The sequence below is a fragment of the Lytechinus variegatus genome, chromosome 2 (genome assembly GCF_018143015.1).
Source record: "Lytechinus variegatus isolate NC3 chromosome 2, Lvar_3.0, whole genome shotgun sequence".
Lineage (NCBI taxonomy): Eukaryota > Metazoa > Echinodermata > Echinoidea > Temnopleuroida > Toxopneustidae > Lytechinus > Lytechinus variegatus.
In genome coordinates this window covers 84,440,281-84,584,459 of record NC_054741.1, presented here as the reverse complement: position 1 = coordinate 84,584,459, position 144,179 = coordinate 84,440,281, and the positions used below count along the sequence as shown (strand labels likewise).

Genomic DNA, 144,179 nt, shown 5'->3' with positions numbered 1-144,179 from the left:
ACTATATCAATAACGTCAGGGAATTTAAGTAAATAGTAATAAGTCGATAACTTGATAACTTCATTGTATATAGTGATTCTGATGGGAAAAAGACTGACCTGATGGAAAATGAATACAAATTTAATAGTTGACTGCTTGACCAATGATGACGTCAAAATACAAGTTCGAGGTAAAATCGATATCAAATGGCACTTTTTAATATATATTGTAGTACTGCATTGCCAAAAGTGTAAAAAAAAATCATGTATGATATAATCTAAAATGGTGAAGTTGTCTAAAGTAGGAGCATTTACATACATGTATGCATTTTATAAATCTAAATCAAGGTACTAATTTTTCTGTAGCAATAGTTCACTAACCTCAATTGCTACAATCAATACTATAAACTATAACTTAATCTGTAAATGGAAAGGATAGGCCTAACCCTAATGGCATGCATTATCTAAGAACATTTTCATATAGCCAGGGGCAATGATGAAGAATTAAAATAAGGCAATCATTAGAGCTGCAGCTTTTGTCATAGTAAATGAAGTTAAGTGTCTCAACTTCAGCAAAGAGTAATTAAACTTTTGAAAACCTTCTGACATTTTCAGGTCTTTGATCTGGCCCATTCAATGAAAGCCTAATAACGTTCTGTCAAGGGATATCAGACCAGGGTCTATATTATTGCTGATATGTTGCATAGCTTGATTCTCAAGAACTAGACGTGGTGCTGTAGGAGTTTTGTTAGGTCAATGGATGTGTACTTTTAAGCTATTATCTCCTTTTGAATTTCATTATCATATCATATGCCTAATTTGTGCATAACACTCAGTTATTCTGGACCAAATAATGATCCTTGTACAAACTGACACCTAGTAGAAATAGCATCATAGGTGACGTACGGCAGAGAGCAGGTATGAAGTTTTGTCCTGCAACATTAGCATCTCAAGAGATTCTGGCAGCTCGCAATGAGAGGTAATTAATAATAATACGGGAATTCATCTTTGTTGAAGTTGATATACATGCAGCTCTAATGATGGCCTTCACTTCATCATCATCCCTCTGCTGTTTGGAAATGCTCTCAGATGATGCTAGCTGTGACGTGAGAGTTAGACCTATCCTACCCATTTTCCAGAAGATTCTTGTACAAATCTTTGCATTTTGGCACCAAGATCACTAACCTGCGGTGAGATACCATTATTATTATCTAATGTCAAAAAGGACATTGACCTTTGTCTTTAAATTTTAAGGGTGAATGTGCATTGTCGGTACTTAATTTCACTTTATTTGATCTTCCTGTAAGAATCTGTGTATTCTGACACCAAGAACACCAACCTGCGCCGTTTTATCTTCGAGATACCAGTATATAATATGGTATATAATGTATAAAAGGTCATTGACATTTGGCCTTAAATTCTATGGGTGAATATGCATTCTATGTCCTTAATTTTATTTTATTTGATCTTCTGATCAGAATCTGTGCATTTTGACACCATGATCACCAACCTGTGCCTTTTCATCTCAGAGATACCATTATACAGTATGGTACATAATGTAAAAAAGGTCATTGACCTTTGAAAGGCTTTGACCTTGAATTTCATCGGTGAATGTGCATGGTAGGTACTTAATTCTATTTTATTTGATATTTTGGTAAAAATTTGTGCATTTTGACACCATTATCACCAACCTGCACCTTTCCATCTCAGAGATATCATTATACGGTATATATGAAAAGGTCATTGACCTTTGACCTTGAAAAAACCACTTTCCCCAACCCGTATTCCTCCTAACTTTTTTTGGTAAATGTTGACACCCATACCTACTCAAATCATTGAAAATCAGTTGTTGGTATATTCCTGGACCTTTCCAAGGCCTTCGACACGATCAATCATGATATATTGTTATATAAATTATCACATTATGGTATTCGTGGGAAGGCCTTGGACTGGTTCAGGAGCTACCTCAGTTCTCGTAAACAATTTTGTTTCTTATACAGGTATAAATTCTAGTTTGAAATCAATATCTTGCGGAGTACCACAAGGATCACTCCTTGGTCCCTTACTTTTTATTCTTTACATTAATGATTTTAAGAATTCTTCCAATATTTTGTCATTTATTTTGTTTGCTGATGATTCTAATCTTTTTCTGTCTCATCGTGACCCACATATGCTACTTAATACTTTGAATACAGAACTTCTATCAGTTCAGTCTTGGATTAGAGCTAACAAGTTGTCACTTAATGTTAAGAAAACTAATTTTATGATTTTTAGTAATTCTCTCAAAAGTTTACCTGGTCAAGTAGTCATGGATAATGTAAATTTATTACAGGTTGATTCCACCAAATTTCTTGGGCTCTATATTGATCATGATTTGTCTTGGAAGTGTCACATTAATTACTTGAGTAAATTGACTTCTAGGAGTATTGGTATTTTAAGCAAGCTAAAATTCTTTTTCCCTGATTATATACTATTAAACTTATATATGACTCTCATTTCATCGCGATTAAATTATGGTATATTGGCTCGGGGTAATACAAACAAGACTGTATTAGAAATGTTATTCAAGCTACAAAAGCGGGCAATTAGGGTAATTAACCAATCTGACTTTTATGCACACACAAATCCATTATTTATAAAAAACAAAATCCTGAAAATTCATGATCTTTACGAATTTCATTTGGGTACATTCATGTTTCAACTCTCAAAAGATGATTTACCGGAAATTTTTTCTTCCTTGTTTCAAAGAAACAACCTTATCCATTCTTACCCTACCCGCCAAAGGGACTCATTTCACCTTCCACGTACTCGTACGTTATTTGCTCAAAGAACAATTGTATTCGAAGGACCAAGGCTTTGGAATAATCTTCCAATCGAAATAACTAGCTGTTTATCTTTAAGTATGTTTAAATGTAAACTGAAATCATTTCTTTTGTCCAGTTATGGACACCGTTAAGACGCACTGGCTGAATATATGTAATATATTTGATTTGTACCTTTTTAAAGGTATAATGTGGTATATATTTTTTTCATTCTTCGCTCATCCCCCTCCTATATTTCACATTGTTCACTTTTCCTCTTATTCTTTACCCCTTGATTTTGTGCTAATGTTTGGCTTTTCCTTTGTAGTATAATTATTTTTTAGTGTCCGATCTCCTTACGAACTTCATAATTACTTTAAGGAACCTGCAGACACTACAAGCTCTGCTTTTCATGCAGGTTCCTTCATATTTCACTTTATTTACTGCCATTATCTTTGTATTTTTCTATGTAACCAAATGTATTTCTTGTATTATGTTATTATTTTGTTATCTTGTGAAGTATGAAAATAAATTCAATTCAATTCAAAAACCATTTCCAATAATTTTATTCCAGATTGGCTATTTTGAGGTCTAATTTAGGGATACTAGGTAACAAAGTAATTAAAACAGTTTTTGGTTTTAAAATATTTAGATGACCATTCATAGCCCGTCCTCTTTTGTGATTTCAAAGCAGGGAGGGGCACTTTTGGTCACCCCTCCCGTAAGATCTCGTTCAGACATTGCGCGATTGAGCCGAAAATTCGAACGCACGTAATTCGTGTCGTAATCTCTCACAAAAGAATGATACAATGATTAATTTCTCATTAACTATGCTAATTGATGCATATGATCATAATTCCCCCCCCCCCGGATTTTGCAGCAAATCAATACATATTGCTCTTAAAACTTTAAATATTGGTCTAGACACTCTTTTAGGATTCTTCTTATATGTAACTAAAAACAGGAAATAGCTAGTCTTATATTAGACAGCTGGCAGCCGTCTGTTTCGAGGAGTTTTTTAACGTTTTTTTTTATTTCTCCTTGTACACAGACGGCTCGCTATCGTGCAGCCACCATAAGGGGACTTGCAATGCAAAATCCCCCCGTAGGGGCTCTTAAATTTTTGTCTTTAAAGGGGAATCCAACCCAAATAAAAACTTGTTTTTATAAGGAAAAAAATCAGACAAGATGATAGGTGAAAGTTTGAACAATATTGGACAAACAAAAAGAAAGATATGAATTTTTAAAAGTTATAAATATTGGTATTCACTATACCCATGGAGACTTCAAATTGGCTGCATATGGGATGTCATAGTGATGTAAGGCAAGGACTACTCTTCCATGTACTCCAATACATATTATGGCTAAAATGTCATTTTTCCCAAAAGTTTTATTTCAAATTATATTTTTCTTTCATGAGGACATAAAACAATATACTACATGGGTTATATTCAGATTACTGCCCCAGGGGAATGGGCACTTAGGAGAAAACCACAAATCCCTGATAATAAAGTACATGGCCTATGGGAAAGTTGTCCTTGCCCCTTGTCATAATTTACTTACCCAGTTGCCAATTTGAAATCTACATAGTATTAGTGATCTCAATTTTAAAGCAGCTATAACTTTCTTATTGTTTGTCCAATTTCTTTCAAACTTTCACCATTCTGTTTTATTTATTTTTCTCCTTCCCAACACAACATTTTATGGCCAAGGCTGGATTCCCCTTTAATGAATAAAAATTTTGAAAATTAATGCGACCAAAATGCAAAATAATATTCCCTCTTGGCATTAATTGCCCCAAAACGGAGAAAAATCAAGTTAAAAGGAACAAAAACAGTGACTTACCTCGGCTGTCGCCCAAATTCACCACCCCGTTTTATCCGATCTTAAGTACATAAACATATGGCCACTGAGTCCCCTGTGCAGATCGCGCTAGAACTTCGGTCTCTGTATTTGGTGAGTCAAGCCAACGGAGTTCAGCTGAACAACCAACATAACAGAGACCGAAGCTTTTGGTCTAGTCTTCTATATACTTAAATGTTACTTTCATAATTTTTTATATACTTTTTTGTTTATTGGGTTCGTATTTCATTTGAAGGAAATCTTCTGGAACACAATTGGGGCACAAATTATTTACAAGTGAAAGAAAAAGACTTGAAAAAATAAAACTGTTATGAAAATATTATATTACTGTACAAGGCCTGGTAGCGCCAGTGCCTCATAAAATATCAAATGTACCCTCCCTCCTCCACCTCCATTTTCCAGCCCCCCCCCCTCCCTCTCTCTCTCTCTCTCTCTTTCTCACGGTCTCACTTCCTGGATTGTAGCCTATTCAAAGTTAACTGCCAAGTGACCGGTGGCTGATGGTCAGTTATTTTTATTGAATGATTACCAAGAAACTTACTGATTATGATGACTAATGAAATAATTTATTGGCAAAAACTGAATGTTTGATTGATCACATTGCACATTGAATGAGTTGATTTACTGATAATTTGGTGATTAAATGATTGATAGGAAAAGGTTGATGCCCCAATAAATTTAAGAACAGTTTAGAGGAAATGAAAGAATCCTTTGTTCCATCAAAGATGTCTAAGGACACTATACCGTGGATCAATTACAAGGCCAAACGTCTTATTAGGGCCAGGAATCGAAAACATAAAAAGGCTAAGAAAACGGGTGATATTGCATCGTGGAAGGGACGCTAGGAAATCAGTAAAGGTAGAACTTAGGAAAGCACATCGTCGTTTCATACAGGACATAGTGGAGAATCTGCATGAAAATACTCGGGGCTTATGGAAATATATCAGAAGTAAGAATATGGAAAATCATGGTGTACCAACCCTTAGAAACCAAGGTGTCAATTTTGTTCTAGATAAAGACAAAGCGCTGGTCCTTGCTGATCATTTTAGGTCTGTGTTCACTAAGGAAAACATGGATCAGATTCCTTTTTCACCTTCTGATCTTCCACCTGTGGATGATGTTGTTATCATTGTTAATGGGGTATACAACTGTTAAAATCAGTAAATGTCAACAAAGCATGTGGTCCTGACGGGATAGGCCCAATTAAGGATGCTCAAGGAAACAGCTAAAGAAATGGCACCAGTACTGTGTGACCTTTTTCAACAATCTTTAGACAGTGGTGATCTACCAGAAGATTGGCTTTCACCCAACATCACTGCACTGTTCAAGAAAGGTGACAAAGCCTTACCATCCAATTATAGACCGGTCTCCTTGACAGCAACGTGTAGCAAGCTTTTGGAACATATAGTCCACTCTCATATAAGCCACCATCTAGAACGTCATAACATACTTACGCCCAAGCAACATGGTTTTAGGAAGCATCATTCCTGCACCTCTCAGCTGATACTTGCCTCTCACGACTGGGCTAAGGCTATAGATGCTGGTTATCAAGTGGACATTGCAATATTCTATTTTTTGAAAGCATTCGACACTGTTCCCCATGAGAGGTTGGCAGCAAAATTACACATGGTTGGAATCCGTGGGAAATTACTCAATTGGATCATTAATTTTCTCACAAAACGGAGACAAAGGGTTGTCATCAATGGTGCAAGTTCCGACTGGGACCAAGTGGAGTCCGGCTTGCCGCAAGGGACGGTCCTCGGCCCTTTACTGTTCCTACTCTATGTCAACGATATAACCGACAATCTGCAGTCTGAAATTCGACTATTCGCAAATGATTGTATTGTATATAGCATCAACAAAGGTCCGTCCGATTGTGAGAAATTACAGAAGGACATTCATCAAGTAGAACCATAGGCGGCGGAAGCGGGGGGGGACGTGTCCCCCCCCCCCCCTAAATTTGAGGAGGGGGACGGTCCCCCCCCCCTAAATTTGTTGTTGATGACCTTTTTTTTTTTTTTTTTTTTTTTTGCTTCTCCAAAAATTTTTGGTTGTCCCCTCCTAAAATTTTTGGCTTCCGCAGCCAATGAGTAGAACTGTGGGGTGAGAAGTGGCAGAGGAAATTTAATACTAAGAAATGTTTCATCATGAACATGACCAATAAAAGGAAGAGGCTGAACTTTCCATACATACTTCATAACCAAAATTTCACTCCAGTTGAACATCACCAATACCTCGGGGTTTTCTTGACGAACAAGTACAGGTGGGATTTCCAGTTGATCACATTACCAAGAAGGCAAATCGGGTGCTTGGAATGCTGAGCTGCAATCTTCGAGGTTGCTCAAGAGAGATCAAGAGCACAGCCTACCTCGCACTAGTTAGACCTCATCTGGAATACGCAGCCAGTGTTTATGACCCTTACGAGACCAAATACATCAACCAATTGGAAATGGTGCAACGTCGTGCAGCCAGGTTTGTCTGCAACGATTATGGCCAACGCTCAAGCGTTTCTGACATGGTGAGAGATCTTGACTGGGGCCTGCTTGAACACAGGCGTGATTCTGCGAGACTCGATCGTCCTCATGAAGCAGATACTGAGTGGTCAATCGGCCATCCCAAAATCCCTAGCACCCCCTGCTGTAACCAGGTCTCGGAGATCGACAATCAGCAATAGCCGACAGCTCAAACAGAACTATTGCAGAACTGACTTCGTCAAATTCTCCTATTTCCCTCGTACGTGCAAAGACTAGCTGGAATAAACTGCCTGATGATATCATCAAGTTGGGATCAATAGACACTTTCAGATCCCATACTTTGAAACACCTAAAAGAACGTACGCTTTAGACCATGACCACGTATTTTAGTTCCGTGTCTTTATATGGACTAGCAAGTCTGTCGGCACGTATCGAAGAAGAAGAAGAAGAATTCAGAATTGATCATTAAATCAACATTCTGCTCTGGACTTCATGCGTACATGACAATAGCCTCCAGTCTCTCAACAGGAGGGGAGGGTGGGAAATAGGAAGGGGGCGGGCAGAATGTTTTGTTGACCCTTATTCCATCAACCTACTTATCACACTTAAGCCCTATCTCACCCCCTATTCTCCCGACACCCATGAACACATCGCTGAGATCCACATAATGCTGAAATGCTGCCCAAAAAAAGATCCAAATGATAAAGTTGAAATGCTCAGTGCCAAAGTGTATTTTGTGTTCACTCATCAATTAAAAATTCAATTAAATAATTTATGAAATCTGCTTAAACAACCAAAACTGGTCACGGTTGATCATTAATTTATCACAACGCCCTTCCCATTGCAAGTTCCAAAGGATTCGCCTCTCAAAAACTGACATAAATTGGAAGGCCAATTCCAGCCCACCCTAATTTTCATACCCTTTGTTTCAGTGGGCAGTGCTCGCTCAAGCATAAATAGTTTTCAAACTTTTTTTGTCATTTAAAAGTTGACTTAATTGGCAGTAGTATATATGGTGGGGATAGACCAATGATTGACAGGTGTCAATCATTGGTGATTGACATGTGTCAATCACAATGGTCAATCAATACTTGATGAATAGATTAATCCCTAACTTGGCAATGAATGGGACAGTCCTCTAAGTAGTGAATAGGATAATCTCCTACTTGATTAATCCCCCACTTGGTAATGAATGAGAAAAATCCTCTATTGTAATGAATGGGGTAATCTTCTACTTGACCGAATGGGTTATCTGGAGCTAATCTCCTACTTGTAACTGAATAGGACAAGTAATGAATAGGGTAATTTCCTCATCCCAAATGAATAGGACAAGTAATGAATAGAGTAATATCCTCATCCTAGATGAATAGGACAAGTAATGAATAGGATAATTTCCTCATCCTAGATGAATAGGACAAGTAATGAATAGGGCCATCTCCTCCTCAATGAATGGGATAATCTCCTACTTGACCAAAAATCTCCTACTTGTTATTGAATAGGACAAGTAATGAATAGGGTACAGATTAGGTGGCGGATGAAGACAATAGAGGTGATGCACAAAAGAAGCATCTTTGGATAAACAGGTACCTCTCTGAGAATGACATGTGTCACTCTGAGGGTCTTCCTTCTATCTCATCCCCCTTTGCGATGAACGTGATTGGTCAATGATTAAAGGATCGTGTTTTTATTGGTCACTGCACATAGCTCATAGAGTTATGTAATGAAGATAATATAAATAGAGAGACACGAAGGTGAAGATGAATAATTGCATTTAGTTGCATCCAGATCTTGAACCACGCCGATACTCTTTTTGCGTATCAGCTACTACTCTGCATTTTACATCAAGAAAACATGGCTTTCAATACACCCAAGTCGTTTACTTCAGCTGTTACAAATGATAGCATCTTGAACACCCCTCCAACAGCCAGACTATTGCCAGAGAACATGGCTGAAGATGTTCTGTCACCTGCTAGTTTTTCACTGGATACTACATCTACCCCGATAGAGCAGAAGAAGCTAAGTGCACCTACACCTCCAGGACTCTGTGCTTTGAGAGTAAGTGTCAACTTCAATATTATTTGCGGATAGAATATTTATTTTGTTAGTATGTATTCTTGTTAAGCAAAAGAATGACTTTTACATCAATAAATATTTTGCATGAGTGTAACAAGCATGCAATTTTCACTCGTCTAATCAGACAAATCTAATATTGTTTCTTTATGGGCAACTGAGGAAAGAAAAGGCGAAAATAGGTTTACGGTACGAGAAGAGGCTGGGTGTCATTTTAGTCAGGAGATAGAAAATTGTGAATTTGAAATAGGGTCCAAACCATTCCATTTGGCTGGGAACCGTTTTGCTGTGGTAAAAAAATTCAGGGGTGTCCCCTACATAAACATTCGCGAATATTACAAATTGAAGGGGACAAACACAATGCTTCCGGGAAAACGGGGAATCAATTTGACGGCAGAAAATTGGTGGAAGTTGATTCAGCTAAGTTTGAAATCAGTAAGTTCAGTAATGTGAAGAAATAAGATGTGACAAGATTTTTTCTCTGTTACAGAGTTTGTAATGATATATTTTTTTAATATGAAAATTAAACAAGCAAAACCAATATAAACCTATTTTTCCTGACTAAATGACACTCCTCCACTTTCCTTGTACCAAGGCCTGTGTTGCTGATCTGGATCAACAACTCTCAATTCCATCATTGGGACACCCCTCGCCCTCTTCCCCCGAACCAGTGATTGTGATCGATGACGACGAAACAGAACCACTTGCCTCTGGTCTGTCACCTCAAACACCGATGGTCATCAATATACCTGACGATTCTCCACCACCAGCCCCGTTTACACGTCGCCTAAGGAGACAAAATGCCGTCATAGACTTAACATTGCCTAGTACCACTCCCGTCACAAGACCAAAGGTGTCAGCGCACACGGCCCTCTTGCACGAGTTACAGTCGTTACGCCGTCGTCTAAACTACGACGAGGAGGAGGAAACATACGTTATCATGGAGGAGGATGATCTAGAAACAGATGTTACCATGGAGGAAGAGGATACGGAGATGGAGCAGGGAGACAATCCGGTGAGAATTGACAATTTACCCGTTTCACCCGTACTAATGGCAGTCAAAGCATTGGCAGGCATAATAAATGAAGTCGTACACGAATCCTGCGATGGCTGTACTCGAAATTACCCCAGTCAAATGGATCATGAAGACTGTATGTGGTTGGAATGGCCACAAAAGGTTGATAAATATTTTGATAGAGCAATTTCAAAATTAGACGAGTCCCGGTTCTTTCAGTTTTTCAATCAAGTTTATAATGTTCAAGTTTTGTTTGAGGAAGAACAGGATTTATGTGTGGGGGAAGCTAGCGAATTCTATCACGTTGAACTCCCTAAAAGGGGAGTTCAAATGCATGTAAAATCCAAAATGAGAGAAATGTAAGAATGTTTGCAAAAAAAAGAAGATATTTAACCTAAAGGCAAAAACGCAAAAACAGCAAATAAAGTAGGAAATTTTAGGGAGTTTACGGTAGCTTTTCCCACACATAAATCATGCTCTTCCTCAGCAAATAAAGGAAATGTGATATATTTTGAGATTATTTGCAATGTTGAATTTTATTTTATTTTATTCCTTGCAGTTCTATTAAGTTGTAAAACTTACATTCTGGCTTGGTTTTTAAGTAATTTTGTTTGTATGGTATTTTAGAAAACTATTTCAGAAGAAAGTGATGTAATCAAACTACGGCGATCTATGTTACTTTTCCTCTATCAAATTTTAAAACATGAACTTTTTTTGTTAATTGTAAGTTTTGCCAAAATGTTTCTTTGAAAATAGAGTTTATATTCATTGCTTGTAATTACCATTTTTTTTTTTTTTTTATATTGGCAAAGATGGAGCAATTTTAACTTGGATTAATTTGAACAAATCTATTTTATGTGCATTTTATTTATTTACTTTTTTTGCAAAAGAAGATATTTAACCTGAAGGCAAAAAGCAGCAAATAAAGAAGGACATGTCATATATTTTAAGATTATTTGCAATGTTGAATTTTAATTTTGTATTCTTTGCAGTTCTATTAAGTTGTAAAATTTACATTCTCGCTTGGTTTTTAAGTAATGTAATTTTGTTTGTATGTTTTTTTTTTAGAAAACTATTTCAGAGGAAAGTGATGTAATCAAACTATGGCGATCTATGTTACTTTTCCTTTATCAAATTTTAAAACATGAAATTTTTTTTGTTAATTGTAAATTTTACCAAAATGGCCTTTGAAAATAGAGTTTGTATTTATTGCTTGTAATTACTGTTTTTTTGCTAATTATAAATTTTACCAAAATTCACTAAAAAACAGAGTTTGTATTTAATGCTTGTAATGTTTTTTTTTTCCATTTGAATATAATTTTTTCTTAGTTCTTTATTTTTTGATATGTTTTTTCATACTTTGCTTGATAAAACTTCATTTTAATTCTTGAAAGAAAACCTGTATTATTTTTTTTTAATTTGGACCACAGATTTGCTGTTAACATTTTGATGACATAAAATAACTGTTGTTAATTTTCTTTTTATTATTAGTATATTTATCATCATCGTTACTTATCCTAACGTTTTTTTTAAGCAAAACAAAAACAACAAAAAATCGGTATTCATTGTGCAGCTGTATTTGAAAATGTGCAACGTATGTTTGTTTCTTTGAGAAATTATTAAAATGAATGAATAGTTTTGCATATAGAAAATTTAAATTTTTCCTTTTGGTTTTGTTTTAGTAAAGTGTGTGTTGTTTAGTTAACGTTGTTTTTGGTCATATATAATTTGGGTGAAGTGTAATGTGAGTGCCATTTGTGACGAGTGCGTACTTCGACATTAAATGGGTTCCTGTACCGTTTGTCTTTATCCAGTAGATGCTGAATCAGCAATGTTCACAGCTGTGGAGAAAGCAGAACAGTAGACGTAGGTTTTAGAATCCTCTATCTCCCCCCAAGCCTTTGGCACGACGAGAAGCGATGAAAAAACGAGTCAGTGGCAAAGATGAAATCCCTGTCCAAAAAGCAATGTCCATTCCAAAAAGCTTCTCCAAATAGTTAACTCCAAAAAGTAGCAGAAAAATAAAGTGTAACGTCAAAATAACCGGAAACACGAACACCAGCAGGAACAGAAACGCGTAAAACAGAAACTCCAAGAACACAAAAAGGACGTCATAGCACGTTAGAGAGACATCTCGTAGTCCGAGTGCCATGCAGGTCTACTGGCCCGACGGAGAGAACGCCTGGGCGAAGGAGCTGGCGTGGCAGCAGGAGCGATGCCGTCATCCTCAGGCGATGGAGCAGGGGAAGGTGGTCGAGAAGCCACCGAAGGGGAAGCTTCACGAGGAACCGCAGCCGGGGCAGCACGGCGGGCCGGGGATGACAAGACATCAACAGGGTCTGGTCGGTGGGAGCCATCGGGTTGATCCGTCACTGGTGATGGACAGGCGTCGGTGATGGGCCCAGGTTGCTGTCCAGGGGACGGGGTGGGCGCAACCGGACACGGTGATGGTGATTGTAGTTTGCTTGGCACATCAGCAGGCGGCAAGGTCGACGGGGCAGATGAAGTGTCCGGGTAACTGCGGGTATGAAGGTCATCTTCCACCGTCCTCGGTGGCAAGGGCCGATGGACCGGAGTGTAATGCCGTAGAAACTTGCGATTCCGCAGGGTGATACGGCCGGATCCATCAACACGGACTAGATATTGGTCATGCTGCCGTACTTCAATCACCACGCCGGTCTTGTCCCATTTCAGAGGATGCGGCCCTGTTTGGTTTTGAACGCGGACGTGGTGGCCAACAACAAGTGGAAGAAGCCGCTTGGTGTGTTCCTTCCAGCGTTCTGCTCCCTTCATGTGACGGTTGCGAAGGGCCTCTTCCCTTGCCTGTAGGGTCTCAGACCAGGTGTTGTGTGGCTTGTACCTACCAGGGGCAATAGGAATAAAGTCCTGGATTGGGTGGCCAAAGACACACATGGCTGGGGAGAGCTTTGTGTCCCTGTCTGGAGTGTTGCGATACTGAAGTATCGCCCGTTGAAAGTGATCCGTATCAAGGGAACCAGTAGTGCCCGTGTTGCTCATGATGAGGCGCTTGATGGTCTTCACAGCAACCTCAGCTCGACAGTTGCTGTGGGGAAATGCAACAGAGGCAAGACGATGATGGATGCCCCAATCCGAAAGGAAACGACGTGAAGCTACTGCTGTGAACTCAGGGCCTCCATCAGAAGCCAGCTCATCGGGGATGCCAAAGGTGGCGAAGACACGACGGAGACATGTGATGAGTCCATTCGCCCCCTGTGCAGATCGCTCGACGATTGGCCAGTTCGAGTACCTGTCCACTATGACCAAATAGTTGCATCCTTTGTAATGAAAATAGTCCGCACAGATACATTGAAAGGGGAAGGCCGGCGAGATCAGGGGAACCGGCGGTGCACTGGGATTGGATGGGGCTATCCGGTTACACTGAGTGCATCCTGCACGTAGGGCTCTGATCGCGGGGGTAATGCCAGGCCAGAAGACAGAAGCTTCAGCACGAGCAGTCATCGAGGTAACCCCTTGGTGAGCAGCATGCAGGTGGGTCAAGATCTCATCCCGGAGGGAAGGAGGAATGAGCACACGATCATTGAAGAGTATAACTCCATCAACCGAAGAAAGTCCCTCACGAAACTGGAAATATTCACGCAGTGGATGAGGAAATGCATGGCGATGTTCAGGCAAGCCAGACTCGATGAGGTCAAGGAGGGTCTGCATGTTGTCATCACTCGCTGTCGCAGAACGCACTCTATCCCATGTAACTGATTTGAGGTGAATAGAGTCCAAGGCACACATAGCAGAGGATAGTGTGCAGACTTCAACAGAATCAGTGGAAGGGTCCGAGGTCCGAAGGCCCCCCATGAGCGATGGTGAGTGCAGGAATGACAGGGGCACGACATCAACCATGGCTATGTCATCCGGGAGGTGCAACTTCTCTGCCTTGCCTGTAGGGTGGCGAGAGAGGCAATCTGTAGCTCTGTGACGGACGCCAGGGACATGGAACATTCTGAACTTGTACCGCAGTGTCTTCTCCTTTAGATTACGCAGGCGGGGGTTAGGGATCCCCTCCAAGGCCCTGTCGCCGAAAATCTTGAGGAGCGGCTTGTGGTCCACGGCAATGATGAGATCCTCGCATCCCAAGACAAAGTATCGTGCCTTATCGAGGGCGTCCGCTACTGCGAGTGCTTCGCCTTCCACTGGGGCGTAGCGGGATTCAGCAGCATGTGTAAACCGACTCCCGACAAGTGTTACCTTCCAACCTGTGACACAGCAGAAGGGGATAGTGTCATCGCAGGTGCAGTGTTTCTGCAGAAGCCAAAAGCCTATGCCATCCTTAGACCAGTCCGTTGCCAGGCAGGTCGGCTTGCTGGGGTCGAATATCCTCACGCCATCTTCAATCTCGCCGGCAATAACAGCCTTGGATTCGTCGAAGGCACGCTGGAGGGCAGTAGTCCACACGAATGGCGTACTGGGCTTCAGGAGCTGACGAAATGGTAACATCTTTTCTGTCATGCTGAAGGCATATGATACTTGGTTGACAAGCCCAAACCATGATCGCACATCAGTGATATTAGACGGTGCTGGGAAATCAAGGATCGCCTGCAGGTATTTCTGGCATGGCCGCACACTGTCGGTAGTGATTTCGAATCCTGCGAATTCAACAACATCCGCGCCAAGTGTGAATTTGGTAGGATTGAGGATGATCCCTTTCCTACCACAGATGTCTAGCCACTCGACTGCCTGGAAAAAGCTGTCAGCTAATGTGTCTGCCCAGAGTAAGACGTCATCAACACACTTTGTCTTGCACGGGATGGCTGATACAATTTCGTCGTATCGCCTGGTGTAGCCATCACCAGAAGCGATGTAACCCTGAGGTGCAGTTTTGTAGCGGTATCTACCCCAGGGTGTGATGAATGTTGTGAGATGGCGATCTTCCTGGCAGATGGGTACACTGTGGTAGCCATTCCAAGCATCACAGACAGTCTTCTTCTTGCCATGTGGAACTGACCTCGCTTGGAGAAAAGGGGATTGAGTGTGGTGTGTCTCGCGGGTTGCATGAGCATTGAGGGCCTGGAAGTCAACAGTCCTTCTTGGTTTGCCATTCTTCTTGGCACACACAACCATCCTATGGCACCAAGTGACAGGCTCTCCAACAGGTACAGGTTCAAGCACACCCAGCTGAACATCGTGATCCAACCCAGCCTTGACTGCATCCCGCCAGTGGAGTGGTACAGGCACAGGTGTGTGATGTCCGATAGGCGCCGCATCGGGGTCCACCATCAGTTTAAGGGGAGGGCCATCCATCAGGGGCAGTGGTTGGTGTTCGCAAGTGTTGAACGTACTACTCTTGTAATAATCAAGGAGGAATTGCTGAAGCTTGGCACGGTTGTCCTCAGTTGCCGGGAAAGGTAGTGAGGTGGGAGGCGGTGGGGGCAATTGACGTTGAGGGCAGTGACAGGCACGTCCTGCATGAGGACCCTCAAGGACTGCAGCCACGTCCTGCAGGCTTGAACACAAAAGCTGTGAACATAAATGGGTTCCTGTACCGTTTGTCTTTATCCAGTAGATGCTGAATCAGCAATGTTCACAGCTGTGGAGAAAGCAGAACAGTAGAAGTAGGTTTTAGAATCCTCTATAAATGTTTATCTACTGAGTGAATTGGTATGTACAAGATGGAAGAGTACTTGCGAAAGATATAGTTTGATCCTAAGCATGAAGCTGGTTTTGGTGGTGCAGAAAAACTTTATCGTTTTGCCAAGAAAGATGGCGTGTTTGATCTGACGAGAAAACGAATCAAGGAGTGGTTAAAAGGGAATGATACATATACCCTTCATCGTCCTGTTAGAAAAAAGTTTAAGAGGAGTAAAGTCATGGCGTATGGGATGGATGATGTGTGGCAGATGGATTTGGTGGACCTATCTTCTCTCTCTAGATACAATACAGGATTTAAATACCTATTGACTTGCATTGATGTTTTATCTAAATTTGCATGGGTAATTCCTCTTAAGGATAAAACAGGGAAAACTTTAGTATCTGCATTCAAAAAAAATTATCAACAAATCAAAACGAGAACCATACCACATTCAAACAGATAAAGGAAGTGAATTTACAAATAGATCATTTCAATCTTTTCTCAAAGATAAAGACATCACGTTCTATACGACTCAAAACAAGACCAAAGCATGCATAGTTGAAAGATTCAATCGAACTCTAAAGGAAAAAAATGTTTAAATACTTTACGCATCGAAACACTCGAAACTATAAGACGGTCTTGGAAAAATTGGTGCACGCCTACAATAACTCTTTTCATCGTTCTATCAAGACAAAACCTAATTTAGTCAATAAAGAAAATGAGGGGGAGGTATGGAAAACACTTTACGAATCGAAAAGAAAAAACGTAAAATCTCCAAGATTTAGGGTGGGGGATAGAGTGCGCATAAGTAAAGCAAAAAACATATTTGAAAAGGGATACCTTCCAAACTGGACGGAAGAAGTTTTTAATGTCAATCAAAGCAAAGAACGGGGCGTTCCAGTGTATGACCTGGTCGATGACCACGGTGAGAAGGTGATTGGGACGTTTTACGAACAGGAGCTTCAAAAAGTGAACAAGAAAAAAGATGATGTGTATAAAGTTGAAAAAATATTGAAGAAGCGCAAACGAAAGGGTAAAACGGAATATTTTGTAAAATTCTTAGGGTATCCTCCTTCGTTTAATCAATGGGTAGATAACATTCAAAAAACAAATGACAGGTCGTAGGGAATTCATTTTGTATCGCTATCATGGAGAGTGAAGATCAAGTCTACGTCACGCTGCCCAGCAACAGTTCCTTCGATTATTTTCCTCATAATACTCTGACAAGTTTTACCACAAAACTAGCCACGCCCTTGAATTTACGGGGGGAATGGGAGATGCCCTTAGTAGATATTATCTACCCTCATTCTTGGCTAAATGTAAATAGCGAAAATAACGGATACACTCTCAGGGGCGGATCCAGGATTTTGAAATAGGGGGGCGCCAGCGGCGAGGGAGCGAAGCAACCGAGCGGGGGAGGGTGTGGGAGGGGGGATACCCCCCTCCCACGGCAAGGACTTTTTCAAAAAATCATGTCCAAAAGTCGTATTTTGAGAGCACCTTTAGAAGAAAAATGCACACTTAAATCACTGTAACTTCATGAATAAAAGACACATACTGACTCATTTAGGAGCTGGTTTTCAGTCACACACCGTATACAGTCAGGGAAACTCCCGGTTTTCCGAGATCGTTTGAAATGTTTCTTTTTTCGAGATAGTTGCGTTCACCGAAGCGTGAATCACCGCTGAAAACCTTCGCCCTGTGTAGTCTTTCTCGGCTGTTTTCAGACCCTTATGTATGTGTGCGAAACACTCGGTAAGAGCGGTGAAAATGTGTACGCGTGTATACAACTGTGCATTGTTGTTATCTGTAAAACATGTGCCTCTCTCTTCCCCCTCTCTCTTTCTCTCTCTCTCTCATTTATTGTCAAGCATTCAATTTGATTTTCGTTCATCACTTACCCTTAATCTGGACGTTAAATGTGCCGTAATTAGACCATATTTCTAGATCCACCGTCATGTATATCCGTAGTATCCAACTTTCATGTTAATTCCTGAGCATTCATCTCCAGCTTATGATCTGTCATGCTGCACAATCCATGATCAATACATTATAATATTATTTCCACTAGTGCCGGCGGAAGTCATGGAAATTATCAAGTCGATATGCAATTTCAAAACATGCCAAATACAGGTCTGTACGTCGTAAAACATGCAATCATTGGCTGGTTGACGAAGCCAACGAATTGGAAAAAAGTATACTGTATTCACCTTCAAAACAAACATACTGCAAAGTATTGGGGCTAGCGGTCACCAAATAAAGTGCATTATAAAAGTCTGCCTGTCAGCTCACATCCATGTCCAAACTTCCCCCCAAACGTCCAGCCCAGATGAGTTAAAAGCAATATCATGATGTCATGTCATGTCGTTATGATCATGACCATTCCCCATTCGACATGATCCATGCTAGCAGTGAACAGGTGTGAGATCAATGGTTTATGAACATCGAAAACTGCATGTCCATTTTCCATTTAGCCCATGATAGCACTAACCGCCGGAGAGCTGGTTAGAGGTTATACCATGGGAACGAATATATTTTCCAAGTCTTTCTTATCAGATATTATGTAATGCCGTACCAAAAATAACTTTCAGCATGATCATAGAAGGTCCATGGTAGTACCATAGCTCTATGCACACTTTGTACACGCAGTACACACACACACCACACATTCGGCTACAGCTAGTATCTCGGCACAAAGGCTGAACGCAGAGACTAACGTCCTCTTACGAGAACTTTTACTTGCATTTTTCCATCATAAATGTGTCTTCTTTCTTCAATAGCATCTAAGCACCACGGTGGTGAATTCTCCTTTTTCGAATATAGATGAGAAATTTAGTTTCTTTAACATATTTGAAATTTTTTTTTTTGGTTTTTTTTTATATGAATTTTTTAGTGAGGGTATGTCAGAAAACCCCATTCACTTTGTAGTCCAGTCAATCTAGCCAGAATAGGGGGGTGACCCGCCACTAATTGCAACACTTGATTTTCCACTGCAATGCTTTCCATCAAGGTCCCCTTAACAACATACTAAAAGTCCCAAAAAATCCAAGCAGTGGAAATTTATGAAATTTGCATATTATGCAAATTAGCCATAAAAATTTAGAAAAATAAGGAAAATAGTCCAAAAATTACAAATTAAGTGTCCAAAACAATTTAATTTGAGCGAAAAGTAATGATAAATAACTGTATTCAATGTTTTTATTAAAAAGCGCCAGCGAATCTACCTAATTTGCATATTATGCAAATAAGCATCCTTGTATGGAAAAAATGTCAAGATATTGTGCTTGTTCTCATATAGACTGCTCGAAAACATTTCATTTATGTAGACATTTTTTGTTTTTTTTTTGTTTTGGACACTTGCTACTATCACTACAATTCATCACAATGCCTGAAAATTAATTTGCATATTATGCAAATTAGCCATTAAAAATAGCAAATAGGGAAAATAACACAAATATTATAAATTAAATGTCAAAAGCAAGCAATTTGAACAAACTTTCACGATGAATAAATAAGTACAGTGTTTTTATTTTAAAAAGCTAGCCAATCTGCCTCATTTGCATATTATGCAAATAAGTATCCATATATGGAAAATGTCAAGAAAATTTGATTTTCTCACATTGACTGTTGTTCAAATCAATATGCTGCTATCACTAAGCATGCATATTTATCCTAATGTAATTTGTATTTAAGGTAAAATACTGCAAATGTGTTCTTCACGTCCTAAAGCCATGTTGTTAGTCTGACAAGATGATGGGATTGGCAAGAACAAAGCACAGTATTTAAAATTGGTGAGTAGTTTGTTAAAGTTGACGTCCGTTTCTTATATGGATGGGAACGACAGAAGGAAGGCCAAGAAAAGCAAACTTATGGCAGGTGAGATCTGATGAGTAGTCTCATTAAGAAGTGTAGCAGAGATTCCATCTGGTCTAGTAGCTTCATGCAGGTTGGTTTCTTTAACAATTTCTTCAGTAGTTTGGCTACACCCGCTTGACTAAAAAATATGTTTTCTGGCCATGTCTGGGTCAGAACAGGGTTCCAGGACTTGCAGAGCAGCGTCATCATCATCATGATCAGTGGTAAATACTAAGACTAATAATCAGTTGTCTTCCAATGTAGTCATAGCATGATAACATGATATTAAGGGCTTTCAACATGCTAGTTGTTACAGCCTGGATCATTGCAAATCCGGTCAACAAATGGTGTATTATAGGCTTGTCTAAAACCATTCTATGGTCCTAGTGTAGCAATTCTGAGCTTCACCAGATGCTTTAGGAGCTCAACATGCGCAAGCCTTCCTATAAAACTCTTCTTCCGACACAACTTATGTCCAGCGTCTATTAAATTGAGGCATCTTGTGTCGGAAGAAGACATGGGTAATGGTTTGGTTCTTGCCAAAGTCCTCTTGATTAACATTCAATCTCCTATGCTCGACTTGTCGGATTTCAGTACAGAAAGTTGTATGATTGTCCAAAGTACATGTGCATGACACTATGAATGTCAGCATTCCTCCAGACAAACATCCTCAGTCGTACCATAATTTCTGACAGGTTTATTCCTCTGTATACTCACAGTATACCAATGAGTAACACAAAGTGGCAAACAAATCCTGGAATGGGTACACACTGTTTAATCATTGTTGGATGGTATTTGATGGGGATGTTAAGGGTGTTTCGTTATGTTGTGCCCTCTTGTTGGAAAGGCAATCATCTGGCCAATCATAACGTCTACTTGGTTGTTCATTGTCTCCCTGAGGAATTTCCATTTGCCATAAATATCAGGAAATTGATATTATTTGCATACGATTTGCTTAGAAACTATAGCTACAATATGTGGCGATAGTTGCCATTCTTAAGACATTCATCAAAGAGGAAAGAACAGAAAATGGATGCTTCATCCTGAAGCAGCAACTGGATTCAGCAAGAACGTCTAATCATGATTCCTGTATCTGGGAAAGATGTCTATATACACTTTAATCCTTTATCATGACTTTATGAATGGCTTTCATGTTGCTCGTATGGGCAAATGCTCATTGGTACTCTTATAAACCATGCCCAGAGATCTCGTGATTCGAGCAAGTACTCATATTCACCACCACAAGTGGTGTGCTACAAGGACCAAATATTCGAAGCTAACAAGCTTTTATTTGTACTGGGTGTGACATCTTGTGCTGATCACTTGGCAATCAAGGAGAATGCTAGCGTGGACTATACTAGCAAGAAATGCAAAGACTCTACCAAGTCAAGGAGAGAGCAAGACTTGGATGAAGCATTCAAGCATTCAAACAGTGGGACCCATGTAGAACTGACTCATCATTGCACAACATGAGTGGGGTATCTGCTCCGGTGGTAACTGCTCATGAAAAAAGTCAATATCAACCAAGCAAGGTCATCAAGGTAACACATAATCTGCGTGGAATTTTAGAGGAAAATATCACAAGTTTCCTTTATTATTTATAACATGCCGGATGCTTATTTGCATAACATGTACATTCCACTTCAGATATAGATCCACAGAGGGGAGACCTTAGAAGGACCTTTCAAAGACCAAAAATTGACAAGGTCTTAATTTATACAGCAGTCTCAAATATCACTGAAATTTGTCATCTCTGTTGTGGAATGACTCAGAAAGACCCCTCAAAGAACTCTGAAAGACACCTGTCCTATAGAGATCTTTCAATGGTCTTTCAGAGATGTTTATGCTTTAAGTGATCTTTCAAAATTCTTTCCATAGACTTTGCCTGATCTTTCACTGATCTTTCATTTATTTCGATGATATTTCAATGATCTCTCATGAGTCTTACAGTAATCTCCGTAAAAAGCTTGAGAGACTGCCGAAAGATCATAGAAAGACTAATAAGAAATTTGAAAGTTCATTGAAAGACCATTGAAAAATCATCAAAAAATAATTTTACTGTAAGACCACTGAAAGACTGTTTTGGCGTTTCAAAAGTTTTGGGACTCACGAGGAACATAAAGACCATTGAAAGATCTATCATGAATCGTGAAAGACATCGGAGATCTTTGAAAGTTCATTGAAAGACCCTTGAAAGATCAAGCAAGTTTTATCGTCTTATAGCAGTCTTTCAGAGGTCTTGTTCTCTGTTGAATGGGGGTTTAACTGTTTGTGTGAGAAAAATCAAAATTTCTGGGGTGTTTTGAAGAATTATTGAATTTGTAAAGATTACCATGAGCTTCCGTTCAATTTATATTGTTTTCCGCACTTGATTTCCAAATTTTTGATTATTTTCCTCATTTGCAAATTATTATGGCTAATTTGCATAAAATGCAAATTTTGTGATTTTCATATGATTGTCTATTTAATGACTTTTAATATGGTATTAGTTTCCTGTAAGGCATTTCCATATTCCAATTTCAATAGATAATCTACTTGCAATGTTTGAGGAATATGTCACCAGTGTGTTTTCTTGAATATTTATTACATGTTAGATACTTATTTGCATAATATGCAAATGACACTACAGACACTGAGCTTAATATTAATGTTTTCAACGTCCTTAGTGATAGCAGCATAGTAATTTCAACATTATTCAAATTTTCAAGCAGTCAATGAGAGAAAAATCACAATATCTTGACATTTTTTCCATATATGGATGCTTATTTGCATATTATGCAAATGAGGTAGATTTGTTTGCATTTTTGATTAAAAACATTGATTAAAGTTATTTATCATAAATTTCCGCTCAAATAAATTTGTTTTGGACACTTAATTTGTAATTTTTGGACTATTTTCCTTATTTTTCTAACTTTTTATGGCTAATTTGCATAATATGCAAATTTCATAAATTTCCACACCTTGGATTTTTTGGGACTTTTAATATGTTGTTCAGGGGACATTCCTGGAAAGCATTGCAGTGGAATATCAAGTGTTGCAATTAGTGGTGGGTCAAACCCTATATTGACTGGACTATTGTACAGGAGAGCTATTCGGTGAGATCCTAAAAGATTACGTCATGCGACCACAAATCCCTGTTATTCGAGATTCTGTCGCTCTCGCAAAAGCGGGAGTTTCCTTGACTGGTATAAGCGGTCATTCAAAACATACACTTGGCAAAGGCTCTTCACTTGCTTGCATCGTGTGATTGAAACGTCAAATTTAAATGATACGAAACTGAGACTTGTAATCGATAAGTTCTGAATAATCCATTCTGTTTATTGTCATTTGTGTATTTACATTGTGTGTTTCAAACGAGAATTGTTTAGTCGTATGGCAACATGCATAAAATTTGGTTCTTTTTTCCCCAAAATGCACAGTAAATTGTTACAAACTACAGAAAAAACGACACCATCTTCTGGTAATCAACCTTTTCCCTCGTATTATTTTCAAATCATCTTCAATAATCCAGTCATTCTGCACAACCTCAAAGTAATATAATGCTTCTTAAGGGGATTCTCATCATTTTTATTGTTTACGTTCAAAGTCTCTCATCGCGTTGCCATCTTATGACCAGCCAGGATGAAATTGTATTTATATTTATTTTAACATAAGATAATCAATTTTTACGAAGCACTTGTTAAAACTATACCACAAATAATTAAATAAGGTCAATGATAAAATGCTAGAAAATACATGTAAGGAGCTTTGATATCCAGTCCATAATTGTATAAGTTATAACTATCAGTGGCAGAAAATGTAAAATAAACCGAGGCTCGTCTTCGGTATACAGAGTTCAGAAGGCATTTTGTAAGCTTTTCATTTATGAAATTACAACTTGTTTAGACCATGAATTCATATAGGCTTCCAATTTGATGTTTTTCTACATGTTGAATCAATGTATACTAGCTTTCCAACCAACAAAGTAAAAGGTCGCCCTCCCCCCTTGGTTTTTATAAACTATTTTTTTTTCGATTTTGCTGGCAATTTTTTTAAGAAGATTTATTGTAATCAGCAAACCTATAGATTATCAAACATTAAAAATGGGGTAAGGGGGGGGGGGGTTAATGTCACAATTTCTACTTTTTAACAATACACAATGTGTCCTCGGGACGTTTTTCCCCAGCACGAAAGTATTTTTAACCCCCCCCCCCCCCCGTCACATAAATCTTCGCTCCTTACGCTGACATATAGCTGCCTATACACAGCAAACGCGGAGTGGGGTCGACTGGTGATTGAGAATATACAATTTTGCTCCTTGATAATTCGTTGGAATGATTGCTTCGGCGAAACTTAGTTGGGGCGCCCTGGATAATGTGCCTCTGAATCTACCAGAAAGTGTAAAAGTTAGTTTACATTAAATACAAATATGTCTGACCTATACATTTCAGTGAAAACGTACATGACCAAGGCAGAATGATAATGCTGCGCACGTGGCGCCCGATATAGGGCTTCATCTTTGAGTGAAGAATAATCCCGGGGATAGACATTATCATTCGCATCGTTAACACTTTCTCTCGCGATCTGTTACTTACAATTTACATGTATTTGCCATAAAGACGGACAAACGCATGTTACAAAAAACACAAAATTTCGGGAAAAAATGATATCCAATCCAACATCTTCACACTGGTCACTGCACTGAAACTCCATATTGCAATACAGTATGACAGAGGTGCATTTGTGCATACACAAAGGCCATGAGCGTAAGTTAAAATATAGTTTTGACTAGATCTAGCCCTTGAAATTGACTACATTGTACCAATCCAGTAAATATAACCATCAAAAAAAAAAAATCCGGCGAAAATAGGGGGGGGCGCGCGCCCGGGGCGCCCCCCTCTGGATCCGCCACTGAGTCTCTCACCGCTGGTGGGCAAATTAGAGCACCAGGTCGGCTACCAGAGGGGCAGTATAGTGACCCAGAAAGTATTTGCTTGGCATTAAACAGTTCTCTTCCTGGAAGTATGCGGAACAATGTCCAATTCAACATCAATCCCATCTACTACAAAGCAGAAGCTCATGTAAAAAGCAACACTGAAGTTGACCTGTGTGAAGGATTAGCTCAACTCCTCGGTTTTTCAAACACACACCTCGTAGAAAATACACAAGCCTCTTTCTTGCCCGACATCAATGGAGGCTTATTTGCATTGTACGTGTATAGAGATGCCATAGAAAACCAAAGGGTTGGCGATGTCAGCGCACCCTTATTGCGAATTGTTCCCACCGCTCAGAAAAATACGGGACATGTGATAACCCATTCTTACCAGATGCCCCATTTAGACTAGAAACATTTTGGAAAAAGTGGCCTATATAAACTTTAAGAAGCATTTTGGGGTAAAAGTTGGAAACCGGACTGTTTAACACAATTCAAATATGCTGAATCTGATAAGATCGGTTCCCAAGCTGATTTCTCATGTTTTAACCACCTAATTTACATAAACAAAATGGCTACCAATCTGGCCATTCAAAATATTATTTTTACAATGTTCTCTAATTATATTCGCTTTCACAGACATGGATACTGCGAAATCTTGCATACATAGCATGTACCATTTGCGGCTAATTAATAATGCAAATTTAGGCATAGACTAGAGCCATTCTGGAAAAAGAGGCCTATATATAAACTTTAAGAAGAATTTTTGGGTAAAAGTTGGGAACCGGACTATTTCACACAATTCAAATATGCTGAATCTGATAAGATCGGTTCCCAAGCTGATTTCTCATGTTTTGACCACCTAATTTGCACAAACAAAATGGCTGCCAAATTGACAATTCAGAATACTATTTCGACAATGTTCTCTAATTATATTTGCTTTCACAGACATAAATACGGCAAAATCATGCATACATGCGTGTACCTTTCTGGAAAATTTGTTATTTTTGCTTGTGGCTAATTAATTATGCAAATTTATGCATATTTTGGATCATTATGCTAGAATTGATAATTTCAGCCCAAATGTTTATATTTTTGGTACAAATAGCATTTGCATCATTACAAATAATTGTACGACCCTTAGAATATAATATCACAGTGAATAATAATGTATTTTATTGGTTTTTTTTATTTCTCATGTAATTCTTTGTACTTTGTCCCTTGTTTGTACATGTTTTTTATGGGATCTTTCAAGGTATTGATTATCACTGGAAGAAAATAATCAGCTTCAATGATTTAATTATGTAATCACTTTTTTACATTTTTATTCGTATATATCAATGGGCATAAACAGATGCACCCCCATCTGCAAAGGTAAATTCGTGCAGGGAGTGCCTTCCCGTTTAAAAGCACACTGGTGGAAACCCAACGAATTTCAGGAACCGATCAGTATTCAAGCGAGTGTCACTATTAATTGCTTAAATTTTTCTTATAAAATGGTATCTTGAATTATGATATCAATCAATTTATTCATATTTACAATTTTAGATGATGAATTATTAAATTTGAATTATGACAGTACTGTAATTCTCAACTCCTAATAGTCAATTAGTTGCATTTAATATCCTTTGGAAAAGTTATATGTTCCCCTACCAATAGAATCTGATCACACATACATGTATATATATTTAGTGTGTTTTTCTTTAGCAAAATGAAGTGAAAAGAGTCTGCTGAAATGAGATGTCCTGTGTGTTTCTCCATTATGCTTGTCAAATAGTCCCGATTTTGAAAAAAAAATTCTCAGAACTGAACCCGCATATAATCCATCTAATATCTCATTTTATCATATCAATTAGACCGTTTTCCATGTTTCAAAAGCCAGACTGTTAAAGTTCCACTACGAATTAGTCACTGCATATCCTTTCAAAAAAATTGGTCATTGGACTTCATTAACAGATTACTTGTGCATCTCCATAATATATATTTTCCATTGCAGCACTGCACCTGTCCTATCACGGTTTGTCGCTTCATCCAACTTAGAGGCATCCAGCTTCCCCCAGCTTGATATACACCTTTACCTTCGTGGTGTTGAATGATCAATGTCAGCTCGATTTGGTGTTCCATATTTCATTGATAGGGCAGCCTCATATTATAAAAGTCATCTCTAATTGTTGAAATCAAACCAATTTAGTACAAGTATTCTGCGGAGGCAGTTCGTATCGAAGTCATCGACGTGTTTTTGTTCTTGAGATATGTCCGATTCTCATGTCACAGATCCATATAGAGAAACATAAACTTTTGTCTTGAGAGAGATCTGCTGTCTGACCAGATCTTGTTTCAGGTGTTAAAATGCTCGGAGTGCACCTTTTTAATAACGCAGTGAATCATGTAATGTCCTTTTGGCCATTTATCAAACTTCTGATATTCACACATCTTCATATCTTCATAAGATAGACTATTTCTAATTGATAACGAAGATATCTTTCAGAGGATGGTGGGTACCTGACATGTTTGGCGGTCATGTAGGTTATTATTAATCCTCTTCTTTTGATCGGTATTAAACTCAACAGCATCCAATAGCTTACAAAGCTCTGATAGGCATGCGAGTCTGATATTTCACCATCAAAGTCTAGGTCGAGAATTTTCTTCGATTGTAGAGCCAGGATATCTGTTTCTATGAGGAAAACAGTTGCCTAAGTTATTTTTAACTTGACAACCGGTTTTGATACCACTGAACATGTCATTCTTTTTGGAAGACTGACAGTCTGTTTTGGAATTGATGATTCTGCACTCCAATGGCTTTCCTCTTACCTTGCCAACAGAGCTGTATGAAGCTGTATTCATCAATGGCGTGCAGTATCCTGTGACTACCCTTTGCTATGGAGTTCCTTGGGAGTCTGTCCTAATTGGTCCCTTACTCTTCACACTGTACATCACTCCTCTTGGCTCTATAATGTGGCTTCATGGTCTTGGTATACACGTCTATGCTGATGTCATCCAGCTGCATACCTCACTTTTGATCCAAAAGTTAAAGATACAGAGGTTCGTGCAGCTGCTGTTGTTGGTGCTGCCATTGAGGATTCGATTTTGGATGAAGGTCAACTTCCTGGAGCTTAACGATAAAAAGCGAAGTATCTTGTTCTGTCATCTCCATTTATGTGTAATTATTATGACTACAACTCTAGTCTTAATAGTTGAGGAAGCTATATATCTCCAGTATGCAAGGGTAGATCTCTTGGCGTAGTCTCTGATAGAACAATGAGCATGAAGAAATGCACATCAGATGTCTGCCAATCTGCATATTACCAGCTCCACAATATTGATGAGATCAGACATTGTCTTACATGAGGTGGTGCAGAAAATATCATCCATGACCGGATAACCTCTAGACTTGACTTCTGCAACTGTCTACATGCTGGTTTACCTTCATCAGGCATCCCGAACACTTTTTAACCATAGGACGCAGTATGAAAATTTGTTCTGCATGGGGCAGTGACTGGGCTGGAAGCCTCCTCGTTTCGCCCATTTTTTTTTTACCATGGAGCTAATCTGTGTTTAGCCAAATGTTTTTATCATTTCCTCTTCTGTATTCAGTATCGTTTGTAAAAGAATTTTCCAAGGCAAGGATAGGATAGAAGCTGTGGTTTTCAGTTATCACTTTGATGGTTGACTTGGGGAAAACGTATCGTTGCCAAATAAATGAATAAATCGGTAATGACCAAAAAATCATAGCAAGTGATCCAGTAATACAGACCCTTTGCATTTGTCACAAATTGTTCTTGGGTTAACTGCTTTGATTGTAGTTCTGATGGAGCTGAATCAAATGATATGATTTTGCTACAACGATGTTAATAATGTACTGATACTTATATCAGATTGATAAACTACACTGCTTAAGTCACACATTTATTTGATTATTAGATCTGTTATAAAACATTATATTTCTCTTTCAAGAAATTTAATCTCAGCATGATTACAGGTTTTCCAACTCCTAAACTGTTCTTTTCGTACGGGTTCATTGAATTGGTAATTGGCATGATTATAGGATAATAGGCATCAAAGTGTTTTTATATTGGACATGTCTACTATACCTTGCAAGTATAGTACTTTCTATAGACAGGTGTGGGTGTGGGAGTGTGGGTGTGGGAGCATGTGTGTGTATTTGTTCCTGAGTACAATTAACATTTGTGGCAAAAGAAGTTTATGAAATGATTAAATCATTGAAGCTTAATATTTGTCTGCCATTGATATTAGTGTTTCAAAGATCTCATATCAAACAAATCCAAAGCAAATGGCAGAAAATACAGGAACATAAAAGAAAAATTTAAAAAATGCTAAAATACATAGAAAAAATGACCTAAATATTATATCTAAGGGCCAAACAAGTATCATAATGATACAAATGCTATTTGTACCCAAAATGATAAACTTTAAGGTGTAATTATCAAATTGTAGCATAATATTGCAAAATATGTATAAATTCCCGTATGGTACATGTTATATTAGCAGGACTTTGTAGTATCCATGTCGATAAGACCGGTTCCCAAGCCAATTTTTAATGTCTTGACCACCTAATTTGCATAAACAAAATGGCTGCCAAATTGACCATTTCAAATCTTATTTCTACAATATTCTTTTATAATAAAAAAATATTGTAGAAATAAGATTTGAAATGGTCAATTTGGCAGCCATTTTGTTTATGCAAATTAGGTGGTCAAGACATTAAAAATTGGTTTGGGAACCGGTCTTATCAGATTTAGCACATTCAAATTAGGTGAAATAGACCGGTTCCCAACTTTTACCCCAAAATGCTCCTTGAATTCAAATTCTCCCAATATTGGTCTTGTCTAATTACCTACCGGTGAAGATAAACTACATTGATACTATACAAATAGATATAAGGAGCGATTTGGTGAAAAGATACCATTTCAAAGTGGGAAAGTAGTCGTGAAACTACATTTTCGATCTACTCGCAAACAAGGATTTATTAATTAAATGGATTTCACCACAAGTTATGAAAATCTGCATCGAGGAGGAGGAACTCTTCCGGTTTTTCGGGGCACGCGTATACAGCGTGGGTATGGATTAGGAAGTATGCTAAGGGGAATGCTACGCTCTGCTGTCCCATTTCTAAAAGAGGGTGGAAAAATTCTCGGGAAAAAAGCCCTACAGACTGGCATAAATGTGGCAAAAGATGTCTTGAAAGGAGAAAGTGTAAAGCGAGCTACATCGGCTAACCTGAAAAGGTTGGCACAAAATTTTGAACCCTCGGTAAGGAAAATCAGGAATAAAAGGGAGCGTCGAAAGAAAGAAGGCCACAGTGTGCGAAAAACCAAGAGAAGGAAGACTTCGGACATTTTTTATTAATACATTCGTGCTAGAGTAATACTTTCAGTTTACATCATGGAAAAGATTCATAGCATGTCCTGCGAGTGTTCAAAATCAGAAGTCGATTTATTTACCCTCCCACCAACTCAAACTACAATCGAAAATGGGAGATGGGTGGAATACTTTCCCCTTACCAATATTGCCGATGCTACCCCGATTCAATTTCATTTGCAAGGCTCCACCGATGAATACACTGACCTGTCGCAGAGCTTACTGCACATCCAAGCCAAAGTTGTGAATGGTGACGGTACTCCCTTAGCTGATGATGCAGAAGTCGCCCCATCTTCTTCTTCTTCTTCCTCCGCTGATCCCGGAGATCTACAGCTGGTTGCTGTATTGTTGCATAAATGATTATAAGGGCACAAAGCACTTCCACAGAGTAGTATCGGTGATACAGTACAATTTAATACACATTCAAGAGAGAGAAGAGAGAAAGGAGGTACGAGAGATGTGGATTTTGTGCAGAAAGAGTAAGAGTTTAGTGGTCAGCTTGTCATGCATGGAAGAAGATAGTTTTGGATGGACAGGTAATAGAATGGATTTAGCATAGTCTTCACAGCAGTCTTGGGAAAATAAGGAGCAGATCGATGCAGGAAGGCCTAATTTTCTGACTTCTTCTTGAAGTTCATCACGCTGAGTGTCAAACACATGGCATCTAGCTATGAAGTGGATGGTGTCTTCATCACCTTGATGACATAGGCGACAAGTTGGAGAAGTAGCCTTCTTTATCAAGACGAGCCTGCACTGAGTTGGGTACGTCTGACTCACTAACTGTGACCTGATGACAACAGCCCGTCTTAGGAACTGGGAGCTACTGGAGCTGGGGTATAGTGTGTTTGCCGCTGGTAGATCTATGTTCCTCCACAACGAAAGAGTAGATTTTGACTCAATAGCAGCCAGTACCTCATCTTTAACCTTGTTTGTAACTGCCCTATTTGAGATCTTCTTCCAAGTGATGTTGGAGATGGGTTTGAGCAGAAGAGAGTGAAGGTCAGGGAGATTATACTTGTCTAAGATGAGCTGCCAGGACTTGATAGTGGGAGTAGTCTTGGCTACAGCATGTAGAAGAGTCCTATACTCAAATCTAGTGTGGGGGAGGTCCAGTGCTTGTCCAATCAGGAGGAGCTTCTCAAGGTCAACTTGAGAACGAAGAGGAAGGAGCCCAGTGAGAAGGAAGACAACCTCATCTGCTGCTGTTCTAGGCAGACCAAGGATTTGCTTGAACAGCTGATGTTGTGCCTGATCAAGTCTTTTCTCCATTCCTTTCGTGAGGTGTACTACAGCTGCTCCATAGAGCATACGAGGGATGCAATAAACCTTCCACAGGGATGCACAGTGTTGTGGTAGAAGGCCTCCTGTGTATGCTCCACTTCCTGTAAGTGCATAGAAAGTGTGTAAGCCTTTCGAGATGATCTTTTCTGTTGGGTCTCTCTTGTCACTTGATTTTATGATGCCAAGATGTGGATGACGGGAAGATGTTGGTACTGTGTCATTTCCAAGATTCCATGACGGGAGCTGAATTGCATGTTTACCCTTATTGTTGAAAGGTACTACACAGCTTTTATTAGGGTTGATCTTGTACCTCCATCTTTGGGAATAGCTGTTGGTAACATTCAACATCTCTTGTAATTCACTTGGTGATGAGCTGATCAGTGCGACGTCATCTGCTAGGACAAGGAGGCCGGAGTACCTATCCAGAAGTTTGCATCCCAAGTTCTTTTCCCGGAGGACTTTCATCAGGTCGTCGATGAATACCGAGTAGAGGAGTGGAGATAGGACTCCTCCTTGTCTCACTCCCTGCTCTGTCTGGAAGGCCTCACTAATGATGCAATCCCAAAGGACTTGGCTGTGAAGATCATTGTATAAAGACCTGATCATGTGAACATACTGTGGATGGATGTATGATGCATCTAGTTTCTGGAACAATCCCTCATGCCAAACTTTATCAAAAGCTTTCTCTGCGTCTAATAATGCCACAAAGGTAGGCTGGTTGTTCATGGTGTTAAGCTGAATAATCAGTTCCAGGCAGAGTGATGTGAGGATGCACGAGTGCTGTTTCCGAAAACCAAACTGGAGTTCATCCGGGATGTCACTTAGGTGAAGTGAAAGCTCAAGATGAGGCTTCAATACCAATTCCAGTAGTTTGCAGTGTGAGGATGTTATGGTTATTCCTCTGTAGTTCTTGGGGTCCTGAATGCTCTTGCCTTTGCCCTTATGGATTGGTATCACAATTCCACTCTTAAGACTAAGTGGGGTGTATGCATTAGTCAGGAACACATTGAAGATAAAGAGTAGCAGTCTCCTTGCAGTTTCTCCAAGGTTCTGTATGTGCTCTGGGGTTATTTCATCTAGACCACTCGCTTTCCCCTTTTTGAGACTACCTATAGCCTCATCCAGCTCATCTGATGTGATGACGAGGGCTGGCATAGAGGACAAATACTCTTTGTTTTCGTGATGGCCAGTTTCATGGGAATGCAGATCTATGCTGTTTTCCTGGGGTGCTTGAGCCAGATCCATGAAGTACTGTTTCCATCCATCAAGCATCGCTTCTCCTTGGTACGCCTTTCCATCATACTGGAGCTTGTCAGTTTGAAGTTGTTTGCTCTTCTCAGGGCGCTGTTTCTTTATCAGGTGATGGAAGAGCTTTGTATTGGCTTTAGATGCGTGCTCAATACTAGTAAGAAGCCTTCTATTCTGCTGTGCTCTTGACTGACGGAACTTACTCCTGAAAGCTTTCTTGCATCTCAAGTACATCTCATGGATCTCAGTGCACTTGGGTTTTCCTGCCTTCTTCCAATGCCTCCATCCTTGAAGAGCTGCTTGGTAGGCTTCTGACACTTCCCCAGTCCATTCTGTCCTCCCCCTTTTCTTACGAGATGGATAGCTATGAGGAAGTTCAAGCGAAGTTCTCAGCATTGCATGAATAAGTTCCTGAAGGAGTGACTCGGCCAAGCTAGTGTCGACATCTCCGTCAGAGATCTGGCAGAAAATATCAGTTGCCAGTAGTTCCAGCGGATTGGTGTACAAATCGAGTAAACTATCCCTGCTGACCTGGTCCCACTTGACTTTAGTGCGAGAGATCCTATTTGCTTGAGCTAAAGCACTCTTAGAGGCTTCCTCTGTAGCAAGGATTTGCCGTACACAATATTCCACAGTCACTAGAAAGTGGTCAGAAGTATTCAGGGGATCTTCTTCACCTTTTCTAAGGTTCTGGAATTGCGGGAGAGTTGTCTCAGGTATGAGAAATCCGTCAATACAAGACTTCTTCTTTCCATTGTCTGATTGGTAGGTGTATTGTTCTCCAGTGCAAAATGCTTCTGTGACACTCAGGAGATGATGAGAGGACATTAGAAGTCTGAGATACTCAAGGGACTTCTTTGTATTGCAATTAACTGTATCTACATTCAGGTCACCTGCAATAATTGCGACTGTTTCTTCAGCTGACGAGAGATGCGTATCGAGTAAGTGGACGATATTGGCCATACATATCTGGTATTCTGTAAGTTCTGATGAGCTGGTGCCACAAGGGAAGTAGCAGTTGATAAGGAGTATTGCTTTCCCAGAAAAAGCAAGTTTAAGCTTAGCTGCCAGAATTTTTGGAGATTGACACGGAATATCCTTAAAATCTGATATGAGACTCTTTCTGATGTATATGGCCACTCCACCTTTGCCTCTTCCCCAATGAACAATATTAAGGTTGGTGAGGCATTCTGAAATCTTGCTTAGTGTATGATGATAGCTACTTGCTTCTTGGAGGCTATGCACATCATGTTCCCTAAGCCAATGTTCCTGTATGCATAAAATGTCAACGTTCAATAAAATCCTTCTAAGCATTGGAGCAATGCTTCTGTACCCGCGTACATTAAATGTCCCGAGGCGTATAGTCTCAAGTGGTACTATTGCTGGAGGAGCTGAAGGCTGGCGTGGGTGAGGTTTAGGATCTGGTAGTGATAGTTGGCAAGCATCTGTGACAGATGTGGTTGATTCAACACATCTGGTACTGCTAGTAGTTGGATTGAGGATATCAGTGAGTGGTAAGCCGCATCTAGTATTGTCATGTGAGTCGACGTTGATGCTTGGCCTGGGTAAAAAACCTGTTTCGACGAGGGAGAATGTAGAACAGGCCTCGACTTTTGATGAAAAGAACTGGTGAACATCTCTTCTTCCCTATGATTCATATTTGGAGGTGGTGATGAAGGCTTTCTATGTACTTCACTTGGCTTGCGCTGGATGGGGTTGTTAGGCACCGATGGTGGTGGGTTGATATGAGGTGGTTCACGAGGGCAGGTTACAGGATCCTGTGGGGGATGCCTGTATTGATATCAGATTGAGCTCCAGAGAAGTCTCCTGTCTGCTTTTGCTGTAGCCTCAGGTCTAGATGATAGCTTTGGGGTTCATGCAAGTTAGAGGTAGACCCGGATTGGTGAGGGTGCGGTTTTGGGGGCAGCTCATAGGTAGATTTAACATGCTGATTGGGATTCGTTGGATGGTTTACCCATGAACTATCAGAATTCCCCTTTCGTATATCACCTGTAGACCGTAGAGGTGGGAATTGGGACATTGATTGCAGCTTGACAGGTGGGTAAGATGCCTGTAAATTCCTACGCGGAGGGCGGTTGAGGTTTTCAGTTCTCCTTTCCGGGCTACGCCATACATTTGACCCTTGGGGTCCTTTTCTTCCAACAAAGGTCAAACTGGGGATTGACACATGATCCACTACAGACGGACGGGAGCTAGCGGGCAAAAACTGCTGAGGGAACAATCCTTTTGTCGAGTTGCTGTTCTTGATTGGTGACCCTTTTCTTCTTGCTCCATGCTGCTTTTTTGGGCTTTGCTGTTGCTTGGAAGTTAAGGTTGTCATACTTCTGTTTACACTGTTCTGGGGTGGATATCTTTTAGGCGAGTGCTGATCACCTGTTCTAGAAGAACTATTGCCCGCATGCTGTAATGTAGAACTCCTCCCATCACCTGACCCATCAATATGTGTAGAGCCATGGCTATGTGGTGCAATATTCCCGAGAAGATCAAAGCTATTACTTGTTGGGATGTTGTATGTACTGCGATCCAAAGCATTGTCATTCAGGGTCTTGTCTACTTCCGAGGACTGATCTCTATTAGGGGACCTGAATGTATCTGCTTGAGTTTTGTGATGTTTCGGCAAGTTTGTGGCTATGCCATTCTTCAATAATTGTTCACGAAGGTAGTCATTATCAGCCACTAATTTTCTAAATTGAGAATCCTGTTTTAGAGACTTAGATTTTACACGTATAAGATCCAGCTCCTTGCTACTGAGGATATCAGCCTGACTTGTTTGCTTCTTCTGCAACATTTCGATTTCCAGCTGTGCTTGCTTCAGGTCCTGTCTTAGTTTTTCGCTTTCTGAGATCATCACATCATTGGAAGCAGTCTGACTCTTGATTTCAGCTTTCAGTTTACTAATTTCAGAGCTTTTCTTCTTGCAGAGTGTGCATTCTGAATTCTCCTGCTCAGTCTGTGTTTGACTATCCATCAAGCTTCTTTCATCGCTGGCAGACTTAACCTCAGGCAGCACAGATATATCTGCAGTGACAAGATCTTTTTCATTCATCTTTACTTCGGGCAGAATCCCAATTTCACTGTTAGTAGTGGACGGGATATTAGTCATAATTGGCATGACGTTCAGATCACTTTCACTTGTACCATCTCCATTCGAAGACATAGGCGTTCCATACTCTTGAGTACTTGGTTCCTTGCTCTCATTATCTTTCCATAAAGCAGTACATGAGAAACATGTAAATGACTCATCTGCATCCAAGCTTGGGTCTCTGTTGCAGCACTTACTGTGAAATGCTATTTCGCACACCCCACAGATAACTGGGTTTCCTGCTGTGTCTTCACTGCAGACTGGGCAAACATTGGAGTTACAGGTATCGTTAGTGTCCGTAGAGATATTGAGAAACATTGTTCCCAGTTTCGGCCTGCACTTTGGACAGGAATACGGTTTTGAGCTATTTCCAATTGCCTCTTCTAATTCTAGAGCCTCGAGTCCAGTACATGGAAAGTGGTACCATTCATTGCAGTCACAGCATTCTATCGTGTCTTGACATGCATGATCAGAGCATTTAGGGCAGATAGCTGCTTTGTCATCTGGTTCACAGTAGCATGTGCCTTTGTAGATTGGTGGTAAGACTTCATAACTCTTTTCTATGGCTTTTGGGACGTCTTGAGTAAGAAAGCGGGCCATTGCACAAGAAAGACCTCCCTGAGGCAGATCATCCAATGACTTGATCATTTGTGGAAGCATGTCTTCTGAGAACAGTTTGATGCAGATTCCTGAAACCCTGACTTCCTGAGCAGACTCATGAATACCAATGCTGAACATTTTATGAGAGGCTTTCCTGCCCTTGGATTTCCTATATGCTACAACCCATTCACCATCTTGCTTTCGGCCTCTTCTGCTTGGTTGGAAAAGTTTAAAATAGGTGAGCTTTTGATTTCCTGTGAATCCAAACATTTCAGCATGATTTCTCGTAGAAACAGCAAGGCATCATGGTTGAGTGACAACATGATTTCCCTTTCACCATTAGTGCGCACCTGATTAGAAACTGCTTTACAGTCATCCATGCTTATAGAAATATTTTTTGATAAGTGCGTAGCGTTAGAAAGACTATTTGGAAGCATGCAGAGTTGCTGACAGGATAAATATACACACTCAGCCTACTATAAAAGGGATAGGGTTTATGCTTTTGGCTATATAGTTAAGCTTTTGAGTCAAGATAAGGTGTGAGAAGAGAAGAAGGGAGGTAATGCAAGCACAAACAGGAGCATGAAGACAGCAGGACATGCAATCACAAACAGTACGTTGGGTGTTGAAAGGTAGATGTATATACATGCAATTGCGAATACAGACTGTAGAACTAGTGATGGGTGGGAGACATGCAATCACAGACAGGTGTCGGGTGATGGAAGGGAGACATGCAAGCAGGCACAGAATGAGGGAGTGATAGTTATATTGAAGAGAGGGAGACAGGAGTGCAGGCAATGATATTTTCAAGCAGTAGATTACAGGAATGGTGGTAAAGAGTATAGTCTGGCAGACTAACGCGTTAACGTTAGTTAGGTCTCACTCTCAGCTGCTTACATACAAGTTACAATTGACTGAGTTAGGCCTACTTTTTTTTCTTTTTCCTTTTTATTTCATTCAGATCACAGGTCTGGGTAAGAGAACAGCAAATATGGACATTTTTTACCTCGAGGTTCGCTTTTAGAAGCCTTCGCTGCAAATGTCTGATGTGCAAGAGGTTCAAAAGTCAATCCAATCTTGTCCTCAGTTCAATTTCCCGCCAAAAAAAACTTCAGAAGAGCTGGAGGTAGGCAGCCAACACCACTATCAGTGCATGGGACCAGAGGACACACTGGCAGATTCTTGGCATCTCTTCTGCTAAAATTTCAGCAAAATTACCTGCGAATTTATGGTTTTGACTATACTATGCCTTAAATATACAAAAGTTTGAATGGATTGATTGGAACAATCCAACAAGATACAAAATATAAGACCTAAAGAAGGTCAAGAAAGAGAGCTACATGAGAGTACAACCTAACACGACCGCGCATCAAATCTTTTCATGCACACCCTCTTTAGTGATGTGGACATGATGCTCAATGACCGACTTATCACACCATCAACCAATACCTATCCTTATCGTTCCATTCTGGAAACTTTGCTGACTTATGGACCCGCCGCAAAAACATCTCACCTAACATCCTCATTATTTTACAAGGACACACCCGGCTTTACGGATACCAATAATCCCTTAGCCGCTGCAAATGGAAATGATGGTATGAAAGAACGATATGAATTTATCAAGAAAAGTCGGACCGTGGACATGCTCGGTCTTTTACACCTAGATATGTTTTTTCAAGAACGACTGTTACTGGGTGGTGTTGATATTAAACTTAAACTAAATCGCAGTAAGAACAGTTTCAGTCTTATGTCTAGCACCGAAAATGCAAACTACAAGATTGTCATCACCAGTGCGTCTCTTCACGTGAGACGAGTCATACTGAGCCCCGATGCAAGCCTCATTCACGCAAAACAATTGGAAACCCAGACAGCAAAATACCCCATCAGAAGAGCAGAGGTCAAGACATTCAGCATACCGCGGGGGAACTTGTCATTTACCAGAGAAAGTCTCGTCCTGGGTCAGATTCCCAAACGACTGGTTATTGGATGTGTGAGCAACACAGCCTTCAATGGAAATTACACAAAGAACCCTTTTAACTTTCATCACTATAATTTGAACTTTCTCGCCTTGTATGCCGATTCCGAACAGGTTCCTTGGAAACCTCTACGCCCGAAGTTTTCCGAAGAAGACCCGAACTATATCTTGGCATATCAGACACTATTTTCAGGAGTCAATTCTATGTTTCAGGACAAAGGAAATCAAATCAACCGGAAAGATTACGGCCAGGGGTATACCCTCTATGCATCTGACTTAACTCCAGACTTGTCAGCAGGAGATTGTTTTAACCTTTGGAAAAATGGCAATGTGCGTCTAGAGATGCAGTTTGCTGAACCTTTACCAGAAACCATTAATGTGCTAGTATACGCAGAGTATGAAAGTGTGGTAGAGATTGATCGAAACCGTAATGTCATTGTTGACTTTGGAAGTTGATTATAAAAACGATATTAAAATCCAAAACAAGCATGAACGCATTACATATTCAAAGTGTGGTCAACACAAATGAAAAATTAAAAGATATTTTTTTGGGTGTGTTCCCAGCCAACCGTTTGCTAAAATCAATAAAAAAATACCCCTGTGCCTGCATTGCTAATGTGGATCGTCATAATCAACCCGGTACTCACTGGGTTGCTGTGTATTTTGATGAGTTTGGTCATGCCAATTTCTTTGATTCGTTTGGTAGACACCCATCCCATTGTTCTGTTTATTTCAAAACATTTTTAGACAATCATGCTTGTGAGTGGAGTTTTAATACTCGTTCATTACAGTCTCATTGGTCTGCTGTATGTGGCCAATACTGTTTGTACTTTCTGTTACAAAGGATAAAGGGTAATAGCATGTCAAGTATAATTTCACGTTTTACCCTCAACCGCACTCAAAATGACCGTAAAGTATACTCTTACATTCACTCTTTGTGCAAACTCAATGTACCTATGTTTGATGCGGACTTTTTAAAAAATGCATGATTATCACTATTATTACCATAATTGGTATGTTCACCCTCTTTTTTTCTTTATAGTCAGTCGAACAATTTATATTTGTATAAAGTTAATAGTTTAATGTAGACTGAGTTTGTTGTAAATGCATGTTTAACACCACCACCATCATCATCACCACCATTATCATGATTATCATCATCATCATCATCATTCACATAATTAGTATGTTTGTTAAAGACTATTTCCATTATTGTATTTAAAGTATATATCATTTCCCATTAACCTCACCCCCTCTCTGTTTCATAATCACAAGCACAATTTATATATGTTTTTTTTTATTCAAAAAAAAGTAGACTTGTGATTAATATAAAACAAAAGGACTGCTAGAATTCGTTATAATTTCTTTTATTTTGTACAATGGAATATAAATATATACTTTGTAATTCAATTTGTAACGTACATTGTCAGTGCTTATTTATACATTGAATAATAAACTTTGATATATTGCAAATCAACAAATACATATTTGATTTCGTCTCCTTGTTTGTAAGCGTCATGAGTATTTTAACTCACAATAAAATTAGGATTATAGTATACAGGGAAAATACAAATACAAAAATTAACAAAGTAAAGGATATATTTTTTTCGTCTTTTAACCAACAAATTATCCGTGAACGATGCACGGTCATGAAATTAATGTAGTATGTCACTATGTGTCAACCAAAAATATGTTTTATCAATATAATACTTAAGAAACAACAAATTTTCATCTAGAGTAAACATTGCTTATTTCATGAAAACAGTAATTTTATAAAAACTGTAAACAATATATAATGTAAAAAAAAAATACAATGTTGTCAACAAGATACATAAAAGAAAGAAAAAAATTAAAAGCTATCCCACGTCAAAGAAGTTTTTTACCCCTACCCTTTCCTTTACTTTGAGATTTTTTACGTTTATTAACCAATACTGGTCTAGTGGTGGTTGTGAGGACAGGTTGTATAGGTAACACTTTATGTGACACAGATGAAGTTTCATCTCCTGTAGGGGTTTTACTTTTAAGTTCTTGTAACAAAGTACGACGCTCTACATTTGATATTAAATATTCTGGTACATTAGAATCAATCAAGACACGAAGAAAATGTTGCCAACCAACAGGATTTGACATTTTACGCCCCTTCAGAACATCATATATCAAATCTACTATATTAGAACCATGAATAACTTGGTTATTAAATACCAATTCTCCAAGATTATTCCAGTGTTGAGTGTTGGTTGGTGAATGTGATAATAAATGATCTATCAACATATTTCCGCGTTTCTTTAAAGTAACTGGTAACAAATTTAACACTTTATCTTTTAACTCTGGTTCAGGTTCATTTTTTACGCTGGGTTTCTCATGATCAGCACTATCCTTCTGCTGAGTCACATCTTTATCTTGAGTAACATCTTTCACGTTTACATGAATGGGTAACGGTTGGGTTTCGTTTCGATGAAGTTGTAAAAATTCTTGCAATACCTCGTGATAGCGCCAAATTTTTACTTGGTCAGACACCTCTTCCGAATTCAATATGGTTTGCATCTCACTGTCTAATTTGGAAAGAGTACGTTGAGTTGGTTGTTGTTTGAGAGAAGACGCTTGAACTGCACGTGCAATCTCCTCTGGCACCAAAGTCATCTTTTTAGTGTATTCCATACTGACAGTGTTATAAAGCCTGATTAATTCAGAAATAATGATAATATAGGTCCTAACAACGAGCCTAGGAATCCTCCCTTTTGAATCAAAATTCCTTTTCTCTTGTGATGACTGTTTCGCTTATTGGCCACTTCTCGAATATGTTTCTTGTGTCGTGCCAATGCCTTCTTTTGAGAGAAAGAAAGAGGAACATTGAGTTTTAATGTGTTGGCACAACATTCCGACAAACACGCTATTAATTCTTTCTTTGCATGTTGCAAATAAGCTTTACGTTGTCGTGGTGAACATTTGGACAGAACACTGAGTTCTGATATATGCTTCTTTACTCTTTGAACCATCTTGGGTGAATGAAAAAATCTACACATTTACATTAATATTATAGTTTTCGAACGTACACAACTGTAAATTCATCAGGGAAAATTGTTGTTCTTAGCCTGTACTCGTCTGGAGTATTGGATTTCAAATCAATTAAGAGGTATCAATAAGGCACCTTAGTCGCATCGTTATAAGATTCTTGTACATATTTTACGTGACTCGGGTAGAGTTGACGCCCTAAATGCATTATCTGTGATTTATCTCTAGGATTCTTATACATAACCAAGTACTGTGCATTAAGACTTATAGTACGGGTTTCTCGATTCTGATGGAAGAGGTTTTGAACGATAAAACAAATAGACAGATTGCGATTATGAGAGCCACGTGTAAATAAACTTGTCATTTTGGCATCTTTTGTACATTCATGCAATAAATCATCAACAATAAATAAATTACGAACATTTGGATCAATAACACTTTCCAAATTGCTTGGAAATCCATCAACAAATTCAATACCAGCAATTTAATGTAACATTTCAGTATAAGCATGTTGATACACTCCATAACACCATATTATTTTCTGTGGGGGTTTTTCAATCATATCCTGATTAAATTTCAAAAGCTTACGTACAAGAACAGTCTTTCCACTCCCAGTAGGTCCTGCTACTATGCAGGTAAAAGGATGAATAAATTTCAGGGCCATGGTTTCACTGCCCTCTCAAAAAGTTCACACCCCACCTCCACAACTGTTTTACAACAAATGACCATAATAACAAATAAGAATACCCTATGAAGTAATTTCTTCTCTCTTCGTAAAACATGTAGGCTATTTGAGATACAAAAAAGCTATGTTTTTAAACAAGGTTAAAATGACTGTCAATTAATTCGACCCCGTGAAAAATCCTCGAATATTGCATAAACGTAACATTTTGATAGATCTGATCAGACTGATTCCAACGCAAAAAATATGCTTTTTGGCCACTGTTTTCAACACCACTGTGAATTATCCTCATGTGTTGTTTCTCTGTCAAATACTGTTATAACAGCTAATAAAAGTAACATTACCACAGTCAAAACTAATCCAGAAATGGATTTGATCTGTTGCTTCTGCAATACTGGAATTCTAAACGAGCGCACAGCAAAAATGTTTCCACGGTGAAATAAAATACAGATAATGAAAATAGAACATAAATTATATCGTATTTACATGCATTTCTTCAAACAGTATCTTATGTATGGATGACGTAACCATAGGGAAGCGTGAAAAAGTCTGGCATGATTATTCGTTTATCATATACCACCCTGTAGTCCTTTTTGTTTCAATCCGTTTTCTTTTGAGATCCTTTGTGATTTGAAAGTTATCAACAACTGTAATTCGATGTTCATCTTCCGTCCCCAATGTACGAAACATGTGCTTCATGGTATCAAAATTTATACGTTGCTGGTTCTCATAGTTCAGTGTAATACCCTTTATTTTACAACTAGTCTTACCATTATCTAATTGATAAGCATAATTCTTTGGCCCCCCTGATAGAAAAATAGTGATATGGTTACCGTCCAATTCATTCTCCAAGATAGTCTCCTAGTGGAGGATTCCAGTCATGAGAATTTCCCTCCCTCAGAAGATAAATTACACTGTCTGTATCAAAGTATAACACTCGTTCGCCAAGGCGATCGAGCACGTCATAAAGCTTCAAACGGGCCTGTGCCGTTGTGAACGCAGCTATGACGACGTTTGATTTGACACCCATTTCTTCAAATTCATCTTTCCTTGCATATCGGACCTCAGCTACATGTTCATTGATGAAATTCAAATCTGAAACTACAATTTCATCCGATAACAGTAAAGAATACATATCCTTGGGACTATCAATTACCTGTACAGCTGGGAGATTGCTTCTCATACCAAAGCGACCCCAAAATGAATTCAACATCAGTTTGCTCAAAAAACGTAACCCTTTGTTTTTAACAATTTTCTGAGGTTCCAACTGAATTCCCTCTTTTGCATATTCCCTAACATAGCAGTTCCTATCCTCTTCGGTGATACACCACTCTGGCCATCCCGAGGCCTGTTGTTTGATTTTCAGAAATGTATTGATGTATTTGGTAAAGAGTCCTTCCTTATTATTCTCTGCATCATGCTGAGTTTTATATGGAAAATGCCAAACAAAATCAATTTTTACTATTTTATATCCTTTCTCTATTGCTTTCATGATTTCTAAGGAAACCCACGTACTGTGGATCAGTCGCTCTTGCGGAGTGTGCGAGCATTTTGTAGTCTTTTTTTGTAGTCTTTTTTCATGAGAACAAGTGTTACACAGGGGAAACATGAGCTTACCGTTAATTTTAATCGGTAACACTGGATGAAGCAAATTATTGGGTGGAAGAATTTTGCATCTTACTAACCCATAATACGAAGATATATTGTCAAAATTAAAAGTGATGACCTCTGGATGGCCTACAGGATAGGAACCGTACTTATTTATACTAGGGTATAGAGAGGTAAAATCAACATATCTTGTCTTTTCACCCTCCTTACATTCATAATATAAACAATTGGCATTCGTTCTGCCTCCATAGAAGGCTTCTCTTGAATTAAAAGGCTCAGGATGGGGGTTGACAAAAGGAACATCAGCTTTTGACATTGTGGCTTCAAATTCTTTCCACTCACACTCCCATATGGTTACATATTTGTACTTGGGGTAGACTGAATTGATATATTTTTCTTTTTCTAAAGTATCAAAGTACAGGTCACCCATACATTTAAGATTCCCTTTCCGTCCACAAGGTGTATTTAAATCATAACATTTGGGGCACCCGTGCCAAAAACATCCGTGAAATTCATAAATTGTCTTATTTTTTCGACAAAATCCATCAACCTTGTAGGGGCCTATAGACACTTCACCTTCATTGCGCGCGTGTTGAATGTAAATTGGGACCTTTCGCAATCCTCACCGACGCTAATATTAGGATCCCCTGACACAAAAGTTAACGCTTAACCATACACTTGATTTTTAAGATTGATTGTACATTATAGTCAATAGAATCAAACGTAGAAAACTGTTCTACAATCAATGCTAAGTTTTGTGTTACCGGGGGATTACAGGCCCTACAGATCTGCCTTTCGTGTGCAAAATCCTTTCCCGCGACCCCGAACCATACATGCATGTATATTACGACTGATGGCTGGAGATATTCGAAATGCAGGACCTAAAATAAATTATGACATGGATAAGAAAGTGGTTTTTCAAAAAAATCGACTACATTGAGAGAGGAAAAACTTACTCAATGAAGGCTTAGATACAGATCATTACAGTCCATCGAATCGATATTGCATTTAATGTGGATTATTGGTGGATCACTGGCAATTGATTTCATGGGTTAGATCAACCTCTCCAGCCGAACATTTCATTTCGAATGCGTTGATACACGTATATGTACACAGCATGCAATACGTTCGACCAGGGACGTGTTGACCTCGCGGGTTTCTTTTGTTTCTTTTGTTGAACTCCTTCTACACAAACGATATGCCTCTAGCACACGATGTAATGGGCATTATATGTTTTACTTTCCGCAGAAATGTGGATTAGATTCAAATTCCGGGGGACCACTTCCATTGATGAGTGCATACCAGGCACGACCATGGGGTTTCGAAAAGTACCCCGCTAAACAAGGGAAGCAATTAATTATTTTCCAGATAATGAAAATGCATCTCTTAATAAGTATTTGGGTTGTGACACCCTACAAGTATTGGATATATATCCCTTTTTCAGCATTTTAAACATCGTTTTGACACCCTAATAACGTTACATAGGCCTATACGAAACGTACTTGCCCACTCTGTCCCCTTTTACGCAAGGTCGCTCCTGGTATCCACTAATCAATGGAAGTGGGCCCCCCGGGCGGCCTCTCGAGCTCTAGGAGGAGTCAAATGTGGCTTTACAAAGTCGTCCTCAATCGGATATATCGCTGTTACCATAGTGGCAGCCAGAATTTTGCACACGAAACGCATATTGAATGTTTCCGTCTCAGACGCGAAACGAAAACAAAAATCTCATGTCACACATTTGCATTGCAGGCCAGAGTTTTACGACGGGCCCAAAAAGTTTCTTCCAAAATAAACTACCGTTCTAAATAGCGTCCGCGTCCTCAAACGAAAGGTCGGAATGCCTTCTTGATGACTTACTTAAGTCAACCATCTGAGGGCAATGTTCGATTGTATATCCTGTGGAGAATAGCCTCTAGGAGGGAGAATTGCTATGGAATCGCGCTTCAGAAAATTGCGCCGAAATACAAGATTGCACGCTGCCGCAATTGTAATGCAATTTTCAAAGGGGTCGATCCCCTTATCTCGATTTTCCATTCCAGGAATAATAGTGATTTCTTGGAACAGTTCTCGAAATTTCAGACAACATTTTCTCAAAATATCAACATCGCTAACGCAATATTCATGCAATTCTTTCTCCATCACAAAATCTTTCCCAGAAGCTATTTCTTCAGCATGCCATTTCAGAAATTCTTCACGCACCTTTGGTGACATATACTCCCCAGGTTATAATATCTAACCGATGGAAAAGGTCCCCTGTAGTCCCTATTTGCTCTGGTGTTGAAAAAAATGAGGGAAAAATCCCTTCTTAAGTTCTTCAATACCAAATGTAGCTGGCAAGGAGGCCAATTAACGGCATTGGTAAAAAGTTGAGCGAGTCAAGAAAGCGAATTTTGTTGACAGACACAGTCATACTCATTATTTTTCCATCTGACATGATGAGAGAGGGAATGATACAATTTTCATACAAGTAATCTGGAATAAAAACACCATTATACCCTTTGAAATTATGAGCTATGACTGTACTCCCTTTGTTTTGCTCTTGTCCAAACAACCACTCGCAAAACTGTTTACCAGTGTCTTGTCCTTGAAAAACCTCTTGTTTGGTAACGCAAATATCGCATTTATCAAGCAAAGAGCCAGAACAGCACTTTGAACATGCCTTTTGAACGACACAATAGTTTGGCACGTGTACCCCAGATTCTTGCATGTATTCAAAATCGAAGAAAATGAATTTCATTGGATCTTGTGTTTTCTTTTTCTTTTGATTGGTCTTTTTCTTTTTAGTGCGAGAAGGCGCACTTTCATCCAGTAATTCGGTTTCACTCACATCAGAACAAGTCTATTCTGATCTGCTTCTGAATCATCCGACATATCACCATCACCAACATCATCATTCACAGAATCAATTTTAACAGGCGCTTTCTGCATGAAACATTGGTGTTCAGGTGGCCCAAACTCTTTACACACAGGACATAATGTTTCACCACATCTATGTTTTGTCCTATACTTTTTTAAAATCAGTACACTGCATATTACATGGCATGTTTTACACTGAAAATAACTTGAACAGACTTTTCTCTCTAGGTGATTTTGGAAACACTTATCACTTTTAAAGTTTCGATTACACTTATCACAATGCTTGTATTGATCATTCTCGCATGAGGGACAATCATCACTAAGGCATAATTTACACGCATTTTTGCACTTGTGCGCATACTTGTCGTTATACCCTATGAAACATTTTTCACAAAAGTACACTCTATTGTAAAATGCTGGAAGGATCACGAGATCGTAATGATCATCGTACCAGTATAAATATATGGAGTGTTCTCTATCCTCGGGACGTGCATAGACTATGCTGTTCATATATATTTTGTTTCGAGATGACAAGGACTCTATAATTCTTCATTTTGGATGTACATGTACGTTCAAATTGTTTAATTTCTTCGATACCACATTTCATGTACGGGACATTTGCTTCATGCATTGTGCAATTCTTTTGCATAGTCTTCTTGTATATTACGACTCTGTCTAATCGAATTCCAGTTAGGGTCCTTTTCTATTCTTGCAATACCAGTAACGATTGCCCTCGCACAACACAAGCTGTCATCCCCCCTGTTTTTTATTCTAATAACACACCTCAATTTAAGGAGTTTTTCATTTAGCTTCATGTTCATATGTCTCCGTAGATGCCTTCCCCCTTGTGGCATTTCTAAGTGTATTACATTAAATGAAACATCCTCGTCTAATGAAACCTCTTCGTGTGATTGCAAGACTGATGCAAGTTTTGTTGAAAACGCATCATTATTTAGCTGATCGCGCCTAACAAAAGGCATACTTACTGGCTTATCTAACTGTGGTGCGTTAAATACTACTCTCACAAAATCCCTATCATTAGCACCACTAACCATTTCATTTACCATCTCATCAAACATACCACTCACACGAGGCATCATGTCAATTATTGGACCGTGTTGTCGTACAGGATTAAAACTAATAGTATAGTCAGTAGGTTTAGCGTTATATTTTTTGTTTCGCTTCTGGCATACTTTTCTCACTCTGTAGACAATGGTAGAGGGGTAGGGCATCATCATGTCGTGGTAGGACATCGGTGGAAGACCGTTTGCGAGATGACGACGACCCCGTAGCCTTGCTTGCCCCATCTGTCTGCGTTGTTGTCGGAAGTCTACTGGTGGATGGTTCACCTGTGGTGTAGCCAACTGCTGATTCACTTTCACCAGGGGTTGGGGTCGCGTTACTGATGATCCACGTGATGTCGAAGGTTCACCCCGAGTGTAGTCCAGTAAAGTGTCCTGAGTCGACGATCCCGTCCCCGCTTGCCCAAAGACTGTGGAAGGCCCCTGCTGTACTATGTTGCCTGTCATAATTGTCCCCTATTTTCAAAATAAGAATAATAATAATAATAGAAATAACAATTCTAATAATATTAATAATAACAATAACCGTTATCATAATCATAACAATACGCAAATTGAAGAATAACCTTTTTTTTCTAATTGTAAATACATATTAATAAATGGAATTAAGAGTATCTATTTATTGATTTTTTTTTTCAGAGTTAAAAATGCATACAATAAAACGAATTGAAAAACTGAAAAGAAAAAAAGCGTACTCTAACGTACCTGTGATTTGAGTATTACTGCATTCCTCCTGTGCTAGGAAATATGCTGTCCTGGCAAATATTAAAGTATGGTGTTCTGGCTCCAAATCATCGTACAGTTCCTCACGCAAACTTGAAACATCCGCAACACTTTTGCATGCATGCAAACGCTGGAGGACTTCAGCCGTTGTAATCATAATGAACGGTAAAAATCCAAACAAAGAGGAGTAACGTGGAAGTGATCAGATACTCAGTGAAGTTGTAAGAATATAAATACCTCCTCTCCCAACCCCCTAGCTACTTCATACTTTACATCCACTCCTCACACACATCAAAACATTCCTCCAATCACAGATTAGCATTGCTTGAATCTTTAATCATTGACCAATCACGTTCATCGCAAAGGGGGATGAGATAGAAGGAAGACCCTCAGAGTGACACATGTCATTCTCAGAGAGGTACCTGTGTATCCAAAGATGCTTCTTTTGTGCATTACCTCTATTGTCTTCATCCGCCACCTAATCTGTAGGGGAAGGCGGGGTAAGTTGTGACAGTTTTTGCTTTTTGCATGTTAGAATTGATATGATTAATAATCTTGTCGAAATAAGTACCTTGCCTTGAAATTTAATTCTTCCGAAATATTTTCCACCTATATATAACTTTCTATCCCCACACTGAAAGTCATTGTGACCTTTGAAAAAAACGATGTCAAATGGCTCAACTTGCCCCATATATGGGGTAAGTTTGAGCCACCTTCTGGGGTAAATTGAGCCACAAAAACTATGTACAAAATGTATGAGGGGAGAACCAGCATGTCAATTTTTTGTTTAAAGTCTTTTCACTTGCCAATTCTCTTTAAATACTAACATCCTTTAAAAGGAAAAGAGCAGTCATGTAAATTTGCTCATTTCAGCCAGCATTTCAATCGATTTTTATGGTTTGTTTGTTTTTTAAGATACATTACCATAGGAATTACCATGGCTCAACTTGCCCCATGCTATTTGGCTCAACTTACCCCAGTCCGAACTTAGTGCGATAATTTTGTATCCACATGATTTATGCATCCATCATATAAAAGACTATGACAAGAATGAAGATCCATACCTGGACTAATAATGTTGTTATCATGTCTTTATTATATTTAAAGACGTGTATGTTTATAAAGCACTTATCTATTTCACACTCTTTTTTACTTTTTTGGCTAAAATTCATATCCCCAGTATAGACGAGATGAGACGAGACAAAGAGTCAACGAGGAAAGAAGACATGAAGACGAGATCCTCTACCTTGTCAGGTCAATTTATTTAGGATGAGAAGTCGAAAAGACAAGATCCTAAATCTCGTCAAGTCGACTTTGTCAGGACGAGAAGATATTAATATTATTTATTATTATTTCAGAATATTTATTCAGGATAAAAATATGTATCAGCAAAATGGTTGTTTTACATCATGGTATTGAAGGACAAAATATAAACAGTAAAATAAATTCAATATTCATGAGATTGATATATCAGCAACAAAGAGAATATAACATAAAAACAAAGTGTAGCAAAAATCAAGAGTACGACAAAAAAAGGTTTAAATCAAAATGTGACAAGTTGAGTTTGGAAGTACAAACAATTGTTTGAATGTCTGCATGAGAAATAGAAACATAATAGGCACCTTTCGCAAATCTCTACAACGCGAGATTAGAGTCGGGTAACTCAAAAGTTAACGATTAATCATAGACTCTAATTTCTAGATTGATTACACACTACAGTCAATACAATCAAACGTAGAAAACTGTTTTACAATCATTGCCAAGCTTTGTGTTACAGGCCCTATAGATCTTGCTTTTCGTGTGCAAAGCTCTTTCATACGATACCAGCATGCCATGCCATGCCATTTGCCTGCCTAAGCTCGCGGCGGGACTGTACCTGTATCATGGCTATGACTCCAGCTGGCTGGAGACATGCGAAATGTAGATTATGACATGGATAAGAAAGTGGTTTTTCAAACAAATCGAGTACATATTGAGTAAGGAAAAACTTACCGAATTGAGGCTTAGATATAGATCATTACAGTCCATCGAATCGATATTGCATTTAATGTGCATTATTTGTGGATCACTGGAAATTGATTCTATAGGTCCGATCACCTCTCAAGCAGAATCCCATGCGCTGACATGTACACAGCATGCAACAGGCCATAAACCGTCTAAATTCGCGGAGTTTTTTTTCTTTTGCCAGCACCTTCTACATAGACGATATGCCTCTACCACACAATGTAATGGGCAGTATGTTTTACTTTTCCGCAGAAATGGGGGTTTGCCGGGGGGTACACTTCCATTGATGAGTGGATACCAGGCGCGACCATGGGGTTTCGAAAAGCACCCTAAACAAGGGAAGGTCTTTCCAGATTATGAAAATGCATCTCTCAACAAGTATTTGGGTTGTGACACCCTACAAGTAGTGGAAATATATCCCTTTTCAGTATTTTAATCATTGTTTCTCACACCCTCATAAGTACGCTACATAGGCCTATACGTATACCCACTCTTTCCCCTTTTACGTGTGGTCGCGCCTGGTATCCACCATTCAATGGAAGTGGGTCCCCCGGGCGGCCTCTCGAGCTCTGGGAGGAACCAAATTTGGATTTGGAAAGTCGTCCTAAATCAGATATATCGCTGTTACCATAGTAGCAACCAGAATTTTGCGCACGAAACGCAAATTGAATGTTTCCGTTCCAGATGCGAAACGAAAAAAATCTCCTGTCACACAATTTGCATTACAGGATGGAGTTTTACGACCATGACGTCGGGCCCAAAAGTCTCTCCCAAAATGAACTACCGTTCTAAATAAGCGTACGCGTCCTCAAACGAAAGGTCGGGAATATGAGAAATAGGAACGACGGAGGATTTAGTCTTAGACTACAGGGATGGAGCGAAAATAGGGGGGATGGGAGTCAAAAACAAATGAAACAATGGCAGAATAATGAGAAGAAGAATATTAAGAAGGAGAACATTAAAACAAATTCAAAGCATTTTAGAATGTAACTGACATATAAAAAATGATACAAATTAAACATAATTATTCTAGTCATTGTGAAAAAAATCATGTGATTAAAGAGTAATATCAAGCCTATTCAAAAACATTTTTTTTGTTTTATAATTTATCTTGAACGATATGAGGGTTTAGTGATTTCGTAATTTATTTGGGCTCGGAGTGAATTCCATGATTTTGCATCAAAGTATCAAAAGGATTGCTTGAAAAGTTCGGAATTTGGTTTGGGCGGGACTACATTTAAAGAATTGCGAAAATTGAAACCATGTCTGCCATAAAACACTTATATATTTCATCACAAAGTCTCAGTGGTGCAGAGCCATGTATGCAACGATACATGCATAAGTACATTAATGAAATAATCTCTTCGCGTCTCAAAGTCTTGCCATTTAGGGACCGCGGAACAGTTTTCAAAGTGGGGGGCCGGGGGCTGAACATGGAAAAAAATCACAATCATATGGTCATTTTTACGTGTTTGCAATCAGTTTTTGAAACAAGTGGGGAGCTGAAGCCCCCCCCCCCCCCGCTTCTGCGGCCCCTGATTTTAAAACTTTAGTTTAGAAACCCATGTCTGACCGGATGTAGAAGCGGAGTTTCACCCCCTGGTTCAGGGTGCCACGAGCCTATTTACATCAGGAGGGCTTAAGATATTCGTTCGACCCAACCCATTCGAATTATATTGTTGATTGACAAAAATGTATGAATATGATTCAAAGTCTAACACTGATTCTAAAAATGGTAACTACTGAACTACCTTCGCCCAAAGTGGGAAGATAAATGACTTGGAACTATTTTTTGACTGGTGGATAATCAGGGCTATTTTACTGTTTTCAGTTGATAAATACGCTCCATTCATATCCAGGACCAAAATCCAGTTGAAACCAATTAGAGCAAAACCAATTGAAACCAGTTGGCCAACTGGTTTCAATAGGGAAATTGGAACAACTGGTTCCAATTGAAAACCAGTTGCCAACTGGTTTAAGTTAAAACCAATTGGGCAACTGGAACCAGTTGGCTATTGGTTTCAGTTGTTCCAATTTCCCTATTAAAACCAGTTGAATCCAATTGGAGGCAACTGGTTTCAATTGGTTCCAGTTGAAACCAGTTGGCGGCAACTGGTTTTCAACTGGAACCAGTTGAAACCAATTGGTTTCCAACTGGATCCAATTGGAACTTCCAGTTGGAATGAACTTAATTAGTTACAAATTAATTAGCATTTGCACTAACGATTGCTCATGCCAACACAGAAGCAGTGTTATTTGTCTATTAATACCAATGTAAAGGGCATTGATAAAATACAGACTTTCATATGTATATGTATATATTCATATTGGAGTTCAATATATGTATTTTATTTGATGTAATTTGGTAACAGTTAGTGGTGTACTAATTATCTTTGCATCTGTTTTAATTATAATCTATAACATTTATGAACATGGTTTTCACTGCTAAGTATTGGAAACACTTATCTGAAAAAAGTGTGGAACTTCAAATCGAAAAAAAATAAATAGATACATTGTAAATTATGATGAATCTCATAAAACATTAATCTGTGCACACTGGCAGAAAATATGCAAATTAACTGGTTTCAATTGGATCCAGTTGGGTAACTGGAAAATTTCCAATTGGAAACCAATTGGAAATCATTTCCAGTTACCCAACTGGATCCAGTTAGGATTTCCAGTTACCCAACTGGTTCCAGTTTTATTTCCAGTTTCCCAACTGGTTCCAATCAGAATTCAGTTACCCATCTTTCCAGTTAGAAGCCTAATCTGCAGTTACCCAATTGGTTCCATTTAGGATTTCCAGTTACCCAACTGGTTCAAGTTAGAAATCATTTCCAGTTGGAAGTCATTTCCAGTTACCCAACTGGTTCCAGTTAGGATTTCCAGTTGCCAACTGGTTCCAGTTAGGATTTCCAGTTACCCTACTGGTTCCAGTTAGAAATCATTTCCAGTTGGAAGTCATTTCCAGTTACCCAACTGGTTCCAGTTAGGATTTCCAGTTACCCAACTGGTTCCAGTTAGGATTTCCAGTTGCCCAACTGGTTCCAGTTAGGATTTCCAGTTACCCAACTGGTTCCAGTTAGAAATCATTTCCAGTTGCCCAACTGGTTCCAGTTAGGATTTTCAGTTGCCCAACTGGTTTCAATTGGTTTCAACTGGAAATTGTTAAATTCCAGTTAAAACCAATTGAAACCAGTTGAAACCAGTTGGAAATCCAACTGGTTTCAATTGGATTTTGGTCCTGGGTTTAAATGGCGTTTTATTTTTAAAATGAGCTGGCTACGATACCCTTTCCTGGTCAGATATGGAATGTCAGATGTATATCCTATCCAATGGTAGTAAACATTCCACCCTCTAATATCACATTTATTTTTTATGAATTTTTCAAAAGCACCATTTTAACACGAGTCTATGGGGAATGTTTTACGAGCGTGACACTTCAGACGTGGCCGTTCGCCCTCTCGTGGTAGAAAATGAAGGGGGTGGGGTCACTGACTCGGTATACCCACTGACTCCGACTGTATACTGAGTCCTGAGCTGAGCCAGCCGCCGCGCTCGCGCGGGCGGCTGCCATAGACATAAATGTTGTCGATCGTCGACACCCGTCACCATGCACCAGCAGTGCTCGGCTCAGCCAAGAATATAATATATCTGATTTTCGAAGCGATTACTGAAAATTTCAACAAAGATAACAGGGAACTGATATTACGCTATGTCATACAGGTAACTATAATTTCTAAAGGTCATTTAGGGCATTAATTAGGGCTAGTAGTAGAAAGTCAGGAATAACCAGAGGCAGGTCCAAGTTCAAAGACCAGCTATGCGTGAGATTTTCTGTGAATCTGAGTGAGATCACAGACATTGTGTACAATGTATATGGAGATAGTCTGTGATAATTGCGTGAGACAGAGATTTTAGGGATGAACTAGACAGGAATAACCGTCGTTTCTGGGGATTTATTCAGCAATTTCTGACATTTTACTGTAATCCCCATTCACCGACGGTAAAGTGTCCGTGTGGCAGTAGAGGCGCTGGTCCAAAAATTGGATTGTCCCAGAAAACAAAGATATCCTCATAAACCAAGACAAATCATGTCTTGATAAATTGAGACTGTCCTTGTTTATGGGGACGTTTTTTTTCACTTCCCCCTATGGGACAAAGACAGCAATTACGGAAATTGAGTGTTAAAAATAGATTCAGTGACCTCAATTCCCCCCAGTTCACTGACTTAATTACCGTCTTCCAATAATCAGTAGAGGCGCACGGCCAATATGGGAGACTCTCTCCAATAGGGGAGACAATCTCCCACATTGGAGACTTGCTTTGCAAAAGGACAAAAGAAACAACACCAACAAAAGCATGATTTTTTTCCACCCAAAATTTTGTCTCACTGAGGTCAGAAGCCCATTTGTTTTGTGTGTGATTGACAACAAAAATCCTTATCAAAACAAAAGTAGACGGTGAATTTTTAAAGTAGACGGTGAAAAGGGGTAATTTGTCATGAGGAATCTGCTTATCACATTTTTATTTGCCGCCAAGGTAATCCTTTTGCCGCAAATGTAAACAAAGGAAATTAGTCTCCAAAACTGGAGACTGTCTCTGAAATTGGATACCCAAATTCTTTACAAAAGTCTCTGATATTGGAGATAATTTCCCACATTGGAGACAGTCTCCAATATTGGCCGTGCGCCTCTACTGATAATCTTGTTATGAAACCTGATATGTTTATATTGACTAGCACACTTGATTGGTGTCGGCACTTGACAGGTGAATGAACTTTCCTAGATTTCTTGTGTGAAGAAATCCTTATAAACTGAGACACCCGGGGGGGGGGCACTCAGTATATAATGCATAGTGGGTATGTGCCGCGGAGGGGACCCCCATTTTTACACTCAAATTTCCGTTCCGAGGCATAGCATTTTTGCCTTGTTGAGAAAAGGAACAAAGAAAGCCGCTCCAAGGCATAGCATTTACTTATCGAGAAAAAAGAAGAGAGAAATCCGCTCCAAAGCTTCGCATATTTTTCGTTACCCCGCTCCGATCGCGTTGAATGAGCTATTTTGGTGAAAAGCGGCCGGAGAGCTCCCCGGCGGAGGCCGCGCTAGCTGCATCATGCACGCATGACCATTACGTAGGGATGCATACGCGCTCACACGCTGGCGATCCGTTCCAAGGACCCCCGTTTTCACAAACATTTGTCATTCCGAAGCCCGTTCCGAAGACCCTCCTTTTTACAATAAGCCCGCTCCAAGGCCCCCGTTTTTTGTCTCGCCAGCGGCACACCCCCACCACTTTTTTGGTCGAGTGCCGCCCCCCCCCCCCCCCCAGGCTGAGACAGTCCCTGTAAACTGGGACGATCCCAATTTTCTGACCAGCGCCTCTACTGTGTGGGCTCCCATTTGTTATAACACCAGCACTTTTGTCCGACCAGAGTCCAATGTTTGGGGTTATATAACACATCGAGGTTACAATCTAAGGATTTGTAAACTACAAATTAAAAATATTTAATTATTCAATTTTAAAATACTTTAAATGATATAGATGAAAATGCATGAAAATTATACTTTACCGATGTTTAGTTGGGAAAAGCACAGCTCATCGATCCAAATTAAGGCAGCCAAACTATGAAATATTTACAAACGAACGGAGAGGGCGTCAACAATATACGAATGTGATATCGATATTGCATCCCACCAGCACACCTACAAGGCACACCTACAATAATACGATACACTCACGAAGACAAACGATAATAGTTATAATCGCGATATATCGAAACATTAACGATAATGACGTCATTCAAGATGGCAAATTGCAGGAAAAACCGTCAGGTCAAGAGAAAATGTCTTAGATGACAGATTTCTTAATCATCCAGTGGATTTTTTTTCAATAACTCCGGTCCAAGGTATGCAATTACTTAAGTTATTTATATTTCCCTGATAATTAAACTGTAAATTTCGCTCAGTTTTAAAAAACAGTTTTAAATCGCGATCTATAAAACGCTAGTTCACTATACGTTGTCTGTAGCCACGGACCCCCAACCTCTTCAGTCTATGTATGGTGAGTGGAGCCAACGTAGTTCAGCAGAACAACCAAAATACAGAGACTGAAGCTTTTGGTCTAGGGATGAACAAGAGTCCAAAATACTTGAGTCTCACGCATAATGCGTGAGACTTGGTAGCTCTGAATAACCGAATATTTTGGGCCTCAAAAGCTTCTGTTAGCATGGTTAGTGTTAATGTTAATCGGTTGTTCTGCTGAACTCCGTTGGTTCCACTATTAGGCTAAATACAGTCAGGACCGAAGTTTGTTAAATCGATCGGTATATGGCCAAAGGGAGTTCGGTGAAATGCCACTTTCAGAATTGGTATCTGTCTGTGCACCCAAGTATAAAACAAGTATGAAGCCAAAAAAGGAGGAGGAAAAAACCCTTATAGGTTAAGGTATGTTCAATGTTGCAAATAAAATAAATCTCAGAAATAAGATGTTTTCTTCATGGCATCATTTAGAGCTCATCAAGACCTTTAATTTAACACCTCATTTATTTCAATAGCCCCAGAAATAAGAAAGTTATTGCAGTTTTAATCCTATCTAGGCCGGGATATTTTGGGAGTTCCTATGGCCGGAGGGGGGGGGGCCTCTCAGGCCCCCCATAAGATCTCAGCCGTCGACCGCGCAATCGCGCCGAAAATTGGCACGCGGGTTGCCTGGAGCATAATCTACAAGATTGTATAGTAATTTATTTCATGCGAATCGCTATTAAGTGATTATGCTAATTTATGCGTAATTAGTATGAGAAATCATACTTTTCCCTTTAACTCCCTAAATAAAGCTCCAAATGTACTAATTTTTAGTATAGAAACTCTTTGTGGTGTCCTTAGCAAGTGTACATGAAAAAAATTGTGATATCAAATCATTTTCTTATGTATTATATTCTTTTTTGCAATTTCTTATGTATTTCTTTGTTTTTTTGACCTTTTGTTTTTCATTGTTTTTCAATGAAATTTGTTGGGGACTCTTCTGTGATCATAAAAGCATAAAATGAATACATTTAGACTATAAAAACTAAAAATAATCATACATTTATGAATTTTGGTTGAAAACACAATTTGCATTGACTTTGTACATGAAATCACGTTTTTGAGCAATTTTCGGTCTGACATGCACTTACATAATGTTGCGTAATTTTGGAACCACGTACCCTGGTGACGCAAAATTGGTCTCAAAAGTTGCACAAGACTTGAAAGTAAAAAGGCAGCGAGCGGCGCGGTCAAAAAATTTCGCACGACGAAAATATCACGCGATTCGTTGAGGGGGGGGCCTCGGAGGCCCCCCCCCGGCCTGGATAGGATTAAGGTCATATAAATCGCCTATTCAATTCTTATGTATTCCTTTGTTTTTTAAGCCAAAAGTTGTGATCTTAACTGGGACCAAGGTGCACTAGGCCTAATAGAAAACAGCAATGCGCATGCATTTGCATATGGAAGTGCCCCAAAACACTCCCAAAAATAACAGACGCCGCCGAAACAGGGACATAAAAAACATCTTTAGCGTCAGTAGATTTCATTCAAATTTAACCACAATTAGTTTAAATGTTGCTCTATCGGGAAGAATAAATTTTAGAGTGGGATGATACCTGTAAATGTGAATAGCAAGAGGTTGAAAGCGAGGCCAAAGTTCCAGTAGCACACAGAGTCGCAAGATCACCAAGTGAGAATTTTTTTCAAGTCTATACAGCTGCCATAAACATTCAACTACGTAAAAACAATGATGCCATGACCTTTCCTTGCACATGCAAAAACAATACAAAGCAATGCCCCCACAGTCGCCCTGCAATTCTAGCCAGCACACTCAAGGCCTCATTCAGAATGCACCTAGAGGGCGCTTTTGCAACATACCTACTTATACCAGTACTTAGGCCCAGGGCTAGCATGGCTAGGCCCTAGTTCAATATAGAAACTGTAATATCATGACTAGACAGCTGGTAGCCGTCTGTTTCGAGGAGTTTTTTAACATTTTTTTTATTTCTCCTTGTACACAGACGGCTCGCTATCGTGCAGCCACCATTAGGGGACTTGCAATGCAAAATCCCCCCGTCGGGGCTCTTCAATTTTTGTCTTTAATCAATAAAAATTTTGAAAATTAACGCGACCAAAATGCAAATTTATATTCCCTCTTGGCACTAATTGCCAAAAAACGGAGAAAAATGAAGTTAAAAAGGAACAAAAACAGTGACTCACCTCGGCTGTCGCGCAAATTCACTTCCCCGTTTTATCGGATCTTAAGTACATAAACATATGTCCTCTGTACAGATCGCGCTAGAACTTCGGTCTCTGTATTTGGTGAGTGAAGCCAACGGAGTTCAGCTGAACAACCAAAATACAGAGACTGAAGCTTTTGGTCTATATCATGACATGACATGACATGAGAAACTTTAATAAAAGTTTTATGGATGAAAATTGAAATGATGTACCGGTACGCTTTAAATTCAAGGCCATGCCTAGCCAGCAGGCTTCTAGAGATTAAAAATCATTTACTGACATAATCACATGCTTACTCTCATCGAAGCCAGGTATTCCTTCCCATCATTCATCTGCGTGTACTGCCAAAAAACCTGAAACTTTCGTCACTGAGATTTCTACTTCTAAATATTAAAAGTAGGCGGGCGATCGCGCGGAAACAGTGCTGGACGTAGATTTTTGCATTGCAGTGAATGGCGAGCGCATGTCTAACACACACAGTTTGCTCCGCTCGGCGCTTTGGCCGAGCGCTGGAGTTGCATGAGCATGGCTTGAAAAGACAGAGTCAGTTTCTTCCTTTATTCCGCTGATTCTGATTGGTCAAAAATTCCCGCGGTTGCTTCGGTAAACATCGGAAATATACAACACGGAGTTTCACTTATGATGGGATGACCATAATTTGCGCACATTTTAAAAATTATCATGAAGTTGATTTTCATTCTAAAATTTCTCACAGTTCACACAGAATTGATAAAAATCATCAATACCAAACGGAAGGCAGGGTTCCAAAGTCTATTTAGCCTGACGGAATTACGGTACATACAAAGTAGGCCAAGGCAAGGGTTTGGCCGGTGTTGAGATCTCAAAATTCCATGACGATCGACTAGTATGCGCTCGGCTGAAAAAGTGTCATGAAGAAGTGTGACCTTAATTTGCACATGATCGTTTTGCAAAGCTTTAGAAAATAAATCAAGTGGACAAAGGTAAGATAATTGTATCAGATTGAGGTTAAAATACCATAAATTTGGTTGGTATCACATTTTACTTATTTGGAGACCTCTGCTTGCAAACTGGCGATTTCTTGAAGCTTGTCAAGAAGCTCAGATCTTCTCAGAGCAGACGCAAAAATCAAACTGATAACATAGAAAAAATACAAAAACGTGCAATCAAAATCATACTTGGTTCCAGGTACATTGCTTATGAGGAATCACTAGAAATGTGCAATTTATCAACTTTGGAGGATAAAGTTATGTTTAGACTTTGCTTTGAATTTAGAGAAACATCCTAGGTACTCATCTTGGTTACCTGTTGCTAGGAATATTGATTTTAACCTAAGACATGTAAAAAAATATTCACAATTACATTGTAAAACTGATAGGTTTCAGAAGAGTACAATTCCATATTTTATTAATATCTTGAATGAATATCATTTAAAAACTCTTAACCTGTCCAACTTTAAGTGATTCCTTTGTTCATATGACCAAGAATTCCTTCACTTTGGAATGGAGTGTGAGAGGTACACTGCCCTTGCAAATTCTTTAGGGCAGCAGTTTGATTTATATTGTGCAATAACATTTTACACTGTCAGGGAATACCAGTGTGTATGTATAGTTCACATCTCATTCATACATGTATGTCAATTGACATTATGCCATGACTTTGCAGGGATAGGTGTCGTGTGGGCGGTACCGGAGCGGCGGACGCGACATCGGGACTGGCCCCTATGGTTTCGGAGTGCTGAAGTTTGGGGTGTGTGGTTCCGGACAGCTGTTGCTTGGTTGGACGGGCGCATTAGACTTTTGGTCGCATATCCGATCGGGTTGGGTGGCTGGGAGGAGTGTGTTTCCCTGGGAGTGATGGGTGTGACAAGCTTGTGCCATGCCCATTGCTCCCGGGGGATACATTTCTCTCGGCGCCTTTCTCGTCGTGTGTGCGACTGGTGGTTTTTGTGCGCCTGTCCAGCTCGGAAGTGGCTGTTTGGGACCGAGCATTTCTGGGCTGTAGCGCTTCGGAGGTGTAGGGGTATGTCTCGTAGTCGCGTCCGTTGCTCTGGTGTTACGCATTTCCAGACCTGTCCTCAATTTTAATTCTGATTTTAATTTGCAATATATATTTATGAGTTATCTTTTATTATTTTAATCTAATTGGTTTGGAGGCTTATGTTTGTATTTTTATGATTTTTATATATTGATAGTTTACTTTGAAATCTTCATGTTGTTCAAAATGGTCTTTGTATATCTAATCTTACATGTAACAAGATCTTTACAATGTAAAACAATGTAAATTTAGCCTTTGGGCTACCATGAATTTTTTTTTTTAATAAAACCATCTATCTATCTATAAAATTGCCGATGTTTTGCCAATATTTTCACAAATTTAGGCCTTACCTTCAAGAAAATTTCCACAACGAGTGATTTTGAGTCGCTTTTTCTGTTGGTGATATCAGTCTTTCAATATATTCATTAGATGGTCAGTAATAATCATCCAGGGGTAGTTGCCATTGAACCAAAGAAAACCAATATGTCAAATCAATTTGAGTACTATAAGATTTAAATTAAAAGATTGTACAATTCCCCATAAGCTATGTGTTATAAATGTGCCATTCCCAAAACAGAGAATAAGATTTCGCAACTCTTTTTTGTCCACAAAAAGCCATGTTTTTTCATCACAAAATGACAATGACTCGACTTCTGGATATCGGGATTTTAAATTTCAAACAGTTTTGTGAATCGTAGATACTGAGCCTCATTGTGAGCCTATCAAATATGCTGGAACAGCCTTTCCTAATTTTCACCTTAAGTGCCTATCTAAAGATCTAGCCCTAAATCATGTACATGGGATACAACATCATTTTCGACATTTCTTCGCTATCAATTTTTATTTTTAAACAAGAATTCATCAAAAAAGTATTATGAAAAGACGGAAGAGACTTGCCCAAGGTTTACGCCGCCATCATGTTTCCTATTGTTCTTCCCCAATGTTACTCGACGCACGTGGAAAGGACCCCATTTTTTCACTCAAATTTTAGTTGCAAGGCATAGCATTTTTTTCTTATTGAGACAAAGAACAAAGAAAGCCACTCCAAAGCAGCATTTTCTTCTTATCAAGAAAAAAGAACAAAGAAATCCGCTCCAAAACTGCATATTTTCAGTTACGCCGCTCCGGCAGCATTGATCTGCTACAATGAGCCGCAATTTTGGTATAAATAGAGTATTAGTTGTAGATTTGATTTCATGTCACCATTGTCCCTCAATTAGATCATGACGTCATCAAAATGGCGCCTAAACTAAAAATTTCATTTTTTCAAAAATGACGTCATCAAATTTATGCGAATTTGGTTGTAACTTCTCAAATATGGATTGTTTTTTCGCCCAGATTTCGATATGCTGTAGTTTAGAATGTACTCTTTCTCCTTAGTAAACATGAATATTCGTTTTGAGAAACGCATCATTGCGTAAAACAGCGATGAAAAGAGGCATGTCATTTTTCCTCATTTTGCGTGTAATCTCTATGGGACATGACTTTTTCTCAAAACTATTTTCGACATTCCTCTATTTCGTGAGCCATATCTCCATTTTTTCGTGTCAGTTTTCTTTAAGCTTTTAGTATGTTGTAGCTGAGATTCTAAGCTTTCGCAACTGTGCCCTCCATTTTTTGATCAGATGCCGGGATCATGCCCGTATTTCACTTGCAAAATTGGACTTGTAATTCTCAAAATTGCTTACGTGTATTCTCTATGGGGAATATCGTGGCTTTGACTGCTTTCTAAAGGGCGCGGGTTCGAGTCCTGGGGTAACAAGATGATTTTTTTTCCATTTTTTTTTCTTCTTGCCACTTCTTACATGATCCTTTATGATAATTAAAAGGTATAAAAGTTTAAATTTAGCAAGATAAAACAGATTATAATTACTTTTTTCATATCACATGTATTTTGCGTGTAATCTCTATGGGACATGACCTTTTCTCAAAACTAGATTTTACATTCCTCTATTTCGTGAGCCATATTTCCATTGTTTCTTGTCCGTTTTCCCTGAGCTTTTTAGTATGTTGTAGCTGAGATTCTAAGCTTTCGAAATGTGCCCTCCATTTTTTGATCAGATGCCGGGATCATGCCCGTATTTCACTTGCAAAATTGGACTTGTAATTCTCAAAATTGCTTACATGTATTCTCTATGGGGAATATCGTGGCTTTGACTGCTTTCTAAAGGGCGCGGGTTCGAGTCCTGGGGTGAACAAGATGATTTTTTTTTCATTTTTTTTCTTCTTGCCACTTCTTACATGATCCTTTATGATAATTAAAAGGTATAAAAGTTTAAATTTAGCAAGATAAAACAGATTATAATTACTTTTTTCATATCACATGTATTTTGCGTGTAATCTCTATGGGACATGACCTTTTCTCAAAACTAGATTTTACATTCCTCTATTTCGTGAGCCATATTTCCATTGTTTCTTGTCCGTTTTCCCTGAGCTTTTTAGTATGTTGTAGCTGAGATTCTAAGCTTTCGAAATGTGCCCTCCATTTTTTGATCAGATGCCGGGATCATGCCCGTATTTCGCTTGCAAAATTGGAATTGTAATTCTCAAAATTGCTTACGTGTATTCTCTATGGGGAATATCGTGGCTCAATGGATAACGCATTTGAATTGCTTTCACAGGGGCGCAGGTTCGAGTCCTGGGGTAAACAAGATTTCTTTTTCCCGTTTTTTGTCTCACCTGCGAAGCAAAGTGAGACTATAGGCGCCGCTTTTCCGACGGCGACGGCGGCGGCGGCGTCAACATCAAATCTTAACCTGAGGTTAAGTTTTTGAAATGACGTCATAACTTAAAAAGTGTATGGACCTAGTTAATAAAACTTGGCCATAAGGTTAATCAAGTATTACTGAACATCCCATTACAGTTTGAGGTCACATGACCAAGGTCAAAGGTCATTTAGGGTCAATGAACTTAGACCATGTTGGAGGAATCAACATCGAAATCTTAACCTGAGATTAAGTTTTTGAAATGTCATCATAACTTAGAAAATATATGGACCTAGTTCATGAAACTTGGACATAAGGTTGATCAAGTATCACTAAACATCCTACATGAGTTTCACGTCACATGACCAAGGTCAAAGGTCATTTAGGGTCAATGAACTTTGGCCGAATTGGGGAAATCTGTTGAATTCCCATCATAACTTTGAAAGTTTATGGATCTGATTCATGAAACTTAGACATAATAGTAATCAAGCATCACTGAAAATTTTGTGCAAGTTTCAGGTCTCATGATTAAGGTCAAAGGTCATTTAGGGTCAATGAACTTTGGCCGAATTGGGTGTATCTGTTGAATAACCATCATATCTCTGTTAGTTTATTGGTCTAGTTCATAAAAAGTGGACATAAGAGTAACCATGTATCACTGAACATCTTGTGCGAGTTAGAGTAGTATTCAAAGTCAGCACTGCTGCTATATTGAACTGCGTGATGCAGGTGAGACGGCCAGAGGCATTCCACTTGTTGTCATATGAAATTAGGTTTATTCAAAATGTTTCTACCAAGAAGTAATGGATTGGCAACTGGTTAAGTGCATTTTTGTCTCACCTGCATAGCAGAGTGAGACTATAGGCGCCGCTTTTCCGACGGTGGCGGCCGCTGCGTCAACATCAAATCTTAACCTGAGGTTAAGTTTTTGAAATGACATCATAACTTAGAAAGTATATGGACCTAGTTCATGAAATTTGGCCATAAGGTTAATCAAGTATTATTGAACATCCTTTTAGAGTTTCATGTCACATGACCAAGGTCAAAGGTCATTTAGGGTCAATTAACTTCGACCATGTTTGGGGAATCAACATCAAAATCTTAACCTGAGGTTAAGTTTTTTGAAATGTCATCATAACTTAGAAAATATATGGACCTAGTTCATTAAACTTGGACATAAGGTTAATCAAGTATCACCAAACATCCTGCATGAGTTTCACGTCACATGACCAAGGTCAAAGGTCATTTAGGGTCAATGAACTTTGGCCGATTTGGGGGTATCTGTTGAATTACAATCAAAACTTTAAAAGTATGTTGGTCTAGTTCATAAAACTTGGACATAAAGAGTAATCAAGTATCACTGAACATCCTGTGCGCATTTGAGGTCACATGACCAAGGTAAAAGGTCAATGAACTTTGGCAATAATGGGGGTATCTGTTGAATTACCATCATAACTTCGCAAGTTTATTGATCTGACTTTTGAAACTTGGACATAAGAGTAATAAAGTATCAGTGAATATCCTGTGCAAGTATCAGGTCACATGATCAAGGTCAGAGGTCATGTGAGGTCAATGAACTTTTGCCACATTGGGGGTATTTGTTGAATTACCATCATAACTTTAAAAGTATGTTGGTCTAGTTCATAAAACTTGGACATAAGAGTAATCAAGTATCACTGAACATCCTGTGCGCATTTTAGGTCACATGAGCTAGGTAAAAGGTCAATGAACTTTGGCAATAATGGGGGTATCTGTTGAATTACCATCATAATTTAGCAAGTTTATTGATCTGACTTTTGAAACTTGGACATAAGAGTAATAAAGTATCAGTGAATATCCTGTGCAAGTATCAGGTCATATGATCAAGGTCAAAGGTCATGTGAGGTCAATGAACTTTGGCCACATTGGGGGTATTTGTTGAATTACAATCCTATCTCTGTAAAGTGTATTGGTCTAGTTCATAAAATGTGGAAATAAGAGTAACCAAGTATCACTGAACATTTTGTGCGAGTAATAGTAATTTTCAAAGTCAGCACTGCTGCTATGTTGAATCGCGTGATGCAGGTGAGACGACCAGAGGCATTCCACTTGTTTATTTATTGCTGCAACTTGTTTACACACAGTGTGTATGAAAAAATGAATTAATTGTGATTTCTTGTAATATACTAAAGAAAAAGGAAAGTGGGGATATGATATCAACAGCCCACTTAATGAATATTCATGATGACGTGCATATACATGTAAAATACCTGCGACAAATGCTCCTCGAATAACAATTGCTCTGCTCATGATTGCTCTACCGACAGTTACTAGGCCTAAAGGAAGACAAGACACTTGCTCTGGCGAAAATATTTGTTGCATCCTTTTACGTTACATAGTTACCTTTTTGTATTGTTTTGTTTTACCATTCAAGATGTTATGCCACTTTATATCATCGGCGGATCCAGCTAGGGGGGGGGCCTCTATTGGCGGAGCAAAAAAAAGAAAAAATGGGGAAAAAAGAAAAAAGGGAAAAGAAGAAGAGGAAGACAAGTGAAAGGCTTGGAAAATAAAAAGAATCTTTCATATTTCACTATAAAAAAATTTCGCTCGCACTTCGTGCTCGCATTGCCTGTTTAGTTGATTTACATATCTTGTTCAATATGGAGCTTAAATATCAAGTTTGGAAGTCAATATGCAAAAAATATTTCGCCATGGAAATCGAACTTTCATTATTTTGTTTGATTGACAAATTGATTGTTTTAAAGTGATTTTTAAAAATGTTAGTTTTACTATCTGGACATTAATATTTTCTCCTCGTGCTGCACGCTCGCAAATGTTAACTTATCAGTTACCTTTATTATTTTCATGTAGTCATCAAGATATCCATTTGCAGATCCCGGGGGGCACTTCCATTGACGAGTAGATGCGCGACCATGGGGTCTCGAAAAGCACCCTAAACACGTATTTCCCATATTCTAAAAATGCACCCCTTAACAAGTATTGGCGTTCGAAACCCTACCCTAAACAAGTATTGGAAACAAAACATACTCTTGACAAGTATTCCCTGAAATGAGCCCCTAAACAAGTACAGCGATATGTCCCGGGGACTCGGTCGTCGGTTTTACTTTTACACATCCATTTTCGCAACGTGGGGAAGGTGGGGCCGTATTAAACCAAATGATTTGGTTGGTTTAATACGACCCCACCTTCCACACGTTGCGAAATCGGACTCTAAACACCTAGCGTTGGGGCAAATAGGACATCCTTTATATTATTTTAATTTTGTTTTTATCATCCCCGCAAATTCGACCCTAAACACGTAACTTTCCTAACGAAATCATTATTTTCATTATTTTAGTGATTTTGACACCCTTATCACAGTAGGTAATGTGCCCTATTGTGAAAGAGACATCCTTTTTTTTTGGTAGTGCATGGTATCCACTCGTCAATGTAAGTGGCCCCCCGGGTTGCAGATCTGACTATCAAAACGTATCAGCTAGCGCTGCACGCTCGCATTTTGATTGGCAAGTAATGTATGTCTCAATATTGATAATACAACAAACTTCTTAAAATCCACATTTCGTGACACTCTATCAAAAGTTTCGGCTCGCGATTTGCGCTTGCATCAATTGTTAAAAATGTATTTACTCATGCATCTTATTCATAATTACCAAAGTTCTTGAAATGTCCAGTTTTCAGGCCATGATTTTGTGCCCTACTTAGGCATATTAGCTTGATAAATAAGATAAATAATTCTATAATTAAATTGTCCCTTTTGTTTCATCTCGCACTTAGCAAGAGGAATAGGAAAATCATGTGATGACTTGTCTTAATGATGTCCCGGTCTCTTGTCAAAACCTAAATAATAATAATGAAAAATATTAGCTGTTTTTTTTTAAGTACGATCCATATCCACCTCACAATTTTCCTACAAATTGCTTGAAATATAGAGCTGATGTATACCCTTTTTTATTGATTTTCATGATAAAAGATATATCCTATTAATGATTTACAAAACATGAATAGAGTGTCCCGTTTCTAGGACTAAATTTCGAATTTTGTCGCTTGCGCTTCGCGCTCGCATCAATCGTTTAGTTATATAGCTATCCTGTTCACGATTAAAGAAATTGATTGAAGTTTTTCATCCTGTATGTAGAAAGGTAAAAATGTTCAGCTCGTGCTTCGCGCTCGCATTATTTGATTGTTAAAATATGTAACTCCTTCATGGCTAACTACAGGCAAACCTTAATAGGTACCTTTTTGATCAGTTCAAAGCGTGTATTAACAATTTCTGCTCGCGCTTCGCATTCGTAGTTTTCATCCAGTTGCATACACATCTTTTTATAATAACATCCAGAATGTTCAAATTTAAGGACTAAACACATAAAATTAAAATTTTTGGTGCTCGCGATTGTATTATTCAAATAAGGATTATGATATCATATAGGCCTATTTATGTTGATTTATAAGAATAAAGCTAAGAAGTGACTATGAAGACTACCCCTTCAAAGAAATGTTAAACAATGATAATTCCACATGTTCATGCAGGGTGAAATAAAACTTTTTTTCACAGGAAAATGAGGAGAAAATTTGAATATTGTATATTATAATAAAATACAAAAGAAACAGTGAGTGAGTGATGTCATCAGTTCTCTCATTTGCATACCGATTGCAGGATGTGCATATAACTATTTTGTGAAATTAAGCGAAAATATAACTTTCTTATTTTACATCCGATTTCGATTAAATTTTCAGTGTTACGCTTGTTTGATTTTCTCTTTTTATTTAAATCAACTTTTTCTTGTGGTGGATATTTCCTTTAAGAGGAGAGTTGTTTTCACACTGCACGATATTGAAGGAAAAAATAATAAAAGAAAATGGAGTGAAAGTGACAGGAAACACCTAACAAGATTGTAAAACTTTATTAGTTTTCAATTCCATTAGAGGGGGTATAGGAAAAAATTAGAAGAATAAACAGTGAAAACAGATCAAAATAGCCTTAGAGCGAGAAGAAAGAGATAGAAGAAGGGAGAGGTTGTAAAAGAAATAGGAACAGATGTTACTAGGAATGCAGAGAGAGAAAAAAATTTAAAACAGGAGGATAGAGGGATGGGGAGAAGTAATTGAGGTTAAAGCGCTGATGGGAAATTTAATTTGAGCCGAACTATTTCTTCCCGCTGGGCAATTCAAATTAGGAATGTTAACAATATATACATGTAGAATGATAATGACCATACAGCTTTGGAGAAGAAGCGTTGTTAGTTTTACAAACAAGAAAAACAATAATTTTTCGGTGGATGGCATTTTTGGCGGAGCTCTTATCAGCGGAGCATTTGTCATTACATTCGGAGCAAATTTCGGCAGAGCAAATATTGGCGAAGCAATTGTCGCCGGAGCATGTGTCGTTCGGGTAGCATTTGTCGCTAAATGTGGAGCAATTGTCGGTGGAGCAACTGTCGGCGGAGTATCTGTCGGCGGAGCATCTGTCGGCGGAGTATCTGTCGGCGGAGCAACTGTCGGCGGAGCATCTGTCGGCGGAGCAACTGTCGGCGGAGCAACTGTCTGCGGAGCAACAGTCGGCGGAGCAAATATCGGCGGAGCAAATTTCGGCTGAGCAAATGTCGAGGAGCAAATGTCGCATTTTGGGGAGCATTTGTCACCGGAGCAATCGTCGCCAGAGCATGTGTTGTGTTACCTGCTTATTGACACAAATGAATGAAAATGACTGACAATCTAACACTGATTCTAGGGAGGGTACCTACCTACCGGTCAAGGTCCCCTTTTCTGGTCAGATATTGAATGTCAGACATATATCCCATCCACTGATAGTATACATTCAACCTGCAAATTTCCTCATTTTTGGTGAATTTTTTGTAAGTGCCACTTTAACACACGAGTCTATAGGAAATGAATTAGGTCTGTGATGCCTTTACACTATATTCCTGAAGTGCTCTCATTACAAAATGATATCCTTACATTCTAATATATTTGATACATAACACAAGCCACCTCAGTCACAACTTCAAGTCAGGTTTCACTAACGACAAGTATTCATACACTTATGAATTGAAATTAAGTTTGTTAGTTAAAGACGATCACACATTGCCATGTTACATATGTGATCACAGAAACCGTAAAACTTCAGATGGCTAAAAATCTGAATCATTGAATTATGTTGTAACTGTTAGATCCAGTTGTACAGTGGTTGTTAATAAATGCATTTGCAGTGCTTTTTACAGCAATTAATATTTTGATGTCTATGTAACGTTATATTGTGCCAGTATCAAATTTCTACACATAGTTTATTGATCGCAACCGTCAAGAAATTCTTTTATAAAACATAATATCACTCATGGTCAATTGCAAAAGTTTTGACAGTTTTAATGTCACACTGTTGGTAGTTTCAGTTAAATTCTTTTTTTTAGAATAATACCACAAATTAAAACTGGCTGATAATTGCACTGCTCCACTACTCCTGTTTCATGCAGCTCTATTCATAATAGCTTGTTCATGTACATGATGTTTTTTATTTGTGTATTATCAGGCCTCCCTACAGCTCACTGCCTGGAGGGACTTATCGTGTTCCAGGACCTGGTGGAATGTCTAATGTCCAGGGACAGTTCACAGTCAGTACACCACAGCAGCAACAACAACAGCAGAGCTTTCAAATGTTGCACCAACAGCAATTACCTAACCCACCTCAAACCCAGCCACAGTCTGGAAGAATAGCTCCTCAAGTTTATTCAAATCAACCGGGAGGAAGAATTTATGTAAGTGAATTTTCTTCACTTCTTTCATAGCCAGTTTGTCTGGGATATTACATATACTCCTAGGCAATACACTAGTCAAATTATTAAGCCTAAAATATAAAAGTTTAGCAAAGGTAGGCCTATAAAAGAAAGGAAATCATATACCGAAAATTATTCAAAATTTATCTGGATCACCTGTTATTCACTACACAATAAAATACCAAACATATTTTGGTCACCTTCAATCATTAACATCAAAGACTTAGTTTTGTCTCGCCTGCATAGCAGAAGCGTTGGAGCGTTGTGGCCCAGTGGATTAGTCTTCGGACTTTGAAACAGAGGGTCGTGGGTTCGAATCCCAGCCATGGCGTAATTTCCTTCAGCAAGAAACTGATCCACGATGTGCTGCACTCGACCCAGGTGAGGTAAATGGGTAGGATGTAATTCCTTAAGAAGCTGTGTGCACTATGAACGCCTAGCTTAGCGGGGTAATATAGGAGCACCTTGAGCACCTAACAAGGTGGAAATGTGCACAATATAAATATCCTATATTATATTAAGCAAGGTGCTTACGGTGGCAACGTCAGTGTTGAAAATTTACAGGTTTTGTGCACGATCGTGTGCGCGCTGTCAAGATAGACCCACTCATCCCCTACCCAGACTACAAGAATAAAGTTAACCCAGGAGTATTAGGCTTAAATTTCAATTAGATTAGATTAACTATTCACATTTCATACATTGTTTCAGCCTACACCTGGATACAATCAGATGTTAATGCAGCCAGGTCAGTTCATTGGTCAAGCTTGCTCTGGGGTATTGCAGCCGGGTATTAATCAAGGATTTGGACAGCAAGCAGGGATCATTCGTGGTATGGCACCAAATATTCAAGCTCAACAGAATCTAACACCAGAACAACAAAAGTAAGCAAAAGAGATCTTCATTTCAGCCATTTCTGTACCCAGGTAGCTTTGTCTATTTTCAGAAGGGCACTGCAGTACCCAAAGAAAGACAATGACAAGCATTGATAAGCTTTTACCATACTCATTTATATATTTTTGAAGTACTGTTTACATGTCCGTTGGGAGAGATAAGAAGTTTTAATGTTCTGTTTACAATAGTTTTCATTTCTATCCATTAGTTATACATGGAGCTCTTGATACAGGAAAGTCTAGGGATTGGTGAGCATGGTCTTCAGCCAAGGTATCAAGTTAGATTGTAAAATCCAGAACAGGAGTGGTTAAAGAGTGCAGTGGCGTAGAGTAGAAAAATGGAAGACTTGTCGTTCAGTACAGTACGTCTGACCCCCTATATGTGAGACCTTCATGAAACTTCCTGTCTCTGATTTCTGGCTCTTTTGAAAGTCTGTAATGCTCCCCAATGACCATGACTTGGTCAGTTTATGAAGTGAAGTAATATTTAATACTAACGTACAAAAAAGTTGATTATTTTATGGAATTACCCAGGAGCAAGTACAGGATTGAGAATATGGCGATGCATGAAAATGTAGATTTGAGTGAGAGTAGATGAAGAGGAGATTCACAGGAATTTCAAAATCATGCTTTTGTACGAAGTCCCTCATGTGACCCATTTCTTTTGACCTCTGACCTTGAACCTTCTTATTGGAGAGAGCGAAAGAATTTCCAAATGATTGCTGGAAGCATTTTAATGATATATAACCTTTCAATTACTAAATTTCCAGTATTTTTAGATTTATAACTAATTAAAATTGAGATTTGACATGATTTCGGTCACAAACATGACCAAGAATGGCCCTAAAGTGCTTCTTTCAAGTTTCAAAGCAAAACGAAAGCATTAGAATATACGAGATATTTATGGAAATGAACAACAAAGAATATGAAAGTGAAAACATCATAACAACTTATAATATTAAATATGATACATGTCTGAATTGGTCTTCACTCTCATATGAGGACCAACCTTGGCAAATGACTTATTTATCTACTCATCTTTTGCATCGACAGGAACTTCCATGCATCATAGTCTAAAACTATATGTGTTTGTAATATGTATTGGCATGGAAAACTTAGTTAATTCTGCCAATTAACTGCTTCATGCATTACAACTAGCTTTTAAAGAAATGAACATTTGGGGAAAAAAATTAATGGTCACTTTGTAATTCCTTTTCCTGTATTTTTTCTATATTTTGTCAAGGGTATCATGATTTTGTCAGGAAGTACTCCAAAATAGAAACGTTTTCTTTCTGCGCCCTGAAAGATTGTTTTCTTGAAATTTTTCTTCATTATGTACTGAATTGTTAACAGTACCCATAATATGTTATGATTGCAAGGTTCCTTTGTTTGGCAGGATGGATAGTACGCATGATATGTTATGATTGGAAGGTTCCTTTGCTTGGCAGGAATGACAGTACCCATAATATGTTTAATATGATTGGAAGGTTCCTTTGTTTGGCAGGAATGATAGTACCCATGATATGTTTAATGTGATTGGAAGGTTCCTTTGTTTGGCAGGAATGACAGTACCCATAATATGTTTAATATGATTGTAAGGTTCCTTTGTTTGGCAGGAATGATAGTACCCATAATATGTTTAATATGATTGGAAGGTTCCTTTGTTTGGCAGGAATGATAGTCCTAATATTATGTTTAATATGATTGTAAGGTTCCTTTGTTTGGCAGGAATGATAGTACCCATAATATGTTTAATATGATTGGAAGGTTCCTTTGTTTGGCAGGAATGATAGTACCCATAATATGTTTAATATGATTGGAAGGTTCCTTTGTTTGGCAGGAATGATAGTACCCATAATATGTTTAATATGATTGGAAGGTTCCTTTGTTTGGCAGGAATGATAGTACCCATGATATGTTTAATATGATTGGAAGGTTCCTTTGTTTGGCAGGAATGATAGTACCCATAATATGTTATGATTTGAAGGTTCCTTTTTTTGGCAGGAATGATAGTACCCATAATATGTTTAATATGATTGGAAGGTTCCTTTGTTTGGCAGGAATGATAGTACCCATGATATGTTTAATATGATTGTAAGGTTCCTTTGTTTGGCAGGAATGATAGTACCCATAATATGTTTAATATGATTGGAAGGTTCCTTTGTTTGGCAGGAATGATAGTACCCATAATATGTTTAATATGATTGGAAGGTTCCTTTGTTTGGCAGGAATGATAGTACCCATAATATGTTTAATATGATCGGAAGGTTCCTTTGTTTGGCAGGAATGATAGTACCCATGATATGTTTAATGTGATTGGAATGTTCCTTTGTTTGGCAGGAATGATAGTACCCATAATATGTTTAATATGATTGGAAGGTTCCTTTGTTTGGCAGGAATGATAGTCCTAATATTATGTTTAATATGATTGTAAGGTTCCTTTGTTTGGCAGGAATGATAGTACCCATAATATGTTTAATATGATTGGAAGGTTCCTTTGTTTGGCAGGAATGATAGTACCCATGATATGTTTAATGTGATTGGAATGTTCCTTTGTTTGGCAGGAATGATAGTACCCATAATATGTTTAATATGATTGGAAGGTTCCTTTGTTTGGCAGGAATGATAGTCCTAATAATATGTTTAATATGATTGGAAGGTTCCTTTGTTTGGCAGGAATGATAGTCCTAATAATATGTTTAATATGATTGGAAGGTTCCTTTTTTTTGGCAGGAATGATAGTCCTAATAATATGTTTAATATGATTGGAAGGTTCCTTTGTTTGGCAGGAATGATAGTCCTAATAATATGTTTAATGTGATTGGAATGTTCCTTTGTTTGGCAGGAATGATAGTACCAATAATATGTTTAATATGATTGGAAGGTTCCTTTGTTTGGCAGGAATGATAGTCCTAATAATATGTTTAATATGATTGGAAGGTTCCTTTGTTTGGCAGGAATGATAGTAGGGGAAGGCGGGGTAAGTTGAGCATAGGGGCAGGGTTGCAAAATTCCCAGGAATTTTCGCGGTGGAAACTTTCCATGGGAATAAACGGGAATTTATTGGAAATTTTGGGAATTTTCGGCAATTTTCGGCAAATTTCAAGAAGTGTTGGGAATTTTCAAGAAATGTTGAGAATTTTCAAATAGTAGCAATTTTCTGATATTTATATACAGGAATTGAAAGGATTGTTCTGGTAGATGATGCTAGATTGTCCTTTGTCAGCAAGTTTCAAGCAAAATATAAATGCTAAGACAGTCAAACAAGGCAGAATTTCAATGAATTTCATGTAAAAGTTGATTTACTGTTTTACTGGTTGAATGGTATGTGCGATGGCAGTACATGTACACTGCAAATGCTTTACACTAATGCCTCTTAGATATTCTCATCTTTTTGCAGATGAGAATCATTATTAATAATAATTATGGCATTATTGTTGTTATTAGCATTATATTATTATCATCCATTTCTCATTTATTTCTGCATAGCAGAAGTGAGAACTTTGTGCAGTTTGTAGCGTTAATACAATTGTATGATGAGTATATAGTTTTCTGGCTCAAGCTTAAAGTTAACTTCAGTTCAATTAACCCTCTAGAAATAAACATAGTATTTTTAAAATACTAGATCAAATTAAATGAAACTGATATGAGATTGTCATTTAATGTCACAAAAGATATGAAATTGATAACAAGTTTCTCAATCTCAATCAAGGTCAAAGGTCATTTGAGGTCAATTTTTTCCCTTTGCGAAAAATTATTCATCTTGATTTTTTCAATGTTACCCATTATAATAATGTTATTTCTTGCCCCCCCCCCCATGTTTTTGGGGGGCATCTCAGATAAAAAATAGTAATATAACGTTTTTTGTTCCTGGACCTGATTTTCCCATTTTTAGACTCAAGCCAGTGCCATAGCTGCTGGTGGGATTAGTCTGCTGTGCAAACCTAGTCTGCAGGCACAGACCTGATTGAAACTTTGATCAAGAAGTGGGTCTCCATGCAAAGACTAGCACATAAAATCTTGCTGTTTCCTGAGCGTTAGGGCCTTCTGTACACAAGGCATGAGTAGGCTGCACATTCAGACCCTTAACTTGAGTGAAGGCTTTGCACAGCAGACAAGGGCAAACCCTTCACTCAAGGAAAGTGGTCTGAATAAGCAGCATAAGGTTTCTGCCAATGACTTGTGTACAGAAGGCCCTTTTGTTCAACAGAAAGTTGTATTCATGCTAGTCTTGTATGAAGTCCCACTTGTGATTCAAAGTTTCAATAAGGGTCTGTGCATGCAGGCTACATATAGGGAGCAGTGTTCTCTTAATAACATGCTATTATATAATGGCAGGTTATATAAAAAAAAATTGACATTTAAAGAAAAATAGAAAAAAGTGTAATGCAAAGTATTATTTTTTTTTCATGTTGAATTGAAAAGCTTCATTTTGTACATAATGCTCCATCATGTTTAATACTACATATGCTATAATGCAAGGCTCGACATTAGCGGTGGCCCGGGGCCACCAAAAAATCATCTCGGGCAACCATTATTGAAAAAATGTTAAGTTTTGGTGGCCCGAATCGGGCAACCAATAATTTTCAAAGTAGCGCAATTTTTCTCCCGATTTTGCATGCATTTATCAACTTTCTACAGGTCAAATTGCAAGAAAATTCGTCATGCGCCTTTTTTGTTAATCTACACACAAATACACACACAGATAGATTGCATAGTCATGACAGTATGTAGGCCTACCGCTAGCATACAGTATATTATTAAGCCAGCTGTGCCGGCTGGCTGAGCTTTGCATGCGTGAAACCACTGCAGCTGGCTGTGCGCTAGCAGACTATTCAGACTCAGGGAGCTGCGATACAAAATGTTACTGCTAAGAAATCTTCACCAGAACTTTGAAAATCTAGGTCAAAGTCACATTTTACACAAGTGAAATGCCCTTCTACAGTCCATATTACTGAAACCTGATTATTTGCAAGCATTAAAAGGAGAAATTATGACCTCTCTTTTGACTAAAAAAGACCGATTTCCAAATGCATTAATACACATAAAACACATAGGCGAGTACATCACAGTCCCACATGTGCATTTGTATGTATGTTGATATTTGGTTTATTTCGACACTGTGTCTCTTCTAGCCAAAAATGAATAGACAGCTTCTTTCTTTCTTGTTTAAAAATGACTTCTTAAACCACTCTTAAGGAAGTAAATACTTTGGGAAGGTATTTCATTGATATGAAATGTGAATTTTTTCCATCATTTTGTCAAATATAGGGAAGGAACTTTCTCACTGTTTTTTTCCAGATAACTTTTCCCGTTTTCTTATTTTTTCTTTCATTTTTTTTTACAGTGATTAAACCATTTATACCCCTTCCCATTGAATATGCCTGATTAAAGAACATGTTTCTACTGAATGATAATAATTTTCCCCATTTTTTTGATAATTTTGTCTTCATTTTTCTTACATTTTCTTTGTTTTTTTTCTCAATTTTTTTTCCTCTTCTTTGTTTTTTCTTTTGTTTTATTTCACTAATTAATTTTCACAATTTTTTTCTTTTTTTTCAATATATATATATACTATTCTAATTTTTTTTTTTAATTTCCCCCTTTTACACATTGTTCTAATTCTGCAGCATATTTTTCTGTGATTTTCTCCTGCTATAACATGCTGGAAAAGAAAAAATAAACTGGATTTGGGGCCTGCATAATCTAGGTTTTATGAATTACCACAAAATAAGCAAAGTAGTATAACAGCAAGCACGATTTACATACAAGATGTACAAAGAATAGAGGTACGTGGTAGTGACTTGATAATAATTTAATTTTTTTTGGCCCTATTCATTTTTAATCAATGTTTTTCTTTATATTTTTCGGGCCACCAAACTTTACTAATGGGCCACCAAAAAAAAATTATTTGAAGGTTTTGGTGGCCCGAACGGGCCACCACCAAAAAAAGTTAATGTGGAGCCTTGTATAATGTATTATGTAGTTTGATGATTATTTTATACCATGGGCAATTTAAAGAATGAAGAATAGTATAAATACAAATGGAAAATATGATATTTTAGGTTATCAATTTATAATTTTGTATTTAAAAACAGAATTTATCACTTTTTGTGAAAAAAATGAAAATTCCCAAAATTCCCGGCAGCTGAAAATTCCCGAAACTTTCCATGGAAATTTTCCAAAATTTCCGGAAAGTTTCCAGCCCTTTGCAACCCTACATAGGGGCAAGTTGAGCCACCAGCCCCAGGCCAATAATGAATGAGTCAGACATTGTGGTGGTGTCATGTATTGATGGCCCATAGCATGACCCCTAAACCCACCACATTGTTTTCAACTTTGAAACAAAAAGTAGTTTTTTAGAGGGAAAAATATGAATTTCAGCAAAAAAGTAAAAAAGAGTGTGAAATAGATAAGTGCTTTATAAACACACACGTCTTTAAATATAATAAATACATGATAACAACATTATTAGTCCAGGTATGGATCTTCAATCTTGTCATAGTCTTTTATATGATGGATGCATAATAAATGTGTGGATACAAAATTATCGCACTAAGTTCGGACTGGGGTAAGTTGAGCCAAACAGCATGGGGCAAGTTGAGCCATGGTAATTCTTATGGTAATGTATCTTAAAAAACAAACCATAAAAATTGACTGAAATGCTGGCTGAAAGGAGCAAATTTACATGACTGCTCTTTTCCTTTTAAAGGATGTTAGTATTTATAGAGAATTAGCAAGTGAAAAGACTTTAAACAAAAAATTGACAGGCTGGTTCTCCCCTCATACATTTTGTACATAGTTTTTAGGCATGGGACTCTCGGGTTTTTTTCTTTTCGGGTACCCGTGGTAATTTTCGGGCGGGTACCCGGGTACCCGAAAATCATGTCGCTCGAAATATGACTGGTGGAAAAACCCCATAGGTGACGTCATCAAGTCAATGCGATGCAAGCCAATGCGATGCAAGCCAATTATGAATGAAAATATAGTAAGCATGCGCATTGCAAGCCTCCCGTGCGCCATGCAGTATTCCATCGAAACAAGTCTGCAATACTCTGTCACCTCGTACCAAAATCGACCTAGAATTCCACTTTTCTATATTTTATATGAATTATAAAAGTTATTCTCAGAGGATCTGTTTCTCACCGATACCGCACAGGTAAGCAAATTTTTATTACTTCTTGCTTTTCCGTCAAAATCTTATGAAATAGCGTGTCGATATTTACATCGTGTTCGTGAGTTTGTAGAATCTATCGCTACGTGAACAAAGTCAATTGATTTCCGGGTTTCGGAGCGTCAAATGCGCCAGCCAATCACGATCGTGTTACCATTTTCAGTTTATGATGAACTGAAAATGGTATCAAGAACGTGATTGGCTGGCGTCTCGTGTGCTCAGAAACCCGGAAATCAATCGACTATGTTCACGTAGCGATAGATTCTACAAACTCACAAACACGGTGTGCACATCGATGCTACATAAGATTTTGATGGAAAAGCAAGAAGTAATAAAATTTGCTTACTTGCGTGGTATCGGTGAGAAAACAGATCCTCTGAGAATACCTTTCATAATTCATATGAAATAAAGGAAACTGGAATTCTAGGTCGATTTTGGTACGAGGTGACAGAGTATTGCAGACTTGTTTGACGGAATACTGCGTGGGGCTGAGGCTTGCAATGCGCATGCTTACTATATTTTCATTCATAAATTGGCTTGCGTCGCAGTGGCTGGATGACGTCACTGCGCTGCAAAAGAAACATGGCGACGATTGAACGATCTCAGTCACATCATCATCACTTGAAAAACTAGTATATTTATGGATATTTCGAGGGTAATTGGTGAGATTCAAAATGAGACTTGTGTACTTTTGTGATGAGTTTACAATCATGTCTTACACTACGCAATACAAATCAAATGTACGTTATACTAGTGAGTAATTTTCGGGTATCGGGTATTGATTTTTCTACCCGGGTACCCGACGCTTCCGGGCAGAACCCGGGTACCCGGGTTTTAGTCCCAGCCCTAATAGTTTTTGTGGCTCAACTTACCCCAGAAGGTGGCTCAAACTTACCCCATATATGGGGCAAGTTGAGCTATTTGACATCGTTTTTTTCAAAGGTCACAATGACTTTTAGTGTGGAGATAGAAAGTTATATATAGGTGGAAAATATTTCAGAAGAATTAAATTTCAAGGCAAGGTACTTATTTCGACAAGATTATTAATCATATCAATTCTAACATGCAAAAAGCAAAAACTGTCACAACTTACCCCGCCTTCCCCTACCCATAATATGTTTAATGTGATTTGAAGGTTCCTTTGTTTGGCAGGAATGATAGTACCCATAATATGTTTAATGTGATTGGAATGTTCCTTTGTTTGGCAGGAATGATAGTATCTATAATATGTTATGATTGGAAGGTTCCTTTGTTTGGCAGGAAATATGCAGAGAAACAAAAGAAGCTTCTAGAAGAACAAAGGAAGAAAGAGGATCAGGAAAGGAAAGAACGTTATAGAGAAGAACAGAAGAGAAAATTGAAGGAATTTTCATCAGGCGGCAGATCATCTATTGGATCTAAAAGCCTTGATATGGGAGATCTTTTGTCAAAGAGTTTAATGACATCACAACAAACCAGCATTGTTCAAACTCAAGGAATGCACTATCAACATGGTAATTCACTTATCTTTTTTAACTTGTGAATCTTAACATGTATACTATTCACCTTAAACAATTCTCTTCTTCAGATTTTACTCTTAATTTAAAGTATCATGAATCATCAGAATTAAGTAAGAAAATGAAAATGAATAAATAACCCAAAACAAAACCATAGGTGGTATTCAGAGATTCATTTTATCTCATGTAAAATAAGATATTTATCTAAAAAATCAGTAAAATAAAGTACCTTTAATTAAAAATTGGCATTCTGAGAAAGCATTTTTTCTTCATTTTATCTATTTATAAAGCAATATTATGTTGCACTGTCATCTTATTCAACCAATGAAAGTCCTTTCCAGAAGTAGGTGGGATAGAGTAAGAATGCATCTACATGTATTTCATATCATCCAAATGCGCCTGCACCATTCAGTGTGTCCCTCAAAACAGGAAACTCAAAGATAGATTTCACACTTTATATGCTTTCACTATTAATTTGATACTATTGGTAAGTGTGGAATTTCATCTTTAATTTGAGACCAACAGCTTTATTCATGGCAGATTACAAACAATAAATATTGAGGCATATTAGAAGAAATTTGCACAAAAACTGTTGTGTGAATCTGAATCCACTCTCATTTTAAGGATTAGTGAGAGAAACTTATGAAAGAATATATTATAAAGAAATTCTAATGAGCAGGATCTTATGAACCAATCTTGTCAAATTTTTCTGTGCAGTCTGATTTTGGCATTGAAATTTCACCTTATGACTGGTCCACAATCCAAATTTGGAATATGTCGCATTTAGCTCATTTTCTGTAAAAGTGAATGAAAAGTATCTTATTTGAGGTTCAAATTAACTGAAAGAATACCAGATTTTGGATAATTACCAGCCTTTATTTTGGAGTAAAAGCCTAATTAGTTACAACCAATTGTATGATTGCTATGACGTCATTAGGACTAGATATTAAATTCGCTTTTAAAAAAGTTTTATTCTAATAAGGATGATAGCATAGTCACAGATTTTAACATGTAGGTGTTCGAACAGTGATTTAGAACATTACGCAGTAAGATATTCCATGTCTCAATATTAGCATCAAATTCTAATATGTTTTAGTATGGTTGCAGACCAGTAAAGTGTGCCTTAATACTAGGTATCAAAGTGCAGAGGAGAGATTTAATTGTATGATGATGACAGATGTCAATGAAATAAATTTTCCTTTCAAGAAAGCAGACATGGGAATCCCATTTTTCTTCTTTCTGGAACGCACTATACACTAGTGTGTATGTAGAAGGATTTATTTGAAAATAATGAACAAGTCTCTGAACTTTTGTTAGATGTCAGTTTATCACATCTGTTAAATGCATCACTTCAAAGACCATATAAAGTCAACAAAAGTCTTATGAAATATTCATCATGCTGCATGAATAATGTTTTTACTATCCAATGATAATACCAATTTTGTCTCGCCTGCATTAGATTGTATGATGCAGAGGCATTTCACTCCGTTATTTTCATGTCTACATATGATTGTGATTTTTTGCATGGTCAGCCCCACAATTTTGGCTCAGCCCCTTACCCACACTTTGAAAACCGTTCCGCGGCCCCTGTATTGTGCCGTATCATCATAGGGGGTTTGGTAGTATCCTCTACAACTTGTTAGGTCTTATTAAAATTTGAAAATGTTGGTGGCTACCCCGATTATAGGCCCCTCCCCCATTTTTAAATTCTGGATCCACCCCTGATTTGTCCATGAATTAAACTGATCATGAGAAATTGTTAGGAAAACAATACATTTATGCAGTATAAAGAGTATTCATTCCTAAGTTTTCGAATGTGCTCGCTCAACCATGAAGATGTTAAAAGTTCGGAAAGTGTGTGGTGATAGAAATGATGGATGATAAAAACAACAGCAATTAAAGTCACATTTGAAACCGAATTTGCCCCCAATATTCAACTTTATATTACCCTTTAAAATGAGTCTGTGACATTGAAAATACCCATTTTCCCACTTTGATGCGTGCTCACTCATCCATGAATATACAAATCGATATCATTTTTGCACAGAATTCTGCCCATAGGTTGATAAAAATTACTGCCAAATGACATTGCTAAAGACAGCCAAGTTGAGAAAAAGTTCCACCATATTTAAAGGACAAGTCCACCCCAACAAAAACTTGATTTGAATAAAAAGAGAAAAATTCAACATGCATAACACTGAAAATTTTATCAAAATCGGATTTAAGATAAGAAAGTTATGACATTGTAAAGATTCGCTTCATTTCACAAAACAGTTATATGCACATCTCGGTCGTCATGCAAATGAGGGAACTGATGACATCACTCACTCACTATTTCTTTTGTATTTTATTATATGAAATATGAAATATTTTGATTTTCTCATCATTGCATGTGAAATGAAGTTTCATTCCTCCCTGAACACATGGAATTCCATTATTTCAACATTTTGTGCTTCAGGCAAGGAGGTCCTAATCATCAAATTCATAAAAATTGAAATACTGTATAATTCAAACAATAAAAAACAAAAGAAATAGTGAGTGAGTGACGTCATCAACTCTCTCATTTGGATGTAACTGGCTCGTTCATAAAACTATTTTGTTAAAAATAAGCGAAACTTTTAAATGTCATAACTTTCTTATTTTACATCCGATTTTGATGAAATTTCAGCATTGTGCTTGTCTGATTTTTCTCTATTGATTCAAATCAACATTTTTCTGAGGTGGACTTGACCTTTAATAAGGGGTTATTTATTCTTAAACATATATATGCACCCATAATGTACACAAGTCTATGAGAGAGGAAGTCAAAAATTTAACAAATATAAAATGAAGGGTTTGTTTCATGGACGGTTTTTGTTACTTCTGCCAACAGTTATTTCATGAAACTTTGCACATGGCTTCAGAGTATCACTATCCAAAAGGCGCACACCAAAATAACAATTCTATACGGCACAGAGTGGGCCCAAGGTCGTGAACTTCCCATTTGCATAATTTTCGAATATTGTGTGCTCACTGATGCATTAAACATCAGGATTTTCATAAAAATCAAATCAAATGAACCATGCAAGGAGGTTTGTGCCAGATATCCATAGTTACAAATTGCGTTTTTCCAATAACGTAAAAAAGAGCTTATCACATTTCACATGTTCATTCAAGCGTGAATGTTTAATTAAACGCCTTTGAATCATTGAAGCATGTTAATTGCTCATGAACATAACGAAAAAATTGATAAAAGTAGGTCAAAAGATCAGTTTCAATTACCAAAATGACACAATACTTGCCTATGATATTTGAAAATTGTATTTTTTGTTTTAAATAAATGTTCATCGAACCGTGAAACGATGAATATTGTTGTAGATATTCTTCCCCAAAACAATTGTCATCATATTCGATCATTTTTTATAAAAATGTGGAAAAAATCCAATTATACCTAATTTGGACTTGTGTTTATTCAACCGTGAAATTTAGCCGAAAAAGTTGTATCGTCTTTTAGAAAGTACCTTTTACAAGCCTTCTGATTATCTTTCATGATGAAAATGTGGAATTAGTTCCAATAAAATGGAATCAAAGTCATGATATTTGGCTTGTGACTTTTGAAAAGTGACATTTTTGCCTTCCGACGGCGCTCACTGAAGCATGACGTAAAATACGTCCATAACATTTACTCAGAGGGTAGCTTATAAAATTACCTACATGCTCATGTAAAAATATATCAAAAACTCGCATTGGTTCGGAAATGATTGATGTTTGTTCAAGGGGGGACTTACTTTTTTTGTTGTGTATATTTCAAATTTTATCTGAAGGGCTATTCCATGGTCATGTTACATTTGGAAACACCTTGACTCATACTTGGAGCTGTAACTCCATTATTATTGATAGGAACTAAACATCTCATCACAATTTAGTACCCAGTCTGACTATCCTTTGTATAAAAACAAAACTTGGGAAATTTTATTATGCTCCTGGCAAATCTTTTGAATGTGTCGGTTACTCACGTTACATGATTTGGACATGCATAAAATGAAAAGTCGACATAAGTGAAAGGTCTCCTCATACAAGGCTTTTATGAAAGTTGATTATATCCATTTCAAAGAAGTATATTAGGGAGACAAACTTTGTATATAATTAAAAAAATAAAGAACACATGGTTTTTACTTGGGGTGCAGATAATATGGTTGCTCACGTTACATTTTGTCCATGTATGGTTAAGAACACACATGGCATTAAAAATTCAATGATGTGTGTAAAATTCATTGCTAGGAACATCAAAAAGAGATTTTATACCAAAAATTGGAACAATTGGAGCTTTATTAGGGAGTAGGAGGGAAAAGTATGATTTCGTTTACAAATTATGCACAAATTAGCATAATTGCTTAATACCAATTTGCTTGAAATAAAATACTGTATAGTATTGTAGATTATGTCCAAGACAACCTGCGCGCAAAGTTTCGGCGTGATCGTGCGGCTAATGGCCGAGATTTCAATGGGGGCCTGGGAGGCCCCCCCCCCCCCCCGCCATATCAACTCCCAAAATACCCCGGCCTAGATAGGGTTACAGGTATAAACGGCTTTCAATGTGTTGTTCGACCACTCTTTAAAGTTTGGTTAATCGAAACCAAGTCTTACTAATGCACTCTTGCTTTGTGAATACTTCTGCTAATATTCAATTTTTTGTGTGATTGTATGACCACTGATATTTTGACGAACAAAGAATCACATCAAAGAGGTGTACCCTCATTTTGCTTTTAATTAATCAAAAAGAACTTCACAACTCACCATGAGACTTAAAACTTGACATCCCACAGAAAATGTTACCTAATAATTTTTACTGGTTACTCACATTACTTGATGGTTACTCACATTACAAAGTTACTCACGTTAACAGTTTTTCTTCATCATTTTTATAAAAAAAAATACATTTTAATGATTTTGATAGTCATCACTGTGTCAAAGATTGTTTGAAGGAAGAGAATTTAAAATCCCACCAATTAACTGTAAAGAATTTTTCTCTCAGAAAACAAAGTCAGTTTTTTCGGTTACTCACGTTACATCACCTGAGCAGGTGGTAATATTCATTTTTGAATGAGTACTACAAATTTATTTGAAAAGCAATTGTGTATTTTAAGTAATTCGACTCTTCTGAACTTCAGAAATATATAAAGTGGTATTTTTTTGCAATAACAAAATGGTAATAAGGCATATTTCATTTTTCACTATTTTCCTTGTATTTTGGTACAGAATGGAAGACTCAACTTTTTACAATTTTTTTCCAAAGTATACATATGAAAATAAACTTTTTATTTCTTGTTCCTGAAACTATCATGTAAGAAAGACTTAAAGTAGTAAAAAAATCAAGAAAATATTGAATTTGAATTTTTAAGCTCATGTCCACCAACCTGTGGAATTGCCGTGAAGGAAAAAATGATCTCAGAATACCAATTTCATTTTCCAAAATAAAATGAAAATTTTTAAAGATAAAATAGCCTCAGATTACTGTTTCATCAAGTAAATTTTTTGTTATTTTGTATTTATTCTGTATGATATATATTTGTAGCATGTATGGTTGTATTATAAAAAATTTGTAATTGCAGGTATGGCTTTGCAATCAGTTAGTTTTATACCGCAAGGTCAAGTGACTCCTGGGCTAGTTGTTGCCCAACAACAGACTTCTTCAGTTACAATGACACATTCTCAGAGTATGGATGGTGGATTCAGTGGTTTCCAGAAGGCTGTACCATTGGCATCTAGTGAGCAACAAGGCAAAGAAGAGGACTTTGGTGACTTTTTACACGCCCCTTCAAATTCAGGTAACTTGATAATGGATGGTGTTTCATCCTGAGATTAATTAGTCAAGTAGATGAATTATGGCATGACTGTCAAGTTGGCTATGTAATATGTATGCTATTGTTTTTTGGCTGAAAGTGGTAGTATAGAGTATCTACTACACAAATATGACAGGCACCACCTTGGCACATGTGAGCAATTATTATTTTATGGACGTCATAAGCCATGCCTGTATTTTCATCTTAATAATGACTTTTCTATTTTATGAAATAAACCTATCATGTAAGGTATCAAATTATCAAATTAAAGCTAATGGAAAATCGAATGGAAAAATAAGAGATTAGTTAGTAAAGATCATTTAGGCTCATAATAGGTTGATTGGGTAATAGAGTGCCTAAAATCTCCAACAAACAAGTTGTATGCATATTTTGCTGACAGTTGTGTAGTGAGATTAATCTTTCTAGTGCCAACTTTGCACCCTTTGTCATTCCTTTTTTCAGATATCAAGAACCTCACTTTCATAGAGGCCTTACCTCTCAGTTATGATGGAATATGACCTATACAGTGCATTTCATTAAAAGGAAACCTGTTTACAGAGATAGATATCACATTTATTGTTTTTACTATAGATTTAAAATCTCATGGCTAGAGTGGAATGTCATCTCTCAGATGAAACCAACAATAGCAAATTGTTCACTCATGGCAGATAGCAAACAATAAATATTGAGGCATATCAGAAACTTACGTGTGAATCTGAATATACTTTCATTTCAGGGATCAGTTAGAGAATCTTAATAAAGAATACAAAAGAAATGCTAGTGAGCTGATAGTCGAATATGCACGGGCATCATATCATGAACCAATTTTTCTGTGCAACCTGGTTTTGACAAATTTTCAAATTTGTCTTGCTCATTAATGTGTGAAGTGTTCGTCTCATATTACATGTAGGTATCAAAATAAAGAAGAATAATTGAATTATGTGATTATGTAAATATCATAATTTATTTGTCTTTGAATTAAAAAGACATGGAAATCCCATTTTCTTTTTTTTTCTGGAACGCACTGTATAGTTCAGAAAATAAAAAAGTATCATGCTTGATATCAAATTATTAAAAGCTTATGGCATATTAAGGACATTCCACACTTGAAATTAAATCTATTTATTTCCTAAATATGCTAATCATAACATGGGTTTTTTTTTTTGCTATGAAGCTTTCAATTTTACCCAATTGGATTTTCTCAAGAATTGCACGTTCAAGATATTATGGCATTTTAACACCTTAATGAGAACACTCAATGTTGAATTTAAATCTCTGGTACTCAGTGAAGATTCATATAAAATTTTATAATATTTTGCAGAATAGGTGAAAATTGAGTACTTGAGATGGAGAATCCATTCATATTGTTATTCATTTGCTATTTCAAGGCTAGCAGCATCTTTAATTCTTAAAAAAATTATGAAAGATGATAAAAACTTATCTCGAAAAATTGAAATTTCTATAACGAAATTTGAGAAAGACAATAAATGCTGCACTTTATTTAAAATCCATGCCATTTTCCCCAGAGTTGTAGAGGAAGGTATAGTGAAGAGTTCTAATCATGACAGGTTCAACTAAAGAGATGGATTACCTTCCCAATGTTGCCATATAGTTAAGGGTTTTGATGTATTCTCCTGCATACCCTGATACAGTCCTGTTTGCACCATTTATCAGATATAAATCTTTTACTGGAAATTTTTGATAATTGTAAAGTTGAAAACTCACAATTCTCTTTCGTCACGACATTTCATCAACCACTATTGGCTTCATCAGGCAAGTGCAATACCAGCATATCTTTCCAAGTGAAAGGTTAATCAAGTCTTACTGAACATCCTGCCTGAGTTTCATGTCACATGACCAAGGTCAAAGGTCATTTAGGGTCAATGAACTTAGACCATGTTGGTGGAGCGTTGTGGCCCAGTGATTAGTCTTAGGACTTTGAAACAGAGGGTCGTGGGTTCGAATCCCAGCCATGGCGTAATTTCCTTTAGCAAGAAACTGATCCACAGTGTGCTGCACTCAACCCAGGTGAGGTAAATGGGTATCGGTAGGAAGTAATTCCTCAAAAAGCTGTGTGCGCTATGAACGCCTAGCTTAGCCGGGTAATATAGGAGCGCCTTGAGCACCTAACAAGGTGGATATGTGCGCAATATAAATACCCTATATTATTATTATTATCAACATCAAAATCTTAACCTAAGGTTAAGTTTTTGTAATGTCATCATAACTTAGAAAATATATTGACCTAGTTCATGAAACTTGGACATAGGTTAATAACGTATCACTGAACATCCTACATGAGTTTCACATCACATGACCAAGGTCAAAGGTCATTAGGGTCAATGAAGTAATGAACTTTGGCCAAATTGAGGGTATTTGTTGAATTACCATCATAACTTTGAAAGTTTATGGATCTGATCCATGAAACTTGGACCTAATAGTAATCAAGTATCACTGAACATCCTGTGGCATTTCAGGTCACATGACCAAGGTCAAAGGTCAATGAACTTTGGCCATAATTGGGGTATCTGTCGAATTACTATCATAACTTTGAAAGTTTATGGATCTGATTCATGAAACTTGGACATAAGAGTAATCAAGTATCACTGAACATCCTGTGCGAGTTTCAGGTCACATGATCAAGGTTAAAGGTCATGTAAGGTCAATGAACTTTGGCCATGTTGAGGGGGTATTCGTTGAATTGCCATCTTATCTCTGTAAGTGTATTTGTCTAGTTCATAAAACGTGGACATAAGAGTAACCAAGTATCACTAAACATCTTGTGCGAGTAATAGTAGTTTTCAAAGTAAGCACTGAGGTGCTGTATTGAATCGCGTGATGCAGGTGAGACCGCCAGAGGCATTCCACTTGTTATTATTTTCCAGTAAGGGATTTATAACTGATATTTCAAGTTAACTGTATTAATCATAATATTTGTAGATTCTTGTTTGCATTCATTTATTGAAGAATTCATGAAGCAGTACATGTAATATAGAATGTATTTTATATTCACCTATAGATCTGCATTTGCAATGGTAATTTTGTCACATCTATTAAACTCGTGTTTGATTTTTATAAAAAACCTCAAAAAAAGTTTGGAAACCTGACTTTGATATTAATATCAATGAATAGAGCATTTAATTCCCTTTAAAATGATACCCTACATGATATGATTATTTTTCATCATGGATTTTCATCTCTATTGACACAGACAAAAAAATCATGTTCTGTATTGCCCCATCATGACTATTTCTGCTCGTTTTGCAGCTTTTCAATTCAGACCTCATCCAATACTTTTGAATCGTGCTCTTTTCATGATGGCATGATCATACCAAGCATGGTATCATTTTAGAGAGAATTAAATGATCTTTTAAATGATGTAAAATATGCATTGTGTAAAATTGGGAGTTGGGGAAATTAATGGCCAAACACATATTTCCAAACTTTTTTTGAGGGGTTTGGTTTATGTTATCTAGGACTGCAAATATTATTCAAAAGGATTTATCTTTACTTTCACTCATATTAGGGTCTGTGGTAATCCAACCAGGACAAATAGCTCATGAGCCTAAAGTAGAGACACAATTATCAGAAGCTGATGATGAAAGCTTTGGAGATTTCCTTGGAGGAAATGATGCCTCACAGAGTGAAGAACATTCTGATAAGATTCCAAATGAAAGCCATTCACATTTAAAATCAAAAGGTATGCTTCTTTAATACCATATGATTCAGTTTGATAATTGAAATAACATCATTGATAGAGTTGATAAGAATTCACATGTCCAACTTGGTATATGCAATTTGGAAAGTAATTTTTGTCTCACCTGCATTTTCCGACAGTGACATCTGCATTATCGGCATTGAACTCTTAACCAAGGTTAAGTTTTTGAAATGTAATCAAGTATTACTGAACATCTTGTCCAAATTTCTAGTCATGTGACTTAGGTTGCATGTCATTTGACCATGTTGGGTGAATCAACATAAAAATCTTAACTGAGGTTAAGTTTTTGAAATGTCATAACTTTTGAAAGTATATGGATCTAGTTCATGATTTGTGGAAGTACATTTACATGTAAGGGTCTTTAAGTATGAATGATCAACATGCACCATTCTGAGGCAACGTGATCAATTCAAAAGGTCATTTAGGGTCAGTGAAAATAGTATTTGGATCATGCGAACAGTATTTTTTTAATGAATAATTATAAATCTTAGCACTGCTGGAATATTGAAATGCCCAATGCAGGTGAGACTACCAGAGTCATTCCACTTGTTTAATATTGTTTAAGTCAATATTGTAGCATACAGATATCAATTCAGTATTTTAACTTAGTTGATTTTCTTTTGTATGCAGGAGTCACAATATAATCAAGTGGAAATTGAAGCAGTTTTTCACAAATTTCTGTGTGTTCTGTCTCAAAGCATTCTTATGTATGAGAATGCTACACTCAAATTCAAATTGTAAAACAAAAAAATTATTCATTTTTGTCTCCCCTGCATAGCAGAGCAAGACTACATGTATATACACTGCTTTTCCGATGGCGGCGTCAACATCAAATCTTAACTTAGGCTAACTTTTGAAATTACATCATAACTTAGAGAAAGTATATGGACCTAGTTCATGAAACTTGGACAGGGTAATCAAGTATTGCTGAACATCCTATTAGAATTTCATGTCACATGACCAAGGTCAATTAGGGTCAATGAACCCATGTTGTGGGTAATTGTTGAATTGCCATAACTTTGAAAGCTTATGGATGTAGTTAATGAAATTTTGACATAGGGGGTAATCCAGTATCATTGCTTATTTTGCACAAGTTTTAGGTCATTTGATCAAAGTCAAATGTCATTTAAGGTCAATGAATGTAGTTGAATATTATGATATTAATGGTGTGTTTTTTTGTGAATAAGTATTTTATAATCATTTTCAAAGTCAGCACTGCTGCTATATTGAATTGTGTGATGCAGGCGAGACTTCCAGAGGTTTATTAAAGATAAATCATTACTAGTATGCTGTACACCTGACATTCATGTTTCATAACCAGCTATAATCATTCTAATTATGAGAAATGTACTATAGGTTGAGAACCAAGATCAGTCAGACCAAGAGCAGAATGAGTCATTCAGATACACTATGAAATATTATTTTGATCCATTCCCCAAATGACTGTATCATAACTTGTCCAAAATCATCTTCATTTAAAATTTGAATTGGATGAAATATTGAATTAGGGTTTTAAAAAGGTATAAGTAAAGGTATAACCTACTTGAAATCATGAAATGTCTATTTCATTCATAACATTCATTGTTTGTAATCATCAAAAGTAAAAAAAAAATATTGCTTCTTTCATGAAAGTTTACAGAAAATGCTATTCATAATTTTACTGGACTTGTACATAAAATTATGCTATTCAGCAATCTCTTGTCACTTTTGTTGCCACTTTTTTAGATCACATTGAAATTTCCCTTGAAATCTCTTTTTGAATTTAATTTATCTTTTATGCTATATTTACCATGCTGATGAAATGGATTTGAACATGATATCCAAACTTTTATTTTTTCATCAGGATCATCATTAGAGAACATGATGATGCAGTCAACAGACCTCTCTGAATCTAAGAAAGAGCGTAAACGATTCAACCAAAAACCATCACTTAATGAAGTAAAAAGTTCTACAATTTCTGGGTCAAAGTCAGTAACCAGTTTTACATCAAGTAACAAATCTAGGTCATGGCAACAAGAGAGTGAGGACCTGTCAACACTGTTTACCCTTCCCACTCCAGCCCAAAGTGGTGCAATAGGACAAGGTGATGTAGGAGAAACAGTACCTCAGCAACAGACTCCTAGACAGCTTCCAGCTTGGTTAGTTTGAAAGAATAAGGGTTTCATTCTATTTACCATAGAAAGTTCATATTTTGTTTTATTAATGGGAGACCTCTTCTTTCTTGTAATTTAAGCAGTGAAACTTGAAACTTGTCACTGATCATCTGGCATTATCTGGAAGAAGATGCAGGTCATTTTATAAAGGTCAATGGTCATTCAGGGTCAATAAACCTCACCCATGTTGCAGAGATGCCAAGCGTTCCGGGTTGCCTCATAGTTAATATACTTGTATAGGTCTTGTTCCTCGGAGACAGAAACAAAGAGAGTGTTATGGCCAATGATATCTTCAATACATTATAATGCTATTAACTACTATTATTTCCTACATAAATTATTTATGCTGATTGGTTTAAATGGCATCATGTGACCAAACGTATTCTCACTATTTTGCGATGATGTCGAAAATGAAACTCCCACCGAAGAAAATGTGCTATTCCGTGACGTCAATGATGGAATAGTTGACCATTCCATCATTGACGTCACAGATCATTGACACAGACCCCAACCCTAACCCCTCGGGCGCACCGGTCATCGAGTTGACTTTATTGGGCAAGTTCCATGAAGGGACAGTGCAGGCACAAATCCGCATTCCGCTGAGTGCATGGTGTCGGGAAAAGTACATCAGTCTGCGCAGTGCGTTATCTATATTTAAGTTCAGATTAAGAAAAGATGAACTACGTGTACAAGAGTAGATAGACTATTGTTCCACTTTATTAAATGTAAGATATAAAACAAATATAACAGGCCTTTATTTCGAAAGTATAGAGGACATTATTTATCGTTGTTGTACTGGCCAAATTACTATTTTTTCTCAGGTAATATATTCATTGAGTCCTGATTGTCATGATAATGGGGAGGGGGGGGGGTAATATATTCATTGAATCCTGATTGTCATGACAGGTAGGGGTGGTAATATATTCATTGAATCCTTATTGTCATGACAGGTAGGGGGGTGGTAATATATTCATTGAATCCTTATTGTCATGACAGGTAGGGGGGTGGTAATATATTCATTGAATACTTATTGTCATGACAGGTAGGGGTGGTAATATATTCATTGAATCCTTATTGTCATGACAGGTAGGGGGGTGGTAATATATTCATTGAATCCTTATTGTCATGACAGGTAGGGGGTGGTAATATATTCATTGAATCCTTATTGTCATGACAGGTAGGGGGGTGGTAATATATTCATTGAATCCTTATTGTCATGACAGGTAGGGGTGGTAATATATTCATTGAATCCTTATTGTCATGACAGGTAGGGGGGTGGTAATATATTCATTGAATCCTTATTGTCATGACAGGTAGGGGTGGTAATATATTCATTGAATCCTTATTGTCATGACAGGTAGGGGGGTGGTAATATATTCATTGAATCCTTATTGTCATGACAGGTAGGGGGGTGGTAATATATTCATTGAATCCTTATTGTCATGACAGGTAGGGGGGGTGGTAATATATTCATTGAATCCTTATTGTCATGACAGGTAGGGGGGTGGTAATATATTCATTGAATCCTTATTGTCATGACTGGTAGGGGTGGTAATATATTCATTGAATCCTTATTGTCATGACAGGTAGGGGGGTGGTAATATATTCATTGAATCCTTATTGTCATGACAGGTAGGGGTGGTAATATATTCATTGAATCCTTATTGTCATGACAGGTAGGGGGGTGGTAATATATTCATTGAATCCTTATTGTCATGACAGATAGGGGGGTGGTAATATATTCATTGAATCCTTATTGTCATGACAGGTAGGGGTGGTAATATATTCATTGAATCCTTATTGTCATGACAGGTAGGGGTGGTAATATATTCATTGAATCCTTATTGTCATGACAGGTAGGGGGGTGGTAATATATTCATTGAATCCTTATTGTCATGACAGGTAGGGGTGGTAATATATTCATTGAATCCTTATTGTCATGACAGGTAGGGGTGGTAATATATTCATTGAATCCTTATTGTCATGACAGGTAGGGGGGTGGTAATATATTCATTGAATCCTTATTGTCATGACAGGTAGGGGTGGTAATATATTCATTGAATCCTTATTGTCATGACAGGTAGGGGGGTGGTAATATATTCATTGAATCCTTATATAATCATTGAATCCTTATTGTCATGACAGGTAGGGGGATGGTAATATATTCATTGAATACTTATTGTCATGACAGGTAGGGGTGGTAATATATTCATTGAATCCTTATTGTCATGACAGGCAGGGGGGTGGTAATATATTCATTGAATCCTTATTGTCATGGGGGATAGTATATATTCATTGTCTTATTCTTATTTCCCCCTTATCTTTATCTTCCACTTATTTTCTACAGGGGCCCTTTCCTTTATCTGAGAGGCTATCCTTTTTTAGCTTCCTTCTCTCATTTTTGTCTTAACCTGCGTAGCAGAGCGAGAATATAGGCGCTGCTTTTCCAACAGCGGCATCAACATAGAAATCTAAACTGAGGATAAGTTTTGAAATGTCACCATGAAAATGAAAGTACATGGATCTATTTCATGACCATGAGGGTAATCAGGTATTACACCCTGCCTTAGTTTCAGGTCACATGTCCAAGGTCAAATGTCATTTGGGGTCAATGAACTTAGACCATGTTCAGAGAATCAACATTGAAATCTTAACCAAAGTTGGGTGGAATTTGAAATGTCATATCTATTTCATGAAACTTGGACATAGACTAATCAAGTATCACTTATTGCCTTGCATGAGTTTCAAGTCACATGATTACGGCCAAAGTTCATTTAGGGTCAATGAACTTTAATCATGTTGGATTATTTGTTGAAATACATTCATAACTTTGATGTTTATCTTACAGGCTTCAAAATGAGGCATCATTACCAGTAGTTTATCATCAAGTACTTGAAGCATCCAGCCAGGAGGGAGTTATACAAACAAACCTTCTCTATCCTATTTTCCTTCTCTCTGGTCTTGACCGTTCATTGCTTGGCCATATCTGGTCTGTGGTCAACTACACACTTCCTGGTCAGTTAGTGGCTCAAGAGCTTTACATAGCATTAGCTCTCATTGCCCAAGCTCAGGTTGGTAGAAGTATTTTACAGGGAAGTTTAACCCGTATCTACCTAGGCTATTTTGGAGAGATGTTACATGATTGTGCTAATGTAGGATCACACTGACACACATCACTCCATGTACATATCATGGCATCGTGTCAAGTAATTGTACTCACGCACACACATGGTGTGGCCTGTGCCTAATGTAAGCATATCACTCACTGCACACAAGACTTGTATTGCATTGCAGGAATGAGTCGCTCAGTAATAGACAATGTGGATAGTTGGCTACCACATATAGTAGACTGGAAAACTGATCATATTACCACAATGTGGCCCTGTTGAAAATACATATATATTTCATTCATTAAAACCTCCCCACCACCCACCCCCCCCCCTCCCCCCACCCCCGATGAAAAGGGAAAACTTCAAAATGCCAGAACTTTCTTATTTTACATCAGATTTTGATTAAACCTTTAACCCTAATTCTCCCGGGGGGGCCATAATGGGCCCCCCCCCTCAACAATTTTCGCGATATATCTGCTGCGCGAAATTTTTTCACCTCGCAGCTCACTGACTTTTTACATTCAAGTCTTGCCCAAATTTTTAGACCAAAGTTGTGAAGCCCGGGTACGCGGTTACGACATTATGCAAGTGCATGTCAGACCCAAAATTGCTCATAAACGTGATTTCATGTACAAATCCAATGCAAATTGCGTATTTAGCCAAAATTCATAAATGTATCATTATTTCTACTTTTACTAATGAAACTTAATTAATTTTGCCTTGTTTATGATCAGAATTATGTCTGGAACAATTTCCATTGAAAAAACAATAAAAAACAAAAAGTAAAAAAACAGAGAGAAATACATAAGAAATTCATAAAACAATAAAATACATGAGAAATTTATTTCCAAACCAAAGTTTTTTTGAATTACGATTGTTAAGAATGCTACAAAGAAATTTTTTACCAAAAGTTAGCATTCTAGGAGCTTTATTTAGTGAATTAGAGCAAAAAGTATGATTTATGCATAAATTAGCATAATTAATTCGTATAAAATAAAATGTCATTATTTTGGAAAATTTTACCATACAGCCTTGTAGATTACATCACACACTACCAGCGTGCAAATTTTTGCGTCGCTCGCGCGATCGGCGGCCGAGATCTTAAGGGGGGGCCATAATGGCCCTCCCCCCGGGAATGACAAGAATCAAAATACCCCGGGAGATTTAGGGTTAACATTATACTTGTTTGATTTTCTCTATTGATTCACACAAAACATTTTCTGGGGTGGACTTGACCTGTACTGAACATTTCATAAGAATCTTAAAAGAGACTCCAGACCAAAATTGAGTTGTCATAGAGCGTTTCTTTAATTAAAGATGTGAAATTCAATTAATTATGCTTTAATTTGTATCTTATAATTTATTGAATTTTAAGAATTTTGGTAGAATCAATTATCCAATTTTGGAGATTACATCATAGGTGTCAAGCATTCTGAGGTCTGAGGGGGTGCCATATAATCCCCATGGGCTATGTAATCTTTAAAAAAAAGCCCTGGCTAAATAACAATATACAATTATTTGTATTGTTTGATTTAGAGAGGTCATGAAGTATCTATATCGGCTCTGTGCAGTGTATTAGAAGCACCAATTCCACAACTCAATCAAGTTGGACAACCACCTCAATCACAATCTACTCTACAACAACCAAGCATTGCATCTCAACATCAACAAGAAACAGATACTACTACTACTGCTGCTAATGCTGTTACTGATACTGCTGGTGCTGATGTGGGTGATGTTGCTGTTGATGATAACTTTGCTCCATTCCAGGAAGCCTCCAGGTCTACACCTTCTACTGCTCCTACGGTACCAGCCATACTCCCTTCAATTAGTAAGTATTGTTGTTTAAAGGAAATATCTTCTCTCTGGTTCCATATTTCGTGAGGCTGGAGGCTGTTTGGATATGGAACAACAACATAGATATTTCCTGTATTCTGTGAGAATAAACAAGGTGTGACGGTTTTATCTCTTGAAGTGTGGCCTTATATTATTGTAGAATAAGGGGAAATTTAAGACAGTCTTCCCAAATTACAAAACATTACATTCTGTGAATAAATCTTGAAAAGAATCTTTCATGACACACTATAAAGTTTGAATAGTCTGTCACTGAAATTGATGTGCAAAAAGTGTAAAGCACGATTACAAAACCAGGCTTTTGAGCACATGATAAAAGAAATTTAAAAGGTATGTCCTAAAATTTTGCCTAGTAATGTATATTAACTAACATTTTTAATATTCAGAAAATTTTAGCAATTTTGAAACAACATTACGACAAAACTTTCCTCTATCATACAAAAATTGAACATTGCGCTCAGGTAAATAATTTAAAATCATATTTCAATAAGTATTGCAAAATTTATTTTAGCTTGCCTCATAAAAGTGAGCAAGATGTACTCATGATTTTAATGAAACAGAGGTAGTGAAAAGTAATATTAAAATAAGCATAACTGAGTCTATTGTCAGGTATGAATATTTTGTCTATATTCTGCAAGGAAAATCCAATGAAGTATTTGGCCTATAGTTTATTTTTGCAGCATCTAACATTGTTTCAATGGGAATGTGTTGTTGCATGGTACTTGGTTTTGTCTATTGCTATTATCTACATGTATGTATGTAAGTGTGCATCAATACATCTATGGGATGCATGATAATCCATTTATAAAATCTAAGTATTTAGTTACATGTAAACTGTAGCAAACTACAATTTAGTGTGAATAATTTTCCCCCCTTCCCCCCCCCTCATTTGCCCCTTTAAACTGATATAGGCAAATTTGCATCAAGTAGTAATAAATCAGGAATTAAGACTGCGTCTACTACATCATCTCTTGTTATACCACCCTCATCAAGTTCATCTAAAACCTCATCATCAGGAGCCTACATGCAAGGTTAGTATGGTAGACGTAAAGCTTTGTGTCCTTGGGAAATGGGTTTAAGCTGAGGGTTATATATCAATTTGTTGAGTCTGTGTATGAACTCCCTTTATACTTTTACCTGTCACATGCCCGTGAGAACGCCCTTAGCGTGATTTTTTTTTCTAAGGGAGTTAATACACCGACATGAAAAATTGTTACATCAATCCAGCTATATGTTATTATTATTCTGATTGATTTGACTCTTAAAGGGATGGTCCGGGCTGAAAGTTTTTATAGCTTAACCCTATCTAGGCCGGGGGGGGTCTCGGAGGCCCCCCCTCAACGAATCGCGCAATATTTTCACCGTGCAAAATTTTTTGACCGTACCGCTAGCTGACTTTTTACTGTCAAGTCTTGCGCAACTTTTGAGATTAATTTTGCGTCGCCCAGGTACGTGGTTCTGTAATTACACAACATAATGTAAGTGCATGCAGACCAAAAATTTGATTTTATGTACAAAGTCAATGCAAATGGTGTTTTCAACCAAAATTCATAAATGTATGATTATTTTTAGTTTTGCTGGTCTAAATTAATTTTTTTTATGCTTTTTATGATCTCAGAAGAGTCCCCAACAAATTTCATTGAAAACACAATGAAAAACAACAGGTAAATAAAACAAAGAAATACATAAGAAATTGCAAAAAACAATATAATACATAAGAAAATGATTCGATATCGCAATTTTTTTTCATGTACACTTGCTGAGAACACCACAAACAGTTTCTATACCAAGTACATTTGGAGCTTTATTTAGGGAGTTAGAGGAAAAGTATGATTTCGCATACTAATTACGCATAAATTAGAATAATCACTTAATAGCGATTCACATGAAATAAATTACTATACAATTGTGTAGATTATGTCCCAGGCAACCCGCGTGCCAATTTTCGGCGCAATTGCACGGTCAACGGCCGAGATCTCAAGGAGGGCCTGGGAGGCCCCCCTCCGTCCATATGAACTCCCAAAATACCCCAGCGTAGATAGGGTTAATTTATAGAGTAGAATTCACTGGAGTAAAATGTCGAAAATTTCATGAAAATCAGATAACAAATAACAAAGTTATTGAAATTTAAAGTTTAGCAATATTTTGTGAAAACAGTCGTCATGAATAATCATTTGGTGGGCTGATGAAGTCACATCCTTGTTCTTTTGTAGTTTATTATATGAAGTAAGGTTTAGTCAAAATTTTCCTCCAAGAACTAGAAAAATTGGATTAACAACTGATTTAGTGCATTAGATATTTATTGCTGCAACCTTTTTCATTATAAGGGAGACATATTATTCACACAAGTATGAAATAATAAAATAATTATGATTTTGTGTCATAACAGAACAGAAGAAAACAGAAATTGGGGATGTGACATTAGCCCACCAAATGGATATTCATGACGACTGTTTTCACAAAATAGTGCTTAACTTTAAACTTCAATATTAAAATTTATTATTTGTTATCCGATATGTATTATTAATATGTTATCCGATATGTATTATTAATATAAATATTTTTAGCCCAGACCATCCCTTTAACCTTTACTTACCTGAGTTATTTTGTGAGCTGCAAGTCCGGGGGGGGGGCTTTTAGGCACCCCAAGATCTTGGTCGCAGATCACATAATCGTGAAAACAAATGCACAAAGGTAGATAATAATAATAATAATCTATGCTATTGCACTGGAAAATTCCACAAAATTCATATATTTTTGTCTCGCCCACCAGAAGCAAAGGCGAGACTTAACCCTATCTAGGCCGGGTTATTTTGGGAGTTCCTATGGCCGGGGGGGGGCTGGGGGGCCCCCCCCTAAGATCTCGGCCATCAACCGCGCCATCGTGCCGAAAATTGGCACACGGGTTGCCTGGGACATAATCTACAAGATTGTATAGTAATTTATTTCATGCGAATTGCTATTAAGTGATTATGCTAATTTATGCGTAATTAGTATGCGAAATCATACTTTTCCCTCTAACTCCCTAAATAAAGCTCCAAATGTACTAATTTTTGGTATAGAAACTCTTTGTGGTGTCCTTAGCAAGTGTACATGAAAAAATTGTGATATCAAATCATTTTCTTATGTATTATATTGTTTTTTGCAATTTCTTATGTATTTCTTTGTTTTTTTGACCTTTTGTTTTTCATTGTTTTTTCAATGAAATTTGTTGGGGACTCTTCTGTGATCATAAAAAGCATAAAATGAATACATTTAGACTATAAAAACTAAAAATAATCATACATTTATGAATTTTGGTTGAAAACACAATTTGCATTGACTTTGTACATGAAATCATGTTTTTGAGCAATTTTCGGTCTGACATGCACTTACATAATGTTGTGTAATTTCGTAACCACGTACCCGGGTGACACAAAATTGGTCTAAAAAGTTGCGCAAGACTTGAAAGTAAAAAGGCAGCGAGCGGCGCGGTAAAAAAATTTCGCACGGTGAAAATATCGCTCGATTCGTTGAGGGGGGGCCTCCGAGGCCCCCCCCCCCCGGCCTAGATAGGGTTAAGGATCCAAATGTCGTCCAACGGACGACCGTCAAAAACCTTATGACACATAACTCCACAACCGAAAGTCACTTTTCAACCAAACTTGGATGGTAGATGGACTTGGGGGACCTGCATATTATGCTGCTGTCGGAGGTCACCTGATAAGGTCAAAGGTTATTTTCAGGTCAACGTTAAAGTGCATGCAAGACTCTCTTATGACACCTAACTCTGCAACCGTAAGTCACTTTTCAACCAAACTTAGATGGTAGAAGGACTTAGGAGACCCTTATGTTAGGCTGCAGTTGAAGGTCACATGGTAAGGTCAAAGATCATTTTCAGGTCAATGTTTAAGTTTTATGCAAGACTAGCTCTCTTATGACATCTAACTCCGCAACCGCAAGTCACTTTTCACCAAAACTTGGATTGTCAATGTAGTCATGAGACCTGCATATCATGTTGCAGTCGGAGGTCACATGGTAAGGTCAAAGGTCATTTTCAGGTCAACGTTAACATTTATATGCTAGACTCTCTTAAGACACTCAACTCCGCAACCGTAAGTCACTTTTCGATCAAACTTGGATGGTAGAAGAACTTGGGGACCTTCATGTTAGGCTGCATTCGGGGGTCAAATGGTAAGTTCAAAGGTCATTTTCAGGTCAACGTTAAATTTTACATGCAAGACTCACTTATGACACATAACTCTGCAATCATAAATCACTTTTCAACCAAACCTAGATGGTAAATGTATGTAAGGACCTGCATACTATTGTGTTGGGAGGTCACATGGTATGATAAAAGTTAATTTTGAGGTCAACATTAAAGTTTACGTGCAAGACTCTTATGACAAGTGTTATTCCATCCCAGTCATTTCACAATGAAGTTTTGATACAATTCTGTTGCGTGCCCTCGTTAATCATGGTATTTTTGGTTATTTCCATAAGTGGGCACGACACAAAATCACTTTGGCCTTGTTAAAATGAATGAATGATGCTAATTTATTCATAAAATCACACTTTTTGCTCTAACTTAACCCTAAATAGATTGGGCTATTTCAATGCCTAAGAAAAGGGGGGTAAGTGATTCACCCCCCCCCCCCATATCTGTCGATTGCATGTTTGCGACAAAAATTGGAACATGCACTACCCATGGCGTAATCTACAAAACAGTAAGATCAAATTCTGCGAAAATCTCATTGCTAATTGATTATGCTTATTTATGCGTAAAATTAAAAGTTTGCTCTAATTAATTAAATAATTAAAGTGCTGATTTTTGGTCCACAGATTCTCTGATCAAATGTACTTTTAAAAGAATTTCAACATCACATTTATTTTCTTTGTATTTTATTGTATTCTAAATTTCTTATGCATTTATTGTTTTTCGACTTTTTGGTTTTTTTCATTGGAAGTTGTCAGGAACTTTATTTTGACCATAAAAAGGTTGAAATTAGTTGATTTTAATCAGTGAAAGGAAAAATGATACATGAATTTTGGCTAAAAACATGATTTGCTTTGGATTTGTACACAAATTCATGTTTTCGAGCGATTTGGGGTCTGCATGCACTTATGAAATGTTGCATAATTTCAGTACTATGTACCGAGGGGTCGCAATTTTGGTCTCAAAAGTTGTGCGAGACTTGCCAGTAAAAAGTATGCGAGAGACGCAGTAAAAAAATTTGCACGGCAGATTTATTGCGAAAAATGCTGAGAGGGGCTGAATGAGCCCCCTCCCGTCTTATTAGGGTTAATACATTGTTGTACAGTATCTGCAAAATTCCCTCATGACTTATAACTTGACAACTGTTAATCAGTTAGACATGAGGTGACAAGATGAGGTCAAAGGTCATTTGAAGACAAATGTTCAAGTTTACTGGCAAGACTCTTATAACAATTAACTTTACAACCATGGCTCCCTTTTCTACTTTACTAGGGTCATAGATGCACTACTGGAGCCTTTGTGTTATAATCCTGTCTGAGGTCAGATATCATTTGAGGTCAAATGTTAGAGTCTACGGGCAAGACTGTCTTATAAAAAAATCATTTTGCAAGTGTTTCTTTCTTTTCATATAAATTTCTGTCATAGATGCACTTTGGAGACCCTCATGTTATCGTCTGATTTCTTATTCTTTTGACAGTCTGTGATGTTCTCAAAGGACCATCACTTGGTCATGTTAGGAAGTGAAGACTTGAGAAAAATGGGGGTCGGACGTACAAAAAGGTTGATCATTTTATGGAATTCCCATCTGTGAATATATTCTAAATGGTATATGCAATATTTTTGCAGATGATGTCATAATTTATGTCATTGCCGAGAATACGACTGATTACAAGAGAATTGAATGAGGTCAATAAGTGGTATAGACTTTGTATCAATGTTGAGAAAACTCAGTTAATTAAAGGCTCAATCTTTGGATCAACTATCATGATAGAAGGAAAAGCATTAGGGTAGGTCAAAATAATGAAATATTTAGGACTTATAATGAAGAGTTTTAATGGAATAATCATGTCAATGATATCTGCATATATCTCTGGCCGTCAAAATCCATTTATTTTCTAAAATCATACAACCTTTACAACCTTGTTTTGATTACGCATGCTCAGTTTGGGGAAATCACCCCAATGTTTTTAGTAAGAAACATTTGAGATTGCAAAAAATAGCTGCTCAAATTGTCACAGGTAATATTGATTATAAGACAATGACACCAACCTAATGAAGAATTTATCATGGCCAAGTATTTAGCAAAGGTATGATTATTTTCTAGCGATTCTAATGTTTAAATGTATCAGTGGTTTTGCCCCATTTCGTCTGTGTAACAAAATTAAAATAGTCTTTAATCACCAAGGATTCCTTACTAGAAATGTCATTTCCCTTAATGCAATGTGAAAGTCTTAAACAAAGATTCCAATAACTTGAAAAACTCTAATTCATTAAACAGCTTCAAATCAAATTACAAAAAAAAACATTTTAAAAAATTGTCCCTATCCTTCTCCCTGGTAAATAAATTTACCCTAACCTCGCTATTTTTGTTTATGTAATGCCACATTTTGCTCACATAAACATTGAATTTTTTTTTTATTTTATCGTGTTAACATTTCATTTATCTTCTTCCTTTTGTATTGATTGTAGCCTTGTTTGATTGCTTCCATTTATTGTCTCGCCTGCATAGCAGAATGAGACTATAGGAGCCGCTTTTCGGCCAGCGGCAGCAGCATGGTCAACATTTAAATATCATAACTAAGAAGTATATGGACCTAGTTCATGAAACTTGAACATAAGAATAATCAAGTATTACTTAACATCCTACCTGAGTTTCAGGTCACAGGATTAACTTCAAAGGTCACTTTGGGTCAACAAACTTTGGCCATGTTGGGGTTATTTGAGGAATTGTCATCTTAACTTTACAAGTTTATGGATGTAGTTCATGAAACTTGGACATAAGAGCAACTGTATCCCAGAATATGCTGTGCGAGTTTCAGGTCACATGACCAATGTCACAGGTCACATAGATTCAACGAACTTTGGCCATGTTGAGGGTATTTGAAGAATTGTCATCAAAACTCTTAAATTTTATGGATCTGCAAGTTTCAGATCACATGACTAATATCAAAGGTCATTTTAGAGTCAACAAACTTTGGTAATGTTGGGGGTATTTGTGGAAGTATCATAACTTAGTTTATGGATCTATTTCATGACAAGTGCATCAATGTATTCATGAATACCCTGTGCGCATTTCAGGAACATGGCCAATGTCAAAGGTCATTTAAAGGACAGTTAACTCTGGCCGTGTTGAGAGTATGTGTTGAATTGGCATCATAACTTAGAAAGTTTATGGATCTAGCTCTTGAAACATCAACATAAGTGTAATCTTAGGTCACATGATCATGGTCAAAGGTCATCTTGGGTCAGTGGACATAATATTTCATTATCACATTAGTGCTTTCTTCTGTGAATGATTATTCATTAGGTGTTTTCAAAGACAGCACTGCTGCTATATCGAATTGCGTAATGCAAGCTAGACTGCCAGAGGCGTTCCATTTGTTTTATCTTCGCTGTATACTTTATTTACAATAAGATGCAGTCTTGACTTATATTACTACGTATTTATTCCCTTTATACCTGTATAAAAAGTGTCTTGATCCTCAAAAACAATGTCCTTATATTATCTTGTTTAAATAAAATTGAAAAGATAAAGTGAAAATTATTTCAAACATTAATGTTTAACTGCTAGACTCCCTTATGACACATAATTTGACAACTGCTTTTAGCAACCAAACTATTGTCCAGTGGCAACCAAACTTTCGTGATAGATGGACTAGGAGTAACCTCATATTACATTCCTTTCAGAGGTCACATAGAGAGCTCAAAAGTCATTAGAAGTTGTGTTTATTAAAAAGTTTATTTGCAAGATTCTGATATGACAACTATGCAACCGTTGCTTTCCTTTTCAACAAAATTTGGATGATAGATGCATTCATGTTACAGTGGCACTGCATGCCACATGGTAAGGTCAAAGGTCATTCCACTTCAAACTTTTTATAACAAATAACTTTGCATTATAGCTCTCTTTTCAATGAAACTTTTGCCACAGATGCAATAAAGGTATCATCATGTTGCAATGTTTTTGGAGGTAATTCGAAATCAGACATTTATGTTTACCCGCAAGACTCTTGTGAAATCAAACTTGGTTGGAAATAATCATGTTGTGTAGTCCATAGGTGGGAGGAACACAATCTGGCTATTGTGTTTGTGTTCATCATTATAAGCATATTTTCTCAATCACTACACAGATGCCTTCTACAATGCACCAATCCCTTTGAAAATCATAATGGACAGCTGAGAGGGTTTTTTGTCTCAACTGCGAAGCAGAGTGAGACTATAGGCACCGCTTTTCCGAAGGTGTCAGCGGCGGCGTCAACAGCAAATCTTAACCGAAGGTTAAGTTTTTTAAATGAGAGCATGAAAGTAAATGAAAGTATATGGACCTAGTTCATGATGCATGGCCATAAGGTTAATCAAGTATTACTAAATATTCTGCCTGAGTTTTGAGTCACATGACCAAGGTCGAAAGTCATTTAGGGTCAATGAACTTAGACCATGTTGGGGAATCAACATCAAAATCTTAACTGAAGGTTAAGTTTTTTAAATGAGAGCATAACTTGGAAAGTATATGGACCTAGTTCGTGAAACTTGGACATAAGGTTAATCAAGTATTGCTGAACATCCTGCCTGAGTTGTGAATCACATGACCAAGGTCAAAGGTCATTTAGGGTCAATTAACTTTGCCCAAATTGGGGGTATTTGTTGAATTACCATCATAACTTTAAAATTTGATGGATCTGATTCATGAAATTTAGACATAAGAGTAATCAAGTACCACTACACAACCTGTGCGAATTTCAGGTCATGATCAAGGTCAATGAACTTTGGCCAAATTGAGGGTATTTGTTGAATTACCATCATAACTTTGAGAGTTTATTGGTCTAGTTTATGAAACTTGGACATAAGAGTAATCAAGTATCATTGAACATCCTGTGTGCATTTCAGGTCATGTGACTAAGGTCAAAGGTCAATGAACTTTTGCCATAATGGTGGTATTTGTTGAATTACCATCATAACTGAAAGTTTATGGATCTGACTCATGAAACTTGGACATATTAAGAGTAATCAAGTATCACTGAACACCCTGTGCGAGTTTCAGGTCACATGATCAAGGTCAAGGTCTTGTAACGTCAATGAACTTTGGCCAAGTTGGGGGGTAATTGTTGAAATTGCCATCATAACTTTAAAAGGGTTTTTTTTGTCTAATTCATAAAACTTGGACATAAAAATAACAAGTATCACTGAACATCCTGAGCAAATTTCAGGTCACATGACCAACATCAAAGGTCAATGAACTTTGGTCATGTGGGGAGTATCTGTTGAATTACCATCATAACTGAAAGTTAATGGATCTGATTCATCAAACTTGGACATAAGAGTAACCAAGTATCACTGAACATCTTGTGTGAGTTTCATGTCACATGACCTTTCAAAGTACATAGGGTATAAAATGTGGATATAGGGGTAATCAAGTATCACTGACAAGTTTTAGGTCACATGATCAAGGTTAAATGTAAATGAACATAGTATTGTATCATTATATACGAAAATGGTGTATTTTGTGAATAATTATTTAATAGTAGTTTTCAAATTCAGCACTGCTGGTATATTGAATCGCGTGATGCAGGTGAGACTGCAGAGGCATTCCACTTGTTTTAATTTGCTGGACCAAGACGGCAGATCGTTTGAAGATTCAGACTAGTTGTTGTTTGTCCAGAATCAAGGACGATATTGCTGTTTGGATTCACAGATTATTGACAAGGGCTTTTCAGTTTTTACAAAAGATTCTCTGTGTTATAGAAGGCGTCTGTGTAGTGACTGCGAAAATCCTCTGTTGATTTAATTTGCACCATCCCTTTTCTAGAACATCCTGTAGCTATATGATTTTTAAAAAAATGAAGTCCTGATTTTTATTACTGATACATCCAGATAACAAACCCTGAACACAAGCGGTGGAGCAGATGATTTTCCTCTGTTCATAAGGGGAACATTCATATATTGCACCCACGCAAACACAAAAGATAATCTTCTGCTCTGCTGCCCTCAACCCTGACAAATTTCTTTTTACCAAGAACTACAGTAAACCATTCCTTGCATTGGGTATTACACCTGGGCCCCATTGAATAAGAATAATGATTATGGTAACTTTGCAATTCCTTATGACCATGGTAATGATGATCAACAGCCAATAAAAATCAAGGATTCCATGCAAGTTACTGTTGGATGGCAAAGTTACCCTAATGGTAGCTTTTATGCAACATGGCCTTGATATGTGAGAGTTAACGCCTGACATATGTTCCCTATTTGTTTGGCATGGGTAGAGGAGAATTGCTACATCTTTGCCAATTCTCCTGCCCCCTCAAGTGGGCGGAGCTCTCCTTTTATCTGGGACCAGAACACAATATACGACAAGTTGACCACACGGTCATACGACTCGGCTTCCTCAAGTTCTCTCTCAGGTTTGTGAAGTTGATCAATTGTTTCATGGCAGTCACCCGTTGGTCTTACATCATGCATGATTCATTCCCTTGTACTTCTGTGGGATTGTTTTTGTTGTTGCATTCTATACTCAACTTATGTTTTATGAGTCTTGATACAAATAGTTTACATTTGTGAAATATATTTTTTCACTGTGGTAGTATTGATATTTATCACTGGTTTCTAGCTAGCATTTTGTAAGGTGTTAAGAAGAAGAACCAAATCTTGTTATTTTGCTATTGATTAGTTTAGCTTGGAATTAAGTCTCTAGAAGAAAAATGTTGAAATATTTTGCATATTGATATTTTTATGTTGCTATCCATCATTTCTTTAATTGAATATGATTATTGTAGTATACAAGTATAATTTCTGTATTAAACTTAGCTATTAGCTAATTTGAAAGCTTAAAAACCGACCACACAGAAACGTTGTTGGCGCTAACAGAGCACTAAAAGCGAGGTTTTGCCGTCACAGAAACATACTGTTAGCCCAATCACTAGCTAGCGCTATTAGACTAACATTACAAGGTCGCACAGAAGCTAACAGCACAAATGTTTGAACTTTTCACTAACAATGCCAAGGGTACAATGCCACCATGAATGTCATAGAATAGAATGACACAGCCAAGTCCCATTTTAATTTTTTCATGATTGTCATTACTGCTGTTATTACCTTGTTTCCCCCCATTAAGAATACCAATGATTATGTACATGTGTACCTCATTCCCTTTTTCCTGATTTTACCCTGAACTGGTAAATTTATGTTTCAACACTACATGTAGGCCTATGTAAAACTTGTCAATGGTCATGATGATTACTAAAGCAGTGGTCATATTTACTATCCACTGTTAGGACAAATTCAGTTTGAATGAACATAAATTCATATATACAAATTAATAAGTGGGGAAATGGCAAATGACATCATCAGCTCGCCTATAGTACATATCATATAATTTTTACGGAATTTATGCAAAACTATATCACATTTTTTAAAATGCACTTTTTGTTTTATTTTATTAATGTTCAATTGTTTGTATGACTATACTCCACATCCTGCTTCCGATACACCTCCATAGAAGGAAGTCATTCTTCCACTCTACGAGCACACTTATACAGCCCCCTTCCCCTATCAAACAAGTATTGACTTTTGCTGTTAATAGATAATTTTTCAATGATGTTAAGGTGTATGTATTATGTTAAAACATGGACCTGCTATGGTTTAATAAACAGAATTCAGTAATACAATGTCATCACAAAGTAAGAATCAATGTTGCAAATCCAAGCCCCGGTTTAATGGGAATAATTCATTGAGCCTATGGGATAAAGGCCCTTTCATTGTATCAATCCGCATATCATCACTTAAGTACCTCATAGATCTTGCTCAACTATAAGGCTCAAACCCACTAACTACATCTGTGCCTAACCTGTGCATTCATTTTGCTCATGGTGTTGGTGGCTGATTTGTTAGCGTTAACAACACCTTCACTAACAGCGTTTCTTTGCGGTCGATACTGGGGAGGTGTATTGCCGGCCGTAGATTGCACAATCGCAGCAAAAATCTGCACAAAGGTTAGAATAAATTAATGTATGAGGTTACATCTTGGTCAGTTGCAAATTGATATATTTTGTATGAATCAATTATGCTACATATAATTTATTCAAGAACTCATACTTTTTTATACATGATGGTCCCCCCTTTCGACGCTTTACGCTACCCCGTAAAATAAACTGTATAAAATTGAGCATGAATGGAAATAATTTGGGAAATAATTGGGAATCGACATCAAAATCTTTCCCGAGGTTAAGTTTTGAAATGTCATCATACATGTAACTTAAAAAGTATATGAACGTAATCGGAGAAAGAGATAATCTGTTGTCAAACTGAAATTGCGACGTTTCAACTGCACCAGCTAGTCTTTGTCAGGCAATGAAGTGGATACTTGCTGCGTGTGCCTTTTATACTGAGGCTGCGGGCCGTAAGTGCCGGAACCGCCGTGGTATGATTGGTCGGCGCAACCGACCAATCAGAAGCCGCGGACGGTGCGATCAATGGGGGGCTTGTGGAAGTCTGGGAAATCCCGTCGGTTGCAGGTGATGTGGAAAGCGGAGGAGTTAATAGCGGCAGCTGTACAAATACTAATGTGGTTAGATGCAGACGTCGGAGGGCGGTCTACCCGCAAGCATTGGGTGGTCGTAGGGGTGCATGCCGGTGCATGGTCGGAAGCCATTCTTTGGGGATGTCAATGCCATTATCCCTATTGACATTAGGATGTAGATGAATTTGGATAGCCTCTTTAAACCTTGTGTACCAGTGCTTATCCCGCGCTATGCAGCTTACCTCGTCCCAATTGGGAGGGTGATCTGCATTCCAAGCATGCTCTGCAACTGCCGAACTTTCTATGGGCCGGTGCTTGACATCTCTGCGATGTTCTAGCATTCTTTCGCTATCGGGTCTGCCCGTTTCCCCGATGTAAACCTCGTCACAAGCCCCGCATGGTATCTTGTAAACAACGCTATCGAGTCTGCCGGGCAGTGCGGGGTCGTTGGGGCACACTAGCTGTTTATGAATAATAGTGTCGGACTTGAAAACAGCGCGTATGCTATACTTCTCTAAGTGCCGGCGGAGCAGGCAGGAAATAGAATCGACAAACAAAAGGATAAAAGTAGACCACATCGAAAGAGACCATGACTTCATGATCAAGTACGGTCTCGTTGCGCAGGAAATTCACAAAAGAAGCGGAGTTTCGGACAGCGTATTGATTGTTACCAATAAGCGGCAAGAGTATGTCGGCTAAGAACTTTGAAGTGTTGTAAGCGAACGAGCTTACACATGAAACAATCGGCGCAGCGGAACATCGGGTTTGTGAATTTTCAACAAGCCATATATCATAGGAGGCTGTTTCTGTGTGGGTCTAAGTACCCTGTAGGTCGCATCATCAATATCATCATTCTTATGTAAGCCGCAGAGAATGGTTGCAAGCTTGTGAGCGAGACAATCGCTAGGATCCTTCCGTAAGGCACGGTAAGGACCCGAGGTAATAAGTTCAGACATTTTGTTACAGTAAGTACAGGAATCCAGTACCACGCTAGCGCGGACATTGTCGGCTGGCAGAAACATAATGGCGCTATCTTCCTTGAGAGATTTCAAGGCTTTGTGCATGCCGGGTTGTTTAGCGGAGGTGAGGATCGCGTTGACCTCTCTGCGGACTGAGCCGATGGTTTCGGCATCGCGACAACGGACGGGGGATTCGATCTTAGCGATAATCTCAACAGCCGGTATGCACTTGGGAGCTATAACAAAGTTAAGCCCTTTGCTAAGCAGCACGGTTTCGTCAGTAGTCAAAACACGTGAGGACAAGTTGACCACTCGAGTGTCGGAAATGGTGCATGCGGAATCAAACTTACCCTGCTCAATGAGCTCGTTATACTTGCCTTGTTGGCGGGCTTTGCACTTCTCAAACTCGGCGCGGAACGTGCTGCCGTTGTAACGGAGGGTCATGTTGCAAAGTTCCTCGTTTAGTGTGGCCTTTATTTTTACGGTAGTAGACTCTATGGATTTGATGCTCTTCAGAGTCATGCGAGTCAGGCAGATTCTTTCTCGGAGAAAGCGGCGGGAAGTATTCAAAGCGATGAGTCTTGGTAGGAACTGGCAGGTGAATCTTCAGGTCTCTCGGGATGACGGAGTTCTTGATGCAGCGCGTGAGGAACGTCAGGTGGTTGGTAAATCTTGTGAGTTTCTTCGAGCAGCGCTCATGTCTACGTGCTAGCCTTAGGGCAGGGCGCCCGTACATAAGGTCATTAGTACGGAAGATGTTAATCATTGTGGTAGGTTGAAATCGGAGTAAGAGATAATGTGTTGTCTCACAGATTATTACTTAGACCCACACAGAAACAGCCTCCTATGATATATGGCTTGCCGAATATTCACAGACCCGATGTTCCGCTGCGCCCGATTGTTTCATGTTTCATGCCGACATACTCTCGCCGCTTATTGGTAATAACCAACTCCGCTTCTTTTATGGATTTCCTGCGCAACAAGACCGTACTTGATCATGAAGTCATGGTCTCTTTCGATGTGGTATCCTTGTTTACCAATGTACCCGTTGAAGCAGCATGTGATATCGCCCTCCAGCGCCTGAAGGCTGACGCTAGTATACCCGACCATACAGATCTCTCTCCTACCCAGGTCACTGCTTAGATTTGTGTTGAAGTCCACGTATTTCATGTACAACGGACACTTCTATGAACAGCAAGAAGGCGCAGCCATGGGAAGTCCTGTTTCCGTCGTCATTGCTAACGTATACATGGAATCCTTTGAGGAAGACCCGCTACACGCTTGCCCACCCGAATTCAGTCCGAGAATTTGGAAGCGCTATGTCGATGATACCTTCATTGTTACCAACAGGTCTACTACTGATTGCCTTTTGAATTATGTGAACGCACAGCAACCGTCTATCCGTTTCACTACAGAGACAGAAGACAATAAGCGCATTGCCTTCCTGGATACTCTTGTACACCGGGATAGTGAGGGCCACCTCACCACCACAGTGTACACAAAGCCTACGCACACCGGTCAGTATTTAGTTTATGACAGGGCTACGCATTGTATCGAAGCCACAATGCACCACCGCTGAGAAGCAACGCATTGCTTCTGCTCTTGTTTCCAATGGTTACCCGCGCTCCTTTCTCAACCGTGTTACTAAGGGAAAGAACGCCGCCGATGAAGAACTTGTGCAATACAAGTCTCCCGTTGTCCTTCCATTTGTGCATTCTATTTCCTGCCAGCTCTGCCGGCACTTGGAGAAGTATAGCATACGCTGTGTTCAAGTCCGACACTACTATCCATAAACAGCTAGTGCGCCCCAAAGACCCCGCGCTGCCCGGCAGACTTGATAGCGTTGTTTACAAGACACTATGCGGGGCTTGTGACAAGGTTTACCTCGGGGAAACGGGCATAGGGTTAGGGCGAGACTGCCAGAGGTACTCCACTTGTTAGTTTTTTGTTACAATTTGTGACATTTTTTCGAATCAAAATACTGTCAGATAATTTGTTTTCCTGATTTCTAAATGGGAAAAGTAAAAATGAAATGTTGAGTGAAAACTGATTCTGATTTTGTGATTGAAAACAGAAAAACGGCCATTCATCAACAACCTGTATCAGGAATGAAATCCCGGGGGTATGTAAAATAAAAAGAATAGAGAAGTAAACAAATCATTCATTTATCTGGTGATTTGGTGATTTTTTTACCTGATTGCTAAGAAAGCATGAATGCTTGTAAGCAAGCAACCAGAGGACCGACGGCTTAAGGTCCCCTCCGAAGGACCTGGTACTGAGGATTAATGCCTTACCAAAGGGCACTAGCACACCAAGTGGGAATCGAACCCTGGTCACCGGAATACGAATCCCCCGCTCTACCGACTGAGCTATAGCGCCTATCTGTTTTAACATATTTTAAATTGTAGATTTTGCTTTGACAAAACAAAAAATTGAATTGAAATTCTTGTTTCCTTTGCATTTTTTTTTTCATTTTTGCTTTCATGAAACAGAAAAGTGAACATTCTTCTTGTTTCCCTTGTATCTGAAAGTACCATTATCATGGTACGATCAGATAATTCCTTTTGCTCTGACCAAACCGGATTTTTAAACCATGTGCGTGCACACAGACTTTTTTGCAAGCTTGCATAGGACAGCTATAAGCACGGCCATCCAAAGAGCAGAAATAAAATAAAAGGAAAACTAGAATGAGGAAGAAAAAGATGGAGAAGAAGTAGAAGTTTACTTGTCAAATATTCCTCCCTTTTCCCTTCTTTTTCATCTTTACGTTTTGTTTCCCCCTCTTATTTCTGCTTTTTGGTCCGCTGTGATTATAGCTGCTCTATGCAAGCTTGCACAAAAGTCAGTGCGCGTCCACGTGGTGTCAATATCCTGTTTTGTCAAAGCAAAATAAATTATCTGATAATACCTTGACAGCGGTTCTATCAGATAATTCCCTTTTCTGATTTCGAAAAAGAAACAAGAAGAGGCGTTCATTTTTCTGTTTCGCAAAAAACGTATTCTTGTCATTGTAAAATGTGCAGTCACCCTGTTTTTTTCCAGAGAGGGAATAGCAAAATCAAATTTAAAACAAAAGTACCTTCGTGGCGTACCCCCTTTAAAGAGTAAAGAGTGAAATGTTTATGTGTTTTTTTATATTTTCTTGCATGAGGATTGTTAGTGATTATGTCTCTTATTCAATATCATTCTCATCTGTATGGTGTCTTTCTGATCTTTTTCCTTATTTCCTTTGATGAAGTTGTATGGTTGGTTTATTTCTTTTGCATGTTCTATTTATCTGAGTACATATTTATATCTTTCTGATTTCATGATTTTTACTGTATATCTCTGATTGTTTTTGGTCTTACTTATTTTTGTGTTGCTCTTTAAAAAAATCAAAGGTATGCCCTGTTAAAAATGGCCATGACTCTTCCAAATTCTAATTCATGACCCAATATTCTTTCTTTCTTGATTTCAGTATGATTATTTCTGATCTGATATATGTACACTCTCTGTATTACGGTACTTCTTTGACTGTATGTATGCTGTTTTATTCCCTTACTCCAGATGTGTCTGAAAAGAATTATGACTGGTGTTACATATGATATTAACAAATTTTGTGGTTTTGTGGCATATGCAACTATGACACTTGCACGATATCGGGGCCTGATGTCTAGTTTGTGCATTAAATTGTACCAGGTCGCTCAGTGATGTGGAGTACATGTATGTTGTTTTAGTCTTTCTGTTATTGTCAACAATCATAGTATTGATTATAATATGGCAATTATACATGAAGATTGACTTGACCTACTGAAGATTTTTGCTAGGGACTGGCAAGTGCAATACTCTGTGTAAACACCCTACTCTGTGATGCATAGTGTATTTTGTTTAACATGCTATGCCCAAGACCACTATTTGCAGGCCACTGCGGAACAAGTGTTGTGCTAAACCTTTAGAATTTTTAAGATTTTAGCACCAAAAATCTTGTGGCCAATTGTCCTGAACTATTTAGACAAGAGCCATTTCTAGGAAAAGGTGTCTGTATTAACTTCTAGTCAGCGGAATATTGGGTTAAAAGTTGGAAACTGGTCTATTTTGCACAATTTTGATTTGAAGAATCTAATAAGACCAGTTCCTAAAGTGATTTCTCATGATTTAACCACCTAATCTGTATAAACAAAAAAAGGCTGCCAAATTGATGATTTTTCAAGCTTATTGTCTCACATGCAAAGCAGAGCAAGACTAGGTGCCACTTTTCCAAAAAAAGGCTGCCAAATTGATGATTTTTCAAGCTTATTGTCTCACATGCAAAGCAGAGCAAGACTAGGTGCCACTTTTCCAACGGCAGTTGTTGAGCTGTAAACATTGAAATCTTAACCAAGGTTACATTTTTGAAATATGATAACTTAGTATTAAGTATATGGACCTATTTTATGAAACTTGGACTTGAGCTTAATCAAGTCACTGAGCGAATGACTAAGGTCAAAGGTAATTTTTATTAATGAACTTGGTATTTTATTATATGAATTATGTTTTGTGAATTATTATTTATCTTACATGTAAATAGTTTTAAGTTTAGATATGCTGCTATATTAAATCGCATAATGAAGGTGAGACTGCCAGAGGTGTTCCTCTTCTTTCTTCAATATTTCCTCATATTTGTTTTCACCATCATGGTTACTCCAAAATTAATTTGTATCATTTGTGAACATTGGTTATTCCCAGACAGAGCAAGAATATAGCCGCCACTTTTCTGACAGTGGCATCATCAAAATTGAAATCTTAACCAAGGTTTAATTTTTTTAAATATCTTCATAGCTTTGAATGTATATGTACAGCATCTAGTTCATTAAACTTGGATAAAGTAATCAAGTATCACTGAACAAGTAAATCCTTCTCGAGTTTCAGGTCACATATATACTGTCAAGGGTCATTTATCTTCAATGTATTAAGACCATGTTTGGGGAATCAATATTAAAAGCTTAATAACTAAGGTTAAGTTTTTGTAATGTTATCAACATATCTCTAAATGCATATGGAGCTAGTTCATGAAAAAATGCAGCGTAGAGTACAGTTGCTAAGTAAGCCTATGTATATTGTAATATTAGTCATGCAAACCTTGGGTCACATATTCACTTTATTTTGAGATGATAGTTGGTATATTGTAGATTTCCAAAGTTAAGAACGATATGGTTAGAACAGATTTCAGAATAATCAGACCAAAGAAAACATGGAAATTTGATCAAAATCGGACAACGAATAGCAAAGTTATGACAATTCTAAGATTTGCACTATTTAGGCAAAACATGTGTTTATGAATATTCAAGGATCAAATTAATGATGTCATGTCTCCACATGTTCTCTTGATATATTTTAATTTTCATTGTATGAAATTATTTTTATTCAAAATTTTGTCCACAGAAAATAAAACTATTGGTCAGGATTGACAGCAGCTTTAATGCATTGGATATCAGTTACTGCAACTTTTTCTATCATACGTGAGGCCCACACATGTATGAAAATATGAAATAATTATAATTTTATGTAAATAACATATTAAAGAAAATTGAAAGTGGGGACAATCTAATGAATATTCAAGATGACTTGCATATCTGTTTTCACAAAATATTAACTTTGGAATTCAGTAACTTTGTTATTCTCAAATGTTGATGAAATTTTCATCATTTTGCTCAGTGATTTAATATCAGCCTGTAGTACCAGTTCCTCCTTGAATGGTAATGTTCTGGATATAGACTACAGCAAATTAAGATTTGGGCAGCTTCATAAGCCAGAACTTCACTGCTTGCATTATAGGGTTAGGCTTGGGGTTAGTATATTGCTTTGTTTGGCAACATATCCATAAAACGTAGGCAGTGATTTTACAAACCGACTCGCACCAATTTTCTTGTAAATTTTTTTATAAATTATATTTATTTTTTTGCACATTCTGAAAACCCATGATTCACTCTATTGAATTACCGAATTTCAGATCAAACTTTGCATTATTTCAAAGAATAAGAGCCTATTTAAATGTCTTACGAACCGCCTTAAACCCTTTCTTTGATTTTTACGCAGTGACATAAAGCATTCTCTGTGTACTATAAAGTTGCTATCATGGCTCGCATCTCAAAGACCCAACCTAGACGTTGTGTGTATGCAGTGTATGTATGTGGTTTTTGCCGCTAAAAAACATGCGCATGGCATTGAATGATTTTACGAACTGGCTCAAAACGTGGTTTGTGATGCTAAATAACAATGCGCATGATATGTGGATTATACAAAGGACATTTGGGTCATTCTCAGAAAAATACAGCAATTGATGGGACAAAAATCGTAAAAATGAAGTCTACAGAATGGGTTGAATGATGCACATTGTGAAAGTACCACCTATGAGAAAGTGGCAACAGAAAAGAGGCAAGTTGCTGTTGCGTCAGTTTTAAGTACTGACCGGATTAGTCCATGCACTGTATATCAACGTTACGGAGGTTAATCATTAAAATTGTCCACTTATATTACTCAATTATATCACTTTTAAAATGAATGAAATGAAAATGAGCACAATTCAGTTAAAGTGTGGTATAAAAATATTTATTTACTACTAATGCATTCTAAATGTAATTTAGAACGCATTGCTTAATTTGCCACCCCCCCCCAAAAAAAAAAAGAGTTTAGAACAGAACAGGACATTGACAAGTCGGACAACTGTAATTTTTGCTGTCGTTGTTCATACATGTAGTTGGAATGAGAAAACCAAATAACCGGGCCACTGAATTGTGGTTCATCTTAAAACTTTCTGGCCCTAAACAAAATATAACAATCGCAGGCCCATAACCAGGATTAGTTGTCTAGAATTTATGTGATCTAATTGCAATTTTGTTTTCATTATTTTTAAAATCGAGATACGCAGTTACGCATGCTGTTAGTGGTTCAAAAAATTATGAATAGCCAAAATGTTTGATTAGCGAGATACGTTTCATTCCAAATTCCAACAAATCGTGAGTGTTTGAAATATCCCTTTCCGTCATGTCAGTAGGCCTATATCAATTATTTCAGCACTTTTTATTTACATTAAAAGGATCATCCAGGCTAAAAAATAGGATCTGAACAAATGATTATTAGACAAACAAAATAATGCAAATATGATCAAAATTGGACAAGGAATAACGAAGTTATGCCATTTTAAAATTTGCATTATTTTAGTGAAACAGTTCTATTCTCAATCTTCATGATTATTATTTATTTGTTTATTCACGTTTTCTTTAAAAGACAGGGTAGTCTCATTCAAGCCAAAAGGCCTGCTTTGCAAGGGAGCCCTGAGCTAATTGATGGTTTACACAATCCCCACTTGTTCTTTTCTATTTAATTGCATGAATTTATTTTTAATTCAAATTAATTATATCCTATTTATTTAAAAGCATGCTTAAAATTACTGGTTTTCATATTGGAATGACACATATTTTCAGGTCACGCTTCGCGCTCGTATCATTTCCTGAGCAAGACATCCATCCTTTTTTATTATTACAAAAAGTTAATAGAATGTCCCGTTTTGAGATATAAACCTACAAAAGCGTGTGTTTCACATTTGCAATAATTGATTGATTATTGGATATATATCTCATTCTAAAATTAAAACATCCATAAATGATTTTTTTTTCAGATCAAAATATCAAAAAATCAGTTGCATCAATTAGGATACCCATCCTTATAATTGTTACAAAGAGTGTTTAGAATGTTAGCTTTTAGTCAGAATACCAAAAAAAAATCAGCTTGCACTTCGCAATCATAGTTTATTCAGACAACATCCTGATCATTTAAAACAAAAAATGCTTCGAATGTCAAGTTTTCAGAATATAGTATACAAAAGTTTTAGCCCGCGCTTCGTGCTCGCATTTTTGATTGGTGAGATATCAATCCTACTCACGAGTCATTGCCCAAATAGTCCGAAAAGAGATATTTTTATGTTTTCAGGTCAGTATATTACAATTTTCAGCTTGCATTTAATTTTGTTACGTCAGTCATTTAATTTTCCTATCCAATCCATCAGACATTATTTTGATATACATATAGCACTTATTTCTTTAGGTTATAAAACGCTGTACACATACATGTACATGTACATGTACTAACTCCATGTTTAAATGATCAGGTTGTAGTGGCAACTACATAGGCTTTGTCACAATTCATTCATTTTCTTCATTTTGTTTTGATAGGTTTAGTTCCGATCTACTTATTTTTATGCTTTTAATGCCAATTTACTCTCTTTAAAACGGCCGTTCTACCTTCTCTTGACTTTTCGTTCTTTCTTGGAAAACATGCAGACCAGTGTTATGTGAGCTGCGTTTTATTTCTCTTTCTTTGGCCATGAATGCTTGTTTCTCCTCCTTCCCCCTTCTCCATCGTTTCTGCTGACTTAAGCATTAGAAAAGCCATGACACCTGTTCTGGAACTAGAATCATACTATCCATCTCAGCAAAGTACAGCAGAGAAGTGCATTGTCTTCCGTAACAATTACTGAAAGATATATCAAAGGAAATCAGAAGTTTTAAGTTCTAAGTAAAATAGTTATACTAAACATTATTTTGTAGCATGAATCATTTAAAACTCTAAAAGCATTAAAATATCGTATATAATTCTCGGGAAATTGTTTTCGCTGGCAATTTTCCCTCTGTTCAAAATGATGTTGAATTTTACATGGATGAAAAGGTGGAGGGTACCTATCTGTATGATCCGGAGTGATTCAGTAAAGCACAAATTTGTAGCATATTCAAGAAAAAATGTTACAGAAGTTAATGCGTTACGTAAGTTAATGTCTTTATGCTTTATGGCCCAACACAGTCCTTATTTAGAAGCCCTACCTTTGAAAACTGTATTTATTATGAAATTTCTCTCTTATCCTATATAATACTGAATCCTTAACAGAATTGCCAAAGTGCATATCTTTTTAAGGTGCATTATGGATGTTAAAGCTGTTTAGTCATACAGTTCATTTTTAGAATACTCCTTCATTTCCGGGTAATACAGGAAACACATATGATAATTCCCTATCAATTATTTATCAATGAATATCACTCTACGTGTAGAAGAAGACACATTATCATATATCAGTCAGTTTTAAAGGGAGAAAAAATCTGTGGCAGTATTCGTTACGGAGGTTAAAATGAATTCAGGACAAAGTTAAAAGTGAAAGTAATCACAAAGTAATCATCAAATACTAGGATAATTGCAACATGTCAGACAGTTACACCAAGCTGCCCTCACCAAACAAGTAAGATATACAGACTACTTAGGAAAGAGAATGATAGTAAAATCTAAAACTGACCAGAGACAGCGTCGATTCTAACTAAATCCAAAAATAAAAGGCTTTTGTAACAAAATTAGTGCTGTTGCTGATGTAGTTTACGGTACACCATGTGGAGTGTTATAGAAGCAGTGGATAGAAGAAGAGAAGGAAGTGGATAGGCGAGAAAGTGGAGATTTGAGAATAGAGTATTCTTTCTTGAGAATAGTCCTGAAAAGGACTGTAAACCAGAAGGAATGTTGAGTGAGAACAGCTTGAGTAGTAGAGCTGATGAGGAGATGCTGGCTTGCGTCGGCGAGTAGAGATGATGAGTAGTAGAGAGACTCGACGTTTCGGACAGGTTGACTGTCCGTCTTCAGGAGTGAAGTGCTGTACTGAAGTGCTGTGTATTAGTGCTGTACTAATCACTGGTCGCAAATGCTTAGTGGAGCTAATCTATTAGTCATTGTCTTGATAATACCTTTGTAGAAAATGTTCAGGTGTGTGAAGCTAGCGGCCATAAGATAGTCAAGACACGTTTTTTGTAAATTGTTACATTTTTTTGAGAATGACCCTTTTACCCCCTGTTTTAGTAAAAATAAACAGTTAATATGAAATGCAAACCTGCACTTCATTTCAATTATTGAAAAACTAAGTTCAAAGTGCGAACAAATTTTTGCATATTATAAAACAACAGTCAGAAATGAAAGCTTTAAATTGGTGTAAATAATTGATCTGGTTTCTTTCTAACACAGAGTTAATGTTTGAGAAACCTCCAGATTTTGAATGTGATTATCTGGAAACCTTATTTTGGAGATCAGCCAAGGTTTGAGCTGGTTCATAAAAATCACTGATGAAATAACCCGGGGGGAGGGTGTTTAAGTGTGACTTAGAGTCACACTTCAAGATAAATGTCAGTTGTGATAACAATCTCAAAATAATTATGAACAGAATCCATTCAAATGACCCAAGTGTAGTTGCTGAGAAATGTGCAAAAGAAGCATGGAACTCCATAAAATGTCGGGTATTTTCAGAATTATCAGATTTCAACTAAGATTTCAACTAAGATTTCATAATTCTACAAAGTTAACTTTATTTCAATGTACAAAATCTAAATTAACCTTTACTTTTATGTTATATTCTAAAGCATTTAAATGTATATATAATTTGTGTGTGTGTTATCCCTTCTGTTATGAAGTGATTTCAATGAAGCTTTAAGATATCCAATTAGTTTTCAGTGATATTGATATAGTTTCTGTTGCATTATATATGGTGAATATAATGTAGATTATTTAGAGATTGACAGACATTTCAATTTCTTGTATATCTTCCATTGCCTCACAGATCATACACCAACTGAAGATGATGATGAGTCTTTTGATGACTTCAAGTCTGCTCCTTCTTCTGATAGTGGACCTGCTGAATCAGAGCTGGATCCGTCTCCGTTACCATTCCCTCCTGGGCATGGTCTCAGGTCATCGGCCAGTCCTGTTGGTCAAGTAAAACATTCTGCAGGAGCTAGTCATGTACCAGTCTTAGTCCCACCAAAAGGATTGTCTTCTAGTACCTTTACTGCAATAGCACCTCCACCACACAAAACTAAACCAGGAAGTAATGCAGTGAGACTGTGTGGATCAGAAGAGAAGCTAAGGACAGGAAATGATGACTTTGGAGATTTTAAGGCAGCTGGTGGTGAGACCCTAAACCCTTCGCTTGGTCTAAAAGGAAAGGATGAATGGGGATCATTTGCTGGACAGCAGTTCAAGCATTCGGCTTCAGAATCAAATCTTCAAGGAATGAATGATCGCTATGCAGCTCTACGTGATATAGGAAGTAGTCTCTTTGATTCAGACCCACTAACTACAAGCCAGCCTGCCATTGGTGTAGCAGGAAATGAGGAGGGTGAGTTCGCAGATTTCCAACAAGCAGGTGTCCTTCCTGTATCATTGTCTGACACTGCAAGCATAAATATTCCAGGAAATCAAGGAAGTTCTTTTTCAGTGACTGAACATCATCAACAAAACCTTGGTTTTGCTGCATTTTCTCCTCCAAAAGAAGGGTCTGACTGGGCAGAAACGGCAAAGCAAGATAGAGATATTACAACATCTAGTCCCCATGAAGAGGAATTTGAAGGTTTTTTTAGTACAAGGTCCAATGATTCAAATAAAGATGTAAAAAAGCAAAATGATGAAGTGGTCACTGATAAATATAGCTCATTGGCTGGACTGCACTCCTTCTTAGTGGATAAAGATGATGAAGTGGAAGAGTCTTTCTTTGGAGATTTTCAGGGAAGTTTGAAACCTCATGCACCAACCTCTTCAGCATCAGGTTCATCAAGTAAAACTTCTGTGGTGCCATCAAACTCTGGAATTACTTTGTTCCGTCTTACCCCTCCTCCCATGACATCATCCTCTCCTAGTGAAGATACTCCAGGTGATGATCGTTTCAATGCGCTCAGAGATCTTTCAGCTGTGGATCCGTTTGATGATGTTGTAACTTCTCCAGGCATGGATGGTACAGGGGCTGACTATTATGAAACACAGTTTACTACTGTAGAGAATGTAAAAATATCCCATAAAGCAGAATTAGAATTAGATGATTTAAACAGTAATGACCTTCCCCAGACAACTCCACATGAATTGGAACTCACTCTTGATACTCCAAGTAGCACCACAAATAAATCTTTTCCAATTGGGTCCATCAATCAATTAGATTTAAAAAACTATGACCTAGATCTGACCATGGAAAGCAGTGCTAAAGGGATTACTGATGAGCCAAGAGAGAGAGTTGAATCATTTGGTGATTTTACTGCAGCCAGTACATCTGAACAGGCTCCTTCTGCTAAAGGTATGTTATCTAGTTTCTTATAGTGTTCTGCATCAATTTCTGAAAATTGTGCCATTCAGTTTTCATAAAATAATTCACTTTTCGGCATAAAACAATATACAATTTGAAGAGTAATGACAAGTAACATATACATAAAGATTGAACCATTACAAAATTTTGGATATCATTTTTTCCAAATCATCTGGAGGCGTGATAGCTCATAGCAGGGTCTCTGATTCTGCTGAATTGGTTTGGTTTTCCACTTGGTGCGCTAGTGCCCATTGGTAAGGCTCCTCATTGCAAGGTCCCTTTGAGAGGACTTTCAGCCTTCAGTTCTCTAGTTACTTGCTTCCATTCATTCATGCTTTTCCAATCATACAAAAGTAACCACATACCATCTGTCAATTTTGTAATTTTTGGTCTCGAATTTACCCGATTGATTCGTGTACATTCATAAGTCATAAAATAAAAGAATTGGACATGGAAATGCATGCCAATAGAAATTTCTATTTCCACTTATGTCTCCTCCTCCTCTTTTTCATACATATCAAATTAATTTTATTTTCTCTCAATAAAAATAGTAAAATTTGTTACAAGTAAACGTTGATTATGAACACTATATATATGTCTTGACTATGTCCTAAGTAAAGAACTTAATCTTTACAGTTCTTTTTTTCAATGTCTCTACAGATGATTCTGGAGGATTATCTTCAACAAATGGTGGTCCCCCTCCCTCTGCTTCTGTACAAAGTGAAACAACATTCTTTGGAGATAGATACTCTCAAGTTGCTGGTGATTCTTCTGTATGTAATTTTCATCAACATCTTTCTAACTCCTGTGAAGATTAGCAATACAGAGCTGCCAACTGATATGTTTTAAAGATATTAATATGTTTTTTCATAATCAAAAGTGACAAAATATGATTTTTTTTATTGCAAAATATGTTTTTTATTAAATTCGATTGGCATGTTTCATATGTGTAATATATAATTTTTTGTACCAAAATGTCTTTTTTCTCCTTCAAAATATGATTTTAATTATGGATCAGTATGTTTTTTGGTCAACAGAGGTTGGCAGCTCTACCAGTATCAGAAAATTGTTGTATTTGGCAAATTTCAAGTATGATTTTAAGGCCCTCATGTTAACATCTTAATTTTTGTTAAAACTATATAAACCCCTCAAAAAAAAGTATAGAAATCTGAATTTTGCCATTAATTTTTCCCATCTCCCAATTTTACACAAAGCATATTTGATATTAAAAAGGTTTCTTTAAAATGATACTATGCTTGTTATGATCATGACATCACAAAAAAGAGCAGGATTCAAAAGTGTTGGATGAGGTCTGAATTGAAAAGCTGCAAATGAGCTGAAATAGTCATGATGGGTCAATAAAGAACATGATTCTTTGGATGTTTTGTTGTGATTTATGTAGTGATGATTCCTCTGAGATACCATGGTTTGAGTCATAGTTTGTAATACACATGCATGATTGTTTTGTTATGTGTTTGCTTGTGCAGAGGTGTGTTTGATTCAAATGTTAATGTTGATGTTAAAGTGCATGAATAAAAACAAAAGGAACTGCTGATAAACTTACTCATCACTATGGATAAAAGAACAGTGACTTTCAATATTGTGTCATTTTGCAACATTTGAATTTTGATCTTGCCCCATATTTCAAGGCACTGCATCTCCATGTGAACCATAATGATATAATGTAAGGTATCATTCTAAAGAGAATTAAATTATCTATTCATTGGTATCAATCACCGAGGAGGGATTATCTATCAAAGTCAGATTTCCAAACTTTTTTTAGAAGTTTATATTATATCTACTAGTAATAGTATTTATTATATAATCTATTAATTTGTTGGTCGATGCTGGTTGAAACCCTCCACCAAACTTCCAGTTTGCAATCAATGCGATATCCAAATTGCACTAATGTCACCATTGAAAAAGTGACGACCCTTGCAACCATCCTATTTATTGTAACAGAAAATACCACTTAATGATTTTATTTATGTAAGATATGTTTGAGGATTTATATACAAAACTATTATTCATTATCTTGTTGTCAAGTTTAAGATATGTATTTTCGTGTCCAGAATTTTGTTATGAAAAATGTTGCAAAAACCAATAAATGAAATGAAAATGAAATGAAAAAGAAATGATATGAAAATTATATTTGTTTTAATTCCTGAAAAATAACTACCCCCCCCCCCTTCTGTTGCATTTTGTGGTATTATGACGTCCACCATTAAAAGAATCTGTGGGTAACATTTGCATTTTCTTTTGTGCAGAATGAAGGACGCCATTCATCTGAATGGGAGAAGTGTCTCATCAAGTGTTATGAAGTGATGAGTAAAGCAAACTCGATCTTCAATAACATAAGTACTTCATCAGTTTGTAGTGAGGTTATTGGATCATCTGCAGGGGTTGATTATTTAACAGGTAATAACAGTAGTACTTCATCAAGTTTTAGTTTCATTATTAAACCATTTACCCATGCGACACAAATTTGGTCTCATGAGTTGTGCAAGACTTGAAAGAAAAGAGATGGTGAACAGTGCTGCCAATAAAGTTTGTGTTGTAGAATAATCACAAATAACAAGTTTTCGCAAACCTCAGGGACGCATCATTAGGGTCTGGTAACACAGAAGTTAACAATTAATCATACATTCCATTTTAAGATAGATATACGTTATAGTCAATAGAATCAAACGTAGAAAACTTCTATAATCATTGCAAAGCTTTGTGTTACAGGCCATATAGATTTTGCATGCAAAATTCTTTCATGCGACACCAAGCATGCCTTTCCAAAATGTATGACATGCCTTTCCAAGATGTACAACTGGTCATCAGCGTATGCCTGCCTGAGCCGGCGGCGGCCTCTACTATGGCTGCTACGTGTAGCTGGAGATATTCAAATGCTGGGCCTACATGGTAGATTATGACATGGAAAAGAAAGTGGTTTTTCAAACAAATCGAGAGAGGAAAAACTTACTAAATTAAGGCTTAGATATAGATCATCACAGTCCATCAAATCGATATTGCATCTAATGTGGATTATTGATGGATCACTTCCAATTGATTCCATGAGTCCGATCACCTCTCTAGCCGAGCATGTGTTGTATGTACACAGCATCCACAAAAGTGGATGTGGAGCATTGTGGCCCAGTGGATTTGTCTTCTGACTTTGAAACGGAGTTTCATGGGTTCGAATCCCAGCAATTGCATAATTTCCTTCAGCAAGAAATTTATCCACATTGTGTTGTACTCAACCCGGGTGAGGTGAATGGGTACCGGGCAGGATTATTTCCTTGAATGCATGAGCGCTGAAAGGCAGCTCGTGCTAAAGCCAGGGTAATAATAATAATAACATCGCGCATCGGAATAGAATATTTCTAGATAGATGGCACTATATAAATGCCTATTATTATTATAAATAGGCCTGTCCGTCTGAAAACCATCCGAATTCGCGGGTTTTTTTCTTTTGCTCTCTCCTACACAAACAAGCAATCTGGCACACATTGTGATGGGCATTATTTCTTTCTTTCCCCCGAAATAGGGGGATTAGATTCAAATTCCGAGGGGACCAGTTCCATTGACGAGTGGATACCAGGCGTGACCATGGGGTTTTCAAAAGCACCCTAAACTCGGGAAGCAAGTCTTTTCCAGATTGTGAAAATACATCCCTTAACAAGTATTGGAAATTTGACCGAAAATATGTAGCTTTCCTAACGAAATATATCCCTTTTTTCAGTATTTTAAATATTGTTTTTGACACACTATAATGTGACATAAGTAACTGCCAACTCTTGAAAAGAAATTCCTTTTTACATATGGTCACGCCTGGTATCCACTCGTCAATGGAAGTGGCCAACCCGGGCGGCCCCTTGAGCTCTGGTAGGAACCATATGCACACGAAACGCAGATTGAATGTTTCTGTTGCGGATGGGAAACGTAAAACAATTCTCATGTCACACAACTTGCATTGCAAGACAGTGTTTTGTGATGGACCCAAAAGTCTCTTCCAAAATCAATATACCGTATTAAAGTCTGTCTACGTTGCACGGCGAAGAGTGGGGATTATTTCGAGGGGGAGGAAAAAGGCCCCACACATCCCCTTTTAAAGAAGATTATGATCCTGAGACAGGATTTGTTGCTAGTTAACCCTATAGCACCTACAGATTATACGCATAATGGCAATCTCTCACTCAAGGAAACAAAACTGGTAATTAGTAGGCATTGTTCCAAACAAATTGAAACAATTTTTTATAAATTTACTTTTTTTCATTACAAAATATATTTATTTTGTAGCATAGGACCTGTTGAATAGGGATGGTACATGGCAAAGTTCAATCAGATGTACGAATATTGACCTTTGACTTTTGAGAAATAAAAGTTCAGGTTTCAGCCGCCCCAGTCCCACGCCTTCAAAAAAATCTAAAGTATTACTGACAGAATGAAAATGAAACTAAAGTTTTTGCCAAATCTGGGATAAAATATGTCAAAAATTAATTCCAACTCATATCTGAGTCATCCATATCAACTTCGATGTCACTCTGTGTGATATCCAACGTTTTGATGAACTCTTCATCAAAACTCTTCGGTGGAGTAAGTGGTTTTCCGAGACGTGGACGCAGCCATCTTTGCAGAGATTGATATAGAGAAAAACTGATGCTTGTCAATCGGTTTTTCTCTATTATACTCGATAGGAGCATACACTTTTCTATTCAGATCTATATAGCAGCCAACCTATACAATATTAGCATGGTAAATGATATACATATACTCTTTATGAGAGGCTTGTCATCATTAGATGTGGTTTTTATATCTCCTTGCAGGTGTCATAGAAGTGTACAGAGTTGCATGTAGAATAATAACATCCATACAAGCATTAGGTAAGTATTGATGAAGAAAGTGTAGTTTAATTTAAGGTTGTTTTACCATTGGTGAATTGCCTTTTATGCATCATGCGTATGCTGTGTATACATGTATATTCCAACCTATCCTGTCCAACCTTCCTTTATGTTAAGCGCATACTAAACCAGACTTTAATCTTAATTACTTGAGGAAATGGGAATTCAACTTCAGATAAAGTTTCCTACACAAATTCACATATCGTATAGCCACATGGAATAAGAAAAAAGATATCGTACCCAAATCACCAAAAGAACATAGCCAGGAGAATTATTAAATCATGGAGCGACGCAACCTTTCCAAATTTGATGGGTATGGTGCGCCATCTACCAATTGCAGCAGAGGCCCAAAATCGCAACGCCTCATTGGACAAAGTCAGCATGGATATTAATCTCGTGTTATTGTTATTTTATTTTGGCAATGAAATATGTACAATGTAATGCAACACATAATAAACATAACAGAGCATGTATAGTATAAATTGAGTACCCACTGGACTGCCAGGGTCAAATAAAGTTAACTGAATTACTGTAGTGATGTGGTTTGCATGCTTTTATGTTGTGCTGGCCGGTCCGACTCATCCAGCTTACACATTGACCAGCGTCCATGTATGATATGCTATGATTAGTTGAATACCTTTTTAGTTTGTTGACCCGCATTCGCTGAAAACCAGCTGGGTCAGCCATTTCTAAAAAGCAGACTAGGCAGGGCAGTGGATGGTTGACACACAATCACTTTAGGACTGTGCACTGCCTGCATGTAGGGTACCATCTTAAAGGGAATTAAATGTTCTATTCATTTATATTAATTACACATAGATATTTACTAAACCCGAAGAGGGATTATCGATCAAAGTCAGATTTCCAAACTTTTTGAGGAGTTTATTATTTTTATTTTCAGTATTGTTGTTTTTAAGAATTAAATCATATTTAGTTGTATAATTATTTTACATTTCTCATTCAGGACTTTATATTGACTATTCAAGCGTTAATTACAAAAAAAAGATATCTTGTACTTTATTGTTCAGTGTATGTACATACCATTACCCCCATGACTACTGTTTACCTACTTTGAACATCGTCTGCACCAACTACCCGGCAAGGTAAATTTACATTATTAGGCCTATCATTATTCTTTATACATAATCCCTTCCTCATTCAGCATTCGGATTGAGTTAATACCAGATGTCATCTTTTCGTAGTTTACATTCAGTGGGTGATCATTATTGTGTAGTATTTCTTTTGCCTTTTCAAGTATTGTGTTTCGACGTACATCAATGAGGTTTAAGTCGTGTCATGTTATTTTTTCTGCTTGTCTGACCATTCTACTTAGTATATTCAGATCTTTCTTGCGACAGCTTGTGTACCAAACCACACAATCAAATATGAGGATGCTTTCAATGAGTGATCTATAGAATAAAACCATTAATGTGCGGTCAACATGAAATGACTTCAATTTTCTTATGCAATACATCCGTTGCATTGCCTTTTGAATTGAATGGCACTGATCTCCCCACTTTAAACCATCGTCAATAATGGTACCTAGGTATTCGAACTTATGAACTACCGGTATTTCAATTCCTCTTCATTGATTCTAACATGACTGTCACAGCCATGGGGAGGATGTGATGACTTGTTGGTCCAGTGGCAACTTCTTAAATACAGAACTCAGACAAAGAAACAATGGAGACGATATTTTAAGGAAATTATATTTAATTTCAATCTTCAAGTTCAAGTGTTCCTTGGAACAACAATTAAGTCACTTCAAAACAAAATATGGAAAAGTATTCAATATACACTACGTATCAAAAAAAGTTAACACTTAGAAAAGATCTTGTAAAATTATGTATTTGTAATATCCTGACGATTTTTCCACATTTAAGCATTGGTACAGATCCATTTAAGCAAATGACGATATAACTGTCGAAAAATATTTCCGCTTGAGTGAGCACCACTTACTTTTGAAAAGTTGATGAAAAATTATTTAAGCAGAACTTTGAAATAGTTATGCAAATAAAATTAGACCTTAATTATGAAGAACACATGGAATTTAGCTAGTAAAAAGAGGACAGCAGAGGCATGAGTAAAAGCACGCTCACCATATGATTTTGTAAAGACAGAGGGAACAATGAATAATGCTTTTGAGCTTGATCTAAGTTTTCGGGATGGCTGATAATATGATACTAAATCGAGTAAATACGACGGGGCAATTTTATAAAAACAGTTGTGTGCAAAAACTAGAAGCTTGAATACAATCCGGGAACGGACAGGGAGCCAATGTAATTCTCTGAGAACTGGAGTAATTGCTTCATAATTGCTTCATACTTCTACCATCTCTCCGTTATCAACGTTGAAATCTAAACCAAGGATAAGTTTTGAAATGTCTCACAACTTTGAAAGTTTACGGATCTATATAATTTGTGAAACATTAAGAGTAATGATAAACTGAAAATTGTGTTTCTGATCACATGATCAAGGTCAAAGATCACTTAAGGTCAGTGAATGTTCACATCTTATAGAGCAATTCTATGGCATTATGAAAATGTTTTTATTTTCTGTTGTCTTTACAGGTATTGACAATAATGAGTTGGGTACATTGAAGGATAACATCAATAAGATATGGCATAATTTAACTGTCTTTCTCCAGCTCAGTTCATTGAAGGTAAGTGAAAATCACAGACAGATCAACCTTGACCTTCAGTCACCATAAGGCCTATGTTTTCAATGCCTTGGCCTTGATGATTTGGAGTCTTAAAATTTCAAGGTAGTTTGTATTTTGTTCTTCCAAATTTTTATATACTGAAATTGCAGCTTCTGTAAAGCTTTGGGAAAGGATCAGCATTGTTTAGAGCCTTATCATATTACATCAAAAAATTTAAACTCCCAGTTATCTTATCTTTATATTACAAATGTGTGGCAGTCCTTGAATGTTTCCCCATTTTAAAATATTTCATCTATAAGAGTTATAAGAGTTCAAATGTGGCTTCTATTGGCCTCTCTCAACAATATTTTTTTTTTAAATTAAATTCAAATAGCACTTGAAACACTTAAGTTAACAGATTTATTATCTGGATAGTAGAAAAGCTGCTGACAAAAACTGTATATCCTGAAATGTTCAGCCCATTCATTACTTGAGGAGTTTAATACGCAGATTTTTTATTGGGTTTGTTTACCTTGAAAGCCAATCACAACTTGTTTTTTAGTGTCCATTGTATTTTTGGAACTGTTATACGATAACCCTATCATTTTGTTCAAGCATTTTTTTGTTTTTTCTCCAATGATTGCATTTTGAAAAGCTTCAGTATGTTAGTTTTAATGCTATTCTCTGATAGTACATTTTAATCTGTCAACTTTATAGGTTTTTATGTAAAATCAGTGTTGATCCAATAAAACACATTATTATTAGCTGAATTTTATTAGTTCAATTTATTTATTCATTAGTTGAATAGCGACAAGCACCTTTTTTTTTGGAGGGGGTTGCAAAACCGTTTCTAAGAATTGACAGTGCTTATACACTTAAACAAATAACCATATAAATGATTCTCCATCCGAAGGATACAATTATTAACTATATTGCAAAATTTGATGAAATTTTCATGGATTTTGACCGAGTAATAGAGGTTTAAACTCATTGTAGTGATCTTATAAGGTCTAAAATTGCCAAATTCTTTTGAATTCTTAAGAACAACCTTTTTGGGTGAACTTTGAAGCTCTATAGCAAAAAATAAAGCACATGGACCCATGTTATTTTTTTGCATATTTGGAAATATTTCAGTGCTGAAGTATCAATGCGTGAAGATCGGTGAAAATGATTTCACTTTAATGGTGGAACATTCTTAAATGATTTAATTGTTGTTAATGTTGAATGACATTGATGGAAAATACTACCAGTCACTAGTAGTAGTAATACAAGTGTAGTAGTGGTTTCACCTTGCTTTATTACATGCTAAATTCAGTTTATTTACATTTTTGATGAAGAACATACATAAGATTGATCAAGAAAAGGAAGAAAAGGAAAGCAAAAGTTGTGAAAAAAGCAATGTCAAAATCTCATTGATTTTTTTTTCTTTAATTTGAAATTATGCTTTCAAATTTTAATCAATTTTGTTCCTTATGCCATGTCTTGCCCCCTCAAAAAAAAGCCTCCTTCAAACAACATTTGTGTCAGTCAATCCAAAACTACTACTATTAATTACACCCATATCCTTGAGGTTTTTGGCCTTTAATACAGCACTGATACAGTTATATTGTATTTTCCAATGTTCGACATTGATTGTTCAATTGTATCCACACAGCCCACCGAAGGTTCCTTTGTCTTCAAGTCAGCCATGCTAAGACCAGAACCTAGTAATACACCTCAGGCATGCGGAGTTTGTCTTTTGAATGTAGACTCAAGGAGTAAAGCATTTGATAGGTCAGAAGATAGCCACAAGCTTAGCTATGGAGGAAGGCAATACCATGCAACATGTGCTAACCTATGGGTTAACATGGTAGATTCTATCCTCCCTGCTCTACCACTTAACACTTTACTCTAAACACTGTGCATCATGTGCTAACCTATGGGTTAACATGGTAGATTCTATCATCACTGCTCTACCACTTAACACTTTACTCTAAACACTGTACATCATGTGCTAAACCTATGGGTTAACGTGGTAGATTCTATCCTCCCTGCTCTACCACTTAACACTTTACTCTAAACACTGTGCATCATGTGCTAAACCTATGGGTTAACATGGTAGATTCTATCCTCCCTGCTCTACCACTTAACACTTTACTCTAAACACTGTACATCATGTGCTAAACCTATGGGTTAATATGGTAGATTCTATCCTCCCTGCTCTACCACTTAACACTTTACTTTAAACACCATGCAGCATGTACTAACCTAAGGGTAGTTTGTATCCTCCCTTCTCTATTGTACAACGCCTACTTAGCTTGTTGTACGCGATCAAATGGGAGGCAGAATGTCACACATTCGTACCGTTGCCGCAAGACGTACCATCCAACATGTACCATTGCACGGCTTTAGGAGGTGACGTCACAATGCGATATCATTGAATAAGGTGACAATGCGCGTACAGCCCGCTGGCTAAATGCGCAATGCTGTCCAAGATCATGTGCGCTTGTTGGCCCGGCTTGTGGGATTTTGCTTTTCGCTTTCAATATTTTTGCTCCCTTTTCATAGATTACTGGAGGGAAAAAAATCTTGATTTTTCATATTATCGCTAGATTCCGAGGCGTTGTACAACACAAATAGCGAATATTCTTATTCGTGCAATGTTGCGAGATTTCGCATTCGGTGAAAGAAACACTCTATTAGAGCATCTTTCTTTCACCTCATGCGAAATCTCGCACCATCGCACTCATGCCTATTCGCTATTTGTATACCATTTTATTCTTCACTATAGAGTGGTACTCAAGGCTGAAAATAATATTATTTAAACAGATATAGAAGAATCAGATTAATAAAACACCCAAAATTTCATCTAAATTAAACAAGGAATAACAAAATAATGACATTTTAAATCTTCTTATTATTTTGTCAAAATATTTCTATGTATTTCTTCATGAATATATGTGGTGCAACCTGATGATATATCTATGCTTACTTATTTGTATTTTATTATATTATTGATATTATTAATAGTAATTTTATGATAGAAATTATGTTTATTCAGATTTTGCTCACCGAGAATGAAAACAAATTTAAATAAAAACTGATTTATTTCATTAGATATTCATTGCTGCCACTTACTTTGTTGTAAGGGAACATATTATATTTATATATATGAAAATATGAAATGCTTATGATTTAATGTAATAATATTATGACTGTTTTCACAGAATATTGTTAAACTTAAACATTTCAATTTCAGATTTTAATTAAATATTCAGCACTTTGCTTGGTTAGTTTTACCTTTTTTTACTTTTATATATATTATGTAATTATTTTTAGCCCAGAGTACCTTCTTAACCCCCCTCCTCCCCCCCAAAAAAAAAAGTAAATAAAGATAAAAAATACTGAACCATTTTGACACATAAGAAGACCAGGGGAAATGGGGTTGAGATTCATGAGGTTAATGCAGATACTTTCATCCCCTGTGTTTGTGTGTATGATTGTTCAAGTCAATTTTGATGTTGATTTCTTGTAGCTTTTATGTGATTCAGCTAATCACTAAAACAGACAAGTGTGTAGTTCAGTTAATCCAATCTCATTTTTATTGGTAAAACCAATGATGTGAGGGGCTGTTTTGCCTCTCTGATTAATCCATTCTCTTCATTATTCTTATGTGCTCAGTAAAGATTATTGGAGCTAGTCTAAAAAAAAATATTGTTCATTTTGACTGTGTGGAATTTGTGCAGTGCCCTTGTTTGAACAGTTTCTTTTGGAACCTAGTTTACTTAATACAAAGCTTGAATGGAGGTTTCCTGATGTATAATGAATAAGAAAGCCTCATATCTTTGTAATTGTTCTACCATGGGGATGTATCAAAAAGATTTAAGCGTGACCTAGAGTCGCACTTAAGTGCCTAGTTGTGTGCAGCATAAATGGCATAACCGCATTGGTCAGATCATGAGAAGAGGATACAGCGTATTGATAAAGTAGACTGCACGTTGAATTTCAGAAACATTTAAGTGCCAGATAAGTTATACTTAATCTTTATGAAACACCCCCCCCCCCCCCTCCATATAAGATTTCACCCAGTTGTAGAAAATGAATTGTAGTTAAAGGTCAAGTCCACCTCAGAAAAATATTGATTGAATCAATAGAGAAAAATCAGACAAGCACAATGCTGAAGATTGCATCAAAATCGGATGTAAAATAAGAAAGTTATGACATTTCAAAGTTTCGCTTATTTTTAACAAAATAGTTATATGAACGAGCCAGTTACATCCAAATGAGAGAGTTGATGATGTCACTCACTCACTATTTCTTTTGTTTTTTATTGTTTGAATTATCAATATTTTCAATTTTTACGAATTTGACGATTGGGACCTCCTTGCCTGAAGCACAAAATGTTAATATAATTGAATTCCACGTGTTCAGGCAGGAATCAAACTTCATTTCACATGACAATGACGAGAAAATAAAAATATTTCATATTTCAAACAATAAAAAAAAAAAGAAATAGTGAGTGAATGACATCATCGACTCATTTGGATGTAGCTGGCTCGTTCATATAACTGTTTTTGTGAAATGAAGTGAAACTTTGAAATGTCATAACTTTCTTATTTTTCATCCGATTTTGATGAAATTTTTAGTGTTATGCTTGTTGAATTTTTCTCTTTTTATTCAAATCAAGTTTTTGTTGGGGTGGACTTGTCCTTTAATGAGTGTAAAGATATTAACAATATAATGTAATGTTAATATTACACCAAACTGGAGTCATTAGCATTTTTGTGGGACACACTTTTGATGCACTTTAGTAGAATATTCTGGCTTGATCTTTTTTGGCTGTGTAAAAACGTGGGGGTACTTAGTATAAATGTGTGATATGTATGTGCCACTGTTGAGACTTCGAGTCTTGAGCTAACAAGACTTGAAGGTGTATTTACACAGTTGCTACCATGCTACGCCTACGTTCCGGAGACCCCCCTTTATTGATATGGTCAGTTCCAGAGAATTTTATAACACTTGTTGATCCAAAAGCCAATCTGGAGTCCCCTGCTTTAACCCTTATTAACTGGGGTGGTCAATTTCTACATATTTTGTCACTGCACCACCGCGCAAATTTTTTTGACCATGCTGCTTGCTGACTTTTTACTTACAAGTCTTCTAGACAAAACTTGCAAGGCCCGGGTATGCTTTTTTTTTAATTATACAACATTTTGTAAGTGCATGTCAGACCAAAAATTGCTTAAAAACGTGATTCTGTGTACAAAGTGTATGTAAATTTTTCAACCAAAAATCATGAATGTATTATTACCGGTATTTTTACTTGTGTTTGTTTAAATGGATATATTTTATGGTATTTATGATCACAAAAGGGTCCCCGACACATTTCATCGGAAAAAACAGAAATACATAAGAATTTAAGAAAAACGATAAATTCCATAGGAAATTATGCTTTTGCAATATTTTTAGATATTTGTCTGAAATTTAAAAATTTCTACTTTCACCAAAAATTAGCATTCTACTAGCTATATAAATTGAGTTAAAGGCAAAAACATACAAAAAAAATTCTGCGGCAATCATGCAATCAGCGGCCGAGATATAAGGTCTGAAAAAGCCCAGTTAAGACCAAGATTAAGTTCCAGGGCCACCAACCCCTGATTTGGTGCGGCACATAGGTAACATGTTATAATCTGAGTAACCAACCCCCCCCCCCATGTAAACAAATCAGCCGCATTGAATTGAATGTTGATGAAGTTGCAATAAGACTAGTAAATTATAATGTTGAAATGATGTGATGAATTTCGTAATTTTGGAAAACAAAGTACTTCTGCTTAATGCTAATAGTTAGGTTTGAAATAAATGAAGAAAAAAGAAACCGTTATGAGTACATGTACATATGCAAATAAATTGATGTGTTTACCATATTTACTTAAACATATTTAGTTGGCTATCATAGTATGTATATAAGGAAAATCATAGACGTGATATTAAATTGCCTAAATGGTATAGATGATCTGATATGTTAATGAGTATTAAGCAAAACTAAAGCTCTATAGATTTGTTGCATGTACCTATAGATCCCAAATTTTCTGTAAGCTATGTAGCAGTACTGTACTTATTTGCTCCAACTCATTTGAAAGTTCTATTCTTTTCCTTAATTTTATATACCGTAGTTTGATTATTTAAGTAAAGAATTGCAGTTATGTAAATAACCTAATAGCTAAAGCTTTTATTGCAAGAAATTGGAAGTTACAGTACCTGGTACCTCAAAACTTTGGCTGAAACATTCAGCAAAAAGTTTGGAAATAAACCTTTGCATCCCAACAGGCCGGGGTGAACATCCAGGAATTTTTAATCTCCATACGGAAACAATGAACTAGTGACCCGTACAACAGCGCGGTGTTTTGGCATTTCTACAATGCATAATACATAAACATTGCATTCATACCTTATGCTGAAAATAGAGATGATCGAGTTTACCCATTTCGTTATCTGGAAGTTTACAAATCTTTCTGAAATTTTCAGTGCTGTTTCTAATATTATTTGTGTTTTTTATACTTTCATGTTTTCATAGCACTAAGGTCACTCTGCCCATGTCTATACTGGAATTTGTAACAGCAAAGGATCAGGTTGTTGGTCTCATGGAATTTGCTTTTGGCTTTTGCACAGGTCAATGTTGGAGCCTAATACCTGACCCATCTCACAAAGTATTTATCCAATATCCAATATTGACAGTATTTATCCAATAGGCGCTCAGTCGGTACAGCAGGGGTTTCGGATTCCGGTGACTTAGGTTCGATTCCCAAGTGGTGCGCTAGTGCCCTTTGGTAAGGCATTTATCCTCATTAACAGGTCCCTCGGAGAGGACCTTAAGCCGTTGGTCCCCTGGTTGCTTGCTCACAGGCATTCGTGCTTTAATTCTTAGCAGTCAGGTAAAAAACCTTGGTATTATAATGTCTGAATTTGTTGAGAATCTACATTGATGATCAAAGTGTTCAAGAAGTTTTACATTACCCAGAATTGTGAAGATCGGCATTGCCCTAGCCTCTTTTCTGCAGAGTTGCAGCATATTTAAATCATTAGGGCATACTGTCAATAATGGAAAAGTTCTGATCTTGGTTTAGGAATGACAAGTATTTTGAGAAAGGTTTCATGGAAACCATCTACATCAGGACTTTGGAACCTAACTTGAACCATGATTAAATATTAACTTCTCAAGAAGTGCAAGACTCTTTGACCCAATTCTTCGCTGTTTCATTACATAACTCCAGTTAGAAATCAGAATCTCCCAAACAGTTGACTTAATCTCTTATCTATAACTTACTACTTAAATTGAAAATGTGAAGATTTGTCATTAAAATGCCTTAAAAGGCACGTCCACCAAAAAATATTAATTCAATTTGAATTAAAAGAAGAAAATCAATTAAATGTAATCATGAAAATGCCCGGGGTGCCACTTCCATTGACGAGTGGATACCATGCGCGACCATGGGGTCTCGAAAAGCACCCTAAACACATTTTCCATTTTCTGAAAATGCACCCCTTAACAAGTATTGGCGTGTGAAACCATACCCTTAACAAGTATTGGAAACAAAACAATACTCTTGGCAAGTTCCCTGAATTGACCCCCTGAACAAGTACAGCGATTTTTTATTTTATGTCACGGACGTCGGTTATCGGCCTACCTTCACCCACATTATTGGGTTTAGTACAGCCCCACCTCCCACATTTCGCCCAAGTCGTACTCTAAACACATAGTGTGGACTCTTGGGGTAAAAGTACATCCTTAATAAAACATTTTAGACTTAACTTTTTACACCCTCGGAAACACATAGCTTTCCTAGCAAAATAGATACCCTTTTTTCATTATTTTCGTGTTTGTGACATCCTTATCACGTTACGTACATAACGTGCCCTATCTTAAAGAAGACATCCTTTTAACATGTTCTTTTTTGTCACGTATGGTATCCACTCGTCAATATAAGTGCCCCCCCCGGTGAAAATGTCAAATTCTTTTAATTTCATGAAACAGTTCCCTCACACATATTTTTTTTAGAATTTTATCACAAGAAATTGAAAAAATCTTAATTTTGTTATTATAACATGAAGCAGAGTCTGATTCCTCTCTGAACATGTGGAAATGATGAAGTTGTAATATTTTATTTAATGAGTTCATTATTGATTCACTAATTTGGCATAAGTATGTGTTTTGCAAGTATTTCTTGTGAAAAAATAAGCAACAATTTAAAACATAACTATTTTTTTTTATTTCACTTCAAATTTCAATTGACTTTTGAGCATTAGGATGTCTAATTTTTCTCTTTTTGTTCATATCACCTTATTGTTGGGATTGATTGAGTTGATGCTAAGAACTTGATTTGTGACATACTATTGTTTGTCATGATCCCTATGCAATCTGATTGTGATTAGATCCCTGTAAACACTGTCGATGCCAGACTGGTCAATGCTTTGTACATAGGTATATTTTACATGTTTTTAGGGAAAAAATAATTTGTGGAAATAGATGTATATCTCTGAAGCTTTACTTGTATAAAACATTTGCTCTACATAATTGTTTTACCTGCAAACTGGCATTCAACAAATAAAACATCCCGGTGACTTACACTTATAAGTATTTGGTGTATGACAATGACTTTGTAAATGCATTGAAGGGATAGATCACAGCAAGAATCTTGAAATCAATTGCAAATCAAGGTCAAGGTCAAGAAATATCTATATTTCTCTTATTGTAACTTCTTGCAAATGATCATTGTAAAGTTGATTAGAGTCAACAAACAATTTACAGTGCACACCAACCTTGTTACCAGTAGGAATTGTAATGAGAATGCATTGAAATATTTCTTTGTGGTAATTATTGTAGCATATCCCCTTTTGCTTTTACAAGTACAAATTGGAAATAAAATAAAAGCTTATGTGCAATACCGTATCATTTTTGAGGATCTGTGTTTATTATTGTATAAGCAATGAAGCACTTATGTATGTTCGCCTTATAGCAGGGTGACCAGATTTTTGTTGAAATATGGGACACTTCCATCAAGGTCATGCCAGTGGTGTAATGAGCTCCCAAAAATGGAGGTCAGACAGGGCAAAAAATGTAAAAAGAAGCAAGTGAGAGGAGAGAGAGCAAAAAGTTTGGCATCTTATATTGAAAAAAATATATATTTTCTGTTACATTTTGACACATTACTCAGAAAATTATTTTTGAAAAGGGTAAATTATGATATAATTAATCATAATTACCCTTTTCTTTTCGTCTTTTTTTATTCCTGAAAATTTTTGGAATCCATATCTCTTCATCAGTTGGTCTGAAAGTGAATTGTTCATGTCAATTAAATCTCCCTGTCCAGACTGCCATCCCATTTTAGTAGATAAAAAAAATAGAACTTATATATAGCGCCATCTATCTATAAATAGTCTATTCTAATGCACGATATTATTATCAGTTCGAGCTGCCTTTCAGTGCTAATGCATTCAATTTCAATGAATTAATCCTACCAGGTATCCATTCAACTTGCCTGGGTTGAGTGCAGCACAATGTTGATAAATTTCTTGCTGACGGAAATTACGCCATGACTAGGATTCAAACCCATAACATGACCCTGTTTGGTAATGGTAATGGTTTATTTAAAAAATTCAGTAGCAGCCAAAGGCTGAATTGCAGAATCTTCTTACAAATAATAATATAAACATAATAAGTTACATAATTACACAATTCTTAACAAATCAAAATAGTTATACGATCCCTATAAACAAACTTGCCTTGATAAATAGTATGTGATATATCATGCATTATTTGAAGAAGAAAAGTACAGACACATAAAAAAAGACAATTCATTTAAAACATACGTTACATGCCATGTCCACTTTGAAACAGGCATTAGAGCAAGAACTCACACTTTTCATTGACCAGCTTCATTTAGGAGCTTGAAAACAAGAATATTATACTCTGCTTAACGAAATTACAAACATTCCAACCATTCCCACACTGAGCCCCTCAAAGGTCACAATTACCATCTGGTAATCTCTTCAAATCACCTGGGCACGTTGTTATGTGAACCTTATCCAGCCAATCAGAACTCTAAATTTCAGAAATCTTGTCTTGTACCTTGGTGGAAAAGTGTGATCTTGACCCAATTAAAAGGTGCCACTATCAAGAGTGACATTGTGAGAAAGTACAGAATTTAAGCTTTATGATGATATAGATATCACGGGGGCTCAAAAAATAAAAGTTTTGCATAATTTGCAAAAGAACAGAAAATTTAGTTTTGAGGCCCATTTTCAATGACCAATATGAAAGAGTAACATTTACTTTATCTGATGGTGCAATGACAGTTCATTTGACTTGAGGTCATTGGCGTACCTAGGATTTTCGACGGGGGGGGGGCAAATTCGTCCGCCAAAAAAATTGACGAGCAAAAAAGCGCAAATTTAAGAAAAGGTCTTTAACCACAATTGAAGGATTATGTACAAGAAAAAAATTTGACAAGCAAAAAAAAAAAAAAAAATGGCTTAAAGGAGCAGGCCAGGGATCAGTTGTGACTCGTCAGGGGGGCATTCTGCCCCCCCCCCATGTAGGTACGCTAGTGCTACAATCATGTCTTACTTTGGCGCAAGTAAAAAAAAAAATACATCACTGCAAAGAATACCTAGTGATTATCCAAGCGTGAATACATAACACACAGATTTGGCATCAAATTATTTGGGAGAATATACTTTTTGCAGCCATATACAGTGCGTCCCAGAATAAACGAAACAGAGATTTAGCGATCATTTATCATAACTTAATCATAAATACAATAGACAAATCACCTACCAATTTGAAGCTTAGAATCTCTTCTTTCATCTGATATTACTTAAGTTATTTCTTATTCACGCATGAGTGAGCAAAAACAATTTGAAGAAAGGATACCAAAAACTCATTTGGCGGGGGTATCTGGGTTTCAAAAAGGAAACCATATTTCTGAAAAGTTCAATATCTGCTTTTTAATTTGGTACCAAAATTACAGAAAATGGTCAAGGAATAAAAAAGTTCTGGTCATTTGAAATAAGGCTTGTATTTCCATAATTTCATGAGATAAACGTGTTTTCACCGGTTTCCCACAGCTTTCGCATGGTGAACAAAAGATTTAATGCATGGCTGATCGTCAACAAAACAGAGTGTCGAGAGAGTTTAAAAGCCAGCCTGGAGAACCTCTTCATTTTATGAAATTATTGAAATTCAAGCCTTATTTCAAATGACCAGAACTTTGTTATTTCGTGACCATTTTTTGTAATTTAGGTATCAAATTAAAGAGGATATTGAAAAAAAAAATGTGGTTTTCTTTTTGAAACCCAGATACCCCCCGCCAAATGAGTTTTTGATATCCTTTCTTCAAATTGCATTTGCTCACTCATGCGTGAATGAGAAATAATCTAAGTAATATCAAATGAAAGAGGAGATTCTAAGCTTTAAATTGGTAGGTCATTTGTCTATTTTATTTATGATTAAGTAATGATAAATGATCGGTTTCGTTTTTTCTGGGACGCACTGTATAATGATTATGCATTCATGACTTTTTTCCCCCTTTAATTGGGGATTTGTGAGGTGTCATACTATGTAAAGAAATGCTATATCCTATTTCGCAAAATACACGTAAATATTCACATTTGAATTTAAAACGGCAAGATAACTGAATGATAGAATATTTATAGATTACTTGATTTATTAATATTAAGATTTGATTGATTGATTACAGTTCATGTATAGCACATATCACATTATGAATAATGTCTCCATGCGCTTCCTAAGGACTAGGATATTATTACCCCAGATGTAGCTTGGCAGCCGTAATTACTCAGATTACAGCGCACACACATTTCAAGGAATAGATTCCTGCCAGGTACCCATTCACCTACCTGGGTCGAGTGCAGCACAATGTAGATGAATTTCTTGCTGAAGGAAACTACGCCATGGCTGGGATTTGAACCCACGACCCTCTGTTTCAAAGTCCGGACACTAATCCAATGGGCCACAACGCTGAATGATTGACTGATACCAAAATAAAAAGCGCTAAATTTTGTGCTTTATTTATATCAAGTGATATATTCCGATCTTGCTACTGTTTTTAAGTTAATTTATGCATGTATTCATTTTCTCTATATTTAGTATTTTTTTGTTGAAAAAAAAATGTGTTTTCAGGATGTTCAAGATTTTAATTTCTCCCACTTGTATGATTTGATTTCTCCCCAAACTAATACATCAAACTTATCAATACCTAATATAATTATGTATTGTTATTATTATAGTAGACCGGCCAAAACGATTTTTTATACTTTGGACGGCAAAATTTGTTAATGCTTGCTAATGCTTGGCATGCCAGCTAAAAGTTTTGCAAAAATACCCAGGAATAGCGTACGGGCGGATGCCAAGCGCAATTTTGCGTGAAAGTGTCATTTTTAGCGTAAAATCTGAAAGACTGTCGAAAATCACGCATTTTGATATTTTGACGAATTATCATCATATTTTTTATTATCTTTGATATGAAATTATTTTTATTCAGAATTTCAAATTATAAGTCTACTATATATGCATTTCAAATTTGAATATTACACACACACATATGGCACAGGGAAACATAAAACCGCGATTTCCTCGAAATAAAAGTTTGTGAAAACTATCAATAGTTTGAAGTTTTTTTTACGCAACATAAATTCTTCGATTTAAATGCGTTTATCCATCGAATGTATAGTAAATGTCCTAGTGCCACAAATATTAAAAGAATTTTCAAGTAATATGGTAGATATCTCATTTTATGTTATCCGAAAGGAGACAATGTGCATTTTACCAGGTGCGCTTTTGAAAGAAAAATTGAAAATACCGTACATTATGTACATAATTACATGTATAAGCACATACTAAAGCGAATTTTTATTTACATGTATAGGTCCATATTAAAGCGAGTTTTTAATTGGATAGCACAATTTGTCAATTCCTTGCATCCCAGCTAAAAGTCTTGCGGAAATACTGAGGAATAGCGTACGGGCGGATGCCATGTGCACTTTTGCGTGAAAGTATCATTTTTAGCGTAAAATCTGAAAGACTGTCGAAAATCACGCATTTTGATATTTTGACGGATTATCATCATATTTTTGATTATCTTTGATATGGAATTGTTTTTATTCAGAGTTTCAAATTATAAGTCTACTAAATATGCATTTCAAATTTGAATATTACACACACACGTATTGCACAGGGAAACATAAAACCGCGATTTACTCAAAATAAAGGTTTGTAGAAATTATTTATGGTATAATGTTTGTGTTCCGCATCTCAATTTCGTCAAGATTTAGTGCTAACCGAATAAATACTTAATAATTGTTGTCATGTCACATATAGTGAAAACAAATACTGAAATAAGATGCAAGATATATATCATTTTATGTTATATATGCGAAATATAACAATGCACATTATTTTATCAGATGCGCATTTTTGATAAAAAAATAAACAGCGCACAATATTACATCGATATTGCACATATCTCATATCAGTGCGATACTTGGCATGATATCATATAGGATTATGTTTGCTTTTGTAGAGTTCGATCTTCTTGCTATTTCCACGAATGAATTGGTGCTGAACTTAAATCTACCTGTGGCGATATTCAGAAATAGGTCTGATATTTAATTTGCCGTTACCATGGTAGCATTAATTTTACAGGAATATCTATATCCAAAATCATAGAAAACATACATGTATGAATAAAGCGATTGAACTAGCATTTTTAAACCACTCTGTCAATTTTCAGTGTAATGCTTATTGGATTTTTTTTCTCTTTTCAATCAAATCAATTTTATGTTGTGGTTGACTTGTCCTTTAAAGTTCACATTTCAAATCTTAAAGCTCATTTCATCACAGTGTATTGCCATTTTGGGAAATGCCGTCGCACGACCATTATGACAAACAAATCTAAAGGCTAATGACCAGCGCCCAGCGCAGATATTGTAATATAGATGGTCGTACAACTGCATTTCCCAAAAGGGCATTGGTATGTCCAGGGCTGCCCAGGGTCGGGCTGTCCGGCCCCCGTCTTAGACCAGGATATATAACAACATGGACCTGTGATAATAGCAAATGCAAAAACTTTGATGAAGTAAAATGAATTGAATGAAAATTATAATTTGCAATGCAAAAGACCAAATAACATTTATTATTCATATTTTAACATAATTATAGCAGCAGGACATTGGAAACAACTGAAATTAATAAATAAAAAAAAACGCCATCCATAGCTCATCGAACCAAAATAACGTATGACCTTGATCATGTGAACTGAAATATGTGCAAAATGATCGATGATACTTAAATACCCTTATGTTCAAGTGTAATCTTTAACTGGATCAATAAAAATAAAAAGTTATGATGACATTCAAAAAAATATCCCCATCTGGCCAAAGTTCAGTGACTCTAAATGACTTTTGACCTTAATCGTGTGATCTAAAACTTGTGCAAGACGATCAGTAATACATGAATATTAAAGTGTCATTAAAATTAAAGTGTCATTAATTTTTTTTCTATACGTTCAAAGTTATAATGAAATTTTGAAAAATGTAACTTTGGTTAAGATTTCAAGGTTGATATGACGCTGTTATATCAAAACTACCGTCACCTCCACCGGAGAAGTGGCTCCTTTAGTCCTGCTCTGCTATGCCGGCGAGACAAAAAAATAGGTACTGCCGTGCAACGGCCATTTTTAAATATACTTTGATAATCAAATAACTGAAGTAAAATGTA

General features: G+C 37.1%; 3 protein-coding genes across 4 annotated transcripts; all 3 read left to right on the top strand.

The window, feature by feature from the left end:
• Positions 1-8,343: 8,343 nt before the first annotated feature.
• LOC121409661 lies at positions 8,344-10,967 on the top strand. The gene is made up of 2 exons (XM_041601571.1): positions 8,344-9,171; positions 9,782-10,967. The coding sequence occupies exons 1-2, from the start codon at positions 8,968-8,970 to the stop codon at positions 10,562-10,564; spliced, it is 987 nt and encodes a 328-aa protein (XP_041457505.1). The 5' UTR covers positions 8,344-8,967; the 3' UTR covers positions 10,565-10,967.
• A 26,622-nt stretch (positions 10,968-37,589) lies between these two features.
• On the top strand, positions 37,590-38,612 carry LOC121406992 (uncharacterized protein F54H12.2-like). Its single transcript, XM_041597865.1, has one exon. It carries the CDS (start codon positions 37,590-37,592, stop codon positions 38,610-38,612), a length of 1,023 nt encoding a protein of 340 aa, XP_041453799.1.
• A 15,063-nt stretch (positions 38,613-53,675) lies between these two features.
• On the top strand, positions 53,676-131,412 carry LOC121409331 (synergin gamma-like). Of its 2 annotated transcripts, XM_041601266.1 has the most exons (17): positions 53,676-53,849; positions 69,635-69,860; positions 70,587-70,759; positions 79,203-79,435; positions 85,030-85,245; positions 88,787-88,960; positions 90,822-91,116; positions 93,980-94,202; positions 95,778-96,072; positions 97,007-97,126; positions 106,554-106,691; positions 120,365-121,867; positions 122,537-122,649; positions 124,144-124,294; positions 126,691-126,747; positions 129,336-129,427; positions 131,061-131,412. In XM_041601266.1, exons 1-17 carry the CDS (start codon positions 53,839-53,841, stop codon positions 131,298-131,300), a joined length of 4,260 nt encoding a protein of 1,419 aa, XP_041457200.1. In that variant the 5' UTR covers positions 53,676-53,838; the 3' UTR covers positions 131,301-131,412. The 2 variants fall into 2 exon arrangements, with proteins under 2 accessions (XP_041457200.1, XP_041457201.1); XM_041601267.1 differs by lacking the exon at positions 106,554-106,691 and having other exon boundaries at positions 53,677-53,849.
• The last annotated feature ends 12,767 nt before the right edge of the window (positions 131,413-144,179 follow it).

What these genes read in the sequence shown, in the direction of transcription:
- LOC121409331 (XM_041601266.1), top strand. An exon ending in TTCACATTTAAAATCAAAAG is followed by an intron (nt 88,961 to 90,821) that starts GTATGCTTCTTT and finishes TTTTTTCATCAG; the next exon opens with GATCATCATTAGAGAACATG. An exon ending in AACATCCATACAAGCATTAG is followed by an intron (nt 126,748 to 129,335) that starts GTAAGTATTGAT and finishes TTGTCTTTACAG; the next exon opens with GTATTGACAATAATGAGTTG.
- LOC121406992 (XM_041597865.1), top strand. Translation starts at nt 37,590, where the DNA reads ATGATGCTCAATGACCGACTTATCACACCATCAACCAATACCTATCCT.
- LOC121409661 (XM_041601571.1), top strand. Translation starts at nt 8,968, where the DNA reads ATGGCTTTCAATACACCCAAGTCGTTTACTTCAGCTGTTACAAATGAT. An exon ending in CAGGACTCTGTGCTTTGAGA is followed by an intron (nt 9,172 to 9,781) that starts GTAAGTGTCAAC and finishes CCTTGTACCAAG; the next exon opens with GCCTGTGTTGCTGATCTGGA.